Source organism: Trichoplusia ni, chromosome 21 (assembly GCF_003590095.1).
Source record: "Trichoplusia ni isolate ovarian cell line Hi5 chromosome 21, tn1, whole genome shotgun sequence".
NCBI lineage: Eukaryota > Metazoa > Arthropoda > Insecta > Lepidoptera > Noctuidae > Trichoplusia > Trichoplusia ni.
In genome coordinates, this window is record NC_039498.1 from 677,420 (window position 1) to 821,598 (window position 144,179).

General features: G+C 36.1%; 4 protein-coding genes and 1 non-coding gene across 7 annotated transcripts; 2 read left to right on the top strand and 3 right to left on the bottom strand.

Moving 5' to 3' along the window:
* Positions 1–4,698: 4,698 nt before the first annotated feature.
* On the bottom strand, positions 4,699–40,353 carry LOC113504074 (serine proteinase stubble). Of its 3 annotated transcripts, XM_026886166.1 has the most exons (8): positions 39,823–40,353; positions 18,833–19,012; positions 11,066–11,413; positions 9,257–9,434; positions 7,343–7,535; positions 6,693–6,797; positions 5,712–5,819; positions 4,699–5,361 (listed from the first exon to the last, which is right to left on the bottom strand). In XM_026886166.1, exons 1-8 carry the CDS (start codon positions 40,259–40,261, stop codon positions 5,182–5,184), a joined length of 1,731 nt encoding a protein of 576 aa, XP_026741967.1. In that variant the 5' UTR covers positions 40,262–40,353; the 3' UTR covers positions 4,699–5,181. The 3 variants fall into 3 exon arrangements, with proteins under 3 accessions (XP_026741967.1, XP_026741968.1, XP_026741969.1); XM_026886167.1 differs by lacking the exon at positions 11,066–11,413; XM_026886168.1 differs by lacking the exons at positions 11,066–11,413; positions 39,823–40,353 and adding an exon at positions 22,906–23,578.
* Positions 40,354–43,567: 3,214 nt separating this feature from the next.
* Positions 43,568–52,619, bottom strand: LOC113504203 (4-coumarate--CoA ligase 1-like). The gene is made up of 9 exons (XM_026886376.1): positions 52,293–52,619; positions 49,493–49,700; positions 48,571–48,901; positions 47,344–47,506; positions 46,661–46,800; positions 45,862–45,997; positions 45,096–45,317; positions 44,322–44,492; positions 43,568–43,845 (listed from the first exon to the last, which is right to left on the bottom strand). Exons 1-9 carry the CDS (start codon positions 52,407–52,409, stop codon positions 43,720–43,722), a joined length of 1,614 nt encoding a protein of 537 aa, XP_026742177.1. The 5' UTR covers positions 52,410–52,619; the 3' UTR covers positions 43,568–43,719.
* A 1,842-nt stretch (positions 52,620–54,461) lies between these two features.
* On the bottom strand, positions 54,462–95,246 carry LOC113504289 (cullin-1). Its single transcript, XM_026886529.1, has 21 exons — positions 95,023–95,246; positions 90,556–90,833; positions 78,028–78,110; positions 75,008–75,125; positions 74,244–74,339; positions 73,603–73,749; positions 71,383–71,529; positions 70,382–70,561; positions 69,656–69,790; positions 68,516–68,674; positions 63,357–63,486; positions 62,900–63,033; positions 61,118–61,225; positions 60,733–60,804; positions 60,178–60,330; positions 59,423–59,541; positions 58,521–58,641; positions 56,490–56,590; positions 55,860–55,965; positions 55,033–55,146; positions 54,462–54,591 (listed from the first exon to the last, which is right to left on the bottom strand). The coding sequence occupies exons 2-21, from the start codon at positions 90,619–90,621 to the stop codon at positions 54,511–54,513; spliced, it is 2,370 nt and encodes a 789-aa protein (XP_026742330.1). The 5' UTR covers positions 90,622–90,833; positions 95,023–95,246; the 3' UTR covers positions 54,462–54,510.
* On the top strand, positions 57,364–57,437 carry Trnat-agu. Its single transcript has one exon. It is a non-coding gene; the product is annotated as a tRNA-Thr (tRNA).
* Positions 95,247–95,813: 567 nt separating the features above from the next.
* LOC113504229 (LHFPL tetraspan subfamily member 2a protein) lies at positions 95,814–100,477 on the top strand. The gene is made up of 5 exons (XM_026886405.1): positions 95,814–96,134; positions 96,558–96,676; positions 97,427–97,537; positions 98,038–98,151; positions 99,285–100,477. The coding sequence occupies exons 1-5, from the start codon at positions 95,959–95,961 to the stop codon at positions 99,425–99,427; spliced, it is 663 nt and encodes a 220-aa protein (XP_026742206.1). The 5' UTR covers positions 95,814–95,958; the 3' UTR covers positions 99,428–100,477.
* Positions 100,478–144,179: the final 43,702 nt, after the last annotated feature.

Sequence of the window (144,179 nt, forward strand, 5' to 3'; positions counted from 1 at the left end):
GCTGTTAAAGCGAGATAGTGCTCTACGCTGCTTATATCATTGTCTCTCTTGCACTCTACAAAAGTCTAACTTTATGAGGTGGTGGGTAATCTGGACTTTGCAAAGCTCATACCTTTTGCAAAGAACAAGTTTATTTCAACATAACACTTTTAAATATACTCAGTTACGTGTTTAACAAATTTCAACCTTATTGAACAAGTCAAGATATTGAAAGACATCTTAATTTTCAAGTAGAGTTCTACAAAATTTGCGTTGATGAATATTTTGATAACTGTCTTCAAGGTTCAAAATTGATTGTAGAGTTCAGTTTTTAAGACTTTTTGGTCGAAGTTCCAAGTTTCAATACGTAATAAAATTAATGCGACTATCTCAAAGGCGTATCTCTGTATGGATTTTATTTTCTTGACTTATATCAAGAAGTTATGTTTTGTCTTTATTTTGCCGCCTGCGTAGGACTTTGCAATTAAAGCGAGCGAGCGAGCTAAAATAATAAAATGATTTAAAATGTCTTTGTTCTGTCTGTTAAAATGTACTCTATAATTTCGTTTAATTATTCTGTAAATACTTAATTACGTACTGAACTGGCATTTTGTCTTGTAACTAAGTTTACTGTGATTATTAAGCTAATACTTATTTCATTAATAAATACTCTTTGCCTGAGTAAACATTGAGAATAAATACTGAAATAGGTAACTACTAGGTGACTTTTAGGTCTGTGTTTTTTAACTTATTACCTAAGTAGGCTACCTTACATTCTTTCACTTCCTAACATATAAAAAGGCTGACAAATAAATGTCATATTATTATATGTCTATATTTAAACCAGTATGAGTCACAATATGACAGTTTGTCCTTCACCGCTTCTCTTGCGAATGTAAAAACAGGTCCTTTTAAACGGTGTTGGTCAATTTTTTTTTTTGTTTTTCTTTAACTTATGCTGTCCCACTGAGCACTGAGCAAAGGATTTATATTCGAATAATTAACTATGATTTTTTACGGAATGAATTTCAAAGATTTTCTAAATAGTTAATCTATACTCTATACTAATATATAAAACTGAAGAGTTTGTTTGTTTGATTGTTTGTTTGTTTGAACGCGCTAATCTCGGGAACTACTGGTTCAAATTGAAAAAAATCTTTTTGTGTTGAATAGACCATTAACCGAGGAAGGTTTTAGGCTATATAACATCACGCTGCAACTAATAGGAGCGAAGAACAATGGAAGTGGCGAAAACGACGAAAAATATTAATCATCGAGGGCTTTCGTTCAAAAATTCCTAACTTATATCTTCTAACCACGCGGACGAAGTCGCGGGCAACAGCTAGCATTTATAATAAAAATCAATAAGATGACATCACACATCTAATTATCATTAAAAACAACATTTACATGAAACACGTACAGACATTGCTTTTGCCTTTAAACACATTATTCTTAAGAATATTGATGAGATAAGTTTCAAGGTTTTACACTTATTCTTGTACTTTTTCCTTTTAGATTGCTTACTGAATGACAAACTTGTATTTTTAGTAAATGGCAAGCATTTGCATTATGAAATCTGATTTTAAAATAATATTCGTAATAATAATATTCCACAACTTTCACATAACGCCATCTAGTCTCAAACAAAGGAGAGCTTGTATTATGAGTACTAGACAACTGATAAACACACTTATATATTTCTAAATAAACAAAATTTAGATAATTTACTCCCAGACACAGAACAATTGATCGTGCACATCACACAAACCTTTGTCCTGGGTGGGAATCGAACCCACGACCGCAACCTCATGTACAGCAGTCTGGGCCACTAACCACTACACTATCAAGCCAGTCGAGTGAAAAATTGAAAGTCCTGTACTTAGATTTTGATTTGAGTTCGTTCTTGTACTGCTTGAGAGACAATTAGAGTAATATTACTCCGGTTGTGGAAGCGTGACAGAGCTCTACAAGGTGTAGATCGACATCTCTTTTCCTCAACTGGAGTAATGGCATAGAGAAGTGGTGATATGTCTCCTGGTCTTATGGATTTTAGACCTTGATGTTAAATGTTGACCGAAGAATTGAGAAAACTGGTCTTGATAAAGATGCAAGCGGGCGGGCGGGGAGCAAGCGGCAAATTGATTGATTTTACAAGGACTCTTTAAGGAGTACGGAGCCCTATAAATCACATTTTTTTTTAAACTACTTACAGAAATAGAAACAAAATTTTGATAAAAATGCTTTGAAAGAAAATAATTGTCATCGTTTTAGATTTGTAGAACAAAAGACATCAACGAGCAGTCACACTTAACACTTAATTCTGTATTGTAATAGTAATCAAAAAAAATGTAGTAAAAATGATTTTAAAGTCAATTATAAAGGCTAATACTACAATATACATAAGTACTTAGCTATTCCAAGTTAATTAACAAATAGAAGTATATCTTCGTATTTTATTACGAACATCATTCGAATTTCCGTAAAAAAACTGAAATTATCAAGAAAATCAGTACCTACCTATTTTTTAAGTTATTTTTTCCACATAGCCATCTATCTTTAAAGTTAAAACGCTAATATGGATAAGTGAAAGGCTCTTGTGCGTTGCTAACTGTAGGCGACTACTTATAACAGGGGCAAAGCCTTAATAGTTTGTTAAGCTGATAATAGATGGCGCTTTAACTAGTGGGTGTTAGCTAAGTTGAATATAAGTTAGTGGTTAAATAATAAGTCAAGTAAATGGAAGGACAAAGAAAGGTTTTGCAGTTTGACTAGAAAATTTCTTGTTTGTCTCAAACCGTCTATAGAAGTGTTTGATCCAAACCAAGTTTTGATTGATGAAGCGTAAATTAGGGTTTTCGTTTTGATCCTTTAAGTTTACGTTTGAGACAAATAAATTTATACATTTTTAAGTCAAATGCTTTTGGAGGGTCATAGTGGTATCGCTGTCTTTTTTAGTCCAAAGTAAAACATTTCGTGATTGCCTACCCGTACGTCCATCAACGGACAGCATGTCATGAACGGTGATATTTTCACTGATAATTTATATCTGTTGCTACTGTAGCAGCAAATATTAAAACTATAGAGCGCGATTAAGCAACGATTGTTACAGTCATAAATTTGATGATAAATGACAAAAAAAATGTGAAGGTGAGGATTTTTGAAACCAACGGCTTTGCTTGTCTGAAGTCTATTTTGTCCTAAAGGTGCCACAATTAGTGTCGAGCTTCCAACACTAACTTAACTGTTTCCAATTTATTTCGACGATCGACAATTTATTTTGACGACCTCCGTGGTCGAGTGGCGTACGCAACTTTTTCAAGGTGTCGCTAGCTCCGAGGTCCCGGGTTCGATCCCCAGTCGGGTCAATGTAAAAACCTCATTTCTAAATTGTCTCGGGTCTGGGTGTTTCTGGTACCTTCGTTGTATCTGAATTCCATAACACAAGTGCTTTAGCAACTTACTTTGGGTTCAGAACAATGTATGTGATGTTGTCCGCATTTATTTATTATTATTTATTTCAAAGACTTGTTACTTTACTAAAAAGGGGTATAAAAACACAACAATCATGTAAAAAAAATATTTTATTAAAGTACAAAAATATTAAATAAACGATATTTAATCTCAAAATAAATAGATTTAGTTCTAATCACATATTACTTACAACTAACAACAGACCACATGGTCTCGACATCCTAATTTAGGATTTTACGAGCATACGTCACATTTACCCCAAAAAGGGGAGAGTTACCCATAAAATGTAAAATGGGGTAATATCTACGTATATTTTACTTAGATTAATTACCCCAGCCTCTAACCAAGTGACATTTCTACAATGGTTAACATCAATAGAAAACGTTCGAATGTATGGAGATCACAGGTTAAGTTCACGTGAATTATCAAAACGGAAAGGCATTTTCATGAATTTGAACGTTAATTATTAAGTAATTAATAAAAAAACGACTCGTAAGAAATCTAATCCTTGTGTCTTGGAGTGTTTCACTAACATTCAAGTCACATGCACAAAGACACCCAGACTCAGGACAAGCATTCGTGGATCACACAAATGCTTGTCCTACGCGGGGATCGAACCCATGACACATCACGCTCATTGTGTTTGGCGCGGTGACCTCAACCACTCGGCTATCCTTGCAGTTACTGATTGACGTAAAAGATTGTAATAATGATACTTAGGAAGATAGTCAGAAGTGGTGTTACCTAACTTGCAAAAGATAGGCTAATGAGAAAATTTTGCTTAGATTTTGAAAGTGATATCGCAATTTATTTGCTTCCTATGTTTATGCAAGTTAGATAATACCATGATATGAAAGTAATTCGACTTGAATGGTCATGCAGAATGAATACGATGAAAATTTACGTATTTAAAAAAAATATGATAAAGCCATAACGTCTGATAAATGTTATGAAATGATAGGTAGAATAAAATAATAGTTAATTCTTTCAGAAATGATACGAACATACTGAAAGTTATGAGATAAATTTAAATTTTGATGTAAATGAGAGATTTATGAATTATATGGGTTGATGACATATAAATAGGTTAAAATAATCAGTGATGACTGGTAAATGAAATAGAATTTTACTAGACTCTCCATTTTAATATTAACTCTACAAGATGTTAAAATGGAGAATATATGAGGTGAATAAATAAAATATCATTCGGGTATGACCTCAGATAATTAAGGCGTGGAGATGAATCTTTGCAACATGTTATAAGTATTAAAACTTGGATCAATTGAGGCTTTTGATGTTATATTGAAAGTTCAATCAAAAATGCTTTCGAAAGTTTTCATATATTTTTGTCGTACATGATTTGTTATTTCTTACCCCTTGAATACTCAAACTCAACTTAACCTCATGCCGTTGTTTAATGTTAATCGCTTTTCCTAAAAGAGATCATTAAATATAACGAAGGCTAACTTGTATTTGAATATTTTCTTTTATTTGTCATCGATATTCCAAAAGTTCGTTTTAGTTTTTTATTCTAAAGCACCCCCACAATATCATCGTAGAAGAAAGAGCTTGCAATTTTCTGTTTTTTCATCCTTCCCCAAATAAATCAGACTTAAATGAATACTCTTCCTGACTTGAGATGGGGGTAACTTTTGTCATTTTTCTTTTAGATGGTAATTTCTTTAATTCTCTTTTTAGGAGGGGAGGGATAAGGGGGTAATCTTTCCCCTAAGGATTGATAAGTTTATCGACCCAGGGCACAAACTTCTGTATATTAGTATAGACCCCGGGAAGATGTTCTCTCCCGCAACCGATGCCCCAGGACACCAGGCCTATGAGTGTGCTGCGACCTTCCAGCTTCATGGTCAGGGGACCTCCGCTGTCACCCTGGCAGGAGTCGCGGCCACCCTGGGAATGAAAAAGGCAGATATGATAAATGGAGAACTTATAGAGATATATGTTCGGACTGAATGGCAAACATTTGGGGCTAAAGATATTGCAGCAAAATGACATAAATGCGACTTATCAATGTCGTTTTTTTTTTCTTTATTTATCAGGGACATAAAACGGTTTTGTGTGCATGCTTAGGACGGACACCGATTTAAATACAAAAAAAAAAACAAATGATGAACCAGCCACCTCTATTTTGGAGTCGGTTTAAATGGGGTCATTACCCAGTAGTACGTGATTCTGGATAAAAATGTATCACATGTATTTTATGAATGATTTCGAATTAAATACACTTAAGTATAAGTTACCTCTTTATAGCCAGCGCATAAGAAGACATCGTGTATGGTCTCTCTCCGTCCGGCCGCTCGGAACCAGCGCTGACAACGTTCATTGGGGATTACTTCTACATCCACCTCCTGTAACACAAGTACGTTTAGATAAGGACAGGTCTGACTAAGGGGTATCGTGTCGCCCAAGTAACTGGGTTGAGGAGGTCAGATGGACAGTCGCTCCTTGTTAAACACTGGTACTTAGCTGAATACGGTTGGACTGGAAGCTGAAACCAACATAGTTGGGAATAGGCTAGGATGATGATGATGAAGGATAATGGTGACAAGTTAATAAAACTATAGACAGATCAGTAAGCGTTTTCATCAAAATCAGTACTTTACTTGTTCTTACGTATACAGGGTGTCCCAAAACTCAACGATAATCTGAGACCGGATGAAAGGCCAAGTGATAACAGATCAGGGAAAAAACTAAAAAAAAACCATATCACTCAGTTCAGCGATAACAGACATTTAAAAAGTTTAAATTTGACATCCCTCGTCGCATTTTTAAGTCCTGTGATCACCAATGTAGTAATTTAGATTGTTACACTGTGATTTTTTTAATTCCGGGATCTTCATTAACGATGCTATTAACTGCAACTATAAATTAATGCAATGAAAATTTTTTTTTTTTTCGAAAAATTGATTTTTTTTCCTTGATCTGTTATCACTTGGCCATTCTCAGAGTCTCAGATTATCGTTGAGTTTTGGGACACCCTGCATACTGGATTTCCAAACATTTTTTTCATTATCCATCAATATTCAATATCAAAATATGTGTCTAATACTATTTTAGTCTCAGGACTTATACTTTTTAACCTCCCTATCAAATCTCAATAAAGTGAAAGGAAAAAATCCTTTTCTAAGTGGAAGTATCAGTCATATTACAACAAGAAGGTAGTAAGTACCAGGAACATGAAGGTAATAAAATAACGAATTCTCCCAAAATAATGAAGTTACCTGTAACACGGAGGGTACGGAACTCTGTCCATGCCTGGTCCGGCCCCAGCCCGCGACGGTGGCCATCTTACCGGCCAGCTTCATTTGCTTCTGAGGGAGACATACCTGGAAGACAACAGTACGGATTTAATTTAAAAATATACAAGTAGGATTATAAGTTATCTAATCCTCATAAGCTTTGCTAGTTTGAAGCTAGATGGCGTTGTGTAAAAGTTGTGGAATTATTATCATCACTTTTTTTACGGAATCGGGAAGAGACCCAGAAAGAGGTCTTTTTAAACTCATGCATGGGGACACAGGTCCAACATGCAGAGGCCTGTTGTTTAATCTAAAATGTGACGGCGTATCTTTTTGCACATTTTAAAAATAGGGAACATCAAAACTATTATAATCTGTGGAGATAAAATTAAGTCGGGCTATTTGTGTTATTTAGTTAAAGGTATGTGTTTCCTTTCTAAACTATGGCAACTGGCCACCCCCGAGCAGATAGCTCTAACGACTCCTCTAGCCTTATTATTATTGACACTTTGAGCTACAAACCACCAGCCAGTTTGGTCAAAGATAACCTTGGAACTTTAACATATACAGAAAAGCCCCTTTTTCAACGAACCATCATGGATCTATTACACAGTTTGCTGTACTAAACTCACAGGCAATATATGTTGTTTGAAGACGACGCCTCTGTCCAGCTGTACTAACGCCACGTCGTTTCGGAAGTCGCTCGGCTCGTACGATGGATGGACCTCCTTGCGTTGTACCGCGAACTCTTCATGAGAGTACCTCTCGCCAGAGTCCCGGACGTCCCACTCACCGAGACGCACTCGAAGCTGGTTGTTTGGTGTGCTAGAGGATATATGATTAGGCTATTAAAGTAAATGGTAAAAGAACGATAAATCTGCTGCAACGTCCAACAAAACTTTCGAACTTTCGAGTTTGTCAGTTGGATCTTTTCAAACATTTGATAAATATGTAAATTATGTTAAATGTTAAATGATGCAATGGTTTTCTCATGCGTGTTAATCGGGATTACCCGACTAGTTTGAGATTCAACCGGAGTTCCTTTTCAACCGTTGCATCATTTAATGGTGAATCATTCTCATGATAGTTGCTATCAAAATATGTTTTTAGAGAAAACCTTAGGAATTCTAGTTTGACTAGATTTTGATTGTCAATTGATGGGGTTACTTAGGTGTAATTTTATTGTAGTTCAAATAACATTAATGATTGATAATTGATTAAAAATATTGTAATTGTATTTAATAACATGCATGGATAGCCAAGTGGTACAGGTCACCAAATCCACTGTGCGCGACTTGTCACTGGTCCATGCGTATCAAAGTCAAAGTCAAAGAGTATTTTATTTGTTCCTTTATACGTGAGTCGTTCATTATTATTATTTCTAGAAAGAGATGTCCTTTCACTTAAAAAAAAGTACAATATGTCACAAATAGTAATATACTCACATCAAAATAGAAAGTACTCGTATGACATTAAACAAAATTCATACCAACAACACAATATATCATTAATCAAATCAAATACGCATCAATCTTTCGACCACCATCTTATTTAAAATAGACAATGAAATATTTACAATCCATTAGACATTATATAACGTAACGTCTAATTACCTATCACAATTAAAACATCTAGACGGCTAAGACAAATTGTACTGACCTACATAACCGCGAGAAAGTTAGTAATTACTGAACAAAAACTAGGTGAAATTTCAGTTAGTTTAGAGTGTGAAGTGATGGTAATGATTTAGATTTTGGGAGAATTGTTTAGGTAAGTATGAAGAGAATTTAAATTGTATGATGGTAAATATGGGGTCCGATTTAATACATAAAAATTTACGTATATACTTAAACTCAAGGAACTCTTTTGATATTAAAGGTTTTACATTCAAAATCAAAATATTTCCTATAGAATATTTTTTTAATAAATTTTGTTTTGAATGCGTAAAATTGTTTGGGAGGTAAATTTCTCAATTATCAAATGCCATAGAAGAGCTTCCAAAGCGTTACGTAGAGACGTTCTGCGTTGTTCTTATAACAGAATCTCTTACTTGGGGTGATTTAATAATATGATGAATGACTTAATATTATCGCCATACAAAAAAGTTCATTAATACTCAAAAGATCGGGCGCATTTTTTAGTAGCTCCTCCTTAAAAATAAATTTCTATAAAACGGCCATTATCTGCTAAAGTCAATATATTAGTATCATTGACCTAGCCTTTTTCCAACTATGTTGGGGTCGGCTTCCAGTCTAACCGGTTTCAGCTAAGTACCAGTGTTTTACAAGGAGCGACTGCCTATCTGACCTCCACAACCCAGTTACCTGGGCAACACGATACCTATTGGTTAGACTGGTTGTCAGACTTTTCAAGCTTCTGACTACCTGTAACGACTGTCAAAGATGTAGGAATAACAGCCGGGACCCACAATTTAACGTGCCTTCCGAAACACGTCTATATATTAGTAGTCAGGAGTATAAATTTACTTTTCATAATCATAAATTCGCAAAAAGCCTAAAGAACATTCAAAAGTTATCGATACTCACGTAGCAACACAATGAGCTGCGGTGATCACCCATCTATCAGACACCAAGGCACCTCCACAGGCTAGCTTCTTGCTAAGAAAACCAGACTTGATGAGGGCAGCTTGCCAGGGATGTGATCCGAAGCCAGTGGAATGCCCGCCCACAATACGGTTTGATCTCGTAAAGTGCTCGCCGCAACCTGTTGAGAATTTTGACTTTTAGATTAAAGGTGATAAAGATTTTGATGAAGATGTGTGATAGGAAATGGTTGTGTGTTGTAGTAGAGTATTTGGAAGGTGAAAGAGGTTTTGATATTCAGATTCCTTATGAACTTTATCAGTTCTTACATTCATGAAGAAACTATATGTATAATAGTACTTTTTTTTGTCATTCGACCGAATATTGAAATGTTATTTAGCTTTGATTAGACTCTGTAAAGATGCAAATTGAACGGTGTAGCAAAGATATTTAAGATAGTTTGAGTTTCAGTATACTAAGTCTAATGTCTAATCTTAAAGAAAATTAGACTCATTTGCCATTATAACAAAGCATCGTTTAGAATTAAAATACATTGTGGAAATGCCCGGAGAATATTCTACAAAATCAGAGACCGAGAAGAAGAAAGTATACAATAAAGCACACATAAAAGTAAATTAAAGTGGTCTATAAATAAATAAATATAATACAATAAAAACAGACGAAGAAACATTTAACATAAACACAAATAGTTACAGACAATATAAACACAGATGTTAATTAAGCGTGCCCTGTACAAAATATAAACTTCAATTCACAGAACAAGCAAACGTCGCTTAGTCATTTTGTTAATTTCTTTTCACGTTTTGAAAGTCTTAAAATTAAAGATAATTTATCTTGCAATGATTTATAAGCAGGCCGCCATTTTTAACATAACACGGCTTATAGGTCCCTTGAAACAACTATAGGACTTATAGGGCACTTTCTTTAGGTGCCTCAGTTTCCACACTTTATTTTTGACACGCATAAAGGTACCCAGGCTCAGGGCACCAATTAGGCTATTTAAAATTGCCGAGGAATTATTGGAAATAGGATAAAATTGACACTATTCGTATCCCCCAATCATTTTTCCAACTCTATAATTGGAAATTCAATACGGGGCAGAAAAGTCACGGTCAATTCAATGAATTGCCAATTAATTTTTGGCATAATGCTTAAGATAATAGGAATCATTTCAAATTTAATCCAATTGCCATTCATTGAACGGCCATTCTTTATAGCAGAATCGGGACCCAGGACTAGCATACGTGGGTCGTACAAACGCTTGTCCTCAGCGGGGATTGATCCCGCGAAACGTTACCCTCAGTGGGTTCGGCGTAGTGACCTCAACCACTCGGTTATCCGTCAATACTGTTTAAGACAATGTATCTGATCATCCCATTGGCCCTACTATATAACTCAATATTGAAGATAATTTATCCTATTTCATAGAATTTCGTAAAGATTTAACAAAATGACTTAGTTTGACGTCAATGGTGCGTGATGATTATGAAATTGCAGTGCTGTTATAAGCGAAAGAAAGATAGAGATTCGTAGTAAAACTCAAGTTTGAATGCTTAGTTAAAATGTTAATGAAATCCTTGCTGTGTGAGTACGGTTGCCTAAAGTTACTTAAGGTATTTTTAATCCAGACTTTTAAGTATAAAAAATTGTTAGTTATCGTTAAAATGACAGTTTCTTCAACATGTAGTTTGGAAAATGGGAAAAAAATCTTCAAACTCGAGTTTTACCATTCAAAACAAAATTTCTTAAGAAAACCAATAGAAATATAAAGCCTAGTTCACAATATCTCACCCGGAAAACTAGGTCTCGTTGGTTTATGATTGGTGTTCGTGTGTATTGGCACATAATCATCATCACCTTGGACATTGTTCCCCTCATGATAATCAGGCTTATAATAATCATCAGGTTTTTGTGTCGTCCCTTCATTGTAAGAAGGTTTCACGTGATAAAAATGGTTTTGGTTCCAATTTGGCCGGTTAATACCGGTTTCGTCCAGTTCCGGGTGGTTTGAATCCGGTTTTTGGTGGTATGTCGGCTTTGCGTCGGTGTAAATAATGATTGGATCTTCAAACTGATTTGTGTTTGTCTGATAATCGTAGTTTTCATGTGGAAACGATCCGATGAGTTCTATTAAGTCACCTGTTTGGAATTTTTCGTGTTTTAGTTGTATGTTAATTATTGTTTTGTGTGTTTACTATGATAGTTATAGTTTATATGGGCGGTATTTCTTAAAACTATGCTATGTACAGCATGCACGAAGGTTGAATTCCGATCTAAAACCTGTAATCTATTTTAAAACTATATTTAAAAATATTTGCTGGGTGCTGAATGACGAGAACAAAAAGAGACCTGGGTGGCAGATCACGAAGGACATGGCGAACGATCTTGATTCATATTTGCAGAGCTAGTTGCTGCTAGCCATGTACCGAGACAAATGGAAGAAGGGAAGGGACGCCTTTTTCCTTTTTTTGTCCGGGGAGAAACTCTAATGACTATAATCCACGCCCGAGGGCACGGCGAGGGGATATGTCGGAATCCCATCGACTAAAACCACCCCGCGCCCTTTCAACTGCCTGAGCCAGAGTCACGGGATCGCTCGCGCATGCTCAGAGCGACTCTGGCCGGAGGCCTTTGCCCTGCAGTGGGATACTAATGGAAGATAATAATAATTTACTATTCGATAACCTCGTGGCGCTAAATCTATATAAAAATATTTGGATTGTGCTCACGAGATTGTCGACTTGTGTGAGGTGGACCCGGCAATCATTGTCCCGATAGTCGTGAATGCTCATGAGAAGTTTTCTACGTTTAGAGCCCTATTCACCATCAGCATGGACCCTTTTCCAGTTTCCGGTTGATTACGAAATCCAGGTATTTCTCGTTACGACATTTCTTTAAAAGAATACTTTAAAGTAAGGAAATATCGACGCCAGCTCGCTTAAAAGTAATCATTTAACATGTAAGAAAGATATATTTATCCTATTTTCAGTATAAACCATTTTATTTCAATGGCATCAAAAGTAATTGTATGTATGAATATTGACTAAAAAAAAATAGTTAAAAGTTAAAATTCAGTTGAAATCAAAACGACAAATTTCGACACCTTTTGCAGGTATCATGGTCACGGGCAGACTGCCCGTACGTCGGGAACTAAAATCTAAAATTAAACCGTGATAAAATCCGTAAAAGTAGTTTTATTTCAATGTCTAACATGCGCGTAAAGCTAAGACATCAAAAGCACTTAACGGTACAAAACTGACGTCACTTTTCAACCTATCCGTTACGCTTAATAACCCTTAACACAGCTTAAAGTTCGAGAAATCGAGCTCCAAGTGAAAATAATAGAAAGTATAGTCCATTGGAGCGGTAACACAATACTCTGTGAAGTACAGATGTCGGAATAAAAATAAATAATTATGGTCTGGGTTATGTAAGCGTTGTGCAAGTCTTGTTACTGCATGTAAGGATTTTCTCTTGTTCTTAGTCAAATTGTTTCCTAGTAGATGAGAATGCAAAGTTTATTATGTAACTTTACTGGACTTAAATGAAGGTGAGCAATGTTGATGTGTGTGTATTTGAAAACTAGGGTTTGAAATGAAACGCGATTTAAAATGAATTTGAAACAATAGTGTAGATTAGGTACTCAGGCAAATATACTACTAAAATATAAGTCGCATATTTAAGTCACTAAAAGGAAAAGGAGTTTTTTTTCTGCCGATTGATGATTCGCATAGCTAGGCAAAGAAAACTCTCTTAATCTACCAAATGAAGTGTAGTTAATATTTGTTTCAAAGATATAGGAATATACTGGCCGTAGATGTTTTGCAACCGTCAGAATTAAACTTGAGAGTTCAAATTTATTTTAAACTTTGATACAAACTGCAAAAAAATCAACACAATTATAAATAAATAAACGATTAACATATAACTATATAAATATATAGAACTATATTTGATTTGGTAATCCTTATTGTTGTTTTACGAGTTTTAGACAAAAGTTGTATAAGACTGTTCACCTTTATTTAGTGGCTAAACAAATAGATTATAGTAAGATCTCGGTACGGGAAGAAAGCGGGTGAAACCGCGGGGCATAGCCAGTTTATTTAACACGACGTTAGCTGTCTAAAGTGAAGGTGAAAGACAACACTTAACTGTATCAAGTTAGACAAAGTAAAGTTAGTTCTTGGTCTAAGCCTTTATAGTTTAGATAGCACAGTTAAATAATAACTTATAAGACTACGAAATAGTGGTAAATGACGATTAGGGAGTTAGTTTTTCTTTACGTATTACACAATATTTGAGGCCAGATTGTGGTAAAGAGAGCCGGCATTAAGTTACCAGGTGAGCTCTCTGCTTTTTATCTAATCATTTATTTTACAACGGTTTGCTTAATATATATTTTCAAGAACTAAAACATACAACCCACTTTAAATAGAAAGAACTGCGTCTAATTTGATTAAATTTTTATGGGACCTAATGACAGCTATTTCACTTATAATGGAAAAATATTCAACAAAGTCGATTCATCAAGTCCGAAAGTCTGAGGTAACAAACATAAAAAAATATCGGCATATTAAGTAACTCCTTTTCGAAGTTTGCGAATACTTTTCAAACTAACACCTTCAAACGAAAGTCTTTCAAAGCCTATAACCTCATCCAATAACAACACCTATTGTCTACAAGTGACTCACTAACCACACTTGAATTAATTAACATTTATAATTAACAAAGATCGTGAAAGTGTGAACGTGTAATGATAGATTACAACACAAAGATGTGTGGATGTGGCCGCGGAAATAAATACGTGGTATTATCCTGTGCTGTCAACCAATCAGTGCGTAAAGTTGTTGTGGGACGGTCCAAGGGATGAGCGGAGCGAGTTTGAAAGGTTTTTTTTTTTGTTGATATAGGACTAAAAATGGCAATGAAACTTTTCTTCTTTTAGAAACAGAACTTTAAAAATTGTTGTAAATAGCCATATAAATTCAAATTTATTTGATTTTCTTCATTGTATTTGTAACTCTTAATGTCACAAGTGTGATTCGTACTTGATCGGTTTTTACGTAATCTATAAAATTCAATAATTATAATTAATCATTTAAAAACCCCCGACAGTAGTCCACATGACAAATCATCTTTACTATGCCTTTATTTCTAACATTTCTAAGAAAACTCACATATGTAATTCGCAAAACACACTAAATTGAAATCTTTGCTTATCATATCACAGATAGACTGACAGGCACGTCAAGTTTTTTTACCCCCATTACCAAAGATAAGTTCTTTACTTTTTTATGATATGATAAAATGAAAAATACGTAGGCATTCGATATTTTTATTAGTAATAGTAATAAGAAAGCACATTAATCTGAATAAATATCAATGTATTCTTTTCAATCTGACTGGCCTGTTGGTCTAGTGGTGAGTGACCCTGACTGCTATACTGGAGGTCGTGGGTTCGATTCCCACCCAGAACAAATATTTGTGTGATGAGCACGATCATTTGTTCTGGTCTCTGGGTGTAATTTATCTATAATATGTATGTATTTAGAAATATATAAGTAAGTTTATCAGTTGTCAGGTTACCATAACACAAGCTCTGCTTAGCTTGGGATCAGATAACCGTGTGTGAGTTGTCCCCGGATATAAAAAAAAAATCAATGCAACACCTAACCCCAGTTATAATATATTTTAATCGCTTAATCCTACAGCTTGGACCATTATGGAAAAAGCTTTGTACATGTCGTAGCATTTCGTAAACTGCAGACAATGTCATATTTTGTCATTCCTTATTTTACTATTGTCGTTTTAGATATTGTAATAGTGACCTCGAGTGGGCAAGCATTGTATAGATGTGCTCACCCCATAATAAATGGCCGTAAAGATGATTCGTTGGTGAATTGTAAAGTAATTTTCCACATTCATGAATATTTTGACCAAAACTCGGGGTTAGTTTGATTTTCGACTTTCAGTATATTTCTTGCTTAAACTTATAACCACGTTTTATTTGAGTGCCTCAGGGGAATTCAAAATGAATTTTGCCGTCTGGAATATTTCAGTCATGACGCCTTTTTTTTTTTGTTTAGGCGGGGGAATCCTCATGGACACCTACTCCCTCGGGGGAGGAAATGGGTAGTGTCAGACTTTTACTGACTAAACCTGAACCGCCGTGCTACGTCATCCGCGTTTTTGTGTCGGTGTATGGCAATGCGTTGCAATCCTTCATACACCGACCGCGGGCTTCCACCGGCCAGTAATGTGGGCCGGTAGGTCACTTTCTTGTGTTGTGTGGAGGCCGACGTGTAAAGAGCGTCGGCCTCCTCGCCTCATATTGGGACCACATCCATAGCACCGAATGTGGCCCCCCGCCGTGGGTAATATACTCGGACGACAGACACCCCCGTGCCGTCGCCCAGAACCCTAGTTAGGGCGGGAGAGCGCGCTCATGCGCGGCTCTGCGCCGCCCCACTCGACGTCGGCGTATGGCGGGCGCGCTGGGGTCAGTTTCCCGAACGCGCTCCGCCGCCTCCTTCTGTGACATCACTGTTTCACAGAAGGAGGCCAATCAGTCATGACGCCTAAGAATTTAATTCAATAACGTTAATTAAGTACAATTTTAAAATTAACATTGTCTGGTGGTCTAAACAGGTTTTATTTGTCAACCCAATGTAGCCTTATTAAAATCGCTCAATCCGTCTTAGAGCTGTGATGGCAAAGACAAACAAACACGTCAAACTAATAACAACTCTTATTTCGCCGGGGTTAAAAATAACTTTACCTCCGAAAAAAACTTAACTTGTGTTAAGTGCAACGTTTACTACATAGATAATAAAAATAAGATTTTAGGTATGTGTACTAATAAATATAAGATTTATTACTGCTTCCTCTGTCCTAAGTTTTTGCTGTGCCCGACAGGGTCCATAATGGTTCTGTATCATTATAGTTTCAAAAGTCTCTGGAAAATGGCCTATTTGAAATAAAAACTTAATTTTGTATCTTTACAAAAATCGCTACCGCTTATACTACACACCGCATCGGAGAGAGTGTGTATGTATGACGTTTGATGTCGTAATCACGAACAATGTCAGACATGTTGCGGTCTGTCTGAATACATTTGTGACACTTGTAAGCTATTGTTGTGAGGATCTACTGAGTGTTCTGGTACACGCTTAGTCATATAAAGTTTTGTTTTCGTTTTTTTTAGATGTTTAAGGTAATGATATCTGATGGCTAACTATTAACTTCTATTAAAATAATATTTTGGCAATGATGGAAGATCTCTGCGCCACAACATTTACTAAAAAAAATTAAGTAGTAAGACAGGTTTTTCGAAAATCCTACTAATATTATTACGCCAAAGTTTGTATTTATTTATTTATTGAATAGTTTACATAACATTACATGTATGGATGTTTGGTTGGATAGATGTTTAGTTTAAATAAATATACTTTAGATTCTACCCACATCAGTACTTCACGTTCCCTTTATTACAAAAGGTGGATAACCTTTACTGGGAGCATAGCGTATAAGTGCAGAGTTAAGAAATAAACTTATGTCGCTAAAGAAACTTTTAAACAACGGTTGCTACGATCATAAATTAGAGAGCTGACCATTTTTTTTTTTCAAATTTGTCTATCTGCACAAAAGTCAATTAAGATTCAGAATCGCAACATTTTACCGTCAATGTTGCGATTCTGAATCTTAATTGACTTTTTTCATAATCAACTTGCATTTATGCAGATGCAAAGAGATATTTATGATAGCAAAGCACAACTTTTTTGAAAATTTGTACGAAATTCCGAAAGTAAAATGAATATCCCTCGTCCCTTGTCAATCTAATATACATTTAACATTCTCGTGTCACGGTGTACGTAATTGAACTCCTCCGAAAGAGCTCGACCGATTCTCATGAGATTTTGTCTGCATATTGGAGAATCGGACAATATCGATTTTTCATATTTTTATAGTAACTATCGTGAGACTGATTCTCTATCAGCGTCAGCTCATGATTAATGGCTCCGGTTAGGTCCGAAACTAGTCGGGCAACCCCGATAAATGCGCGTGAGTGAATCGTTGCATCATTTAATAGACTATTTTTCATACCCCCATTTTTTTTATAACCCATTCGTGTATCAAAATGGTAGGGATTGCTAGTGCTATAATATTATTTGAAAATCGCTGCCGCTTATGACTTGTACCACATTAGAGAGCTTCTATGTTGTAATATCTGTCACGTACCTTGTACGTGTGGTGCGTAACCTTGGAAGATTTCGCCAGGGAAATGATATGGATGCAAGAATCAGATGTACAAAATGAAAAGATTTTGAACTTTCTTGTAGATTGTGGGCTTTTCTTGATATTGTAGAGTAGGGGAAAATAGAGAGTGATTTTATTCAATAATAATTATAATATGATGTTCAACCACTTTCACATGATGCCATCTAGGCTCAAGATAAGAAAAGCTTGTATTATGAGGACTAGATAGCTGATAAACTTGCTTCTACATTTCTTGCTTTTGCATATTTTACATAAGTTATACTCAGGCATAGAACTAATGATTTTGATCATCACACAAACATTTGCCCTGAGTTGAGAATCGAAGACGTGACTCCAGGTTAAGAATTCAGTGACACTAACCAAAAGACGAATAGGCTAGTAAATAAATATTCTCAAGTACGTGTGCGACCTGTATCTTTCTTATTTTTCCGTACGTATTTTATTTTATATCTCGTAAAATGAGTCAATCGTCATACTTATTTTAATTTGCGTCAGTAAAAAAAATACGACGAAAAATAATTTTTGTAAGGAAAAATTGTACCCTAAGTTAAATTAGGGAAAAATAATTCATATTAATCACATCTAAAATTACACACAGACATTAAAACACCACAATGTTACACACAAAATATTAATTACACATTACAACATAAGATCGGTATTATTTTACAAAAGAATTAGTTTAAATTAGAATTGATTTTAATACATGCATTTGTATTTCGTTATTATGTAACATACATACAGACACAAGATTATAATACCAGATATAAGCTTGTTTCTGTATGAGAGATCAATTTATCTTGGCCTTGATAAATTTAAATTAATAAAATTTAAAGAATAGAATGTTACCTAATGTGAACGTAATCATCATTGGCCTAGCCTTTTCCCAACTATGTTGGGGCCGGCTATCAGTCTAACCGGTTTCAGCTAAGTAAGTTTTACAAGGAGCGACTGCCTATCTGACCTCCTCAACCCAGTTACCTGGGCAACGCGATACCCCTTGGTTAGACTGGTTGTCAGACTTTTCAAGCATATAACATAATATCAATTCTAATTTATTTCAGTTCAACTAAAATTTTCTGATATTTTGGTCACTTTCATGCATTGCACTTAAGATAATATATATAGATTGTAAGATCATTGCTTTGCAGTATAAAAAATATAGTTAGACACATTTATAAAAAAAAAATTACAAGAAAACAACCAAAATCAAAGAAAACATACAAAAAAGTACTCAAAGCTCTATACATAAGACTTAAAATCCAAAAAACAAATACTCACTCGCATTATGAACGACAGGGGCGACCTCTGTCGGTCGTTCAGTGGTCTCTCTGTCCACACAACATGCCCATATCATGCCACCTGAACATAGGTCCAGGGGCTTGCCTCCGCCGAGCACGCATGATATGCTGAGCCCGCAGGGGTAACGGGCGCCCCTGTAGCGGCAGGTTTGGGGAATCACTGAAATAGAGAAGGGGTATGTTAGATTTTGTATAGAAAAATTAAGACAAAAATACACGTGTTTTTTGGAAGAATCATTATCAGCCTTTTCCCGACTAGGTTTGGGTCGACATTCAGTCTAATCGGAGGCGGCCAAGTGTCAGTGTTTTACAAGAGGCAACTGCCTATCTGACCTCCTCGACTCTTGGCAACACGATACTCCTTAGTAAGACTTTCTAGCTTATGACTACCCGTAACTGACAAAGACGTTTAATTAACAGCCGGGACGGAGGAAATTCTCATAACATAGGTCGTATGAAGTATAGCTTAACTGGGTTTGACCAACTTGTGCAGTTGTAATTTAACCACGACCTTGGAAGAACTAAATTTTAGATATTTGTGTACGTATTTTAAGAGGGATGCCTCGAAATCTCTTCTTTTACAAACCGACACAGCAAATGCAGGCTTTACCTGCTTTACTGAACTTAAATACAGTATTAAGAGGCTCTTTAGTATACGTACACTATTTTATATTAGCCTAGTGGTATAACCCTGCACGTCTGCACCAGAAAGGCGGCCATCAGACAGGAATGGCGGCGTATAGTTAGGCGAGCCACTAACAGCTGAAATGACGACCACGACCACTCTGCCAAGAGTGCAACGACTAAGAAGAAGAAAGTGGTATAACCGTTGCACAGCGAATTTTAGGCCTGCAGATTTGAAACCTGGTACATATAAACGTTATGTGCTTATCACAAAGTTATTATCAACCTCCTAAACCGTTGAACAATATGCTACGTCACAGGCCTACTGGCAAGTTAAAACTCGGACACCGGGTTTGTGCATCAACATGCAAATAAGAACACCATGTTCTTTTCCGGACGGGAAATCATGAAATGATTACGCCCGCTTTGGGTTGAACGAAAGGGAGTGTCAGACTTACTGACTAAAACCCATATCATGTTCCTTTCTTCTTCGTGCACAGCCTAGGGGATTGTCAAAAGGTATTTGCCAGAATAGACCTCCCTGAATGTGCCCTAAATAAGTGCACCTATCCACGATTGGCTACGGAATAACCAAGTCATTTTTTTTTGCTTTTTTAAAAGGAATAATTTCGATAAACGGATTGATTTCGATATTTTATACGTTCATCAGCCTATTAAAATATAGAAAATTTATTCAAAATTTTGAATACATTATGGTAAGCATATGTTCAAATAACTTTAAAAAAAAAAAATGTACCAGGTGCAGGATTTACACGAACGTATTTATCAGAATCGCCCGTCTAGTTTCGGACCCAACCGGAGTCTTTAACCATGCATTTAAATACGTAATATCTTTTAAATATGAATCGTTCTCACGAAAGTCACTTAAAAAGAAACATATTTGCACGTGATACAGGAAAACCAATATAAAACAAATTATTTGAATGAAAAACAAAGAATGATGTCCATTACGTAACTACAAACACGCGATATGATTTAAACATCTTTAGATCATAGATCGATACACGGACGGTTAACGACCGAGTTTTCACTACGCTTTTACTCTCGAACTATGCGCGTGCGCATAACAGAGATTTTGATAAACAATGCGTTTATTTGTTGATGTAGTTTATTTTTATATGACTAGCTGACTGGTGCTAACTTCGTTTATGGTTATTATTCAGGTTAATATATAGCCTGTGACCATTAAAAAAATGTGAATTTTGTTAAACATTTTCTAAATTCGTTCTTTAGTTTCTGAGATTCCCTATGTCTAATAAATCACAAATTAGAAAATCTCTTCCTGATTATAATATTATTGCACATTCTAATTTACGTGTGTTTTTTTTTGTATACGTTTGGATGGTTTCGATTCACTTATCAAAGCAGAACAAAGAAACTAAACCCATTTTGATTTTACCGATAGAAATACCGGAAAGTTTTGATTGATATGGAGAAAAGTACACTATTATTGACAGCGTTTCCAGTTAAACCATCCATTAGTATTTGCCAATACTAATGGATGGATATTAAATTAACTCTAACTAGTCTAATCTAATTAGGTGGAAAAAATATTTGGTGCACTCGTTCATTTCAGGAACAGTTTAAAATTGAATTAAATGTGTTTAGTCCATTCATCAAATTTTATTACTACAACTTATAGGAGCGGGAAAAACGCAAGTACCCAAGCGGAGACAGAGCTAGTTATTCTACAAAATATAGACGTTCAAACTCTACAATAATTAATCAAAGTCATACATTAAAAAAATACTAGTTTCTAAGAATCTAGTCCTTGATTGAGAACTGACATACAGACACACATTCATATTTATAAACTGTCAACTAGAAACAGGATGTAAGCTTTACAATCTTAAAGAGATCTTGTTTAGTGCCTACGTGCAGACAAAATCGACGTCATAGAGTAGTATTGAAGGTGTGGGAGCGAGATGCCGCTCTACGCGATGTAGCGTTCTATCTCGCTTGCACAACCGTAACAATTTTGCTTTAAGACCTGATGGTAGAACCCCTGATCTCAATCTAACTGGTTATCTTGAACCATTACGTTTAATTTCCTGTAGCTTTTGCTACTTATAACTATCAGGTTAAGATCAGTGCCTTTTATAGAACGTTTGTTGTTATTGTGAAAGTGAGAGAGCGTTATAATGCTGATAGCGACGTCTCTTTTTTGCAGGGAAAAATAGTCCTGAATGTTTACTATCATGTGTTATCGTAATATTGTGATAATTAAAGAAGAGGGATGCAGCTCTACCTAATGTGATAGATAAGTTTTAAAAGCTGATAATACATATACAAAAAGCGAAATGTTTGTCTTGCCGTAAATGATAACATTGCATTTCATTTAAATTTTGGCTGTTCTCATATCATGAAATGAAGTTACATTGAAGGCTATAAGGATATTTTGTCACTATCAGCAAAGTCAAAATGGGCTAAGCCGCGGAAAAAGATTAGGAACAATAACAATATTTCTATACGGCTACAACGTTATGATAAAAATTTGGAAGTATTAAAGCGTCCAGATATTATAAAAAAAACTTTTAATCTCTTCAAAGAACAATATTAAATCCAGCGCTTAATTACGACTTTATAACTTTACGTAATTTTAAACGCTCTTGAGGTTAATTTTCATACAAAACTTAAGTATATTTTTCGTCATTCTCGCCTATTTTTAGCAGTATCTTTGGTGATATCAACTATCGCAGTAAAAGTAAAACAATTTACTTATTCGGGTCTAATCTTCTGAATAGACTATGAAAATGAAAATTAGTATAAAATGTAACAGAAAAATACAGTAACACATAAAATACTAAGGATATTATAAGGTCTGATTATTAAGTGCACCGAAATGATATTATTGCTTTCGATTGGAATAAAAACAAAACTTATTTAACTATAGATTTTCCATGATCACATCAAATTGTGACATTTCCATGCACAACTGAGTTTTGGCAATTGTTACAAAGATATTTCATAAAATAGTTATTACAACATTATGATTGGTGTCATGTTTTAAGGTTTTCCATCATATACTTGCTTACGAATGCATCTTTGTTATTGCGATATTTTATAAAATAGCAAATAAGGTAATATAATTTGATTAAATGTTATAAAACACATAATAAATGCTGTGTGTAAATAAAACCAAACAATAAATTGTAAATAGAGCAATTTACTAGTCTAATTAATTTAGTTTCCATGATGCTTTAAAAAAAATAATTACTAAAAATACCTAAGTAACACATTTTGACTATTTTATTTTTCAAAGCTTGAAAAATAATCCAAATGTATATTTAAAAAAAAGTTCCATTTAAAAATATGTTGCTTTCGTATAATTATGGCAAATGGAATTTCAATGCCCTACAACTATTCAATTTAAAAAAAAAAAATAAAAGGATGAATTAAAATACTCACTTTTTCCCAATAAATCCATAATAGAATCATCTTCTTGTGACGTCGCATAATTATTATGATAGGCACCCTTCCTACGGCCGAGGGCGCCTAGTAACAAAATATCTTTCTCCTGTTCATTAGCAGGACGTCTTCTATCTGACGGTAAATCCAATTTTTTCTCATCTAAACTCCCTTGTAACGTCAACACGTCATTCTCATTACACAAAACGTAATTAAAACAATTAATAAATGTTAAAAACAAGAATATAGTTCTAAAATATGGCGTCGTAATATTAAATTCGCGCGTTCTTCTTCTAGTTTTAAAATTTTTCTTTTTAATTTTCCCCGCCGACTCGGCCAGTTTGTTTTCGTTTACACTTTGATTGCACATTTCACTGGTTTCTATGACACAACATTTTTTGACACTTGATCACTGTTTTTTTTATAAATTTATTTTTCTTGTTTTATTTGTTTGTTTGAGACGTCTTGACGCGGGAAGTTAGTTATCGGAAGTAAACAGCGAATGGCTCGCGCTATGTTGCTTTTCACTTTTAGTTAGAGATCCCCAGACGTTACATTTTCTTAACCAAACTTTTAATGTAAACATGCGATTCCATTGCGTTAGCGTTTTTTATCTGTAAGGTAACAGTTATAATTTAAATGTTTTCCATACTCATTCGCGCCTTAAATAGTAACAAAAAAAAATACCTACGGGACCAAATATTATATTTTTATTATAACAATACGCGTTAGTTTTGCGTGTTATCTGTGCGTGCCATATAAATTTACAATAGTTACTTGTACTCATAATAATTAGTTAATAGTAGATAGTTTATTTCACTTTGTAATTTCAGTGTAAGTTGCGACCAATTTTTAACTAAATCACTAGATAAGAATACTATTTTGACAGTCGTACAGTCAACTTGTTTTGGTCTTAGTTATAAACCTTTTGACAATTTTATTATTCTTTTGACATAAATTAAAGCTTTTGTTTTGCATTTATGATTGTTTTTATAAATGAAAATATTTCAAAAATTGAAGAAACAAACAAATTTTGTTTTCTAAGTTACTTAACGACAAAGAAAATGCAGAAATCTACAAGTAATACATAATTAGTTTGTTTCATATTCTTTATTTCTTACGCCTGTTAAAAATAAATTACTAAAAAGTCTTAGAAACTAAAATCAATTTAAATTTTGTCAGATTGACAATTTAGTGACTAAAATGGTTTCATTTTTCAAATAATCATTAAGTAACAGTTAAGTCCAATTTCATAATCTAAGTTCTAACTGTTAGTTAAGTCCTCAGCATTGTATAACTGGTTAGAATTAACTGCAGTTATTTTTAACTATTGAGTGAATCATCAGGTTTTGTAATTTGGCTTTTAAAGTAATTTTAGATGCTCCTTGAGTTTTGATAGAAAATCTTTCTTCACAAAATAGGACGAATCTATTGAGATCATCCTAAAAAAAATACAATGAAATGTAATCTTGCTTCGTTTATAATACTCGGATTTTATCACACCTGTCTATTGATCACGGCTCTATTTGATTAGAGCGATAAAAATAGTCTCTAACAACGAATAATTAACCTAATTGACATACATACATAATATTTAGATTACGAAGTAATTTTTGTATTAATAAATTACTTAGAAACCAAAATATGAATCGAAGAACGAATATAGTCAGAAAAGAATCGACCTTTCAAGCGTTAGTTACATACATGTAAGTAATCTCTAGAATTAGTCAAACATTGATTAACCAACTCGTTTCAAGTCATTAAATCCTAATTACATTACATCGATGCCCGTCCCATTAAACCACTGTTTTCAATTTGCTTAGAAAGTATATTATTATGTAAAATACATTCTAATTAGTTCCTTAAAGTTTCGAACTTAATCTCACAGGAAGTTTGTACGTAAGTCATTAACAAGTCTTCTTGATCGTTAAACCTCCATATTTCCATATTTAGATTTGAATAATGAGATACAAAAACGGTTTAATGCGCATTGGAGTATCAAGACCAAGTGGTCACACTTGAACACTCATAAGACGCCGACTTTCGCCGTAGCTTTCCAAAACATGACTTTAAATAGGTGAAAAACGGCGTAAGGTATATCAGTACGAATAAATTTAGATTTTATAGCCAAGGGTATAGCGTCCAAAGTCATTTGTCTGCGACCCATCGGTGACAAATCCCTCTGATTGATTTAGAATATTAACGAACTTGGAAATTTCGACTTTATAGTTTTGATTTAAAGCTTTAATTTATTCGGAGTTTTGTTAGGACGTAATTTGTACAAATATACAAGTTGCTTTCTTTACTAATGACATCTGTTAAGGTTATTTTCGCGGTATTGCATTATCTGTGGCTAATTCGTTTTTGATAGGGCCATTGGCCATTCTTACGGAAGAACAGAATTAGGGTAATTGCAATGAAGCATAACAAATTGTATAATTACATTTTATTGTTCGAGAAAAAATTTTCTAAGATACGTTTAATTTTGTTGTTGAATATTATGTTTAAATTACAGAAAGTTGCCCGCGAGCGTGTGTCGTGAATAATAACCTGTTGGGCTTGACTAGGGCCGACTTACTATTAACTTTGATATTCAAATGACCCGTGGAATTACAGCCAGTAGATATAAAACAGAAAACAGCTGCCAATCAGTTTATATTGCTCAATCGGGCAATTAACCAATTATATAAAACATAGGTATATTATTCATAGAAAACTTCGGTAATAACAACAGTTTAAAGGTTTATAAATAAATAAGGCTTATCTAAAAGTACCTACGTACTGAAAAATATATAAAAAGACGTAATAGAAAACATACTGGTTGAGATACTTTTAAATAAAAAGATTACAACAGCCGGAACACAACGGAATGAAACCGAGAGTGTTTCCGAACGTGCGTGCCAGTTTGACAGCTCATCGTTCCCGCCATTTTCACTTTCGTTTCGATAATGGCGCCAGGCGAAGAAATTAGGCGCCATTTTTAAACATGATTACCACTTGAATTGGACAATGAAGTCAAATTGGAGTCTTGGTTTTTGATATAACAAAAAAAATGAATAAGATTAAATAGATATTTGTACAATTAAATAACATGATTCTAAAATGTAACGAACGATTTTTTACATATACAATGTTTGGCCAATTAGATTTACCTACTCATAACTTTTTTTCATTCAGTTTTAAATTACGATTGCACAATAAATTATAAGGAAATGCGTAATAACAGAAATAATTGAACGCTTTCGGAACCAAACGTAAGACATACGTTTTTTCTTTACATAACGAGATTTGGATTACTTTACATAGGTACACGCAGTTTCTCATGTATAACTTATACAATTTGCAAATTTTCACGCTTTTACCGTTGCGGAAACCTAATATTACGTTGGTGGGCATAACTTTACATTTCTATGTATTGCGAAACTTTAAGAAGTAATTGGCGTACTAGTTATTGTGTATTTACGAATAATGACATTATTTTAACAGAATTATTACCTTATGGTAACCATGGCAATACTTTTTAGCGACCTCAATTTCTATGTCTTCAAAATTAATTTGAGCATTGTTCTCGGGCACCTACGGCAAATTAATTATCTCAGTTTTTAATCATTTTCACATAAAAGATTGCAACGCATTGCCATACACCGACACAAAAACCCAGATTGATGACGTAGCACGGTGGTTAAGGTTCTAGTCAGTGAGGGTCTGACACTATCCGTTCTCCGTTCCATTATCCGTCCGTTCAAAGAAAAGGACTTGATCCCAGCATGGTACAAAATTTTGTATTCTTGTGTATAATATGTACGAGTATGTTTTTAAAACCGTCTGCAATAATTTATTGATAAAAAAATCGATTGTTTTCTTAACTCGCAATCGAATAAAAAGTATAATAAACTTGATTCATGTCAAAACATAATGTACACAGATGAATGATTAATTGACATTTACAAGATTGTTTAAACGATACTTAAGAGAGAAAATTGCATATTTCTACCCAAATATCTCAAGACCCAAGTATTTTTGTAATTGCGCAATAAAATTTATATTATTTGATACAAATAGCTAAATAGCTTCAATCACGCTGCCGCGCCATACCGCTGAAATGGACATTGACACCCCGGACAAATAAACATGGCGCCTAATTGTTTAGGACTGGCTTAGGCGAATACTGGCCTCTGAACTGCAGCCTATACCACACGAAGTAGGAACAATAGTGAGAAACTGGGCCGGGAAAATGGAGTCGTAGCCACATTGGGATTTTATTTTATTAATATCAGAAAAAAGGGTGCTTAATAAACTTGTACCCATACATTTTTTTCGCTTCTTGTAATATGGGCCGCGGCCCAAGGACTATTTTCCCCCTGAGCCTTAAAGATAAGATAAAGATTTATTTGCATGAAACATGAATTAGGTACTACATACCTAAATATATACTGTCATAACTTAATTGCCCACCGGCAAATTAGAATTGGTACAAGAAGGAATCTAAGGAAACCTACATCTAAATTATCTTAAATCAGTTATGGTGGAATAAGAAACGTTCATAAAATCCGTATCTTAACGTAAAACAACCATATAAGAAAAATTGCAGTTCCAAAGTCCAAAAACTTTCAGATCCTCTAACTAAATGTTCTACTTATTTACACCATCTAACCAAAAAAATGTAGATCAATCACGATCCAAAAATTAAGGCTGTTTGAAACCAGGTCTTTACAGCCACGTCTGTCTCGTGTGTATCAGAACGTATCACAATTATCTTACGTACGCATTCACGTTTCGTCAACGCTTGTTTTCTTAAAAAAAAACAAACTCGAGATTTGCAAATGGCGGTTGTCAGGATGTGTCATTGTTTGACGTTACGAAAGAGGTTCGTGTTGTAACGTCGGTACGGCTGTTTTGAATGAAATTATTTAATTAATTACACTTACAGTTAGGACTGGCAGGTTTTTTTAATTCATTGATATATATCTTTAATTTGTAATACTATAACTTCTATATATCAAGACCAATTTTAGAGTCTCGTTAACGGAAAATTAATAGATTTAAAAAATAGAAATACCCACGTTTATAAATGTCACTCCATTTACATTTCATAAAAAAATCAGCCAGTTACAATAATCTAACCGGAACGACAAACAAACAAACATACAAACTAGAAAGGGAGTGTATAAAAAAGTCGGAAAAAATACGTAAACGTTATTAAAAAAAGATTCCTTTTTCTACTTGAAGAAACGCCACAATTAACCTTTCTTTCAGAATGAAAATGAAAAAATAACTCGACAAATATTAAAATTACGCCCTTAAATAAAAGTATTTAAATTTTCTATACCATAGAGTAGATTTATTTGAAATCTATCTATAGACAACGCATTATTAACTTAAATACATAGTTATTTACCTAGATTTCTAGCTTCAATCTAGAGCTTATTTACGTCTTTATTATAGTGATAGTGGACTAGTAATTACAAATGAGGCAAACAGATGGAAATGAAGAAAAACTTTTTAAATATGTAAAGTAGGTTTAGGTTTAAAAGATATGACAAACTAGCTGTTGCCCGCGACTTCGTCCCCGTGGGTAGAAGATATAAGTAATGATTTATACCTGCCCTGTTTTTTTTACACATTTTCCATTGTATCTTCGCTCCTATTAGTCGCAGCGTGATGGTTTATAGCCTAAAGCCTTCCTCGATGAATGGTCTATTCAACACAAAAATAATTTTTCAATTTGGACTAGTAGTTCTTGAGATTAGCGCGTTCAAACAAACAAACTCTTCAGCTTTATATATTAGTAATATAATATAATAGAGTATAGATGTTCAATTTTATGAAGGTAGTTTTTAGAGATTAAAAAAAACATCTTTGCTCTGATTGCATAAGTAGGTAGATGGTAGGTTTTAAGAACAGTTATCATACGATTCATTGAATACACGAGAAATACGAAACTAAAAATATTTTTGCACGTTAATTTTGTCAGGAATTCAATCAAAAATGACAATCAGTTTGCCTATCAACCAACAACAACCACTTTTAACAATTTGAAATATTAATTTCAGACAGATTGACAGTCCTATAATTGACAGGTCAAAGTCACGTGACCTATCGAAAAGAAATGTCTTTGCCATACATTAGAGCCAGTTTAATCACGGATAGCTGAGTGGTATGTAGGCTTACTAAACATGACTGTGTACCAACATTATCACTTTATATAAACTATCCAATTACAATAAAAAGATGCAATCATTTAATTTAATGAACAGAATAAGATTTATATAAGCTGTTATAGGTAATGTTACTATAAACATAGAAAATATATACGTAAGTAAATGGTTCATGACGCTGCTGTCCTAGGTACATAAATACTATAAATAAAATAATTTCAAAGACAAAATTCACAAAGTTATTTAATCCTAGTTTGTATCGCGGGGGGTTTTTCAAACATTCGAATTACATAAACAAAGACATCCAGTCTCAGACCAAGCATTCGTGGATCATAGGTAGGTACGGACACTTGTCCTACGCGGGGCCCGAACCCGCGACCCGTCGCGCTCAGTGGGTTTGGCGTGATGACCTCAACCACTCGGCTCTCCGTGCAGTTTATTGATGAACTCGTCAAATTTTGGTATTATTCACTGACTTTCGTAATGATTTTTTTTATGTAGATACTTGTTAGATACATTTTAAGTAAATATTATATTTTTACATCAAAAAGTGAAAGTATGATTAACGGATAATTTATTTATTTAAGGTAAATAATGATGACAACTGAAATCACAAAGTGTAAATAAACTATTTTTAATACGTTATAGCACTATTGTTGCCAATTAGTTAAACAGATATTTCAATGATTTGTATTGCAAAACTTTGACACACACTATCAAAAAGAAATTGTCATACGATCATCAATTAAATAATCAACTTACCAAAAGTCCAAAGGAAACAAACCTATTTATGTCACAAAAATTTAAATTCCGAATGCCACCGCATTCTACAAAAATTTCTGCATTTAATAATGTATCTAATTCTGCAAATATTTGCATAAATATTTTGATTAAAAGAGGTTTTATGTTACGTAAATTATTATTATTTATAATACACGTGCTATAGTTTTTAGCCACTTCGCGACACTGTCAGTTCCAGTTATTTCACACGGCTAGGCGGCAGACGCCTGCGTGGGGTGTTAAACATTCTACTTTCATTCTAATCTCTACTATTCAAATGCAAATTGTTATTTTTTTCGCTGCTCACTATTATTTATGGGCTAATGTCATGTTGAAGTCAATATAAAGATTATATCAGTTATATAATGCATTACAAGAAGAATTTTTATTTTAGATTCTTATTAATTCATTATGATTTGCAAATACGAAATTAATATTAAATAGTCGCTATACCACGTTCAACATAATTGAAGTTTTGAAAAAAAGGCAATTTATTATACGAGTCATCATATTTGACTTTAAAAACATCGATCAAATCTAGTCAAGTCATATTTTGGCTATCATGACGTCTGATGATGTCTGAACGTAGCATGACAGTTCAAAGTCAAAATAACTTAATAAAACTAAGTATCATTTTCATATTTTCACGCGTTATTTATGGACGCCCAGCGGTTTAATGTAAAATGTTTGGTCAAACAATGCCTTTAAAAATAAACATTCAATTACATAAACATTCAAATGTAAAACAAAACAAAAAGTTTGCAACATCTTCTCGAGTGAGAGTCGAAAACTCGAAAGTTACAGTAGTTCTTTCAGTATTTTCATCTTTGTTTGACATAGCCTTGTATCTAGACCGAAATCTAGGTCGATATTTACATGTCAGGATGGAAGACGAAAGGAGGTCGTATACCGATAAATATTAAAAAATATGATCTGTCAACAGAAGCTGCCAATTAATTTCCCGCCAGTTATTAAAAATGGGGCTAGTAGATACAAAATGGGTGACACAACTTAACACCTCTTTTGAAACGATATAATAACTATAATATTCACCGCACTAAAATTCATTTTACTGGAGGTTTTACAGGGAGGTTTTATAGAGGTTTTATTTTTATATAAACTTAACGTTATATATATTTTATATAACGTTAAGTTTTTAACGTTATATATATTTTATATAACGTTAAGTTTTACATTTGTATACCAGAAATTAAACAATAAAAACGGTTGATTTTACAAACTATTTGTGGGTACAAGTTACCACACTCATAATCCTAAACAATTATGGAAGTCCGTTTTTTTGCCCATACGCCCAAACAAACTTACTAGTCTATTCGGCAACAAGTTTTCACGACCTTCCAAAAAAAGAGTAAATTAATTTCATTAACGTTTCTAAACAACTTAATAGAGAAAAAAAGAAGAATCCAGTTGCAATCATAGATCCAGCAAAATAAGAACAAAAAAAAACCCATTTTAGCTAGTCATCACACCAGTCACTCAAACGAAAATAGATAAAAATAACCACTTACTTACTTATAACGCCTACTTTCACCTCAACCTTCACGAAAGTTATATAACGAAACATAACTTATATAACACTGTGATTATCTAATTATATGAAATTATGGCCTTGAGGTTTCGATCGACGCAATTGATATATCATTTTATGGATAGTAATGTCTTTAAACGGCTGTACTTATCTTTCTATTTTAAACGACTCCCGTACTAAGCAATTTAGCCCTTGTCTCTCGGTGGTTTGACAAACATTCAAGTAACATGCACAAAGACACCTAGACTCAGGACAAGCATTCGTGGATCAAACAAATGCTTGTCCTACGCCGGATTCGAACATTTGACATGTCGCGTTTAGTAGGTTAGGATTTAATTTACATATTTTATCACACAATAAAAAACAAAATCAAAGTGATTTATTCTAATTTGGCGAAGAGGTACCACTTTTTGAATGTCAAACTACATTGGACACCACCCAGTTTCGCGAACCCTTCATAGTTTTAAGTTTCATAGTTTTAAAAGACTTTTAAGTTCGTGAAACAGAGCGACACAAAGATTAAGTAGTGCTTGTCAAGTGTAAATTAAACCTTATTCAGTCACAACTGAGATAAAAAACGCACTTTCTTGTGAGTATACTGTCTTTATAATTTTTAAGAGGAATATGAAGACGATTAGACATTTTGAAATATTCTTGTCAGTGTCGTTCTAACATTGCATATCATGCGTAGGTAGTATAGTGTAAAAGACTTGTTTGTTTGTTAAACAACTCGTCACAAAACTTAAGTTATTTAATGCGGAAACGTTTAAAAAAAATCGTCTTACACCAAATTAATTTAAAACTTATTGTGTTGTAAGAACACAATAAAAAATGTGCCACAAAAGTTTAATTAACCAGACGGTCAATCAAAACTTTCGCGTTAACGAATAACAGTGCTTTTATTGGCTCGTTAAAGTTTAAGTTAAAGATAATAGTTAACTGTAAGTCAAGAACTTACTGTAATCTATACATATAATAAAATTGTAGAAAAGTAAAAACTGTACATTGAATATTTTAAAAAAAGAATAATTGCAGGGTGGTCTACGAACGATTCCGATGCCGAAAATATAATTTTTAGAATTTTTGTCTGTTTGTCTGTTTGTCTGTTTGTCTGTATGTATGTCCGGAAAGATCTCGGAAAGTACTGGATAGATTTGATTCATATTTTCAGAGAATATCAACAAGAGGTCCGGTCAACATACTTTTTACTTATTATCTCGCTTTTCGTTACAGGGAGTGAGCAAGAGCCTTTTATATCTATAAACAAATATCAAATTATCTCATAAATTACTGAATATATTTCGTTCACATTTTGCATGAACCTTATCGTAGACATGATACAACAAATATACAAAAACCATAACGCTACTATGCAGGGGGCATGAGCAGTAAAGTTTTAAATATTTGGACTCACCCGTAACATCGTGTAATACAATTATGAGGTGTATTTTCACCCCATTCAGTAGTAGGCAGCACGGTCATCAATTTACATAAAAAACATCACGCTATTTATCTTAAGACTTTTGGCAGAGCAATAATAGGATTTTTCGAAAATAAATCATTTTCACAAAATTAGTGATTTCATTCTCTTTCAAGTCTGATATAGGCCTACTACGACTATTATATATTATATATATATATTCACAAGTAAAATAAAAGAAACATAAACTATTACGTTTTTTTTATGCAATTGTTACCGTAATCGGTACATTCTTGAAAGAAAGGAACTTAAATTATTTTTATTTTTATTGATGTACTAAAATGACTCAAGTTCAAATGTGGAATGCCGTGATAGATTTTGTATTTATTTACGATAGGAGTATATACCTATGTCTTCAAGATCAAAACATTCGTAGTGACACTCAACCCAAAGTTGCATGTAGTTCACATTGATCTCATCTATAAATATACAACAATAAATTACTGAACGGCACAGTTAATTATTACCTTGGTTCATCTGTAACAACTAGCAACAAAAATATAAACATTCAAACAAAAAAAAGCCTTTCAAACAATGAAATAATGTTTTCTTAAATTTGCAACATTACATAGGCATTACAAAAGTATTTCGGATAAAAAAGCCCAGAAAACTTGCATAAAACTGCATAATAGGTATGCAATGTGAAAGATCTGTACGATCAAACCTATCAATGAATAAAAGCGTACGCTAGACGGTTTTTGACATTATGTATCTATTGACAGAACAATGTTTACTGATACCTGGGATTTTTCAACATTTTAACGATTTGATCAGTCTACATCCGCCATTACAGAGACCGCACACGTGGTCATCATCATTCCTCTGCCCTTATCCCAATTATTTTATTTGGGGTCGGCGCAACATGTCATCTTCTTCCACACCTTCCTATCGGCCTTCATCTCACAAGAAACACTCTTTACAGTCATATCGTCTTTCACACAATCCATCCATCGTTTCTTTGGTCGTCCTCTTCCCCTATATCCATCCACATCCATGCTTAACGCCTTCCTTACCACATGATTTTCATTCCTCCGCATAACATGCCCATACCGGCCGGTTACCACGTAGTTTCTCTGTAACCGGTGCCACTTTCAAACTTCCCCTTATATTCTCATTTATTACTCTATCCGCTCTCGTAACACCACACGTGGTCCTTCCAAGAAATCCTTTAACAATTTGTTGTAATCTCTACTTATTTAAAATTTTCTTCTTTCGTAGCCTGGTAAAAACAGGGGAAGGAACGAGACTGAATGAGTTTCTGAGATCCCAAAGCTAAGCCGACGAGGATTAGGAACATATTTTTGGAAATTTCCCCAATAAGGCTGATAAGAGTGTGTAGCTATCAGCACTTACATCCGTCATACAATGTCTGGAAAAGTCATTTTGGCTGTCGGTCTAGACAGCGTAACCTCATAACTAACCTCATGTAGTCTTTATTTAAGTTCCATTTATGCAGTAGGGATGACGGTAGGTATTTTACTTCAATGATCGTCAGGTAGGTTAACGAATAAAATACGTAATTTTTCTTTGTAAATTGGTACAGTAAATAGTACTCATGCACATGAAGTCACTTTTATGTTCATACTAGCTGTTGCCCGCGACTTCATCCCCGTGGGTAGAAGATATAAGTTATGATTTATACCTGCCCTGTTTTTTTTACATTTTCCATTGTATCTTCGCTCCTATTAGTCGCAGCGTGATGGTTTATAGCCTAAAGCCTTCCTCGATAAATGGTTTATTCAACACAAAAATATTTTTTCAATTTGGACCAGTAGTTCCTGAGATTAGCGCGTTCAAACAAACAAACTCTTCAGCTTTATATATTAGTATAGATATAGATTTTGCTTTGTCGTAACATCACAAATTACACATATCCTATACTTTAGATTTTTGTCATTGTCAATTTTAAAAAAAGGGTTGTCTGATAGTTTTTTTATTATCACGCTATTTATTTATCAGCAATTTAAAGGCAAATCATGATCAAAACACCAGGGGGCCAAGATAACACGTTTCCCACCTTTTTTATTTTAGAAATAGTCCAAATGTTTGTGAGGAAGATCAGTTTTAATATTAAGAGGGCAATCAAACGTGTTTCAGGAAACCGTTTATCTGGGCGCAGTTTTGCAAAATCTTATATCTTATGACACTATGTAAAATCCATAGTTACCGAGCCTGACTCTCACTTCACCAGCTCCGTCCACAAAAATAATTTGACATCTTCTTTATATCGTCAGAAAACATCGTGTGTGAAAATAATAACTGTCTGGCTATCACTGTTCCAATTTTATGATAGGTACCTCATAATCACTGTCATAATCCGTCTAGCAATTTCAGGTGTAGGCCGTCCCAAGAACAGACGTGCTCGAAAATCATAACCCACCAAGGGTTTTCCAATTAAAAAATGGAAAACCCTCGAAAGTAAAACATTTTTTGGCAGAAGTGTTATTATTTTTTACTTGCAACCCCCCCCATTTTTAAACGGCTCGATTTGTCAAACATGTCTAAACGAACACTTGCACATAATTCACGTTTAAATTAAAATAGTTCAATTTGTTCGAAAGCTATGATGTCACAGACAGACAGGCAGGCAGATATGTCAAATTTATAGACCTCTTTTTGGGATTAAATAAGAAAAAGTTATTAAAACAGCTGTGAAATATTTGACACCAGGATAGTATCGTAAACGATGAAATGTGTTTGATTTAAACATTTGATAGTCTTTGGGCCGCTCAAGATTACTTATAATTTAGAAATAAAAAAGGAAGTTTAAAATGTAAAAAAAATGTTTCATTTTCAATATTGCATTACATTTTTGCGATGATCGTTATTATTAAATTTCTTAGTTTTTCACATCTTGAAAATCACGCAGACAAAGTCGCGGGCAACAGCTAGTACTAACTAAATTACATCTTGTTATGTAACCATGGCAACGAGAAAGTAACACGTGGATTTTGTTTTGACTCTATAATATAAAGCTGTGTTTATAATGCGGGACGTATTTCGTTTAATAATACTTTAAGTTGTGAACTATCACAACTGTCATACAACGCCATCTAGCCTCAAATGAAGCAAAGCTTGTTTTATGAGTGCCAGACAATTGATGAACACATACTTTATTAATATTTTAAATACATACATATTAAAGATAAAAATAACCCTTATTTACTAATATTATTAATGCGAAAGTATCTGTATCTGCCCGTCTGTATTTCTCAAAACTACTGAACGGATTGTTATGAAATTTAATACACAGATAGTCTAGAGCCTGAGAAAGGACATAGGCTGCTTTTTAACCGGAAAAGGGTTGTAATTGGTATTGGGACTTCGAAGTTTATAGGAAACCATTTCCTGGAATGTACTACGGCTTTGATAAATATTGTTTATTTTAAATAATTAAATATGTACGCAGCGGTTTTTAGATATTCTGATTGTGCGCGGGAAACGTTAACCATAGCGCGCTGTAACCTGTTACGCGGAGTATTTAACCCAGACACAGAACAAATGATCATGCTCATCATTTTTGCGTATATAATTGAATCCACGACCTCCGGTAACCGCTAACCACCAGACCAACAGTCCAGTCAAATTTCGAATGATAAACATTTCAAAGTCCGTTAATTAACAACTCTTAAAACAGGATAATAATTCTCGTATTATATTACGAGGGCCGCCATTTTGTCTCCAATATGGCCGAATCCTAAGAGCCAAGCAAAGCGGATGCCACTTTCACCTTGCTATGTCGTAACGAAACCAAAACTTAACGGTTTATTATCATAATACATAATAACTAGTTCTTTTTTGGACTTTTTGTAGACTGAGAATAGAATAAAAGTTGATTTGGACTTGTGAGAAATTTTACGTTACATTGCTTGCTAAGATACAGCACTGTTTATACAAGGACTAGCTGTTGCCCGCGACTTCGTCCCCGTGAGTAGAAGATATAGGTTATGATTTATACCTGCCTTGTTTTTTCACATTTTCCTTTGTATCTTAGCTCCTATTAGGCGCAGCGTGATGGTTTATAGCCTAAAGCCTTCCTCGATGAATGGTCTATTCAACACAAAAATATTTTTTCAATTTGGACCAGTTGAGATTACCGCGTTCAAACAAACAAACAAACTCTTCAGCTTTATATATTAGTATATAGAAGTAAAGATAGTATAGATTGGGTGGAACTATAATGCACTGCAACGCGATATTTCTTGCCAAGTCTAAATGAACTTTATTCAGTGACGACAGAGTTGAAAGTCGCATTTCCTTGTATCTGTTATACTGTCTTTATCATGTTGGGATTCACTTATCAGAGCGAAGTCGTTGTGTTTTCATACAGCTTTTAGATTTGTAGTTTAGTGTTAAGATGGATTCCACTATGCTGGACTGCCAAGTCAAAGATCACAGGTTTGAATCCCAGCAATTTATTTTTTTCTATTCTTTGAAATATTTTTAATTTGTGAGGATTTCCGCGACGCCTCATCAATTAAAATTCCGACAACGTTCCTAAATTTACGTTTCAAAGTAAATAAAAACCAGTTATTTAACTAAAATCAACTAAGTTTCACTTAGGTTAGGTCAGTATCTGCCGTTATGAGTCTTGTTTACACCTTCTATAATTATAATATCTTTCGTGATTCGTAATTTTTTATTTAACAACGGTTTAATGCCGCGTATTTATCGCGATAGCCCGTCACGAAGATTTTGACTCGCTCGCCCGACGCGTCATATTCTTCATGATCAAGGACTCCGGTTGAGTCCGAAACTAGTCAGACGACATTTATAATTAATGTAAATTTTCATTATTAATTGTTATAATAGCAACAGAAGCACAAACAAACTGAGCAAAATACAACTAACCTGGTATCACAGTTCATGAGAAACAGTATAGTCACAGAAGGACAGAGAGGCAGTAGACAACCAAATTCTTATTCTGTTTTTACTTTTTGGTACAGAAAACAGGTTTCTATCTAGAAACAGTTTCAAAGAAATGTCACGAATTTGTAAGAGTTGTATTTGTTAAACACATTAGCGGGTACACGACAGACAGGCAACATTAGGCTGGGTGACCGTTACAATTCAATTGTTGACACACATAGTTTTGTAATGTAGAGTTCATTTTTAAATTGAAGTTGAAGCATCGGTGTTTCAAGTGTGTAAGGCATATTCATTACTAGCTGTTGCCCGCAACTTCGTCCAAGTGGGTAGAAGATATAAGTTATGATTTATACCTGCCCTGTTTTTTTTCACATTTTCCATTGTATCTTCGCTCCTATTAGTCGCAGCGTGATGGTTTAAAACCTAAAGCGTTCCTCGGTGAATGGTCTATTCAACACAAAAGAAATCTTTAAATTTGGAGCTTTATATATTAGTATATAGAGTATAGATTGATGATGCAAAGCGAAAACATTGGACGGACTGTTTAGCCTGTCAAGTACCTAGATCCAAAATAACATAGGATACGTATTTTTTTTATATTTTTCAATATTCTCGGTAAACCTGGCGACAGGACTTAGATTTACGTTAAATTAAGTACCCTAGTCTGACTTAATAATAATAATATTTCTTTAATTCAGATCAAATATGTACACTACAAGATGCATATAAATTATTATTATAAATAAGAGACGTGAGAGTATTAATCTATTGGAGATAATAATTAAATACAAAGATGGTAGTGTTTTCGTTCTTATTTTTTTTTTCGCGGCGTAAAGCGCATATCATAACCAACGTCGAGGGCACGTTGTGGGCTAAAGACTTCCACCGACTCAATACCTTCTGCCTAAGCCAGAGTCGTGGGATCTATTGGGCGTGCCCTGCGCGACTCTTGTTGCTGGGGTGCTTTCAGCCTGCATTTACCACGATTCCTATATTATTAATTTGAAAGAACGTGTGTGTATACACATAAACATGTGTATAGTTGTTACCTCCTCTCTCCAAAACGGCTGAAACGATTTAGATGAGATTTAGTTTCGAAATAACTTATACCTTGGTTGTCAAACTAACATAGGCAGCTTTTATACGACTTCGTTGAATAAAATTGAATAACGTTATCACCTTAAAACTTGTAAACCTACACATAGTTCGCAATAAAGATATTAAATTTGAAAGGGCTTTGTTTTACACTTAGTCAATGAGGATACAGATTAAGGTCTTTTCACATCTGTGAAAAAAAAAAAGTCTTAATTGTGGATACCTTAACACCAACTGCCGAGACTTTTAATGATACAGTTAATGAGATACAGCCTGGTGACAAAACGGACTGACGGACGGACAGCGGAACCTTAGTAATGGAGTTCCGTTTAGACCCCTGAATAAAAGAACCCTAAAACAACCTTATCGAAACCTCAATTTTATAAATCCAATCTGTGATGAACAAGCCCTTAACCCAAATAGAAATTAATTGATTTCAATCAATTGTTTTAATGATATCAATAAAAATTCCGAAGCACTTTAATTCACTTTATTGTATGTTTTTAATTAAACTTTATAGGTCATTAATGATACTTTTAAAGACTTTTAGAGTCTTTAATTAATTTGATTTGGTTGTAACACTGGACTAGCATTGTTTACAGTTATTAACCGACTTTGAAAAAGGAGGAGGGTCTTAATTCGAGCGATATGTATATTTAAGCAGTTTTTGTTCTTTGACCTACTACGACCTTTTGAAGTTCTGACCTCCTCAACCCAGTTACATGGGCAACACGATACACCTTAGACTGGTTGTCAGACTTTCTAGCATCTGACTATCTGTAACGACTGTCAAAGATGTGTAATAAGAGCTGAGACCCATAATTTAATGTTGCTTACAAAACACGGAGGAACTCATTATGACATGAATGGTCACCCATCCACGGACCGGCCTTATCAAGTCAAGCTCAACCCTATAACATTATTTTGATACCTAATATTGAAATATAAATTCTAGGTCCATCAAAAAAAGGTACTTAGTTACTTACATCCCAATTCATCAAAAAACTTCGGCTTCAGGCCCCCAGCTTCAAATTTCACTTCGTCCTCATAAATTTCAGTCACAGGCACTTCAATTTGTGGCACAACACTAACTTTAGTTGGTATCACATCACTATTCACTAAGTTCTCAAACTCAGACTTTGGCAACACTGATTTATATTTCAAGTTTTTTAAGTTCCCTTTATCGTCCATTATAGTGATGTCCTCAAAGTTATTTACAACGTCATTATCCTTACCAACACTCCTAATTATTTCCGAACTGAATTTCTTTTCATTCAAAAGTTTATTTAAAACAACATCAGTTTTTTTGTTCACAAAGTTTTTAGAATCGAACAAATCCTTATTGACTACATCTAAATCTATATCACAGAGTAAATTACTAAATAAATGCATTAAAAATACTGTGCGTATTAAATAAAATGACATTTCGATTTTTTAATTTTGACAACACTTAAAGCACGGACTTTTTGCAGACACTTTTGAATCACGTTTGTTTAAAACTTTTTTGATTTATTAGCACTTTTTTGGGAGCGAGTTTTTTGATAGTTTTAAAATTCTTGTTTTTAAAATTGAAAGTAGATGGTCAGCTTACGGCTGGCTGCGACTGAATGACGCCCATCCGAGACAAGTTTGGTGAAATGTTTACGTAAGTTAAGCTAATAAGAAATTGGTCACTGCTAATTTGGCGCGGTCTTTGTATTGATAAACTGGCACATAACATTTATGTAACAGCTGTTTTTAATGTTTTTGCAGATGTCTTTCTACCTTATTCGAAATGAGATTTTAAAATATATTTTTTCATTCTTATGTAGTTTGAAATTGTGAAGATTTGTTAATTTAGTTCCGTTGTAAGTAGGTTATATGTATTTTGCAAATTGAAATAAGGATTTGTGTTAAACAAATCTTGAATATAACAATTTTTCTTGTATTTTTCTATGCGTTTTAATGAGGGGACTATGAAAGCTTACCGATAATAAAAAAACACATGGATTTTAGGTGTTATACTTATGTATTTTAAAGAAGCTACAATTATCTTCGTAATCTGTACTCTATACATATATATAAAGCTAAAGAGTTTGTTTGTTTGAACGCGATAATCTCAGGAACTACTGGTACAATTTGAAAAATTATTTTTGTGTTGAATAGACAATTCATCGAGGAAGGTTTTAGGCTATATATCATCACGCTGCGACCAATAGGAGGGAAGAAATTCATGACTCATATCTTCTAACCACGCAGACGAAGTCGAGGGCAACTGCTAGTATTTAAATATACTTAGGGATCTTTTACTTTTTTTGGATAGGCATCATCATATGACTCCTTCCGCTTTAAGTTAAGCGGAAGGGAGTGTCAGACTCCTACTGACTAAAACCCACCCATGTTGTTCCTTCCTTTGCCCTTCGAGTACCGGGGCCACGGTAACTCTTACGGACAATCCCGCTACCTGGTTACCGCTACAAGGTTTTTACATAGGTATAGGTACCTGCCGATGATTTATAGAAATTGGATTGAATTTGATTTGACACTATTCGTAAATTGGAAATTGTTAATATCGGAATTGGGGCAATGTTTATATAAATTAAATGTCTGTTTTAAACCGATTCTAAGTTGGAATTATTTTATTCTCTTAATTTTAATATAAATTAAAAGAGTAAAATTAATTATTTTATAAAAGTTTATCTTTTATTAATTGTAAATTTCTCTCTTTCTAAATTAAGTCTGTGACTAATTATACCACAAAGAGCTCTGTGTTTATCATTTTTATTTCATGCGGGTACAATTCACAACAATACCATCAAATTTTGTCTGCTAATCTTGTAGTCAGCCAATTTCACATAATCACAAATGTTGTGTTACGTTACTATGTTACTTTGACTGCTCGGATAACCGAGTGGTTGAAGTAACCATGCTGAGCGCGTCGCATCGCGGGTTCGATCCCCGCGTAGGACAAGCATTTCAGTGATCCACGAATTATTCTTGTTCTGTGCGTCTTGTGCACGTGATTTTTATGTTTGCGGAACCCTCCGTAACCCAAGGATTCTATTCCTGATAGCGGGCGTCGTTTTCAAAAAAAAAATCGGGACCCCTAGCACAGATTCATTATTTGCTTAAAATTATACGTTTGATTTATTTATATTTTTAACTTTTGATTTATAACTCTTCACGCGCCTTATTTGAGAACGCTATATCAAAACAAAATTTTACTGAAAATATGTTTAATTAATTTCAACACATCATTGTCACTATTGAAATGAAACTACTTTTATGGATTTTATCGCGGTTTAATTTTAGATTTTAGTACCCGACGTTTCGAAACCTTTGCAGGTATCATGGTCACGGGCAGACAAATCTAAAATTAAACCGCGATAAAATCCGTAAAAGTAGTTTCATTTCAATGTCTAACATTCGCGTAAACCTAAGAAACTACTATTGTCACTATTATTTATTTTTATTCCTTTTAACTTAAACTACTATTATAGATAGGATCGTCCGACCAGTTTCGGACACAACCGGAGTTTTTAATCATAAGCTGACGCGGTATCGGGAAACTTCAAAACATACCATAATTATAGTTTCATAACCTAAAGTAGTATTCACAATAGGGGTGATGACATTTTTTTTGCAGTGTCCGTATTGTATTATAATTTATTAAGTAGTAATTTATTATTTTGTATAATAATGGATACGTATTTTTAATTTTTCCCGCAAACATAAATTGACCAAATTACAGTGAATGAAACTTACTCGTTACATCACGATTGAGTATAAATTTTACTATATCGTTACGTCACAAGCCCCCTCTCCTAAACTTTAAAGCAGCTAATCTTTGTCAATTCTAGTTTTTCTGAAAAAGGAAAAATTACGTGTCTCATACTTTTCAATTATCTAACTGAGGGACTAATGAGATTTTTTCTTTTTATACCCAGTCGTCATCCCTATTGACATCCAATTTAATAGTGGTTTCTTAGGTTTACGCGAATGTTAGACATTGAAATGAAACTACTTTTACGGATTTTATCGCGGTTTAATTTTAGATTTTAGTTCCCGACGTTTCGAAACCTTTGCAGGTATCATGGTCACGGGCAGACTGAGATGGCGTTCGTCTTGACAGAAGATGTTGCTCGTTCTACCTTCATATTTTAATTAATTATTTGTGGTCCGACCTACGCAGTATGAGCTCACTGTGTCTTGATGTCTTGCAGCGCTGCTCTTGGGTTTGGCCTTGAGTTTATTTATTATTGGATCCCAAGTAGGTGATATCTTCCAGCCATCTTCTCTATTGAAATTAGGGTGTTTTTTAATCTCAATAGCCTCGCGAAACATCCTAGGTAGGAATTTGGATTCTTTAGCGAGGATCTGTGGTTGGTCAAATCTAATATAATGGCTGGAACCTTCAGCATGTTCGGCGACAGCAGACTCGCCGCTCAACGAAGTCTGCAGTCGCCGAACACCTATCACCTACTTGGGATCCAATAATAAATAAACTCAAGGCCAAACCCAAGAGCAGCGCTGCAAGACATCAAGACACAGTGAGCTCATACTGCGTAGGTCGGACCACAAATAATTAATTAAAATATGAAGGTAGAACGAGCAACATCTTCTGTCAAGACGAACGCCATCTCAGTCTGCCCGTGACCATGATACCTGCAAAGGTTTCGAAACGTCGGGAACTAAAATCTAAAATTAAACCGCGATAAAATCCGTAAAAGTAGTTTCATTTCAATATCCAATTTAATCTTTACAGCTATCTAATATTTACAGCAGCAAAATTCTCTGTATGGGAAGATGCCACAGGCAATTTTATGCAGACCATGTAAGTTCATCAAAATCCTTTAAGGTTCGAAGCCATGCCAATGTATATCTTAAGTCAAAGGGCAGAAGGTTCACAGTTTACTCTTCGAAGTCTTCAGCATTTTCCTAAGATCCTTCCTTAGCAGTTTCCCGGCTGGAGATTTCGGTATCTGGTTCACGAAGCGAACTCCGCCTCGTAGGTGTTTGGGGTTTGATAACTGAAAGAGAAAGCAATTAGGTATAGAGTTATAGGAATAATGAGAAAAGTAATGGAAAAGTAGTCGGGATGGCAAAACACTTGGGAAAGATAGCAATTAACTGCGAAAAGGATAGAATCTAAGAAAATTAATACCCCCAAAATGTAAAAAAACGACGTTTTTATTATCAAATATGTCTAAGAAATTTCTGACATAATTACCTACTAAATTGAAGACGCTCAATACATTCAATGTCAAGGTTATAACACTAATCTTTTTATCGTCGGGGGTTAAATAAGCCTGTTTGAAAAAAATATTACCAAAGTTAATCATTAAGAAATCGATTACACATCTATCATGTACTTAATCCAAAAACAACTCAGGATAAATTATCTTGAAAAAAAAAGCGACGTCCACTTAAACATATTTTAATCTTGGTGTCGCTGTCCTTCTCTTCTTACCAAATGTAAAGAAAAACAATATATCTTGTCTCTTACCCTCTCCGCCACGAAGTTCTGAACCTCCTTCTCGGTCAGGGTCTGTCGTGGTTGCGGCACCACAAACGCGAGCGGCACTTCTCCAGCCGCGCGATCCTCGATGCCTACTACCGCTGCCTCTTTTATACCCTCGTGCTGGAGTAGAACTGCCTCTATTTCTGCTGGTGGCACCTAGGAAGTTAGAAACATGGGTGAGTATATTTTGATTGTTGATTACAACTTTTAAATAAGTTAGTTAAAGGCATGCGATACTACTTCCTACCCTTACTTCTATATTTGCGAAATGACAGAAAACTTTGAATATGTAAGCGTTTCAATGAAATTATTTTTTGTCTAGTCTTAACTGCAAACAACCAACGACGAATAGACATAATTATGATAGACGTTCTTGAATAAAAACCACTATTTTTCAAATGTCTCTTATTAAATTATGCAACGGTTTACTTTGGCGTATATATCGGGTTTACCCGACTAGTTTTCGACAACCGGAGTCCTTAGTCATGAGCTGACGCCGTGGTGAGATCGCAAGTCGAGTTGCATCATTTAATAATGAATCATCCTCATGAAAATCTAATATGTAAAATTCTCCTGTTACGGTGTAAGTCGGTGTACGTAATTGAATTTCTCCGAAACGGCTCGACCGCGTCTTGTGTAATTTTTTGTACATCATTCAGTAGGTCTGGGAATCGGACTATACCAATTTTTTTCTACCCTTTTTTCATATGGGTCAGATAGCAAATTCTGTAAAAAAAACACATCACATCCACCGCTTACCTGAAACCCCTTATACTTGATCAGCTCCTTCAATCGATCCACAATGAAGAAGTAGCGGTCCTCATCATAGTAAGCTATGTCTCCAGTCTTGTAGAACCCCTCTTCATCAAAGTCTGACCCTCGGCCGATGTTCACGTAGCCCTTCATGAGCAGTTCCCCTTTGGCGCAGAGCTCCCCACGCTGGTTTGGGCCTAATGGTTCTCTGGTCTCTATGTCAACTACCTGAAACATACAATAGTTAAATGTACTGCATTGATAGCCGAATGGTTGAGGTCACCACGCAAAACCCACTGAGCGTGACGTGTCGCGAATAGGATAAGCGTTGTGTGATCCACGAATGCTTGTCCCGAGTCCGGGTGTCTATGTGACTTGAATGTTTGTGACTCCCCCTCGACTTAAGGATTAAATCCCATACTGTGAAAGTCGAGAGAAGTATAGTTACCGGCACGGATCTTGAGCGGTCGGCCGAAGAGTGGGGATCGCTTTGCGCATCGTACACTCATGACAAAATAAAACGCCAATCTTGAGCCGTCTTGAGGTGCATGCAGCTGCAGCAAAGAAAAAATTCGCCTCACTTCATACCGCAAATGGACCCAGAAAGTCACTTCTGCGCAGGTGAAGGTCAGCGCGCAAGACCCGTGCCGGTAACTATGAATCATTTTCTTGCCGGTTCTTGTCCATAGCAAAGATCTTTTTGAACAGTGTATCAAAAGCGCCTGGAAAACGCACTGAAATAAAAAAAAATATTTTGTTTTTGACAACTTACTTTAAGTATAGTATTAGGTGAGATGACACCAACGCTGCCTAGTTTGTTGATGGGGTCATTAAACTGGTACCGCAGGACTGCTAGTGTGACCTCTGTAGCACCATACCCTTGGTACACTCCTTCTACGTTCGGGAACCTGGAACATTTGATAAATGTATTTATTTCTGCAGTAGGATATTTGAATTTAAATCCGTTTAGTGCTAGCACGTAATAAATCTATCTAGATAGATTTCCCAAAAATATTGAATACGTATTTTTATTTTTTTGAAATTAACATCATTTAATATGATTATAAAATGTATGGTAAAGGGAGCTAGTGAAAAGCGTACTGGTAAGTGACGTCACACGAGATTTTTAATCACTGCAGTCCCCTTAATGTTTTCGAGATAAAATTATTGTGCAATGTATGACTTACGTGTCTTCATGATAATTTTAAGATTTCGAGGTAAAAGCAGATATAGGCATGAATCAAATCTTAAAGTCATATTATCTCAAGTTTACGAAAGAGATGCAACTACTCCATGTATTATCCTATCACGCTTCCACAACCAAAACAATATTACTAAAAGACGTGGGTAGCCAGGGCCGGATCTAGGGGCCCAGGGACCCCGAGGCCTCGAGGCAACAAAGGAGTTCAAGTTATTTTCATTCAATGAAAAATTTATAGAGCTTTTTTTAGATGCCTACTTCTGGTGGTGGGCCCTTAGGCACTGGCCTAAAGTGCCTTATGGATAATACAGCACTGTGGGTCTCATATATTCAAAAATACACGTTTTCATTTTCTGCTGTGTTAACTTACGTGGCTTCCACATCTTTGATGGTGTCCTTGTGCAATGGCGCTGCCCCAGAATATATCATTCTGACGGAACTCAGATCGTACTTCGATTTGTTTTTACAAACCGCTACTAATACTGGTGGCACCACTGTCAGTTGAACTACCTGGAATTTACAAAGGAAAAATAATTCTTAATTAGTTCTAACAATAGGGTAGGTTTTTGCCTGGCAGTGTGATTTACAGGCTGTTGTTTGTAGATAGCTGAAGAAAAATCATATCAAATTAATTTTAAATTATAATAGTCTACAGCTTTCACACAATGCCATCTAGTCCCAAACTACTAGACAGCTGATAAACATACCTATATATTTTTTGCATAATATTGACATATTATACCCAGGCATACAACAAATGAGCATGTTCATCACATAAACATTGGTCCTGAGTGGGAATTGAACCCACGATATCAGGAATAGCAGTCAGGGCCACTAATCACTAATAAAAACTATTAATAAAAAATGATCTCACTGGAACATAAAATCGATATAAAAACTACAATATGTGTTAATTCAGGTTATAAAATATCTGTTATCCAAATTTCGTCCAACTCTCTTCAATGGTTTTTGAAAGATAGAGTAACAGACAACCACCCATACTTCCAAACTTCCGCGTTTTATAATATAAGCACCATTTTTCGACTCCCATACCTTATACTTCTCAATGGCCTTCAGATAAGTATCAACGCTGAACTTGCTGAGGTAGACAGCCGTCCTGCCGGTGACCAGGGCAGTGAGTGTGCCCACCAAACCCATGACGTGGTACCAAGGGGATATGGTGAGAGACATCTTGCTAGCGTCGTGGGATGCTGGACTGAGGGAGAGATGTATATCTATATATGTATATTATTGTATAAATTGGTAATGGTGCTTTTTCTTTTGGATTTTGGTAATTAACTATTTAGTAGCTGCAATTACTGAAGTTGCGTTTTTACTAGAGATGTGCGAGAGATGTGTTTGTGAAGAACCAATAGAATCGCTTCATTTACGGATATCCTCGCATGACACATTTCCATCGCGCATCTCTGGTGGAAATGCAGCCTTCATTGCATTCAAAAAGTGACGAGTGACGCGTGACGAAAAACTTTTCTCCAACGCCGACCAAGAAGTACCACTTCGAAAACTGATTCCCGTGTGAAAGTAGTGAAGCTTCGATATGTGGAAATGAATTTGAAATGCCCGCATTCACTCTTGTAGATACAGCAAGAGTGAATGCGGGCATTTTTATCCCTTTCTATCCCTCCTACGCTGGGATACCGATAACGTTTAACGAAACAGCGCAGCTTTCATACCCTCTCCATATTAGCGTAATAGATTTAACATAATGTAGTTGAAAGGCGGATAAGAGGTTTCGCTTTAAAACAACGGGGTTTAATAGATCAATTTGAACTGCGGATAACGTTTAACGAAACATTGCTTTCATACAATGGGTATAATAGTAGGCGCTTAGTAGCGTAATACGTTTAACATAACCTAGTTGGAAGTCGGATAAAAAGATTCACTCCAAAAAAAACGGGAGCTTAATTGATCAATTTGAAACTGTATACTTACTTCTTGTATTTAAGAAATGAGTATATAAGGGGAAGTTTGAAAGTGGCACCGGTTATAGAGAAACTACGTGGTAACCGGCTGTCATGGTATGCGGAGGAATGAAAATCATGTGGTGCGGAAGGCGTTAAGCATGGATGTGGATGGATATAGGGGAAGAGGACGACCAAAGAAACGATGGATGGATTGTGTGAAAGACGATATGGCTGTAAAGAGTGTTTCTTGTGAGATGACGGCCGATATCAAGGTATGGAAGAAGATAACATGTTGCGCCGACCCCAAATAAAATAATTAGGATAAGGGCAGGGGAATGATGATGATGATACTTACAGACCACACGCAGTGATAACATTAAGATGCGTAGTCATTACCCCTTTGGGCAGACCCGTCGTTCCAGAAGAATACATAATAAACAACGTATCCGTCTGACCTTCTACTTCTACAGACTGAAACTCCTCGTAATTAACATTTTTGATCAGTCCATTCTTCTCGAAAACCAAGTCGTCGAAACTGAGAGTGTTTTGAAACTTTGCGCCGTCAAAAACTATGATTTTCTTGACGAATTCCAGGGATCTGATCGTCTTTGCGTGTATCTCGTACATTGTCGATGATATTATGAAGTATTTTGGTTTTGATATGTTTGTGACGTGGATTAATTCATCTGGAATTGTTGGAAAATAGACTTTATTGTAATGTGTTAGTTTTGAAATCTTCTTGCATTCAAGCGTTTTGTAGTACGACATACGTTTTTTTAGTTTTTCGGCGTTGCCTATTACATGGGAGCAATACCTATCCGTCAAGGCAGATGACTAACGAGTACCATAAGCTAAGATATAATGCTTTAAAGTTTAGGAGAGGATTGTGACGTAACGACTTCGCATAACTTTCTATTCAGAAGTGACGTCACTCGTAACTCTATTTCATTCACTGTGATTCGATCAATATGTTCTTGAGGGACAAAAAAGAAATTACGTATCTAGAATGTTTCATTAATTCAAATTGACATCATCCCTATTGGCTATCTTGGAAGCCACAACAAAATAAATCATAAATAATTAATAGGAGAGGAAAAACAATGGCTTTGGATAAGAACTATCGTGAGACTGATTCATTAATTAGTGGCGCCGCGTCAGCTCATAATTAAGGACTCCGGTTAGGTCCGAAACTCGTCGGGCAATCCCGATGAATACGCGTGAGTAAACCGTTGCATCATTTAATAAAGGCTAAAATCATTATAAATTACTTTTCTCACCTTTGGCATACCCTGTGTTTATCGTGGTCAGTATTGCGCCTGTGCAAGCTACTCCTACTACCGCGCCCCAGTATTCCTGACGGTTTTCAGAGAACAGAGCTATCGTGTCTCCCTTTCTGACGCCCATACGAGTGAGGGAGACAGCGAAGTTCATAGCTTGCTGTATTATGTCCGAATATGTTAGGTGTTCATCTGTGGCTCCGTTTATCTGTAGGAGATATAATTATAGTACAGTAGTAGTCCAGAACTTTTATACAACGCCATCTAGTTTCAAACTAAGCAAAGTTTGTATTGTGAGTATTAGACAACTGATAAACATACTTATATATTGCTAAATTCATACAAAATATAGTCCCAGTCTAACTAAGGGGTATCGTGTTGCCCACGTAACTGGGTTGAAGAGGTCAGATATGCAGTCGCTCCTTGTAAAACACTGGTACTTAGCTGCATCCATTTAGACAGGAAGCCGACCCCAATATATTTGGGAAAAGGCTAGGCTGATGATGTTGATAAAAATGCGCCTTATATAAACATATTTTTTGGATTTAATTAGCTAGCTTTAGCAGTTGATAAATATACTTAACATTCGTGAACATAATAACATTGTTATCTCATCATTGTTTTAATGAAGATTAGATAATGTAGTGTTTATTAACTTTGCAAGTATTTACAATAACGGCCCCCCATAAGTGGAGATCAAAGTCTACCTATATGGGTGTTCGCTAGACTGTTTTTGAATTTAAAAAATTATATAGCCATAGGTCAATTATAGGTACGGGTAGTCGAGTAGTTGAGGTCGCAAGGCCAAACTCACTGACAGCCACGTGACGCGGTTTCCCCGCGAAGGACGAGCGTTTGTGTGATCCACGAATGCTTATCCTGAGCCTGGGTGCATGTTGCTTGAATTTTTGTGAAACCCCGCGATACAGTCGTACAAAATCGTACAGAGTCGTTTCAAAAAAGAAAAACGAGAATTTTTACATAGATATTGAAAAGATATACATAAAGCAAGCAGGGCCTTATTTCCGCTATTAAACAATAACATGGAAATTGGATTAAAATTGTAATTTTTTGTGCTCTAATCCAGTACGAGGCCGAACACTTACGGTCATTTCCAATAATCATGTCATACGTTGTCTATCAACATTTTTAGGACGTTCCGAATAGTGTCAAATTTAATCCAATTTCCAACGCAAAGCATACGTGATCGGGGAGTGTGGGGTCCAGACAGGGTGTTTTAGTTTGGTCTGAGCCCTACGCCGTGCCATGGGCGTGGGTTGTAGTCATTATCCCTGATGAATATACAGATAATATAAGGTGCAACCTGGTGACAGTTTTTTTTTCATTTTTTTGTATGGGAACCCTTAAAAATGATATTGTTTATTTTGATAGTAACTATCATGAGAATGATTCAGTCGCGAGTCGAACTCAAGTTAGCTCATGATTCTCGGACTCCGGCTGGGTCCGAAACTAGTCGGGCGACCCCGATAAATACGCGAGAATAAACCGTTGCATCATTCAATAATTATTATTGATATTACACGGTACAAAAGTATTTGCAAGAGTTAGAGAGAGACCGTCGATTAAATTAGCAGACTCACACGGTACATTAAAACATAACCATAGTTATTTAGAACGAGGAAAAGCAATACTGATAAACGCGGTGCAATGCACTTCGCAATAGCGAACAGCTACATAAGTAGACAGGCTTAGCAACAAACAGCAATTGCAATATGGAAGTTGTCTTCAATTAATGCAAGCGTAGTACCTAGGTAAAGGAAAATGTTGTTTCATAATACTTCCACAGACTGTATATATATTGCAAACTGAATTAATTACTTATTTATAGTATACTAGCTGTTGCCCGCGACTTCGTCCGCGTGGTTAGAAGATATAAGTTATAATTTATACCTGCCTTCTATCTATCTTGTAGGATTCAGTCAGCGTTTGCAATGTAAGCGCAAAAAAAGTGTTTTTTTACGACCTCACATAAGAAACCTCAAAAATTGTAGCCTATGTGTTATTCTGATGTATAAGCTATATTGTGGTAAAGTTTCATTCAAGTCCATTCAGTAGTTTTTACGTGAAAGAGTAACAAACATCCATACATCCATACTTACAAACTTTCGCCTTTATAATAGTAGTAGGATTATTTTGTATGTTTTTACTTATGAGCTGTATTTTAGTGAGAAATTGTGTTTAACATGCTTGATACAAACTGTGTTTACATCAGGAAGTAAATCCTTACCTATTAAAAACAATTTATAAACTAAGGAATTTAATCCTTGTGTCGCGGGGTTTCCACAAATATACAAGTCACATGCACAAGACACCCAGACTTAGGATAAGCATTCGTGGATGAGAGAAATGCTTGTCACGATAGCAAAGATACAATGAAAATAAGAAAAATCTTTCACACATTTTACATAACCCTTGCCTTGCTATGGGATACTGTGTCACCCAGTTAATTGGGTGATGTCAGACAGACAGTCGTTCTGTAAAATACATTATTCAGATAATCCAGTAAGACTCGACGACTCGCACAACACAGGTTGGGAAATGGAAAACGACCCACAACCAACATTCTATGCGAAACTAAGATCATTCTCTCTATACCTAAAAGCAGACTAATTCTTAGGCAGTGTTTTTTGCGTTAATATAATAATATAGTTTATGAAAATTACAAATAACGTGGCTTTCTAATGGTACAAGAATTTACAAAATTATATCAATATATCCTGGGATAAATACCCCGACGACATTACTATAATTTTTGTAATATTAGTACACATTTACTTACCATAGCGACATTTTGTCTAAACGGCCACATTTTCCCCAAAACATAGTCACCAAAATTTATATTAGCGGGAACTAACACAGTTTGGGGTCCGTACACGTATTTAGGGTTCTTCAACATTGTTTTTCTGTAAACATACGAGCTATCGAGTCGAGATCGCGTGTGAAACTGATAAGTGCTGTTTTAATAGGGAAACCCAACTCGACTATCTATGAGATATAGGTACTAGTAGTTGATTGTGTTCTAATCTTCTAATTCTAAACATCATAATTACGTCAATTTAGTAAAATAGTTGTAGATTATTCTTTTATCAGTATGCCTTTATTTCTTCTGTGATTTGCTTAGATAGGGCTGGCAAGAAATTGGCAATATAAGTAGATTTTTCTTAAGACGGAATGTTATTTAACGGAAATAGGTATTTACACGATTTTCAGTAGGTAAACAGAAAAAAAACTGGATGGAATTTGAGATAAAAATACCATCCAGTTTAAAAACTAACCAAGGGGTATCGTGTTGCCCAGGTAACTGGGTTGAGGAGGTCAGATAGGCAGTCGCTCCTTGTGACACACTGGTACTTAGCTGAAAACGGTTAGACTGGAAGCCGACCCCAACATACTTGGGAAAATGCTAGGCCGATGATGACATACGTAAATGGGAATAACTTGGGTGTAAAACTACTTATAAATACCTATAATAATGAATCTTATAGATATTTAAAAGGTTTTTGAATGAACTCTGAACCATTAACATTGTTTATTAACGAAATATTTTATCTATAGCTGTTAATACTATCTGTATTCCGTAGTATAAGATTAGATAAACATTTATAATTTTAATGAGATACAAATTATCAGTTGTTACATAAATACGTCATTTATAGTGCAATGCAAGGGTAACCTTTTTTATTACAGCAAAGTGCAATATAATAATATACATATGCAGTGCCGGCGTTAGGGGAGGGCCGTGATGGGGCGATGGCCCAGGGCGACAAATTCTGGGGGGCGCCAAGGTCTGAAGTTGGAGTCTCTTGCCTCTCCTGCCGCAAACCCTCAGAACTGTGCTCTACGCTAGAAGTGGAATACTTCCACCGTCAAACGTAACGCTAAAGGAAAGATGAAATTCTTAATATAATTTTACTTGGGATGAGCAAAAAACTAACACTTGATATTGCTTCCCTCAAGTGTGCGCCACAATATTTTCGCCCGGGGTGTCAGTGGCTCTTACGCTTGCACTCTAAATATGTTCTTATTACAGAAGAAATAAAAAAAAGTTGGTGTAAGTATTCTTGGAACCAATTCTTGTATTAAATGTTTACATAATAGGGATGACAACTAGGTATTAAAAGGAAAATACTATTTGGTCTTTTAGATTATTGAAAAATATTAGACACGTATACTTTTCTTTTTCTGAGAAACTAAAATTATTAAATGATGTAACGGTTTACTCACGCGTATTTATCGGGGTAGCCCGACTAGTTTCGGACCCAACCGGAGTCCTTAATCATGAGCAGACGCGGCGGGATCGCGAGTCAAACTAAAATTGACAAAGATAAACTGCTTTCAAGTTTAAATGATCAAAGATCAGTCAGTATGTTTAACGTTTTCACTGTAACTTCACTGCTTACTACTTATACTACTGTTTTCTATAAGCTTTATAGCTGTTGCCTGCGGGCCAACCAAACAAGTCGAAAATGACCAGGGCCCCGATTCTGCTATTTTACAATGGCCGATGAATGAATGGCAATTGGATTCAATTTGAAATTATTCCTATTCTCTTAAGTATTTTGCCAATAAAATAATTGGAAGTTTATTGTATTGACGTTGAGTATATCGTCCTGCACTGAATTTCCAATTATTGTGTAGAAAAATGCTTAAGAGATTACGAAAATTGTCATTTTAAGCCAAATTTCATTAATTCATCGGCCGTTGTAAATAGCTGAATTGGGGCCCTGGGAACATAAAATCGGGATAAAACCTATCCTAAAATATCGGTTTTATATGTGTGTATAATTTCATCTAAATCCGGTTAGTGGTTTTTGCGTGAAAGAGGAACAAGCATCCATAAATGGAAACGGTCGGTTTCATAATATTACACAAGGACTGTGAACTGACTGGTATTCCCATTCTAATGGCTTTACAAGGTATATGTACGAGATTAAATAAAACATTATAGTGTTACATAATATTGTTTATATATCATTTATTACATAGTGTGTCGGCGATCACGCGAGGTAGCTGTACGTGTCCTTCTCGCCCTCCGTGCGCTCCAAGTACTCCTTCTCAATTAGAATGTCGATGCATTTCTGTTGATCAAACAATTTATGGGATAAGTGGCTAAAATTATCTCTTGTACGTTATATGTATTGTGATAATTAACATTTAAATTTAATCAAATAAAAATAAACAATTATTGAGTTCATAATATGTCATATGCCTTGTATTATCGCATCAATAACAAGGACAGGCTGGTATAAATGAAGTCCTTCGATCCTTAATTTTCGAGTGGACAAATCTGCTTGGCTATTGTTGCATATATTTTTTTTAAATATCAATTCACCGAGCACAAATCTTTTTAAATTATTGTAAAAACCTCACAAAATTATAAAACTTAATTGAAATTTAGACTCTCAAGTTGAAGAGGAACTTTAAAACTTTGATCAGTTCCCAAGTTACTTTCTACAGTAAATGACATTTTTTATAATTTATCGTAATAAAGTTATATTATTTTATCAAGTTTCAATTACCTTGATGACGGGGACTCTCGGCTTGAATCGCGAGGACAGCTGATTGAGGACTTCAACCACCAGGTGCTGGTGCTTTAAAGTCTTGCGGGTCTTCATTATCCTCACGATCGCGGCCTGAAACAAACCAAAATACATATAAGTAAAATATATTAAGAAAATACAGAATGAAAGTAAATAGTAAAAATATTTTGACTGCATGGATAGAGTGATAAAGACAGCTTAATATAGGTCATCACGTCAAACAGACAGTGTCATCCATGAATATTTGTTCTGAGTCTGGGTGTGTTTGTGCATGTGACTTGAATGTTTGTGAAATTACAAGTAGGAGGATAAGAGTGTTTATGCTTTATATTTACAGATAGGCGATAATAGATGTAGTATATTATATATGTATTTTATCTTTTGTAATATTGTTGTAAAGTAGAATTATAAGCATCAAAGGTGCGGCAAGCAAGCATAAAATACAACTGCATAAGTTTATCTATCAGTCATAGTTAAGCTACATTTGATGCGGTCGGTCTGCAGAGGGTGACCATCTGTCATAACGAACTCCTTCATGTTTCAGAAAGCACGTTATATTGTGTCCTGGCAGTTATTTACACATCTTTGACAGTCGTTACAGGTAGTCAGAAGCCGACAACCAGGTACCTGGGTTGAGGAGGAGAGATAGGCAGTCGCTCCTTGTAAAGCACTGGTACTTCGTTGCATACGTTTAGACTGGGAGCCGACCCCAACATAGTTGAGGAACGGCTAGGATGATGATGATGATGATGATGATGATGATGATGATGATGATGATGATGATGATGATGAATGATTATTATTACCTGTATAAGCATCTTTCTATCCTCCTCGATGTGTTTGTGCGTGGCCTCCTGTTCTACTTTAAGTTCCGTCTTCAGCGGGATGTTGATATTCACGCGAAGTTTTTTGCTGTTGAAAAATATTATTGTTAATTAACTTGTATTGCTACACTTAATGCGGTCGGTAGGTGGATAAATAACCATCCAGGTCTTAACAAGTTCCTCAGTGTTTCGGAAGGCACGTTATTTTGTATCCTGGCTGTTATTTACACTGCTGTCAACAGACATCTATCGTTGTAAACTTAATGCAAAAGTATATATTTTTTAGCTTGACTATTTTGAAACGATCTAGTTATACTGAAAATTTTACAAGAATAATCATTTTCGAATCTAAATTCTCTAATTGGCTACCTTGAGAAGAAACATCTCAGGGGTACGCGTGATATAGAGACATAAGGAGTATTTCTTAAGTGATAAACATGGGCGTATCCAACCCAGGGTGGGGCAGCAAGTCAACCTATCTCCCCCCCCCCCCGCCGGTCTTTCTGTTGTGATTGGTTTTGTGTTACTTAAGCTCCTTATAGGTCAGTGTCAGGGTGTTCCAAGCGCCCCATCTGCCCCAGTGTGGCTACGCCTATTATGTTGAATACTAACTTCTTATATCCTACGTAGAGGTCGACGACGGACGACTCGGACAGTTCGGACTCGTCGTCCGCGCACACCAACAGTTTCGCCTTCAGCAGGATCTGTAGCACCTGGCAACACAAACATAATTATACAAATTAGTCATAGGAAAAGATGATAGATGGCGATAGGATAGTGGTATGAATGTTCGACTGTCAAGTCAAAAGTCGTAGACTCGAAACGCACACATCATATTTTTTTGTTTTATTCTTTAAGGTCTAAGGTACAAAGGTAAAAGGAAGGAAAGAAACTCTTGCTGGAAGGAGGCGTATTTTCATCATCAGTTTCACCCTGAAAAAGGGCAGATTTACAGTTCAAATCATCTCGTTATTAGACGTCCGCATTAAGGAATGACATTGAGGTCACAACGACACCCAGACTCAGGATAAGAATTCGTGTTACTCAAAAATGCTTCTACGCGATGTTGATCATCGCAAGACATGTCAATGACAATGATTATTTATTTTATACCATTTGAAATTACCGAAATTGAAATTAACTCTCATGTTTTAATTTTAAGAGACGAATTCCTATCCTTAATATGACTCTAGTTGTTACACTATAATTTGATTTAAGATCTAGTTTTTAACGTGTCTCAGTTACTGAAAGAAAATCGTTGTAATAATTTTTGACACCAATATATCTAATGAGGCTATCCAGAGTAAGCCGTAATTAAATAAATGTTTAAAATTTTTAGTACAGAATATGAAAACAAACCTCTCTGATAAAAAGAGGATTATTGAATAAAAAGGTCAGAACAAAAAGGTCTCAAAATGTAACCTTAACCTTTGAAATATTTCCCAACATTACATAGAGATGCTTTTATTTGAGCAGAGATACCGAAGGCGCCGTGGCTTAGTTGGTTAAAGCGCCTGTCTAGTAAACAGGAGATCGCGAGTTCGAATCTCGCCGGGGCCTTGGATTTACAATAATCACACCTTTTCGGGTTTTTTTTTATATATTTTTTTGTTGTCAAGTAAATTAGTCGGGAGTAATGTTTCGAGAAAATAATTCCTGCAGACAAATGCTATTTGAACAAGTTTTACAATGTTGCTTTTTAAATTGAGTTTCAAAAGCCCAATGATTTTTCACTATGATTTACAAATTCAACCGACTCCAAAAAGGAGGTTTGCAATTCATTCGTATTTTATTTTTATTTTTTATTTAACGTGAAAGGGACATTTGGTGCCATAAATAGTATGGCCCAGTATTTTATATTTGAAGTATTTTGACGTTGTTAAAATATATTATTTACCTAATTTAATGGTCTATAGTAGTTAGTGGCGCTAACTGCCGTATAGGTGGTCAATTTCGGTATCCCACCCAGGCCAAATGATTGTGCGATGATCACCACCCTTGAACTCATTATGCGCGACGTGTTACGGGTTAGATACCCGAATAGGGCTAGCTTTGTTTCCACGAATGCTTTCCTCAGTCTTCGTCATTCCAAGGCCGGTCAGACAGTTTATTTGTTTTTCTTTTTTGTGGGCTCTGCAGTTAGTGTTGGCGCAAGTTTGGACTACTCAACTAGATTTACTAGCGAGATTTTATGAGCTTCTAGCCAGAGCGAACACAAAATCTAATGACGTTAGCAACGTTTACTAAGAGTACGCTTTGCGAAGTTCAGGCCACAACTTACTTTGCCAACAATCTTATTAAGGCAAAACAGACCAGACCTTATTTTTCGGATGGGAAATTATCAAATGACTTCATCAGATAACGATTTTAGGGCAATAAACAATTTTATTTTGGAAGGGAGTGTTAGACTTCTACTGACTGAAACCCACTCATGTTCCTTTCTTGGCCATTCGTGTACCACGGAGCCACGGGGTCGAGGCAGCGAGATTGCTCGAAAGGGTTAATTTCGAGCAATCTCGCTGCCTAGGCAGGAGCTAAAGAGACCTGGATCCTTGTTGAATTATTTATGCATTGTTTTATTCCTAGTTTAGTGGGTTCGTCCCGTGTACTAGCCCCGGGCCGCCGTGAGGTAGTGTAGCGTACCTGTATGAGGAAGTCCCCCTTGATGCCGGTGTGCTGCTCGAGCTGGCTGACGCTCCACGACGTGTTGTCGTTGTACTGCAGCAGCACCGCCATCTGGAACGTACTGGCCTGCAGCGTGTATCTGGTGGGAGCAAGGACATGTATACAGTTTACTATGGATAGTAATCAATTTGACGGAAGGAAACGATTTGACGTGATAACTTCATAGTCATAATGTCAAATCTACGAGTGGTTATCAACTCGGATGTCCGTGCCGTAGTTTATCTTTTCAAAGTCATATTCTTTATTTCAATTAGACCAGTATATGGCACTTCTGGACGTCAAACAATTTATATAAACAATATTAAAATCTAGTTTCAGTCTGTCGGTCAGTCTCCTATTGAAGCTAACGCTCGTTCGGAAGGTAGATTCTCATGGAGAAGAACGAGCAAGAAACTCCATGGTTAGTCTTTTTCACTGCCATACAATAATTAAGGAACAATATGGCACTCTGACTATGGAGTCTTTTATTCAAAAACATATTAAATAAATATCCTACTAATCTATTCAATTGATTTATACAGTTTATTGTTGTTTTAGTCATGTTTTACATTTAAACCGAATTTCTAGAATACTAATACATCAAAATGGTTGGTCTTCTTTAAATACATGCTTAAAGAACATACTTTGTACACAAATAGAGTAAAAATTTTAAAAAAATATCAATCTTACACATTACCTTAATACTATATACTATACTTATAATATACTTATGTATTTACATATCTATGTTTAACAAATTATTAATAAGATCCAACAGACAAACTATGTCGATAGTTTTGTTGGACATTGCATCAGATTTTATGTTTTTACCATGTACCTTTAAATATAGGTACTTTACATACAAGTGAAGGTGAACGCACCTGTTCTTGAAGCAGTTGGTGACGAGTTCCCCCTTGCTCATGTTGTAGAGCCAGTTGAGTTTCCGTCCGGAGTGCTGCGACGAGTAGAACGTCGAGAACCTGTGCACCGAGCGCTCCAACTGGACGGGATCAGTCAAGTGTGTTAGTTAACATTGGTAGTTGGACTTAGTGGCAGATGTAGATGGTGGGGGAAATGAAACTGTTGGAGTTAGACTGAGGTAAATGGAGAGAAGGGAGGTCTTTGCAATGTAACAGGACAGTAATGATAATAATCACTTGGAAAAATTGGAATAAAATATAAATGATCACAGTAATGGTAGAAACAATAAAACATATATTTATGAAATCACTTTTTGAAAACCAATTGAATATATTTATTCATTAGTTAGATTGATCGATTGACTGTTTAAGTATTAATCACTGATCAATTTCAGGAGCTTTGTAGTTCAAAGATTATTCTACAAAACATTACTGGTGGTGATAATGGTGACCACCTGAGCACAATAACATTTTATTTAAACATCTGGTATAAATGTGTTATGGAATTTCTAGCCAATTCTTCTCCATAAGAAATTACATTTTGGAACTGAGTACTTAGTCATTACTGTATTGTTACCTGGACAAGCCTACTCGAAATAAAGCCTTTTTTATTATGGGGTAGCTGCGGTATTTATGATATGTTATCTCTATTTAACCATATTCTACTACGTTACAGGTCCGATAGGATACGAGCTATATGGTCGTGTGGCCCTCACCTCGGTGGGCAGCTGGAAGCAGGAGGACTGCTGGAAGGGCCAGGAGCCGGACGACAGCACCTGGATGCTGAAGTCGATGTGCAGCGGCTGCTCGCAGCTGCTCGACATGTGCTTGCGGAAGTTCTCGTTCAGGTCCTTCGATACACCTATGTCCTGCGAAACAAAAACAATACAGATATTAATAACACTCCTGTTGTTCTCTATTATATAACTAAAAATAATTCATAAAGCCAAATCCGCCATGTACCACAGGTTAGATTACGATGCTCGCGTAGAGTGTAAGCATTTGTGTGATCCACGAATGCTTGTCCTGTGTCTGGGTGTCTTGTACATGTGACTGAAATGTTTGTGGAAAACCCACGAACAACCAGTCGTTTAAAATAATCCTTATATGACTCAGACTTAAGCAAGAATTTATAGGTGAAATTCCTGTTGTTTGCAGGAATCGACCCCGCAAAACGTCACGCATTGTTGCCATTTTTAACTACACCTCTCAGGATACCTGACAGGACGCAATCAATACGTACTAAACACTCTTAGCTCGATGTGACATACCTGGAACATTCTCTGTAGTTTGCTCGTGTATTCGAATCCACACGCCTGCTTCAGTTTTGAGATCATCGATGCCTGTGAAAAAAATACATACATTTTAAAACAATTCATTCTTAAAGTGAATTATATTTGGTGATTACCGATTGGAGATTTCTGAATTCAATTATTTGGAATCAAACATGTTTCTACAACACTTCAACACTATGTTTCTGACGGAGGGTTTCGTCTGAAGTGGCTTAGATTAATTAAGAAATTAAATATAGAGTGGCGTATTAATGATGTCACCACTGTTACGCCACGCTATATAACACATTGGTAGTTTGTCTCCGTTGGGATCCATCCATGGTTAGAACCTCATATTATCTTATTTATATGAAAATTTACGTACCTCAGCGTCATCGCTGGCCGACATGTGCTGAACGAGTCTCTTGGCGAGCATCTTGCTGTAGAACTTCTGGAACACGTCCTTATCCTCGATGTATTTAAACACAACCATCTGAAATAAATCAATAACATATAATTTAATTTGAGGAGCTTGTGGTTAACCTGTAACAGCATAAGTGAATCGATCACAGGTTTAGTAAAGCTTGACGCGGTTGGTCATTAGATGCGTGACCATCTTTGTCATAACGAGTTCCGTCGTGTCTCGGAAGGTACGTTATATGTGTGTCCTGGCTGTTATTCATACATCTGGGACAGTCATTACAGATAGTCAGACGTTTGAAAGTCTGACAACCAGTCTAACTAAGGGGTATACCCAGGTACCTAGGTTGAGGAGGTCAGATGGATAATCGCTCCTTGTAAAACACTGTCACTCAGCCGAATTCGGTTAGACTGAAAGCCGATCTCACGGGAACATACATTCGGGATAAAAAAACTATCCTATGTATTAATCGTGATTATAAAAATACCTGTATTCCAAGTTTCGTCTAAATCCGTTCAGTGGTTTTTGCGTGAAAGAGAAACAAACATCCATACATATAAACTTTCACGTTTATAATATTAGGTAGGATTTAAAAGTCGGGGATGTTAACTACAAACAAAGATTTATGAAATACTACTATTTTACCAATTAAAAGAGCTGTGTAGATTGTCATTTAATAATATCGGATTATGAAAGTTACAAATAAATATTTTCTTCTCAATTAGCCGCAACTTACAAATAATTTAATGAAAACATCTCTTGACGTTTAAGTGATAAACCCTCACACCGTAGGGTATCGTGGGATTTGGTAAAGAGTAAATTCATTTAGAGTTTAAACCTGGAAAAACGCTCACTCAGGACAAGCATTCGTACTCACAAACGATTGTCCTACGCGGGTACCTGAACTCGTTTGTCGTGGTGACCACAACTATTCCGTAATAGTACGAATATTAAGAAACAGGACAGCTGCTGCGCTTTCACGCAAAAACGACTAACTAGATTTAGACGAAACTTGTTACACAGATGTTTATTACCAGGCTCAACACATGGGATAGTTTTTATCCCAATTTTATGTTCACGTGGGATCATTTTTGATATGTAGAGGGGACCCGCGGGCAACAGCTAGTATTTTCCCACGTTTTTAAACTCTCACTTTCTTGTTTGTATGTTTGGGTGTTTTTTGTCGTTCCATTTGGATTTTTTTAATTCAATTTTGAGGCATTCTCGATAAGCTAGCAGGCTGAAATTTTCAGGGTCGCGTCAAACTCGATGACCATGCAATTTACAACTACCACTGCACCGATTTTGATAAAATTTGAATGGAGTGACATTTAAAACGTGAGCATTTAGATTTTTAAATCAATTAATTTCATTTATAATTGTAAACCACAAAAGTGAATCGGTTACAGATTAAGCTAAGCTTGACGCGGTTGGTCCGTAGATGGGTGACCATCTTTGTCAGAACGAGTTCCTTCGTGTTTCGGAAGGCACGTTAAATTGTGGGTCCCGGCTGTTATTCCTACATCTTTGACAGTCTTTACAGGTAGTCAGAAGCTAGAGAAAAAAGTCTGACAACCAGTCTACCCAAGAGGTATCCATGTTATCCAGGTAACTGGGTTGAGGAGGTCAGATAGGCAGTCGCTCCTTGTAAAACACTGGTAGTTGAGTAACTCCGGTTAGACTGGATGCCGACCCCAACATAGTTGGGAAAAGGCTAGACCGATGATGATTGTAATTGTGACATACCACTTGATTGAGCGTGTCTTCTAGTTCGGCCTCCTCGGGGTTCTTGCTGGACTTCTTGAGCAGCAGGTCGCAGTACTTGGCGAGCAGCTCGGGGCTTTTCGACGATGAATTCGCCGCTTTTGTCACTGCATTACCTGTGGATACGTTGTTGTGTTAAGTATGGAGTTTCATATATGTATAAATGGTTGACTGACATATCAACGCAGAGCCCATTGGGGTTTAAGACCGTGTGAAATGGCATGCAGGTGCCTTTTATACTGTAAATGAGGACTTATAAAAGGGTTTCCGGAAATTCAGCCCCTAAGGTAGTGGAAAAGGTAGGTTTGAATTTTTTTTTAAGATAACTAATTCGCCGAATTGAAGAAATGTAAGCTGTATTTAAGTCACGCATTGACAGTCAACGCGACTTAACAACCATAAAGGACAAACAAACAAACAAACAGATACATATACTCACTGTTAATAAACCTTCCACAGGCCTTGTCGAGTGCGGCTACGAAACCGGAGTCATTGTTGAATGCGACGAGTACGAGAGCGTTGTATTTCTTATGCACCTCCAATATTGTCGAGACGTATACTTTGGGATCCTGAAAACATAATTTCATCAATTAATATGTTTTAGACCATATAAAAAACTCTAGGTAATAATATTTTTTTTTGTTATACTATTTTTTTATGGGACGAAATGGCAGTTATTTTTTTGTCATTTTTAGCCATAACTGTCCCACTGCCAGGCAAAATCTTTCCTTTCCCTCATCCCAACAGTCTTGGTCTAATGCTAGGAGCAAAAAACAGTGTGAAAAAGAATGGAGCTCCTTCTGCCATCTGCAGCTCCAGCCCTGCCGTAATACTTGGTGGCCTTAGCTAAAAACTCATTCGGCATCCTTCCTTTTGTGTAATTTGTCATAGTCACTGTGTGCCTTTTTTTCGGATGGCAAATCAAGTGAAAGGAAACCTGTCCTTTCACTTTAAGTTGAGCGGAAGGGAGTGTCAGACTCATACTAACTAAAACCTGCCCGTGTTTCTTCTTTTGTCCTTCGTGAACCGGGGCCATGGTAACCCTTTCAGACAATCCCGCTGCCCAGGTAGACATCAGCCCTATTAGACTGCACGGAGCTTGCTAATATCTCCCGCCCTAATTAGGGTTCTGGGCACGGAGGCAAGTACAGGACCCTCGGCGGGGGGCCACATTCGGTGCTATGGATGTGGTTCTTATGTGAGGTGAGGAGTCAGTCGCTCTTTACACGGCCGCTTCCACATAACACGAACACAAAGTGACCCACTAGTCCACACTACTGGCCGGTGGAAGCCCGTAGTCGGTGTATTAAAGATTGCAACGCATTGCTATACATCGACACAAAAACATGGATGACGTAACGCGGCGGTTCAGGTTTAGTCAGTAAGAGTTTGGCAGCAGCCACTCCCTCAGGCAGGGTCTCACCGTGTGCGCGCACTCGCCGCACTTGTCGATGGCCTGCAGCCCCTGCGCGTGGATGTGCTGCTCCAGCAGGCGCCGCAGCTCGCACAGCCCGTCCCCCTGCTACCTACTCCCCCCCCCGCTCACCGTGTGCGCGCACTCGCCGCACTTGTCGATGGCCTGCAGCCCCTGCGCGTGGATGTGCTGCTCCAGCAGGCGCCGCAGCTCGCACAGCCCGTCCCCCTGCTACCTACTCCCCCCCCCGCTCACCGTGTGCGCGCACTCGCCGCACTTGTCGATGGCCTGCAGCCCCTGCGCGTGGATGTGCTGCTCCAGCAGGCGCCGCAGCTCGCACAGCCCGTCCCCCTGCTACCTACTCCCCCCCCCCGCTCACCGTGTGCGCGCACTCGCCGCACTTGTCGATGGCCTGCAGCCCCTGCGCGTGGATGTGCTGCTCCAGCAGGCGCCGCAGCTCGCACAGCCCGTCCCCCTGCTACCTACTCCCCCCCCGCTCACCGTGTGCGCGCACTCGCCGCACTTGTCGATGGCCTGCAGCCCCTGCGCGTGGATGTGCTGCTCCAGCAGGCGCCGCAGCTCGCACAGCCCGTCCCCCTGCTACCTACTCCCCCCCCCGCTCACCGTGTGCGCGCACTCGCCGCACTTGTCGATGGCCTGCAGCCCCTGCGCGTGGATGTGCTGCTCCAGCAGGCGCCGCAGCTCGCACAGCCCGTCCCCCTGCTACCTACTCCCCCCCCCCGCTCACCGTGTGCGCGCACTCGCCGCACTTGTCGATGGCCTGCAGCCCCTGCGCGTGGATGTGCTGCTCCAGCAGGCGCCGCAGCTCGCACAGCCCGTCCCCCTGCTACCTACTCCCCCCCCCGCTCACCGTGTGCGCGCACTCGCCGCACTTGTCGATGGCCTGCAGCCCCTGCGCGTGGATGTGCTGCTCCAGCAGGCGCCGCAGCTCGCACAGCCCGTCCCCCTGCTACCTACTCCCCCCCCGCTCACCGTGTGCGCGCACTCGCCGCACTTGTCGATGGCCTGCAGCCCCTGCGCGTGGATGTGCTGCTCCAGCAGGCGCCGCAGCTCGCACAGCCCGTCCCCCTGCTACCTACTCCCCCCCCGCTCACCGTGTGCGCGCACTCGCCGCACTTGTCGATGGCCTGCAGCCCCTGCGCGTGGATGTGCTGCTCCAGCAGGCGCCGCAGCTCGCACAGCCCGTCCCCCTGCTACCTACTCCCCCCCCGCTCACCGTGTGCGCGCACTCGCCGCACTTGTCGATGGCCTGCAGCCCCTGCGCGTGGATGTGCTGCTCCAGCAGGCGCCGCAGCTCGCACAGCCCGTCCCCCTGCTACCTACTCCCCCCCCCGCTCACCGTGTGCGCGCACTCGCCGCACTTGTCGATGGCCTGCAGCCCCTGCGCGTGGATGTGCTGCTCCAGCAGGCGCCGCAGCTCGCACAGCCCGTCCCCCTGCTACCTACTCCCCCCCCCGCTCACCGTGTGCGCGCACTCGCCGCACTTGTCGATGGCCTGCAGCCCCTGCGCGTGGATGTGCTGCTCCAGCAGGCGCCGCAGCTCGCACAGCCCGTCCCCCTGCTACCTACTCCCCCCCCCGCTCACCGTGTGCGCGCACTCGCCGCACTTGTCGATGGCCTGCAGCCCCTGCGCGTGGATGTGCTGCTCCAGCAGGCGCCGCAGCTCGCACAGCCCGTCCCCCTGCTACCTACTCCCCCCCCGCTCACCGTGTGCGCGCACTCGCCGCACTTGTCGATGGCCTGCAGCCCCTGCGCGTGGATGTGCTGCTCCAGCAGGCGCCGCAGCTCGCACAGCCCGTCCCCCTGCTACCTACTCCCCCCCCCGCTCACCGTGTGCGCGCACTCGCCGCACTTGTCGATGGCCTGCAGCCCCTGCGCGTGGATGTGCTGCTCCAGCAGGCGCCGCAGCTCGCACAGCCCGTCCCCCTGCTACCTACTCCCCCCCCCGCTCACCGTGTGCGCGCACTCGCCGCACTTGTCGATGGCCTGCAGCCCCTGCGCGTGGATGTGCTGCTCCAGCAGGCGCCGCAGCTCGCACAGCCCGTCCCCCTGCTACCTACTCCCCCCCCCGCTCACCGTGTGCGCGCACTCGCCGCACTTGTCGATGGCCTGCAGCCCCTGCGCGTGGATGTGCTGCTCCAGCAGGCGCCGCAGCTCGCACAGCCCGTCCCCCTGCTACCTACTCCCCCCCCGCTCACCGTGTGCGCGCACTCGCCGCACTTGTCGATGGCCTGCAGCCCCTGCGCGTGGATGTGCTGCTCCAGCAGGCGCCGCAGCTCGCACAGCCCGTCCCCCTGCTACCTACTCCCCCCCCCGCTCACCGTGTGCGCGCACTCGCCGCACTTGTCGATGGCCTGCAGCCCCTGCGCGTGGATGTGCTGCTCCAGCAGGCGCCGCAGCTCGCACAGCCCGTCCCCCTGCTACCTACTCCCCCCCCCGCTCACCGTGTGCGCGCACTCGCCGCACTTGTCGATGGCCTGCAGCCCCTGCGCGTGGATGTGCTGCTCCAGCAGGCGCCGCAGCTCGCACAGCCCGTCCCCCTGCTACCTACTCCCCCCCCCGCTCACCGTGTGCGCGCACTCGCCGCACTTGTCGATGGCCTGCAGCCCCTGCGCGTGGATGTGCTGCTCCAGCAGGCGCCGCAGCTCGCACAGCCCGTCCCCCTGCTACCTACTCCCCCCCCGCTCACCGTGTGCGCGCACTCGCCGCACTTGTCGATGGCCTGCAGCCCCTGCGCGTGGATGTGCTGCTCCAGCAGGCGCCGCAGCTCGCACAGCCCGTCCCCCTGCTACCTACTCCCCCCCCCGCTCACCGTGTGCGCGCACTCGCCGCACTTGTCGATGGCCTGCAGCCCCTGCGCGTGGATGTGCTGCTCCAGCAGGCGCCGCAGCTCGCACAGCCCGTCCCCCTGCTACCTACTCCCCCCCCCGCTCACCGTGTGCGCGCACTCGCCGCACTTGTCGATGGCCTGCAGCCCCTGCGCGTGGATGTGCTGCTCCAGCAGGCGCCGCAGCTCGCACAGCCCGTCCCCCTGCTACCTACTCCCCCCCCCGCTCACCGTGTGCGCGCACTCGCCGCACTTGTCGATGGCCTGCAGCCCCTGCGCGTGGATGTGCTGCTCCAGCAGGCGCCGCAGCTCGCACAGCCCGTCCCCTGCTACCTACTCCCCCCCCCGCTCACCGTGTGCGCGCACTCGCCGCACTTGTCGATGGCCTGCAGCCCCTGCGCGTGGATGTGCTGCTCCAGCAGGCGCCGCAGCTCGCACAGCCCGTCCCCCTGCTACCTACTCCCCCCCCCGCTCACCGTGTGCGCGCACTCGCCGCACTTGTCGATGGCCTGCAGCCCCTGCGCGTGGATGTGCTGCTCCAGCAGGCGCCGCAGCTCGCACAGCCCGTCCCCCTGCTACCTACTCCCCCCCCCGCTCACCGTGTGCGCGCACTCGCCGCACTTGTCGATGGCCTGCAGCCCCTGCGCGTGGATGTGCTGCTCCAGCAGGCGCCGCAGCTCGCACAGCCCGTCCCCCTGCTACCTACTCCCCCCCCCGCTCACCGTGTGCGCGCACTCGCCGCACTTGTCGATGGCCTGCAGCCCCTGCGCGTGGATGTGCTGCTCCAGCAGGCGCCGCAGCTCGCACAGCCCGTCCCCCTGCTACCTACTCCCCCCCCCGCTCACCGTGTGCGCGCACTCGCCGCACTTGTCGATGGCCTGCAGCCCCTGCGCGTGGATGTGCTGCTCCAGCAGGCGCCGCAGCTCGCACAGCCCGTCCCCCTGCTACCTACTCCCCCCCCCGCTCACCGTGTGCGCGCACTCGCCGCACTTGTCGATGGCCTGCAGCCCCTGCGCGTGGATGTGCTGCTCCAGCAGGCGCCGCAGCTCGCACAGCCCGTCCCCCTGCTACCTACTCCCCCCCCCGCTCACCGTGTGCGCGCACTCGCCGCACTTGTCGATGGCCTGCAGCCCCTGCGCGTGGATGTGCTGCTCCAGCAGGCGCCGCAGCTCGCACAGCCCGTCCCCCTGCTACCTACTCCCCCCCCGCTCACCGTGTGCGCGCACTCGCCGCACTTGTCGATGGCCTGCAGCCCCTGCGCGTGGATGTGCTGCTCCAGCAGGCGCCGCAGCTCGCACAGCCCGTCCCCCTGCTACCTACTCCCCCCCCCGCTCACCGTGTGCGCGCACTCGCCGCACTTGTCGATGGCCTGCAGCCCCTGCGCGTGGATGTGCTGCTCCAGCAGGCGCCGCAGCTCGCACAGCCCGTCCGGGATGCGCGCCACCAGCAGGTACATGCGGCCCAGGTCGCTGTTCTTCTCGCCGTCCAGCAGTTTCTGCAATGCAATGAGGAACGTAAGCTTCAATGTGTCAAGGATTACGACTATACTTGAGTAAAAGACATTATTTTTAAAGAATTTTCAGGAGGATGATTGCTTTTTAAATTACGCGACGGTTTACCCACGTATATTTGACGGGTGTTACACGACCAATAACAAATTGGTGGTTAAAGACTGCGCAGTCGGGCACGGCGCCTCCTTTTTTCCGGGATGAAACGCTTCTGACCGTTTATGATGCTCAACCCATGCCGTAGGCACGGCGCGAGGACATGTCGGACTCGCACCCATTATCATCCCGACGTGTCGCGGATTCGTTCCTCGCTTAGGACAAGCATATGTGTAATACATTAATGCTTATCCTGTGTCTAAGTAAAAGGAGCGAGGAGTCGCGTGCAATTTTTCTTCGTACCTATTATCTTAGTTGATGATAAAAAATAATAATCGCGCCTAGGGGTATTTTATGTCGGATACATGAACTAGGCCGCTTTTGTAAGACGACTAAGAAGTGACTAAAATATACATGTACAAGTGAACATGAATATTATAATCAATTTTCCAGATTATAATTAATTTTCACCACCGGGACGTCCCTCAGGTAGTTAAGTCCATAAAACAAGGTCATCCTATCATCCTAGCCTTTTCGTAACTGTGTTGGAGTTGGCTTCCAGTCTAACCAGATGCAGCTAAGCACCAGTGTTTTACAAGGAGCGAATGCCTACCTGACCTCCTCAACCCAGTTTTACCAGGGCAAAACAATACCCGGCCCACTAAAACTATTAAATTGTGTTTGGATATACTTTTTATTCTGCAAGTAAGATATATGATATATCTTAAAGGATTATACACACTTGTGCATATATTTTTTTTAAGATCGCTGGAGTCGACATTTCCTATCAACTACCCTGAGAAGAAATATCGAAACAAACTCAGGGGTCAAAACCAATCATCATCCTTATTCTAACCACCATCATAACTAACCTGGAACTCAGCATGGAAGATCTCGAGGTGCTTCTCAATGAGCACCCTGTCACAGGTCTTGGCGAGGCGCTCCATGGTGGTCTCGTGCAGGTACACCTGCACACGACGCTGTTCCTCCTGCAGACGCTGTTCAGCCTAGGGACGAAGAATAAAGATTAAGCACTTGTTTCACAATCATTGATTAGCCACTATCTGGCAGATAAGTTGAAAATTTTGACATTCTTTGTATGAAAAGATCTGTCAGTTAGTGTCTTATGTGGCGGTGGTGAACCCGGCCCATAGTGTCAGAAATACCTACCCCGTTTTGGGTGCTGATGTCTGAATTACAGATATCATTTATCTACTTTAGGTCAGACAAAGATTCTACCTAAATGAAGCGATATTAGATTGGGCTTTAATTTAATGTCACGTGCATTTAAAATGTATGAGAATCTTTAATTCATATTAATTCTAATCAATAACTTCATTACATAAAAAAATAAGAATGTACATTTAAATGTAGGTATATAAAAAAAAATGACCCAGGTACCCTACGAGGCCCGCCTATCTGTCCGGGGACTCTGGGTCATTCAAAATCTACTATTTCTACGCGAAAAGACAAAGGCCTTCTATTCAAAATTAATTATCTTGCCTCAGAATACCAAACACTTTATTTTCGTACTAATAATATAATTTACGTTCGTACGTATAATTAATCCAACTTACTTTCATAAAAAAAAAACGTACCTTGATCATGTACTCGGTGACGGGGTTATTCCTGAGGAAGTCTGTGCTCTCCCTGGTGTAGAACCGCTCCGTGTCCTCGAGGAAGACAGCCTCGAAGGTATCCTTGTAGACGACCAGGTTCTGGCCGCGGGCAGACGTGTCATCCTCGTTCAGACCGAGGGCCACGTAGCAGTTGATTACCTAGGATATGAGAGTTTAGCTTAGTTAGCTTTCAGCTAGAGTCGTGCATAGCATGAGCGAGCGATCCCATGGTTCTGGCTCAGGCTGTTGAAGGGGGTCGGGCTGTTTTTAGACGAGACACATAGGGTGAGATTTGAAGTCATTAGCGTTTCATCCCAAAAGGAAAAGGGATATAAAAATCATCATTTTCCAGCTCTGATCCCGATTTATTTTTTGAGTTCGAAGCAGAATGTCTTTTTCTAAAATACCTTGTAAAAATACGTCATCGGACAAGAAACACTCGTTACAACCATATCGTGTTTTACATAAGAGGTGTAGAATTAACTGATTTAAATACAGCGCATTAACAATCGTGAACTAGGTCATCCTATTGCTTTAATTTGTTTTTGTTATTGGGTAAAAATTAAATTAAATCGTAAAACCTTCAAAAGGAATGCAAGTACGAGAATTTAGCTATTTCTTTCACTGCATGTCATTTCGACAGCGTTACCGCAAGGTTATCGCACTTTAGGTAATACGGCTGCCCTTTAATAAACCTTGCCAGGATTTGCCTGAAATCCCCAAAGTTGTTTAAGTGCCAAAACTGGTCGTTTTTATTTGGGGAAATAAATATAATCAACCAAAACTGTATGATAGCAGAAAACTAGAACAAAAAATCGTCTCTCTCACTTATGACCTAAGCCAGCACAGTAACCACATAAGCGTTTAACTGCTTGGCAAACTTTTCCACCATTTGACTGTCAGACTGCCATGAACCAACTCCCAATCCCTTCAAAATCTGGTTATTTTAATTATTACTCAAAATATGAAAAAACACTCACCCCAGAAACTAATCTAGTGTTAATAGTTTCGCCATTGCGCTCCCTCTCAATGAGTTTCAGAACGGCATTCGTGACTTGCTTGTTCAAACGCTGGAATAGATTGTCACGCCACGTGACTAGCGCCAACTGGTAGATCTCGTAGATACCCTGTAAACATATTATATATGTAATAATGTTTAATAATATAATGATGATATAAAGAGATATACTCTTGACCGGTATATCAACTTTGGACAGAACATAAAATTGACCAAAAGTGAGGGAAAGAAACGTATTTTCATCCACTTTTTCTGATAGTTTTATGACCTGTCAAGAGTTTATTCTTAAAACGGACTCAATTTAAACTGTATCCGCTCTTAATTGGGAAAGAGAGTGTAGTTAGACTTTATGAGAATGATTAAATGAATACCTGGTCATACTTTTCAAGCCTTTCCGAGCTTTGTACAAAATATATCTATCAGTATCGCAGTATCACAAGGCAACACCCTTGTAAACGACACACTTTTTCCACTAAGTATGTAGACAAACAGTCAATATTACAAAAAAAAAGTATTCGGTAAAACGTGTTGTAGTGGTCTAAGTGTTGATTCGTAGCCTCGAGGAGCGGGTTCGATTACAAATTATAGATTAAGTACCAATATTAACTTTTCAGAGTTATATGAACTTTTTTAAATAATTTAAGACACCATTCACATACTGTTGAATGTTAACACTCAAAAATAAACTTTAAAACAACATATAGAAAGTTCACAAATGTGAAAACTAAATAGTCGCTTTTCGATATAATTTTGTGCTAATTTAGTGCATAGACGAACAGCATAAAAGTCTGTTTTTGAATATCTTCGTCGTTAAAGGGCGCGGGCCTAAATTTATTGAACATTTATTAAATAAATAATTTCGTATAAATACATACATGAGGGCAATATCCATATTTACAGGGATGCTTTAATTAGAATTGAACTGTGATTAATTGTTGATTTATATATTTATTATGGGCCAACAAAGGCGATATAATTTGAACATAATATTAACCACTGTCCCTTTCAATACAAAACACGTTTGCACTGCACGCCGTGCAGACGTCAACTGAGCAAAACGTGAAAAATCCACGTGCTTGAAGCTACGTCTAAAGTTTACAACCCTTACTACTTACTATAAATGGAAAATGAACTCTAAACATATTTACATAAGGACGATTCTTGAATACAGTTGGCTCGTTAAAGAAAATTGAACTTTACGAGCAAGCCCTGAAGTTTGTTTCACTGAAGCTTGATGAGCGAAAATGAACTCTAAGTTCAAGTCGTTAGGATATGTTTTACTTTGTTTCGTTCGAAAGCTAAGGACAGCTAGGGTTAGAATATTACTAGGTTTTATGGCACGTGACTGAAAATTATTATTGATATTGATTTTATCACGTGGTCATGTTAAGGGCAGCGTGTGATTTATAATGAAAGGGCAAGTGAGTTTTACGTCTACGAGTTGATAACACACAAGTAATAAAATATATCAAAATTGAAAACTGAAATTAGCCAATGAATGATGGTTGTGCAAAGAAAAATGGCGGAAGCATGAGGATAAAATTACAGTGAAATATACAATCTTATAGGCCCCAGAGACGATCAAACATGAAGGACAAACGTCTTAGTTGGCACAGTTTGTTGAGGAGGTTCCCAATTCGTCTGTATTTTTGTGTTTGTTGCCTTCCAGCTTCGTACTGGATTAAGTGATTTTGTTGATTCTTTTTCACTTAACTTGAAATAGTTGGTGTTGTGTTATTTCGGACCCGCTGGAGAAATCGTGAGCAAGGGCACCTTCTGCGATACGTACCAAACTTACTTAGCGATCCAACGTTGATACTACATTTGACATTCCAACAGTCTTACTACATCCAATTAATCTTATAATTCTGAAATTTGTTATGTATGGGTGTAAAAACCACTTAATGAATTTAGACAAAACTTTTCACACAGCATAGCATTTTTATCACGAATTTATGTTCCCGTGGGATCATCACAGCTTGTTGCCCGCGTACTACCTAGTACTTTTTTAAATGGGACTAGCCCGCCACACATGCCCGTCATTGCAACTCCTGTAAGCCAGGACCTACAATGAAACCAACGAAGACCAACAAAACACTTTAAGCTCGTACTTAAGGGCTATTATTTAAATAACTTTGATCGTCCCAAGGACCTTCTACCGTGTATATTTGTTATCCCTCACCTTCCTGCCCTCCTCGCACTCGCGCTTCACCCAATGCCTGTTGAGATAGGCGCAGACTCCGTTGAGCACTCGCGAAGAGAACTGGTACTCCTCCCACTGCTTGGTGTAAAATGCCAGCACGTCTTCACCCATTAGCTCTGCACCGTTCTGTTTGAAATTGTATTATTAGATTAGACTCAGTTGTCTATCAATGGGTGATATTAAATACATTGCAACTTAATAAAATCTATGTTAGAAATACATATGTACAGAAATAAATGTATAATAATTAGCTTAGACAAATCCATCAGGGGTGGGTTTGATACGTTACAAACCCCAGGTTTATGAAAGATTATCGACTCTTTATTCGCATAGAGCCAAATTTTGAGTCAAGAAGCTTGAGGTTGAGTTTTGACCTAAGCAAGCCTATAACGGCATTTTGAGTTGAAAATTTGATGGATGAATTTTTAGTAGTAAGTTAAGAGTAGGCTCCAAATGATATGGGCAGTAGGCTGGGCGAAAATCATACGGAAGAAATCTCAAAGATCGCATAAGTCTATTTAAAATTGATATAAATCAAAGTAAAGTTTTGTATTTCGTTTATGGGTGAAAGTCTATGTTTAGGAGCAATAATTTTCTTCAATGCCTATCCACCAGCTTACCTGAAGCAAATTGATGAGATAAATCCTGAGAAACTCTTTCAGTCTCTTGTATAGTTCGAGTCCCACGAGCTGTGCGCCGCCCTGCGCTTGTCCGCTCTGCAACAAAGACAGTGGTTTTAAAAAATCAGTTTGTATAGAAATAGTCGCTTGGAGGTTAAAACCTATAATATCATTTGTATGTCATGTTGTGTGTTTGAGTGACATTTTCTTCTGGTACTTGTATACTATTGTCTACTTTTTAATATTTTTCTGCTCTAATAGATCTTATGGAAGAGATAACTTAACAAATAAGCAATACCTTTGTAAAACTCTTTTTGGATTTCGTTTTATATTTTTTTTGCGTACATAAATAAATAACATTGTATAAAATTCCACATCATACACACAACGCCATCTAGTCAACTAGGCAAATCTAGTATTATGAGTACTAGACAACTGTATATAAAATTACCGTGTCACGATGTTAGTTACCGTACTCTTCCGAAACGGCTTTACCGATTTTTACTAAACTTTATATGCGTATTCAGTAGGTCTGAGAATCGGCTACTATCTATTTTTCATAACGATAAGGGTTGTCCACCCTTAATATTTTGTCTCCACAGTGATCATCGACTATTAGGCGGTACGTAGTTCGCCGGGACAGCTAGTATACCTATATATTTTCAAATACAAACAGTCATACAAACTGAGTTATACCTACCAGTCATAAACCTTTTTTTAAATTAATAAATATAAAAAAGTAAGTATAAAATAACAGTAGTTACCTGTTTCTTCCCACTGCCGAAGCTATTTCGTCCGGCGCCATTGTTACTGGACACTCGGCTGGTGGAACTACTGCTGGCGCCCTGATGGTGGACCGAAGTGCAGTAGTTGTACACGTGACTGTGCGCCAGTTAAGGATTGTATTGTTTGATTTGAAAGAATATGTGAACTAGTATTGATATAAATGATGTGTTATAACCAAACCTTAGTTTAGGTAAGTCCATAAGTTTGGATGTCAAAAATTAATCCAGTTATTTATTTAAATTAGTCCAATAAGTAGCACTTTTTGTATTCGCCCACCCTTCACCACCTCCTAAGTGCTTTTGCTGTGAGAAAAGATAAGTGTATTGCCCAAATACATTTGCATTGCTTCATAAGAGACAATAACCGGTCCCGTGCGAGTCGGACTTGCAACACTGAAGGTTCCGTACAAACAGGATCCAGACAAAAAAAATGGATAGGTAACAAACAATGCTAAAATAACTCTTGATAAACCTCGATCTTTATTTTTTGTATTTCTTGTTATAGCAGGAGCGGGAGCAGAAAGTTTTCACTTGCGAAAACTTCACAGACTGTTGACAGACGGAGAGACGGACAGATAGGTGGTCAGACGAACGGACAACGGAGCCTCAGTTGCATTTTAACCCTTTGGGTACAAAATATATCTTGTAAACTTGAAACTTGATTTAAGTAATATCTTAGACACTGATAACGGTACTTATAGTGCCAGCGATAAGATGTTATCGATAATATTGACCGGCGGCGCTTTATTTACCAAACAAACGGCGGATCGGGTTTCAATTGCTGGTTATATACAGCATGCCTCGCGGACTTTACTTAATTAGAAGGCAAAGTAGGTTTTTTACTAACAAGTGTATGAAGGATTGCAACGCATTGCCATACATCGACACAAAAACGCAGATGACCGAGCACGGCGGTTCAGGTTTAGTCAGTAAGAGTTTGATACTACCCATTTCTTCCCCCGAGGGAGCGGGTGTCCATGAGGATTCCATTGCCTTAACAAAAAAAAAGGTCGTTTTACTAGCAAGTGATGCTTTGTGGTACATAAGGCATGATATTTTTCGCACCCTCTGAATAGACCTCAACACACGAATAATATACGGAAGCAGCGACTTCCTTATGTAATTATCTTTCAATGTATTACATAAAGATGTTTTTAAATGATGATTATAACAAAATGCAAAGTGCTTTTTACTGACCTACATGATAGGCATTGCGTACTAACATTGTAAAATTGAAATGTGGGATTTTTAGTTCGCTACGCTTTTTACCGTAAAGCGCATCACCGATTTTGATAAGACAGGCTACTTTGATGTGATAACCGACCTCTTAGCTGCTGAAACCGCAAAAACTAGTTTGCATGAATAAATAATAATAAAATTTTTCAGACGTCTCTTTGTTTTGTTGTTTAGCATAGACATAAACCTAACATTTAAAGTTTTGTATCTGTTTTTTCTATTCTTACACGGTGTAAAATTGTCTAGAACTACTGAAATGCATAACTTAGACTTGTCTTAGTAAATATCCCAACGTAAACGCATAACATACATGTTTACATTAAATAGCGTTAATACATCACTAAAAACACGTTATCAACTCAACAAGAACTAGTTTTAAATCAACTAGTTCGACGCATAAGGACCGTTAGCTTGTGTTATATCAATTTGTCAGTACGTAATTTTGCTCCTTTTTATGGCAGAATAGAGTTACGCAGTACACGCAGAATATTTTTGCTTTGTTTAAGGTTTTATAACTAAGAATGATGTATAACGGTTTTACAGACATTCGCTCGAATAGAAGACGTAGCGATTTAAGTGTTGTGTGGTACAAACAGATATATGGAATTACTTTTGCCTTTATAATATTTTTTTGGGGTTCCGTAGTCAAAAGGTAAAAACGATACCCTTTTACTAATGCTCGGCTGTCTATTCGTCAGCCATCAGACTGTATTTCATGAACCATAAAATGTTAACATTTTCAGACATGTTGTAATACCCTAGCCGCTATAATATGTCATTTCCTATTGTATTTCTGTAGCGTATTTGTAAAAAAAAACTCCTTGCATCGCAAAGCCAACTCGCACTTGAGCGGTTTCAATTTTATTTATAGTCCTCCTTTTCGTTTTGCCACTCAGTATAATATTTTACTTTCCATCCACTTTTTTATATTAGTATCAAAACTCTTAAGTTATCTAACAAACAATCATATTTATCTGTACAATAAACAAATACACTACGTGGGTATATTGTCAAACAACCATTGCCTAACCTTTAAGCTAACGATTGCCTCGCCTCCCACACGCATCGCAATAAAGGATTTTCTGTCTATACTTTGTGTACGCTTGTATGAGGATAACGGTATACTAAGATCGATAGACAGTAATACATTGTTAACATACAAGTTAGGTTTAATTAGGGCTGGTTACGAAAAAACTTTCACTAATTGGAACAAGAACAATAAAAATATTTAATTCGTGCATATCGCCCGACTAGTTTCCGACGCGGCCGCGGCGTCGAGTCAAACATAATCAGCCCACCGAGTGCCATCGTGTTAGCTCATGATTAAGGACTCCGATTGGGTCCGAAACTAGTCGGGCGGTCCCGATACATACGCCTGCGTGAACCGTTGTATTATCCTTACAAAAGTAACTCATCATCGATCTAGCTTTTTCCTAACTATGTTGGGGTTGACTTTAATTCTAACCGGATTCAACTAATTAGCAGTGTTTTACAAGGAGCGACTGCATATCTGACCTCCTCAGCTCAGTTACCAACCCTGAGTTAGACTGGTTGTCAGACTTTTAAGCTTCTGACTACCTGCGTACAAAGATGGTCATCCATCCACGGATCGGCCGAGTCAAGCGTAGCTTAACCAGTGATCGATCAACTTATCCAGTTAAAGCTTAGCCACGGGCTCCTCACAAAAGACAGAATTATAAAAAAAATCGTAGAGTAATTTTTTTCTCCTGCCAAAAATATTTGATATATTTTATAAAGGATACGTATACAAATCCATGTATCGTTTTTTTTCCATGTGCTGCCTCTTGTAAACCTGCTCGATACCCTCCTGTAGGTCGCCCCATATCTGAAACAATATACATATGAACACCATAATTATAAGGGCTATGAAACAAAAATCGTAATCGAAAATTAATGGCCTAAACAAAATGTATAAAACAAAAAAACATAAGTAAGTAAAAGAAAAGAAAGTGCCAAGGAATTGAAATCCATGTCTAAAGTTGTGTTTTCCACCAGGGATGTGTGGTAAAGAATGTATTTTTAAGACCCGATAGCATGGCTGCTTCAATAGATGTCTGCGTGAAGTTCGATAAGTGAATAAAATCAATTTGTTTGTTAATATATTCCTCGCTCTGTGTAATGGGAGACTATCTTCCGACTACATTTATAAATTATCTTATTATACGTCTGTGTCCCGAATATCCACTTAAAACGATACCTTCGTTGCGATACATAGCATAGCGGATATTCATAGCATAGCATAGAGCATATTCGGAAAATCTAAAGGTTTTACAAGCCCTCTAAACAAAATATGAAGACATGATCCAATTTCTAACATATTCAATGTATTAGAAACACTATCTGTCTATCAAATACGTGTCTTCATTCCAAGAAAATACGGGTCTAATTGTTTTTACCCGCGAAATAACGGACACAACTGTTTTTGCTATTCACACCCACATAAATCAATCTATACGAATGTTATGAGTAGGAATTCATGCCGTTATAAGGTCATTATACACTACATCAGGAACGATCTAAATACTTTTTATTAATTCACACCCAACCCCTATTCCACCTTATTGATTCTATTTCTGGTTATAAATGTTACAGGTAGATAGGTAGCAAAGTATTTCATGGCACCGTGTCGCCTAGAATCCAAACACGTCCGGGCCGTTTGTGTGTCAATACAAAGGTGCTTTCTCCACCAAATCGATGCCTAAGATGTATTATGACATCTTAGGCATGGTCAGTGATTTATGGTGTGTTTCTAAGTGCGTGAAAGAAGTCAAGTCAAAAGTCTGCGATAAAAAATCCAGAGACCGGTTCAAAAAAAAAAACCTTATTGTTTATACAGCTACGATTGATAAATTTTGTCAAGTTAGAAACCTAGCGAAAATTGATTACGAAGAATCGTTAGCACTGTATACGGTTGGTCTCCAAAATAAGTTGCCTATGGGGTGAATCAAAAAGACGTAAGATGAGGAAGCGTTTTACACGGAGCGCCTCTCAGCCTTCATATAAAACGTAGGTATAAAAGCATTGCAATTGGAATGTATAAAAAGACAGGGCGCTGATGAGACATGAACAAAATTTTTAAAGCAACTATCGTGAGAACGATTATCTGAGCTGACGCGGAGGGGTCGCTATAATTTTCTGAAGAAAAATTAATAGAGCCGTTGATGCTTCGGAAGGCAAGAAGAAAGTAATAAAAAGGTTGTAGTAATACATGAATTGTTATCCTGTGCAGTCAGTAACAAATTCAGCTTACGATTTACTTTGACGTCTGGTCTTGCATGTTCCGTAACATATTTTTCTATGCATTAATATAGTAATTCGATATATATACGCCATACGCGAGTTACGTTCAATAGGTGACGATAAATCATATTGTGTCACGTAAAATGGCATACGCTTTCTCTCGACCGTTTGTGAAATGGTGAAAAGGTGACAAGTAGTTACACTTTTCATTAACGTTGTAACGTTGGTCATTTTTTTTTTATTTCATATTCGATGGGGAAAAACGGAAGCCTACTTATAAGGCTAAGCCATGTGTCCGCCTGTCACCAAGCAGTACCTATCACTAATAACTAGATAGCTAGCTATTTTCTCCAACTGATGTATGTAATTAAAGCAATAACTTTGTCAAAGATAAACCTCTTCAAAGGTAGTTAAACTTTGCAAGTGAGGGCTGTAACGTCACTTATCAGCAAAAACTGTAGGTACAGACAAGTGACGTCACGCAATAAAAGGTAGACATTATCTTTTATTGTATTGAAATCTCTCTCACAGAGATGGATCATTAGATTTTTTAAGGGCCGATTTTTCAATCACCAGTTAACTTCTATCTGAGGAATAAATATGGCCGTTTGACATATTTTCTAAACAAAAGCTGTCAAAACGTCAAACATATTCGACGAATAAAAGTTATCCAGCGATTGAAAAATCGGCTCTAAGTCAAATAATCCAAACGTTATTTTAGCTAAAAGATAAGAATATCAATGTACGAAAAAAGTTAAGCTGCATTTCTTTTTACTTTTTCCGATCCTATCCAACATTTTATCAGGTAAAGCGGGAACGAAACCTAGTTTATTATTCCGAAGTAACCTTGAACTCGAAGTACGTGGAAACGCGAAGGCCGGGAGTTATTCATTAATAAATAATACAAATATGTATTACATGACCGTTGTTTTATTATGGGAATGTTGTTTCTATATCTTTGTATGAGAATAAGATGCTGGTTTGATTCCAACACGGGATAATACCATTTTTGATTTTGTTTTAATTATTCTAAGAGACCATTGATAAATTTATGAAGGAAAACATCGTGAGGAAGCCTTTTTTTGGATGGAATATTTTCAAATTACTCTTCCAGCTTTGGGTTGAGCGGACGGAGTGCGGAAGCCAGAATACCAAATATTTGCCAACCAGCAGTGAATGAGCGTCGCAATCAATGCTCAAACCTCTATTTGAGAAGAGGCCTGTGCCCAGCAGTGGGACACCTATTAAGCTAGTATTGTTTTATGATATGTATGTAAATGTAATATAACATACGGCCTTTTAAATAACGCATTAGGAAGTACGTAATGGCCTTAGTTTTAATCCTCGCTAGGTCAAATTGAAACAGCCTGTTAGCGAAGTGCTTAGTGAGTGTGACCCTGACTGCTAAACCGGAGGTCATGGGTTCGATTCCTATCTAAAGCGAATATTTTTGTGATTAGAAAATCAGTTTGTTCTAAGTTTAAAAAGTTAATTTTATCAGTTGTCTGGTTACCGAAACGCAAGCTCTGCCTAATTTGGGAATTCAAGATGTGTTAGTATGAGAAGATATGTATATTAGAAGAACCAACTCCTCGAAAATGTATAATTAACTAACTCAGTTAGTTTGTAGATTAAAAGACAGATCAAGACTTTTTACCTTTTTTTTGGTAAGTATCTAAAGAAATTGATTATTATAAATTATGTAATCACAGCTACTACCGATCGCGATCAGCTGAGCGCCGCGCCGCGTCACAAAGTATGTGATCTCTATTTGATAGACTGCCCAAGAGACCAAATACCATTCACAATTGTTTAGCATTTTGGCTTTCAGCAGTATACTTTTCAAATAATGACACATCATAACCTCCTTTAATGAACCTACTTAAGGGCTAAGAAACTGTGAAACAAGGAAGGAACGAACATTCACGCAACAAGCTAAAAACCTAAAAATAACCTGACCCAAATCTCAACTTCGCACCAATAATCTCAAAAATAACAAAAAACAGTACTAAAAATATGAAAACTTAATCAAAACGCCATGCATTGGCCGTTTGCCAGGTGCGTATAATTAAATCTTATACGTAGTCTGTATTTCTTGGGTTGTAAGGTCGAGTTCGTTGAGACAGCTAAGAGAAAGCTGATCGATAAAACGGAGGAAATAAATTTTTATTTCGTCATACATAACTGTGGGATGGCGATTGCCAATGAATGAAAAATTACAGAAGATCAACCAATCATTATAGTTTCTACTTTTATACTTTTGCACTTAAGTATTCAGTATTTATTTATATTTGTACGTACGTATTGTTCTAAGTAAGTCTCTATGGAGTTCAACGGTTTCTTTTCTTTTGTAACAAATAAACATAAAGCTAAGCCATAAACACTGTGATTGTGAATTTACTAATTTAATTATAGCTTCAAAAACATAAACGTCCTTTAAATTAAGTTAGTTAAACGTGAGTGGTTAGTCCAAGGTGTCAGTTACCCCCATACTAAAATTTCAATTAAATCGGTCCAGCCGTTTGGGCGTCAAGAGGTATGTAACACACAAACGGCATCCGCATAAACATCAAGAAAATCTGCGTAATTATCACGTAGCCAAGGATATCAGACGCACGGAGCTAACCAAAACAAAATCTGACGTCAAAAAAACAATTACGTAAATTACTCTAGCAGTGCGCTCTGCAATAATTCCATCCATAGTAATATTATAAATGCAAAAGTATAACTGTCTGTGAGTCTTTCTAGATTTTACGCGATTTTACGTGTAATGAAATTTGATACACGGATGGTCTCACTTTTTAACTTGATTGCACGGAGAACCGAGTGGTGGATGGCGTGGTCATCACGCCGAACCGACTACGCGCGACGTCTCGCGTGTTCGATCCCCGTGTAGGACAAGCGTTTGATTGATCCACGAATGCTTGGTTTGAGCTCTTTGTGCATTCGAGATGGGATATTTTTTTGGATAGTTTTGTTTTTCAAAAAAACAACAACTTGTCCAGAAAGGGTTGTAAGTGGGGTAATGGATCTAAGTTTATTTGAAACTTAACTCCTTCACCACTGCTAAAAACTGATGTCCACGCAGACAGAGTAGCGGGCAACAGCTAGTAAACTACATAGTCGTATTATGGCAATGTTGCTTGCGTAGTTGAGATAATACCGTTCCGCGATTTGATACGTCGTTCGTGACGTATGTTGGCATGAACGACGCGATAAAGCAAGTCTGTTGTTGCGTCTAGAATTCTAGACTTAGATATAGGAATCAGACCTATTTTGAGATGGAGTTGTTGAGTTGCTAGTTGAATAAGTCTTGTGATTTGTTTTAGTTGCAACTTAGAAAATTATTTTTTAAAGCAAGAACGGTGAAAACAATATAGAAACCTTGTTTGTACTGCTTTCAATACACAAAAAGGAAAAAAGTGGGTTTACCATAGAAAATCGACATCCGCCGATTAAAATTGGCATGGGAATTCATTTTTTTTTTCGTTGTAGACCACAAAAATAGCTTTCTTTAATAAATAAAACCAGTGCCGGCGTTAAGAGGGGGCGTGATGGGGCGATGGCCCAGGGTGACAAATTCTGGGGGGCGCCAAGGTCTGAAGTTGGAGTATCTTGCCTCTCCTGCCGCAAACCCTCAGAACTGTGCTCTACGCTAGAGGTGGAATACTTCTACCGCCAAACGTAACGCTAAAGGAAAGATGAAATTCTTAATATAATTTTACTTGGGATCAGCAAAAAACTAACACTTGATATTGCTTCCCTTAAGTGGGCGCCACAATATTTTCTCCCGGGGTATCAGTGGCCCTTACGCCGGCACTATAAAACCGTTTAAGTGAGAGACGGAGTCGCAACACTGAGGGTTCCGTACAAATAGGTTAAAATGAAATAAATCGGTTGTGTTATAGAAGAATTTGAGGGTGGAAAAACTAATTTGTCGCAAAACAAAATTTAGGACCGTAACCACGTTGCTTAGCCTTGATGTTTATTTTTGGTATTTATAGTGACAAGAGGAATACATCATTTGCGAAGAATCAACTGTCTAGTTATTATGATTCAGGAGATACGGCCCGGTGGCAGTCGCAGAGGCAGCGGTAGCCTCAGTAGCAAGGTGAGTTAATAGGAACCATAAAAGAGTGGTTATTTTCATTCAACAAATTACTGGAATTGGTTAGAAAAAGAAGACCAAGCATTAAATCACCATAACTAGCAGTGATCGGCCATAGACTTAACTGATTTATAGATCCAATACTTCGTATCGCAATAACGGAAACTAAGCGGGCAAAACCGCTGAGCGAAAGCTAGTCCAAGCATAAACAACAGCTGTGGTTGTACCGTAAGATATAGTCAGTAAACTGGTCGAACCTGGGTGGGCCAGCAATCTGTCACTGTACCAACTACAACGTAAACCAGATACACGGGAAGATTGTAATTATATACTGGACGGAGTTATAAGATAGCCTTTTTAGATTTACCTACTTCATGAATTTTAGATCAATGTTGGTACAAATCGCATAAGTTTGCAATTTAAATTGGTCTAGTACGTGAGTTTTTGGTTTCTAGTTCCAATAAAATCTGACCGAGTCTTAAAGTAATATTTTATTATATTATGTCACCGTGTGGGTATAATCAGAATATTGTACTAAACTTCCATTACAATTTCATTATCGGTTTAAGAGCGCATAGGGGCACACACTTACACACACTATTAAGTTAATTATAGGTGCATTATCATGTGGACTTGATTTTCATTATTTAAATCTGCACGGATAGCCGAGTGATTCAGGACACTAGCCAAATCCCACGTGTCGCGGATTCGATCCCCGAATTGGACAAGCGTTTGTCTGATCCACGAACGCTTGTACCGAGTCTGGGTGTCTTTGTGCATGTGACTTGAATGTTTGCGAAACCCCCCGCAACAGAAGGATTCAATACCTTAATGGGGATTCTTTTAAAAGCTATAAAGGTATTTACTGTACACACAACTCTTATATTATTGAACAAAAAAAGTACTTACTTAAACTACACAACGTACTTTAAACTGACCAAAAGCAAAGTTAATCTTAAGGTAAGCAAATCAATCTAAGAACACGAGATGTTCGTATAAGGAATCCTGTCTCAACACACAGACAGACCGAGTATATTTATAGGCAAGGACAAATAGATGTGCAGTTAACGACACAGGATTTGATGCAGCTGTTTAGTTTGTTTGCTAAGTTAAACACACACACTTAAACACCTTCCTTTTGTAAGTAAAGGGTGGTGGTGTTTAAGTGTGTTATAATGTACTAGTTGACCCAGCAAATCCGTTGTTTTGACATAGTGGAGAAAGAAACATTATATTTGATGACAAAAGATGTACGATTCTCAGACCTAACCCAGTCCCGTCCCAGTACGCGCACAAAATTTGATGAGAATCGGTATAGCCGTTTCGGAGGAATTCAATTACGTACACAGTGACACGAGAATGTTAGATATATATTAGATTATTAAGCGAGATAGGCAATTATATGATAAACTGCAACTATTTCTGGGGTGAGTCATTCAATTGATTGATTTGGTTGTATAATTTAAAAAACATGTGACAGACAGTACAAAGTATTGATCACTCCCTTAGATCAAATTATAATTTGGACTTGCGACTGCACGGTTCCGTACAGACAGAGCAAGAAAACCCGATAGGCAACAAAAATATAAAAAGAAAACAAAAGCCAACATCCGACTTCAAATAAAAACTACTGAACCAAATGACAGCTATTTTACGTTAAATGCAAAACGAATCAACAAAATAGGTTCCTCCAGTCCGAAGCTCTGAGGTGACAAACATAATAAAGGCCAACAGACGTATTGAGATCCTCCACATTTTTGAAGTCGGTTTTATGATTTACATCAATATGATCAAAATTGATCTTATATTATTATTTATTATTATGTGATTGATATATATTTTTTTTCTTCCCTCCTATTAGTCGCTGCGTGATTTTATATAGCCTAAAACCTTCCTCGATGAATAGTCTATTCAACACAAAAATAATCTTTCAATTAGAACCAGTATTTCCTGAGATTAGCGCCTTCAAACAAACAAACAAACTCTTCAGATTTATATATTAGTATTGAGTATAGATAACAAAAACAAACTTCGAAATTATATCAAAGTGAAACTATATACCACGGAACTGAATGAATTCGGTTGATAAGCGATTGTGTAACAAGAAACTTGCATTTATAATTGACGAGATTAGATTAACAGACACTCAACGAAGCGTATTCTCTAAATTTTGTATTGTTATATAACTGTAGCAACAATAGCGTAGTGGTACGACCGTTGGATTGACAAGCTAAAGGTGTAAGGTTCAAATCATGACGCATAGTAATGACTGTTGAAAAGTCTGGAAACCTTCTCCAAAAATCTGACAATAGTTAAACCTTAAAGACACAAAATGTTCTACGTTAATATCTATTCTAATATGATGTTATATTGTCTAGTCCTAGCCAGGCTTCCAGAAGACAAGGAGTAGTCAGACATATTGAAAAGTGAAATTATTTCTAGACATAAGTGTGTTAGATATCCTGGTAAGGACTTTGAGTAAAAACATTGTTTAATAACTATCTCAAAAAATCTTTCAGGATAGGAATAATTCAGTTTTACAAAAAACTGAAAGAACTCCTATGCGCACAAATGTTTGTCCTATGCGGGAATCGAACTCAAGACACATCGCGCACATTGGTATTAGCGTGGTCACCTCAACCGTTCAGTTATCAAGAACAAAACACTCAAGTCGCAGGAAAACAATACCATTCAAAACACGCAACAAAATATTTCTATCTTGAGGAAATTGAACTCTTAACCTTTCGCTATATTCGTAGGGTTATCAAATCGACCCTTCCATTCACGACTGGCTATAAATAATGCTGAATGAGAGATTTTTGTCTCATTGTCATATGTAAAAACAATGTTCTGTTTATGATTCACTTCAAAGCTGATTTGAACATAAAAAAACAATGTAAACAGGATAATACCGTTATCTACTATTTTAAGACTATTGTGAATTAACTGGTCAGGCGTATCAGACTTGAGAAAGTCAGGGTTCTACACAAATGGTCTTAAGATAAACTTGGTTGGAAAATAAATGTGTGATCGTAACTAACTTTCCTAACATCGATCATTATTTTTAGAATAATCTATTCTTATTGCGACAGCATCCATAAATCATCTGTGAGCATTTCAAACTGTCTATCTATCATGGTTCATGCGATACAGCCTGATGACGGACGGAAAAAACTATACATCAACTAATTCTCCCATCGCGGTTCTGATGGTAGATTCCTTAGAAATAAGCAGCACCCTTTCATATGTAAACGTGGTATTATTTAATTTATTTCTTGTATACATAAACTAGCAAATCAATAAACAAAACCTTTTGGCCAAATAGGTACCTAAGTCAATTGAAAAAATGTGACATCCAGTTACCTGCTTACCCCAAATACTTTAAAAGCGTTATAAAACATTTAAAATCAGCAGTTCGCGTAATAAAAACAAGCTTAAAGAAACAGACAGATGAATTGAAACGTTAACCTACTTTGCGGAGTAAAGTACAGTTATGTCCTAATGCTGACGAAATAGACGGCTATTCAGCTGTTTTTGTTGGACTTTGAAAGGAGTTTGACAAAGATTATATTATTATTGTATCTAGCCAGTGCGAGGCAAATACCTCTCCATTATTAAAAAAATCGAAAAATGTCCAGTTCAGTTACAATTTTAGAAAATACGACCACAAAATAAGGTTAATTTTTGGTAAATACTACCTATGCCTGTGCTTGCTTAAGTGGATGTCAGTGTTTGAACGTAGTATATACTTATGCATATTATAAAGATCAAAGAACAACAAAAGATGGATAGAGGCTTGAAGTTCTAGGTTCTTCAGTTCTTCGAAACCATCCGATTCTTACCTACAAGACTTTTGGGGATAGGCTTATTCGCGTATAGTGAAGATTTTGAACATTGATCATTACGCTAGCTCACTGGGGCTTCGCGATTTCAGATTGCAATTATTAGATTCTAAATTTCTTCACGATGTTTTTCTTTCCCATTTGTCAATTGTGTATAAGATTCATTTAAAAAAGTACGTATATCTTTAAATGTTATATTGGTACTTTGCCTGCGTTGGGGTCAAACCCAGCACCTCGTGCATACATATAAATGCATAGAACCGCAAGGTCATCACGACAAAAATGGTCGGGTATCCGAAACTTGGCTACATAACCAGTTTTTCTGAGGGCCTGAGTAATAAGTTCACTTGAAACAATCCATGTCTAAAGCATCTCATAAATTGCACCGTTATATAAAACCAGTTACGTCAAAATGACGAAACGGCAACAACTAATACCATTGTCAAGTAAGTAGGTCGATTCCAACAATTGTACGCGTTAGACAAACATTATAGCACTCATTTTGCTAATTACTAATCTGAATATATAGAAATATGATATTTATTTCTATAGCAATAAGGAATATGATCCTTTACTCTCCTCTCAGCCCACAATAGTCATAGTTAGAGAGATTTCTTATATAGTCTTTAATACTATCACTTTAAAGTCGATTATAGCGTGACAATGGATATAATAAAATGTTTTGTTGAGGACATCAAAGGCAAGCTTGTTTAATCAGCTGCTCAGTGACGTAATGAGATGATAGCTAATAAGATCGTATCCCATAACAAATGATTGTTTGATTGGTAAGTAATCTTATATGCCGAAATGATTAAGCTTACAGAAGAACAAAAGACCCAATCACGCAGTGGATTTGGCTCAAACATTGATCGTGTGATCGTATTGTTCAGAAGATTTGTCCAAAATTCACAGGTTTGAAGTAAAATCTGGCATTGGCGAGTCGGAGTCGCGACGGTAAGGATACAAGGTCGGTTATGTGACAAATATATTTGTGGGTATCCACAAGTTTATGACCGAACCCACAGATTTTTGAAAATATCGACTGTCTAGCTATGTTTATGAGCTGGCCAAAAAGCCTGGTGACGGACGGATAGACCCGACGACGGACAAATATTACAAACTCACGTTAAAATAAAAGAAAGAGATGGGCAGAAACCGTAGACTCAACAAAGACGTTGAGGAAATAATACGAAGATACTTCGATGTAATTTCATATTTTTGTTTCGTGCATTGATTTTTTTCAGTTCGTTTGAAACTCTAGTGGACTTAAATCAGTTCATTTTACCCATTAAGCGTTGGATGATAGAAGATAGGACAATATTGGAGCTAAAACTCGATCGGTCAACCGAACCATCTCTAGCAAGGTAAAGCAGAAAACTTTAAATTAAAAAAGATTAACTAGTCCAAGCTACCAATAAGGCGGCGCATATCGAAGTAATAGGCATTTTAAATGAGAATTATTATAATTAAACTTAGTTAACCAAGACAGAAGCCCTTTGAGTCAAACACGTGGCTATTACAAGGGTTTCAAAGCACGCCAGAACTAATTAAAATTTTTGAAGTCGCTCATGTGATTAATGCGGAATTTAATTAAACATTCTTTAAGGATGTGTTGAAACTTAGCCAGATAGAAATTCGGTTTTTGGGTCATGGATAGACGAATTATGATATAATATTCCACAACTTTCACACAAAGCCATCAAATCTCGAACTAAGCAGAGTATGTATTATGAATACTAGACAACTAATAAATATACAGTAACAAAACATATGATCGTGCTCATCACACAAACATTTGTCCTGGGTGGGACTCGACGATCAACAAGCCAGTCATAACGTATGTGTAAGAATCGTTGTAGAAAATCCTTAGTTTCTGTGTACATAAATTGTTAAATCTATACTAACAAATAAAGCTGAAGAGTTTGTTTGAACGCGCTAATCTCAGGAACTACTGGTTCAAATTGAAAAATTATTTTTGTATTGAATAGAACATTCATCGAGGAAGGTTTTAGGCTATATACCATCACGCTGAGACTAATAGGTGCGAAGATATAATGGAAAATGTGGAAAAAACTGGGCAGGTATAAATTATAACTTATATCTTCTAACCACGCGGAGGAAGTCGCGGGCAACAGCTAGTAAATAAATAAAATACAGAAATTTGTCAAGAAAAAGTCCTGGAAATAAAGGCTTCATATGGCATACCAAAACGAAATCATTCAAAACTGTAATTTTAGAGATTTGATTCCATCCTAAAACTTGTTATAGTTATTGTCGCGTGATGCAGCTCTACGCAGAGTAATGCGCCATCTCTTTCCAAAGCATTCTTCAAGATGTTGTAGGTGAACCAATAAGGCTGCCAACCTTGCTAGAAATCGTTAACGATAGCCAAACCAACGTATAAGGTCAACTGTTATTGGTAATTGGTAAAAACACAGATCAGTAAGCAAATCGAGTGCTGAAATAATTTAACAGACGTCTTTCTTAATCGTTTAACAGTTCTTTTTGTAAACTCAATATGTCCAAATTAATCCATTTTGTGGGCTAGCTAGGGTAACATTAATCCTAATAGGTTTTTTTGGTATGCGGATTAAATAAATAAGTTATATTTATATTATATATCATCTGTTTTGGATTTAGGACGTGTTTTATATAAATATCTATTCTTTTTAGATTAGGGAACATAGACAGAAGTACTTTCAACTATGCTTCAGGAACTAAAGATTTGATTAAAAAATCTTAAAGTTGGAATTTTTATAAAAATTGATAAGTTTTTATGTCTCACCTAGAAAAACATTAAGGTAGGTACAAAATGGTGATTTAGTTGTGGTCTTACAAAGAGAAGCATGGACTGATCTGTCTTAATTTTTGTTGCCAGTCTAGTCTGTCTAGATAGAAAAATAACCCTTTTAGCATTATACTAAAGCCTTTCTGAAATAACTGTTACCTTAACCACTATGTATTAATCATGAATCAAAAAAAAACCTACAACTCCTTGGCATTTTAAATAAAACAGATAGCAATACAATTAACAAAAAAAAACGACATAGAAAAACAATAAAAAATAATTAAATCCTTACCTGATCAAAGTCCTTTTGTCGTAGCGGCATCTGCGGCCGCGCATTTGATGCATTCATTGAACTCATATCTTCCTCAATATCGCATAAATACAGTGAAGTATCTGGCTAAACAGATATCATATAATGTAATAAAAAAAATTATACTAATCACGTAAAGAGATCACAGTGTGTCAGCTACAAAAATGGCTGCTATTCACATTATTTTTTATTTTGATTTGTTTTTTTTTCTTGTCTATTCCGTGAGTACACTATTCTGTGTTCCTTTGCGCTTGTCAATTCTGAAAAAGAAAGAGAAATTTATGGTTAGTTTTGTGAATTTCTCTCTTATTATATAATTATATTAATTATGTACTTAGCAAGTCTAAATGATCTAAGAGCCCGTGGCCAAACCTACATCTAATCTTCTAATATATAAAATTCCCGTGTCACGATGTTAGTTACACGAAACCTCCGAAACGGTTCGACCGATTTTTATGAAATTTTGTATACATATTGGGTAGGTCTGAGAACAACATCTATTTTTCATACTCCTAAGTGTTAAGGGTTGCTCACAGTAAAAAAAAATATTTTATGTTTTAGACGAAATTTATTGTTTTTATTTTTTTACAATGTGGCATTAAAAAATACAAACAACTAGAAAAAAAATCGGCAAAACAACGTTTGCTGGGTCAGCTAGTTATTTTATAAAAGCTGAAACTTTGTCAGCAGACGCTCCCAACATAGGTAAGAACAATGGTCGATTATGGAGTTTGGGTCACGGTGGCTTCGGCAGATAAACGGTACTAAAGGTGCCAAAAGTATCGATCTTACTCTAAAACTGTTACAATACAGGTAAAAACTAAAACTTATAATTATGATCGCCTGTCTCAAAAGATTTACTTTTTCTGATAGACAATGCATTTTTTCATTCCCATTCTTATAATTAGACAATGTATAAATACTCAATTAAGATAGATAGGAAACCTATCTCAAGAGATATTGATACAAGTAATATGAGGTCAATAAACTGATAAAATAAGTATTTTAATTTCTCATCACAATTGGGATGACGACTGGGTATAAATAGAAAAAATCTCATTAGTCCCTCAGTTAGATAATTGAAAAGTATTACACACGATTTTTTTTCCTTTTTCAGAAAAACTAGAATTGACAAAGATTAACTGTTTTAAAGTTTAGGAGAGGGGGCTTGTGACGTAACGATATGCTAAAATTTATACACAATCGTGACGTCACGCGTAAGTTTCATTCACTGTAATTTTGTCAATTTATGTTTGCGGGACAAATTAAAAAATACGTATCCATTATTATACAAAAAACTACAAGACAGACACTGCAAAAAAATTGTCGTCATCCCTATTAACCTCCTTTTGTGGGCTTGTGGGTCTACCATCACATCTTAGAGAAATATTATTATGGTTGTAGAAGTGTGACATTGTAATACACTGCATAGAGAGACATATCTCTCCAAAACCTGCAATTACTATTGAAGAAATGGCAGTAGGCCCTCTATATAACTTTTCTGCTGAAATTTTTACTTAGCCTTATCTGACCTGAACATTCAAGGCCTGAATAAGATAGTATTCTATAATTCAAGAAGAACACCGGACTAATCTACCTGATAAAATATTATACAGAATCAATCAAAAAGACTTATAGAAGAAATGTATTACATGTTGCAGTAATTTATTACTTTTAGTTTCTAAAAATGTCATAAAAAAAAAATATATAATTTTTAGTTTCTAAGCTTGTCTTCTCCTTTTCGTGCAGTTGATGCACAACATTACAACCTGGTTTCAGGGATGCCTCAAATTTCCCCCACCATAAAGGTACCATATACAAGGTGAATTTTCCCACAAGTAAAAATTACCTTGTAAATTCCAAAGTACATTATTTTATGAGTCTTAGATAGATACGACTTTTTGCAATGTGCTGTCTTGCTTCCACAACTACAATAGTTAGACCGTCTGTTTTGCAAAATGAATGTGATTTATGTATTGTAAGTTAGATATAATTAGACATACTGTAGAATATGCAATCACTATGAGTGGCATGTCCTGGATAGTGAAAGTTTTAAATATGATGCAAACGCTGACCAACTAGTAATAATGAATTGATAATAGCTAGCAACAAAACTTGTTGAAATCCTGTTGTCTCATTGCAGTGTGTACGTTATTACAATTTACATAGTTATTTAATTAGACCTAATTATTACCTTTGAAAAGTTGTAGGAGCAATTTAATAACTGCATAATTGAGTATTTCACAATTTGTGTATATTTAAATGATTTTAAGATACCATAAATATTAATTTTGATGAATGAACATTGTAAGAAAACTGAAACCCAATATATAAGCCTATCTAGAATTGATATGTGATCAATGCTTCTTTAAAAACTAAAGGCTTTCACAACGTAAGTACATTTTGAAGCTGGCATAAGTATGGTTAAACAGCAACCTTTTGATTAACTTAATTGCAGTACTATCAGACCAAAACAAACATAAACTGGCCATATTTGACTTAAATAACCAAGGAAATCCCAAATTTCTGTCATCAATGTTCAATAAGACTGAAGAAATTGTAATTAGTGCCTTACCAGTACCCATTCTCAACGCTATTAATCCATCCATAGTTACTACTGTCAGAGTGAGATACCAATATTTACAGTGTTGTGAGATGTGTCATCTTGCTTCTACAAAGGTAACATGAACTCAGTTTAACAGCCTATAGTACAAGGAGTACAAACAGGGTTCACCAATGAGTTCAAAATACATATTTGGTAAGATGAGTCAAAATCTTTTTTGTATTGAACTCTTGTTGACTCAGAGATCTTATTGCAGACCACAGAAAAAGAATAGAAGGACGACTTTAATAAAATTTCTCATGACATCGAATATAAACAGCTGTCAAAAAGATAACATAGTGTTTTTGTGTATTTTAGATAAAAGTATAAACAAATGCAAATGCTTATTTATTGTGTCAATATAGCATTCTGGATAAAAATAATTCTAGATATCTTGTACCACCCACCTTTTTATGAATTTCTATAAAACCTAGCTAACATAACTATCTGGCATGTCCTACAATGCCATGTCAAGTTAAATGTTTCCAGTAGCACTTAATAAAATTAAAGTTATTAAGATAGGAGAAGACAATGTAAAATAAAGACAAAAACAAAGAGATAATATCAATCAATAAAAATAACAATAATAACTAAAACTATTACAATACATATTAAAAAAGAGGGTATGTACATAATATACATAGGATGGCAAGAAGATGTAGGAACATATTATAAATATACACTTTCTACAAAGTTCAAGACACATTGTTTATGGTTTTGAACACAGAGGAAATGACTACAGATGTTTGCAATATGAAAGAGTAAAATTATTATAATATTTATTTATTTATTTACTTATATGGATCACCAACAAAGAATACACCTTACATGCTATACAAGAGAAAAAGAAGTTACAGGGTTCTTGTGCTTCCTTAATTACAGGTGACCACATCATGCATAATAAGCCTTGTGAGCTTAAATAAAGAAAAAAACGTGGTAACACATACAAAAGATAAAAAATATAAAGATACAGTTAAAAGGGTGCATAAATACAGAATACAAAATTGTGTAGGAAATGCGTATGGAACAGGAAATGATTAAATAACATATACAGGTTTACTTTACATAGTAGATTATGATCGAAATTACAAAAAGGTGGTGAAAATATTAATTTCGATAAATACGTGTTTTATCACTTTTGTTGATAGAAACTTAACGAACATGTAAGCAAACATAAGGCAACCTAGGAAACGAAATTCAAAGCACTCATAATGTTGCAAGTTAAATTTTTCCAAGTCTATTAAAACACACCTCAAAATAACGATGTCAAGAGGATAACAATCAAGTATAACTGCATTTTTAAACAAAAACTCACTGAACAGTATCTGCTTGTTCAACTGGAACGCCTTATTTGCATAAAAAAATATCCCATATGACCAAATTACCCACTTTCTAACTAACGAAAAAAAATACGTTGAAAAAGCGGGAAATGGGAATTTGCTTTACGTCAATCGATTACATGCAATGTTCATCAGAAAAAGTAAAAGTGACTATGCACATGACAAAGGAATCGAGATTTTGCAACCTAAACAAGGGCAGACGAAAACATGTTTTTTTTTTCAATACGCTAACGCGCACACTGTACACATACCTTCACAGATTCACATACACACTTCATGGCACTGTATTGAACACTAAATAATCATAAAATAAACGATTTAAACAAAATAAATTGTTCAATTACGACTGATTTCTTTGCTTGACAATACACAGGTAGATAGGTACACATCTGTACCTGACAATTGACTGACAGGTATTTACATTATACTACAAAATTTGATTCCCCAAAAAGGCTATTGAAGCAATAAGTTGTGATGATGTATATCATTTGTTCGGGTTATACTTACGTAGCAATCGTTTTCACGCTGTCATCGACCACATTTCACTTGAAATTAACGCAACACGATGCAACGTAACGTTGAACACTATTGAGATCACAAGTGGATTTTAAAAATTCAATATAGGAAATAATAGGCCCTGTTTAAAATAACCATTTCATTCACGCACTTAAATAAAAGAAACAACAAGGAGGAAGAGAGAACAAAACCGTATTTTATTTTTATCCTGAAATGAAACTGCAGATGGCGCTTGGGTTTCGTAGCGATGCGTTCGCAATAATTTATTAAAAGTTGACTCGAAACTCAGAACAGATAAAAATCTGTTCTAAAATGAGAAATTCCTTCTGTTAAGCTATAAATATAAAAAAAATCAGATACATTTTCCTTCATGCAGAGGTATGTTCACTTTAATTTTAAGTTATAGTATGAGGCTAAAAACACTAATTATAAAGAGTTAAATGTTAAGTGATAGTAATATTAAAGGAGGATCTACTTTAGTAGTTTTCTATAACCTTGAAACAATAAGATCATACATTGATATTATTTGGGTTTGCTTCAGCAAATCAACCAGCTTTTCGCAGTAGACTGCTGAATATAAGCCATAGTCAAGTTACGTGGTTACGCTAAAGAACCAGGTTGCAATCGTTCGCTCTTTTGCATGGCGCTATAATAATAGGTCAATCAATCTATTTAGTTTAATATTATAAACTGTATTCTATAGTTCGTATAGTTAGGTTTTTTTAAACATCAAGAAAATCTTAAAATACAAGAAACTGAATCCAGCTAGTTGAAAAAAAATACTCACGACGAATGTCAATGTCAAACTATCAGAGTGTCAGCGGTGTATTTTGTTAATTTATTTTTAATTTAAACTTTATCAACATCTAAAATTAAGATTTCCTGTGTATTTTTTAAAAGTAACTGTTAAGTATAAAGATTCTAACCATGTGTTATGTTATAGTTACCGGTCGAAGTTTAGCATGGCTCTTGCTAAGTTTAGTTGCTTTTTTGTTAATATTAACTGGTATTATGACTCCTAAATGGCTTATGGGGCAGCCTGTGGTGCTCAACGAGAATAATATCACCAGTTTTTATGTCCCAAGCGTCGGTATATACAACAGGTAAGACGAGAATAATGTTTGAAGTTAGCATACATTGATTTTTAAATTGGACTGAATTTATTAGTTTGAATATGTAAATATTTGTTTTAAAAATAAATAGATGTAGTATGTGTTTATTATATACTATATAAGGTACTATGCAATAATAAGGTTATAACATGAATAAGTTTACATCACTTAGTGTAAATTAATGTAAACTGTATATTATTAACATAACTAGCTCTTAATCTATTTATTCAGAGACTAAATAATTTCATTAGTTACAATATCCACCCAGGATAAACATCATTAACCAATATTACATTACTTCATTATTTAAAGTCTGTCAAAGCAGTTTTTTACATCTGAGTCCCTTAGATTTTTAAGACATACTTACCTTTCCAATGACAATACATAACATGATTATTATGATAATATTTACAGATGTATCCGCATGAAGGATGACCACAACAACTGTGCCTCATTCTCATTTTATGGATTGGCAACAGATTCGTCCGTATACCCCACACCCTGGAAAGCAGCTATGTTCTTCTTGTCCTTATGTATGTTGTATAACTATTGTTTGTAGAACATTACACTTAGTACACCAATCTAGGAAATGCATTCATAATTGTACAAGGCTTTCCTCAACTATGTTGGGGTCGGCTTCCTGTCTAACCAGATGCAGTCTGCCTATCTGACCTTCTCAACCCAGTTATGTAAGCAACTAATACCCCTTAGTATGACTGCAGTCAGGCTCCTAACTACCTAACTACCTGCAATAACTTTCAAAGATGTATAAGTAAGTGATAGCCGAGACCCACAGTCCATAGAACAAATGTACCAAGTGTAGATTAAGTTATGATTGATCAACTAGGGCAGGTGTAGCTTAGCTCCTAAATTGATCTGGTACAGGCAGTATGATATTAAATGTAACTGATAACTATAAGTTTGTGATACGAAATAGGAATAGCGAGATTAATGATAATTGATAGCCTGACCTCGAATTTTTTACTTTTGAGTCTATGAAGGGATAGAAAAATACCAATAACAACAAAACCAAACAGCCAAGTTCATACCTTTGTATACCTTTTCGCAAAGGATCAAACCCATAAATGTTTGCGCAAAGTGTTGCAAAAACATTTATGTGATCTATGAATGATTGTCCTGGATCTGGGTGCCTTTTTACAAAAATTACAACACAAGCTTGGTGCGGGAGGCATTTATTAAAAGAAACACACTTAGCATTAAAATATAATCATATTTTTTATGTTATGAAATGAGTATGACTGTTTGTTGACTTCTTTCCACAGGTGCAGCCATACAATTTGCAACAGTACTTGCAGGAGTGATGGCTTGTTGTGTCCAGTCAGTGTTTAAGAAGAGTGTCATATCTCTAGCGGGGGCTACACAGGCTCTTGGAGGTATTGTTGAACAATATTTATGAATACTTAATACTGGTAGAGTTACTTTTTGTTTAAGTAACTCACTACTCATTATTCTTATCACGAATGTGTTTATATCACTGAACGGATAGCCGAGTGGTTGAGGTGACCACGCCAAATCCACTGTTCGCGACATGTCGCGAGTTCGATCTTCGATATCCGCACAGGATAAGCGTTTGCGTGATCCGCGCTTGGCTTGAGTCTAGGTGTCTTTGTGACTGTGGCTTCAAACCGCCTGCAACACAAGGACTAAAATCCTAAGTGCGGGACTCGTTTGAAAACTATAACTACTAACAGGAGAAACTTTCGATCATTAATAATGTTTCTAACTGTTCTTATTTTATTTACACTTCATATTTTCACACATAGTCAGCCTATAGACCAGCTAACAACAGCTCCATAACACTTCCAAAGTTGGTGCTTAATTAACAAAGTCCCATCATGAATATGTGTTAAAAGACATCTGATATACTTTCCAGGTCTATTTGGTGTGTTAGGATTATTGCTCTACCCGTGGGGTTGGGGAGCGCCCCGCGTGCAGCGCCTCTGCGGGAAAAACTCGGAACCATACTTACTTGGTGACTGTTCCATTGGTGAGTCTATTAACATCTCATGATTTAAGTTCTAGTTTCCATGTTCTGAAATTATGGTGATACGAAGTTGTCTATGTGTTTATCTTACTTAATTTGTTAAGGTACTTTAAAAAGGTGAACAGTTTTTGTGTCTTTTTAAGCTAAAACATATTTAAATGAATAAACGACTAATATTTTGTAGTAATAAGTTTTATTAAAAACAGGATATTCATTTGAATTACATATTTCTTTAACAGGTAATGTTTTCAGGTCAACTTTTAATGCAATGCTTATGTCAAAATTGAAATGGAAATCTTTATTTTTGTTTTACATTGGTCCTGGCCATGTTGTTAAGCAAAAGACACAAGATTGTTTATCAAAGTTATACAAAGGCAGTAAAGTTTTAAACTGTTAAATTCGATATTCAGCCTTTCCATGACCAAAAACGCTCACTCATATTTATACATCATAATTTTATAAATACTTTAATAGCAGTCATTCATTCACTTAAGTATTTCTGCTTGTTTTTCCTTGTTATAAGGTTGAATAGTACCTAAGTATTAAACCAATACACAATTATTGAGGTTATGAGGAAAAATATTGAATATAAACAACAATGACTTATAGGAATTTATTTTAAAAGCCATGTTAAACTTGTTTTATATCTAAAAACGTATGAGTTTTCTTTAATACAAATTACCTTTAATAAAAAACAAACTAAATTGAAATAATTCTCAATCCGTTCAGGATCGTTGTCGCCTCAAACAGACAGACTCAACACACTAATAACACCTCTCTTTTTGCGTCGGGTGTTACAAATTTATTAGCCCACCCTATTTCCAAGTCCCCATTCTCTTGCCTTTAACTGTTAGAATTGTTGAAATCGTTATTAAATATGTCTTTTTATTTTCAAAACTTTTTCTGAACATAGAACCCATCTTATATGTCCGTTATTCATAACCTAAGCACCTTTACCACTTACATACCACAATTACCTATTTTCCCACGTTTTTATAAACTCACTTTCTTGTTTGTTTGTTGTGCCAGTTAGATTTTTGCAACTCAATTTTGAGGCACTTCCCGATAAGCTAGCATTTAAAAGACATTTAAAAACGTGGATATTTCGTTTTTTTTTAAACAAATATTTTTTCCAGGCTGGGCGCTCTTCGTCACAGGCACAGGCATTGCTCAGATATTCCTAGCCAGCGCTCTGTCCAAAACAGCTGATAAAGCTGCCAACTCAGACAAGGTACAGTTTCAGATGGACGAAGGCAAGCAATTGATATGTTTAGCATAAGATTGAGACTCCTGGACTATAATACTAAGTTTGGAGGTTAAAACTCTTGGTCTATTGGACTAAATTTCATCATATGATCGTACGATCGAATTGTCATTTGAGACAAGTACTTTATCAGTCTTCCCTATTGCTTGGATATTATGAAGTCATTTTGTTTGTAGTTTGACACAAAATGTCTCATTGATAACTGTTTGAAACCCGCAAGAACTAATAAGACGTAATACGCATAAATTTTTGTCCCAAATTGGCAATTCCCAAATTGTTTCGTCTCAAGTAACAAGTGGTTTTACACACAATAACCGGTGAATTTGATTGAGGATAAAATTGTATGTAGATGACGTCAGAAAACTGTAAGCAGGAAATGTATTATTCATATTGTAAAGGCTGATTACAGATTCTATGACGACAGACAATAAAATTAATATAAGTGCTAAAATAGCTCTTATGCTCTTGAAAACATGGTTGATTTTATATATAATACTTAAAAATAGTTAAAGATTCTATATTTATATAACTGAATAACAGCTCTTTGCAAGAACGTCGTTGATCAGAATGTCTGTTTTTAGCTGTCATGTTGTCCTTTTCATTTTCAAGTGGAATGTTGAGACAAAAAGACAAATTAGGACCTCACTTGGTTCAATACTGTGCCTTTGTATCGCAGTAGGTAAAGCTTCAACATATGGAAGACTAAAAGACCAATAAAAATTATCTGACTGACCTTATTTTGAATCTAAATGACTGAATCTAAAATTGCGTCCATGTGGCAGAATATTATTAAAAATATAACTCATTTTTATATGAATTCTAAAATGTGTAATTAAGTAATGATTTTATTGTAATAACTGTCGTGAGGATTCGTTATTTTATACGGCTTACTCACACGTATTTATCAGGATCGCCCGACTAGTTTCGGATCTAACTGGACTCCTTAATCATGAGCTAACGTTGCGCTTGGCAAGCGAGTCGAAGCCACCATAAGGAGTCCGAAACTAGTCGGACAATCCCGATAGTATTTATAACATATAAATAAGAAATCTGACCAGCAACATTCATAACAAATTTACAAAAATAGTTTTTATGCTAGAAATCATCACATTAATTTTATTTTTATATGAAAGAAATACAGACTGAAAATGTTTATTCCATAAAACTGTTAGACTAAGAATATATTTGCATATAATCTTGTATTTTAAGAATGATAAGTGTTTCCACTATTTACTGCATTAACTAAGATATATTTTTACACTGGCAATCCAGCTCGTGTACTTTTCAACAAAAAAAGGAAAACACCTACATTATCTAAATGATATAATGAATGTTATACATGGCCTTATATTTAAACATATACATAAAAACTTACAATATTTATAAGTACTATACGCATAAATATAGCAGAAATCAAACAATTCTCCATTTGTTAAGGTACTTAAAAAAAGGTATTTTTTAGTGTGTATTTTTCTTTTAAAACTGTGTTTAACAAGATAAAATCAAAAATTAAAAACCCCCAAAATTAAGATGGTCTCCGATTTTTACGGAACAGGTTTAAAACACTCGCACATAATTGCGGACAACATCACATACATTGTTCTGAACCCAAAGTAAGTTGCTAAAGCACTTGTGTTATGGAATTCAGATACAACGAAGGTACCACAAACACCCAGACCCGAGACAATGTAGAAATGTGATTTTTTTTACATTGACCCGACCGGGGATCGATCCCGGGGCCTCAGAGCTAGCGACACCTTGAAACCGGTGCGTACGCCATTCGACCACGGAGGTCGTCAAAAATAATTCACCATAAATATAATCAAACTATCTTGTAGCACCCCTTTTTTGTGAATGGCATGAAAATCAAACCGCCACTAAAAATAAATGTAAAATAACAATAAAGATTACCAAATCAAATATACCACTGAAATATATGAGTCATTTATTTATTTTATATATCTTTGTATAGATCACAATGATGTTGTGTACCTTTTTTAAGTGCCGAAACAAATGGCGCGGTCGTATAGATTTAAAGCTACAAATAGATATAATATTTTCCTATTATTTTTAGATTATATGTCACAAATATTAAAAATAAAATGTTAATTAATACTCATATATTATTTTAGATACTGTTATATATATCTCTATAGATTTCTAAATACACTTACTGTCCCAGCTGAAACTTTGTTTTGCCATAAAAATTGTAGTTTGGCATAAAAAATGGGGAGGGTCCGATTCTCAGACCTATCTAATACGCACACAAATTTCATGAGAGTCCGTTGAGCCGTTTCGGAGGAATTCAATGACGTAAACCATGTTAAAAGAATTGTATATGGTAGAGATAACCAAATTTATTTATATTGTCATAATACATCACATCACATTAGAATACGTATTATTTTAGGTGCCATAATATTGGATTGGCTTTAATTTTCAAAACTGAGGTTCTTAGTTTCATATAGCTTCGGATTGTACGAACCGATTTTGTTGGATCCTTTTTCATTTAACGTGAATTAGCTGTCATTTAGTCCCCTAAAGTCTCATCAAATTTGGCTCAGTCCTTTTTTATTTGAAGTCGGTTTTTCATTTCGTTTTTAAATAAATATTATTGATATTAATTTGGTGTTCAAAATTATTGTTACTTTGATGTAATTGTTTAAGAGTTTTATGATCAATGTTTTTTTTTGTTTTGACTTGACTGTAAGAACAGCCGTTGTGTAAGCAAGATAACGTTATGTACGGTGTAAAGTGCTGTCTCTTTCACTCTCATCTTAAAAGCGGTTGGTTCGTTTAATGGAACCCAGCAGGCTCAATGACCGTTAATATAAAAAATCAAAGAAAACAGGATTGATAATGGCCGGAATTGTCAACAGGATACAAAATAAATCATGAGAATTATAACTTGTCTTTTAGCAAGCTAGATAGACAATTACATTAAAGACAGCAATAATCTAAATTAGAATAAAAACTTCAAACAGTATTATTTTAAACTTTTTGATATGAACTTTGTAATTGGTTGTATTTTCATTTAAAATTTGCTTTTTTTTTGCAAAAAGTCTTATGAATGGAAGTGTATGGTTTATTTTTTAATAATTTGTAATCTAGTGTTTTTAGATGTAAGGTTGTACTGTTTTTTACACGATGCGATATTATACAAATGTACTATGTCTATATTTTATACAATATACATAAATATACTATTTTAAATGGATGCTTTGTTTCTTGTTTTGTTTAAAAATGACTCCCGTATTAAGGAAATTAATAATTAATTAATTATACGTGCTGAAAATATCAAGCTGTCTACATATTATTTGCTCAATCAAGGATTCGAACCTAAGACCACATGCTAGGAAATCTGCATGGTTCAACAAGATTATGCTCAGAACAGCTGAAGATACCTACATAAAAATAATTACATTTCGTACTAAGAATTACTTCGCAATAAATCATCTAAAATGAGGATGAATAACAAAATAATTATATAAAAATATGCTTACTCACTGAAATAAATAACTTCTAAGAAATTGTAGACAGTACCTGTATTACATAAAAATAAAAGAAGACAGTAGTGGCAGAGTGACAGCTATACACGGCGTAGAGCGGCATCTCTCTTACTCCCACAACAACTTTAAAACGTGGTGGCAGACCCTTGGATAAAAAACTTCACTTAATTAAAAGTAATTCTTAAGTTCAATGCTGTAAAGTGGTATTTGAAACAAATTATTACTTGAAAACGTCAGTTAAAACTTCTTTTTTTTGGTAAGGGGAATCCTCATGGTCACCTACTCTCTCGGTGAGGAAATTGCTAGTGTCAGACTCTTACTGACTAAACCTGAACCGCCGTGCTACGTCATCCGCGTTTTTTGTCTTCTAATCCTTCATATAATCAGTAAATACTCCTGTTTTTTCTATCAAGACTTAAATTATTAATATTACAGTTGTGCAAGCGTGACTGAGACGGTATATAGCGACATCTCTCTTCCACGATTTCAACAGTTTCATTTACGAGCTCTTGGTAGGTAGGCAACGTTAAAATTTCGCGTGTTACAATGATACGCGATTTGAAGTTCAAAAATCCGTTATTTTGATTACATCCAAATTGCTGTGCATTTAGATACACGCAATCACGATAGACGCGTAAATAGTGTAAGCATTTCACTAAGAAAATCTAAGTAGTAAGTAGTCAGCCAGACAGGTTTCTCAAAAATCTATATCTACATATATACTCTATACTAATATATAAAGCTGAAGAGTTTATTTGTTTGTTTGAACGCGCTAATCTCAGGAACTACTGGTCCAAATTAAAAAATATATTTTTCTGTTGAATAGACCATTCATCGAGGAAGGTTTTAGGCTATAAACCATCACGCTGCGACTAATAGGAGCGAAGATACAAAGGAAAATGTAAAAAAATAGGGCAGGTATAAATCATAACTTATATCTTCTACCCACGGGGACGAAGTCGCGGACAACAGCTAGTATTGAGTGTAAGGTAAGGAATATACAAAGCACTTAAGTAATTATTGGTAGTGGGGCTAGTAACATCACTCGCTAGTAGAAAGCGTACTGGCAAGTGACGTCACACGACGTTTTAATTCACTTTATCCCTCTCATTTCTTGTTTACGAGATAAAAAAGCAAAGTATTCAATATATTTTTTTATTTCAATAAATATATTTCTCTTCTATTCTTTCAATAACATTAGTAAGTTCAACAAAACCAAGTTCACCTTTTCAGATGGCAAAAAGGCATTCTAAAATATCATGTGAAACATCAGATATATAATGTATACATACTAAAATACCTACATGGAGAATCATGGAGCTTGTAAACTATTTTACTGAGAACAATGCGTGTTGGGCTAAGCAACATAGGTAGGTAACTGTAGAATGTCAGTAGATGTACGAAGAGAAATGGATAGGTTAGATTAAAGCTAAAAGGCGGCGCGCGCGGTGCTTCCGCGTGCTTCTTAATTGGTGGAAGGAAGACCAACTCCTATTTTAAGTGGCAGCTCCAGCAAGGAGCGTCCCTGCCTGGGATCGCTGTACCTAGTTTGCATTGCGTTCCCGAGGTCTCAGTTACAAGTAAAGGGTCAAGCACTCCGGTGGTTTTAGCCGGTAGGAGTCCGGCACTTACTTACTTACGGCACTTACTTGTGTGAGCTTTTTTAAGGTTACAGGACACATTAAATTTTCAATGTTTCATTGAATAAAAATGGATAGGTACGCATATATCTTCTTTCGTCTCGCAAACATAAATTGATTGCATTAGGTACAGTGAATTGACCTTATGCGTGACGTCACTTTTATGGATAAGTTTTAGGAAGTTGTTACATCAGAAACTCCGTCTCCTAAACATAAAAGCATTTTTTCTTAACCAATTTTTACTGTTCAGATAAAGGTTAAAATATCATTCTAATACCTACTTTATAAGTATTTATCTATCGGTCTAAAAACATCTTGACTTTTTAGACCCTTGTACTTCACTTTTCCGTTTTATTTCCACAACAGCAACAATTATTAAACAGGTCTTCGTAATACCGCATTCAATCTCATCTGACCTCCTTGCTTTCCATTCTAACTAGCGATCTTGACCCACCTATACTCAGTATCTTGTTGGTCCCGTGCAACACGCCAAACATGTCTTTTGTAATACTTGATGGATGGCCATCGAATTAAGTCCTTTATAAGCCCATAGACGTTTTATTATATTGGATATTTTTTGGTTTGGAAAATAGGAACTTGGTCATGAAGATGCATTTCATGTTTGGGTCTTTTTATCAGGCTTTGGATACCAACTTACCTTATTTTAGGTAAAAGCTTTTTTTCTTTAGAAATGGACTCTCGCGTTAAGGACTTTAAATCCTTGTGTCCGATGATTTCTCAAACATTCAAGTCACATGCACAAAGACACCCGGACTCAGCAGAACAAGCATTCGTGGATCTCACAAATGCTTGTCCTACGCTTGGATCTAATGTTCGTGGTCTTACTCCATGACTGTGTTTGGCATTTTGACCCCAATTACTAAGCTATTAATGTACTACTAGTCTAAACCGCAAAACACGCGACTTCGTCCCCGAGGTTATTATGTTTCAGCAACCTCATTCACAAAACATACTATAAATACATGGAGTATTTATAGTATGTTTTGTGAATGAACTGCAAGGCCACACGTTTAAGACTTCTTAATGCACGAAAATTAGTACTAACTAGTACCTACCTACTTAGTACATAACCGCCTGGGAAGTGAGATGGTACTAAAGTTGTCGTTCTGAATCCACATCGCCATGTCTTTAAAAGCATAATTGCGACGACCTCCGTGGTCGAGTGGCGTATGCACCGGTTTCAAGGTGTCGCTAGCTCTGAGGTCCCGGGTTCGATCCCTGGTCGGGTCAATGTAAAAATTCACATTTCTACATTGTCTCGGGTCTGGGTGTTTGTGGTACCTTCGTTGTATCTGAATTCCATAACACAAGTGCTTTAGCAACTTACTTTGGGTTCAGAACAATGTATGTGATATTGTCCGCATTATTTATTTATTTATAATTTAGAGTTCTAGGACTAGTAATTTTAGTAGCATTATAATAATTATGTTATCCAACTCGGCCTTTGAAATTACGAAATCACGTGTCAAAATTTTGCAAGGTAGATTAGTTTCTGACCCACAAGGTAAGGTACATTGTATAATTGTTTTGGGACCCCCTGACTTTGTTAGTCCAAGGTTCAAGTTGGTTTTAATTATTTTCATGGTATTTTATTTCAGCTCTGATAAACATTCATTCAGAAAAGCGATTCATTTGAAGTGAAAATCATTTTGAATAGTTAATTTTAAACCTCTATAATCTGTAATCATTATATTTTTAAAGCAATTTGAAAGATTTGGTTCTTATTTACTGTTTTTAAATAAACAAATGCCTATTTAACTCATAAACCTGTTCAATAAATTACAGACTTTACATAAAATTGAATAATGACAACTGTCTGCCGCCATCTTTGATTTCACAATGGCGGACCATTTCATATTTAATATTTAAAACGTAATAGGGGCTTGAGTAGTGATTAACTATGTCACAATGCAGTAATTTACTCAAGAATATTAGTAATTCCAGTACAAATCGAATTATTATGACAATTTATAAGTGCACACGTGTTAACATGATATATTTTCTCATATTTGTTTTGTAATTTATATTTAGCATTTAATTTTATGGGCGTTTTCAGGTATTTTTCGTTATTTAACTTTGTTCTTACAAAAACGAGTAAATTAATCTATATCTATCTATACTTCTATACTAATATATAAAGCTGAAGAGTTTATTTGTTTGAACGCGCTAATCTCAGGAACTACTGGTTCAAATCGAAAAATTATTTTTGTGTTCAATAGATCATTCATCGAGGAAGGTTTTAGGCTATAAACCATCACGCTGCGACTAATAGGAGCGAAGATTCAATGGGAAATGTGGAAAAATACAGGGTAGATATAAATCATAACTTATATCTTCTAACCACGCGGACGAAGTCGGGGGCAACAGCTAGTGTAAAATAAGATCATTGTTTTCTTAGAAGTTGCCCGAAAATTGGGATATAGCTTCTCGGTAGCCATATGCTTTTTAAAGGAAAATGTGAAATGCCTGTGTTAGTCGGAGTGATGGATAATTTATTAAGATATCAAAATCTGTTTCGATAATTAATTAATTATAGGTAAGTACGAAATTTTTACGATTTCGTTCAGAAAATAAATTTACGAAAGTATCATTTGGGTGCCTATGCCTAGGCCGAATAAAATATTAAATAGCTTGCTTATAGCTTCAACTTAGCTAGATCTTAAAAGACTTAAAAAGATTCACATAACCAACCTATTTTGTTTGTGTAAATTAGCTAGATTTTTGTTCTTTTTTCTTCTACAAGTCATGTTTAATCTAGTTTTAATGTACATTTTCGTATAGATTTTTGTTTAATGACGGAAACTCAACGAAGCAACACGCAGTGTGGTGATCAATCCTACCTTATCTGTCATGAGGCGTTTCTAGTACTTAAGAATGATAAATTACGGAGTCTTTAATGTTTTTTTTTTGTTTTTTTTTTTTATTGAAGATGTAAATTACCAAGTCTATAATGGCTTCTTTCAGTCAGCCAGTGACTTATACGCCATTTGTTACGGCTTTAAAAAAAGGTAAATGATTTGGTGTGTCCATTTGTATACACCGTGATTTTTTACTCGTCTTACAAAAGCAGCCCAGTTCATGTATCCAATGACTAGAACACGTTCATGATAAAAAAATAGGTATTTATGAGATTTCAATAAATTTAAAATGCAATTTTTATTCAATATTATGATGCAATTCGCAGTTTTTTAGAAACACAGCTCTGTTGTGAGCGTGGTCCGAGCCTTGTAACAATGGTGAGGGGCGCGGGCGGCGGCGTTTTTATCATTTTTAAGAGTATATTTCAGATTTCGATAAAAAAATAATAATCGCGCCTAGGGGTATTTTACGTCGGATTCATGAACTGGGCTGCTTTTGTAAGACGACTAAAAAATCACCGTGTAGACCTACTAGGTGACCCAGCAAACGTTGTATTGCCGAATGTTTTTTTTTTCTAATTGTAGATATGTATTTTTAATGCCACATTATAAAAAAATAAAAACAAACAATTTCCTACAAAACATAAAATATATTTTCTTGTGTGAGCAACCCTTTTACTGAGGAGTATGAAAAATAGATGTTGTTCTATTCTCAGACCTACCCAATATGTTTACAAAATTTCATAAAAATAGCTCGAACCGTTTCGGAGGAGTACGGTAACTAACATCGTGACACGGGAATTGTATATATTAGAAGATATAATTTAAAAGTATTTTGTGGAAGTCGTGCTGACTACAAATCAGATTGTTTTAGTTAAAAACCCAAATATATCTCAGTAATTGGCACACACAACAACCAATAGACCACAGTGTAACCAAATACAAATATTAAATCGACTTTTTTACTTCAACGGAGCAACGGAATTCAAGACAAAAATGAAACAGGTACAAGGATTTAGGACCAAATTATTGTTAATTTTAAATGTATTTTAATCGTCTGAAATCCAGATTTATTGTCTAACACGTAACAATTAGCATGACCCACATCCATTTTAAATTAAAACGAAACGTATCGATCAATCAAAATATATCAACATTTTTGAAAACGATTTTCAAATTCTGTTGTGTAGTTATCAAGGGGTAAGGCTGGGGTCCGATTGTAAGCGGCTAATAAAAGTGAGATACAAAATTATGTTAACTTATTTAATTGATTATTTTATTATTCTAATTTGTTCTTTATCACAGTCATTTCTATGGTCATTGATGTTAATGCAAATCGAATTGACATTTCAATTGAAATTTCTAGGTTGTCTGTGAATTTAACGCATGAGGACAGAACCTCACAGGCACCTGGCAGGTTTCGTGCTAAGATGTTAAACACAAAATTAATTTAGGATTTCTCAATTTTCGAAAATTTGACGTTTACAAGTATATTTTTAACCTGTTAAGTACAAGTCGGACTCGCGACTCCAAAGTAAGGGTCCCACAAATAGACTAAAGAAAATGTGATGGCTAACAAATATTCAAAAGCATTTGTTAAAAAATCTACTTTCGATCCCGCAATATATGTCAATTATTCCTTGAGTCGTGAAGGGTTTGACAAACATTTCATTATATGCACAAAAGACCCAGACTCAGGGCAAGCATTCGTGGATCACACAAGAAAAAAAGAGGGAATGGATTCACGCCTACAGTGCATTTGGCGCGGTGACGTCAACCACTCGTCTGTGTCTATATCTTTTATATCAGAATATAATTCTTTATTTATTAGTCCTCAAATAAAATCACTTAATATCGTATTACATCCCCGCTGACGAACAGACCAAGCCCTAATCAGCATAAAATTTTCTATCTCCGACACAATCCTTTCATTTTCATTGCCTTAAATCCTTGAAAATAAGGTTCAAAATCGATTACCAAATCACAAGTGGTACCATGAATCAATCAACTTACACTCAGTGATTACTAAGACAGACATTCCCCGAGGGTAGTGGGTTCGATCCCGTGCGAGGCATCAATCAAAACTCGTCTATTTTCACATTCGTGATTCACAAATCGGTGTTTTTTTTTTGGTTTTTCATATGAATGCGTCGGTTTTGTAGAAAACTAGCTTTAGCCTCCGGGTTTTGTTTGAAAAAATGTATTTATTGCTTTTGGTGTTACGTTTCTGAGTGATGCATGTCCTTAAATTGAGTGGTTCTTACATATTGTTTTTTTTTTGTGGTGATTTAATTATTTAGATCGACGATCATATCTTAAAAGGTAGAAATTATTCAAAAAGGAATTCCTAGTTAAAATGCCTTTTAGATGTATTAATTATAAGTATGAATTATTGGTCTAGGAAAAAAACACAATCTACCATTTTTCTTTTCCAAAACCTTGAACTTCTTCCGTTCAGAGGAGTTCTTAAGAATTGAACTGTAGACCACAGAGCACAATTATTTTTAATATTAACTACAGTCAGCTAGGCACTACATAAGCAAATATACAACCATGTATACACCACACGTATAATATTTTTTAACAAAAAAGTAAAACACATCTGAGCCAAATTTGATGGAATGTAATGGGCCCAAATGACAGCCATACTTTACGGTAAAAACATTAAAAAAATTAGAAGAATTGAAAACCTTCTGTTTTTTGAAGTCGGTCTAAAATCAATCTGCAGTGTCATGAGAGAACAAAAATATTCTTGACAGTTGACACCTAGTATACTTTAAATGCAAAACACCACGAATTTACCGAAAGTAAAGTTTCTGACTGTATTACACAATATTTTTGCATCGTTACGTCATAGCAGCCATGTTTGAATAATTCTTGAAAACATTTGCACGTAAAGAATATTCCTTTTCGAATCGACCAATCACAGCGGTTCGCGCCCGCGGCTTAACACGATTCGATGCCTTCCATATTTAAATGCATGTTGTTTTCTTTTTTGTTAATGTATCTGGTATGTGCGTATTGGTAAATAATTTTTATATTACAAGAATTTTGGCATATAGAATCATTATTTACCTAGCTGTCCCGGCGAATTACGTACCGCCTAACAGTCGATTTTTTTGCAACTTTTCCATATTTTAAACCATCCCTGGACTTTGACGAATATTTCAAGACTAGAATAAGCCAAATCGGTTCAGCCGTTTGCGAGTTTAAGCGAAACTAACGAACAGCAATTCATTTCTATATACAAAAGAAAAACAACAAAGAAAATAGTTATCAATTGAGTGTTTTTATAGAGAATACTGTTTTCTTTCCATTTGTGATAATTTCGTTTCCTCGTCAACTGAAAAATATGGGGACTACGAAACGTCAAAGAAACTTCAAAAGAAAAAGCTTTGCCATAAACAGTTTGAACTTAAATTAGATTACAAAGAGTAAGAGATTATTTAATTGATTTTTGACGCACAGTCACATCCCCGTATTGTTTTCGACATTCTCTGAAAAAAATATTCATTTTCAAGGCAAAAATAAACTTCCTATATTGTTTTAAAATATCCATTTAGTCGTAAACTCCAAAAAACTCACTGAAAATAACAATAATTATAACATCACGTTTTGATAACCCGTTTTAAGACCCACATATATTTAACTAGTAGTTAAGTAATTATAATTAAACAGTAGATTTTTGTATACAAGCAGACATCATCTAACGCGTAATTATAATGCTCCTATAACCTTAATGCTTGCTTTAAATATGTTTTTAATTGTTGTAAGTTTAAACTGTTTTACTGCAAGGCAAAGGCCTAAGTTAAATGCGTTTTTGGAGTTCCGTACCGACGGAGTAACAACGTAAAACGGAGTGCTAATTCGCAGCTTAATTTGGTTAGTAAATTTGAATCTTAATATTACGCATGAGATACCTTCTGTCCGAGAGTTATCCTAAAAACAACATTTGCTGTGACAGCTCAGAGTTCAAGCAAATAAAAAAACATAGGGTTTGAAAAATAGATGTTGTCCGGTCTGGTAGCCAATTTCCACAAAAAAAATTCATAATATTCGGTCGAGCCGTTTCGGAGTTTAATTACAATCACCGCGAAACGAGAATTTCATATATTACTAAATACACACATATATATATATACATATACTAGCTGACCCAGCAAACGTTGTTTTGCCGAATTTTTTTTTCTAGTTGTATGTATTTTTTAATGCCAAATTATAAAAAAATAAAAACAAAAAGTTTCTTCCAAAAAATAAAATATTTTTTTTTAGTGTGAGCAACCCTTAACACTTAGGGGTATGAAAAATAGATGTTGTTCTATTCTCAGACCTACCCAATATGTATACAAAATTTGATAAAAATCGGTTAAGCCGTTTCGGAGGAGTACGGTAACTAACATCGTGACACGGGAATTTTAAAAATAATTTAAATTAAAATTGTCCTTTATATTCCCGTACGAGTTCACGTAATACCAATGACCTCTAACTCTATATATGTAAACCGTAGTGCGTCTGTCTGTCCGTGCTAATTGCGGAGCAGCGATTGGTTGATTATAGGGGGTTCGATTCCCGGCGTTCTCACGGGAGGATGTATGGGTAAGTATGGTTTGGGAGTAGGGTGACTTGGTGTTCAGTTATTTGATTAACTTTCACTATTTATTTATGATTGTAAATGAAGTTGGATAGACAACTTTAAACAACGCATTATGAGAAAATAAATAACTTATGTTTAAATAGTGATACGTTATCGATACCTTATCTTAAACGATTAGAAGCAACATTTGCTGTAGGTATAGATTGGAGCAAGTATCTAGAAAGACCCTCTGCCTGGGTTCGCGGTAGTTTGCGGCGTTCCCGTGGTCTCAGGTCCAAGGAAAAACCAGCTAAAACTACCGGAGTGCTTCACCCTTAAGCCCCCCTTTTAGCTTACCAGCAAAAATTACCAGAGTCAGAGATATTATGTTATACATCTCCACCTTCCCCAGGAAAAAAGCTAGAGAGTCTGACAACCAGTCTGATAAAGGGTTATCGTTTTGCCCAGGTAACTGGGTTGAGGAGGTCAGATTTGCAGTCGCTCCTTGTCAAACACTGGTACTTACCAGACCCCAACATAGTTGAGGAAAAAGCTAAGATGATAATTTTACGTCTAAACCCATACCTTTGTACATTATACAAAGCCCTTGAAAGTCGAGTATCGACAGAGTATTTAAAATAGATACCGTTATTATTACATCTTGTTATTTGTCCAATCTAACCTTTTGACAGGTAAAAAAAATATTTGTTTATTTTTTTTGCTACTATTAAAACTAGTCTTAATATCTTTCGAAAATGTTTTGCTCTGACGCAGAAACTATTTTGAATTATGTATCATTTTATTTTCAAAGCATTATTTCAAATATCTGTTTGTTTACCAAAAATAAAATGAAAGCATGGCTACCCCGCACTGTCAGTGCGAAACCACGTGAAAACTGAATTACTGGCTTTGGATCATTGAAAAAAAAAGTAAAATTTCGACTCTCAATTATATCCAACATACACAACGTATTAAGAACTATGTTTTTAGACCATTTCTCAAAAGCTGTGTATAAATAACATGTTATTTTCTAATTTTTAAACAAAGATGGCTTCGATTAGTTTTTAGAATTAGGAAAAATATTCCCACGGTTTTGCATTTTTCACGATTATTTTTATTTTTAAAAGTGAAATGATCTGGTTAGCACCTTAGTCAGCCTTGTTGCGTATAGGAATGCCTTTGCTTATGCCTTAGAAAATAAATAGCACGTACATATTTTAGAATTAACTCACGGAAACTTTTTTGACGTCTCGTTTAATAAGTGGTACAATATTTTCAGTTGATGTCAGATCAAAATCAAACTCCATTTATTCAAAATAGGCTACAAAGTCGCACTTATTGAATGTCAAAGTTACACAGACGGGTCCCCGTATCGCCCACCCTTCACCGCTTCCTAAGTGCTCTAGCTGTGAAGAAGAAACGGCGCAACAAACTCCACAACATAGCACGCTGTCGCTTTTTTACAGTAACACATACACACATAAATTGATTATTAAGGCAACTTAACAAGGTGGGACTTTTTATGGTAATACGGTATGCATGGAATTCGACACTTTCCGATAAGCTGAATGTAATTTTCAGGGTAGCTTCAAACCCGATGATTGATGATGCAATTTTGAATCTATTAATTACTATCGATTTTTTTTTATAATAACTATCGTGAGACTAATTCATTATTAAATGATGTAACGGTTTACTCACGCGTATTTAGTTCGATTCGCGATCCCGCCGCGTCTGCTCATGATTAAGGACTCCGGTTGGGTCCGAAACTAGTCGGGCTACTCCGATAAATACGCGTGAGTAAACCGTTACATCATTTAATAATTACTATCTTGTTATTTTCATTCCTCATTACTACAGAAGAAAGCAAAATACATCATCTATGAAAAAAAAATACCGTCTATTAACACGGTTCATGAGCTAACACCTGACTGACAGACAGACAGAGGGGCAACTTAGTAAAAGAGCTTACTGATAACTGATAGACACAAAGGCTTAGTAATAGGGTTGGGTTTTACAATTCGCTTACGAAACCCTGAAAAAACATCTACTCTACACTTTTCATACATAATTTTCTCATATTATTAACAACTTTAAACCCTGCACATAATTATTTAAAATCACATACATTAAAATACAGAATCATGCATATCTATAATTGTATATTATCTTTTCGCCACGGATCAAAAACGTTGCGTTATGCGTTTAGTAAAAACAATTGACAAATGATGCGTGACGAGTGAACGTAGATTTTATCTGACTGATCGTTCACTTGGCAACGAGGTTGGAATCGAACCGGCACTCGTATACCGGCCTTTTTGTGTCACAGTAAACTTGATGTGTAATCATTAATTAAGAATTGTGAAACAATTTGTTACTAACGCCAAAAATAAGCTGGTTTAGTGCGAGCCGGACTCGCGATATAAATTGGATCAAGAAAAAAGCAAAAGAATTGGTCTCCCATCAAATTTATGACCGCAACAATCATTGCTTAACTTCGATGTAGAGTTTAAGTATAAGTTGATAAGTTTAAAATTCATGGGGTAAATTTTAAATTCTTATCTTTGTGTTTAAGAGTTACTCAATACGTTTATTGCATTCCAATGTGAGCTTTGGTGGTAGGTAATGTAGGTATATATAAGAATATACATTAATTTTAGAGCATTGTGGGCCCATCGTGTAAAACAACCATAAGAGTTAAGCATAGGACACCATATTTTCTAGGGTTTGCGATATTAAAAAAAAGGGTAAGGAATTTAATCCTTGTGTCGCAGGGGTTTTCACAAACATTCAAGTCACATGCTCAAAGACACCCAGACTGATGCCAAGCATTCGTGGGTCACAAAAATGCTTGTCCTTCGCGGGGATCGAACCCGCGACATGACGTGCACAGTGGATTTGGTGTGGTGACCTTAACCACTGGGCTATCCGTGCAGTAAATATTATATATTTTTCAGTTATGTGTTATACATTTCGCCTCTCCAAAACCCTTTGTACTTATAACATCCCATCACAAGACCTGCTTTCAAATAAATCAAAGCTCACTTCACTCGTATGAGTTATGATGGCACCGTTCCAGGTTCGATTCCCGACCGTAATCGCTGCCCGAAGCCAGGAATTAGCCCCAATTAAGTACATTTATATATAATACGAAACAGTTTTTGCGCCCCAAATGCTTTTTGGATGATTTCTGATTCTAAGTTTCTAATCGTTAGGCAATTATTTTCTGGTATTTTTTTTGTCCTTTTTCGGATGTTGCTTTTAATCTCGATTTGATTTTGAAGTTACAATGAAACTCTATTACTTTAAAACACTAGTAGACTTATTGTCTAACTAGCTGTTGCCCGCGACTTCGTCCCCGTGGGTAGAAGATATAAGTTATGATTTATACCTGCCCTGTTTTTTTTCACATTTTCCATTGTATCTTCGATCCTATTAGTCGCAGCGTGATGGTTTATAGCCTAAAGCCTTCCTCGATGAATGGTCTATTCAACACAAAAAGAATTTTTCAATTTGGACCAGTAGTTCCTGAGATTAGCGCGTTCAAACAAACAAACTCTTCAGCTTTATATATTAGTATAGAGTATAGATATGGATTTTCCCAAGTTTTTATACACTCATTTTTCTTGTTTGTTTGTTTGTCGTTCCGGTTGGATTTTTGTAACTCAATTTTGAGGCTCTTCTCGATACGCTAGCAGGCTGAAGTTTTCAGGGTAGCTTCAAACTCGATGACAATGCAATTTACAAGTATAAAAACGGCTGGACCGATTTTGATAAAATTTTAATGGATTGACATTTTAAAACGTGGTTATCTGTTAATATATCAATTATTATTTAGCAATATCTTTTTCGATAACCGGTAAAGTGTGAATCGGAATCGAGACACTGGGTTCTGTATAAATAAGCTAAAGTAAAACAAGTCGATTGGGTGACGAATAAATGTGAAGGTGCAATTTTCTTTTATTATTAGCCGCTCGTTTCTATTATACGCTGTTTGCAATAAAATAGTTTAGTATTTTTGTTCTACACTATAAAATATCTGTACGATGGAAACAGTAGAATGAAATAATATTCTTCCAAATACATAAGTATTTTATTCTTTTGTATACAGGGTGTCCCAAAACTCAACGATAATCTGAGACCGGATGAAAGGCCAAGTGATAAAAGATCAGGGAAAAAATAAAAAAAAAACCACATCACTCAGTTCAGCGATACGAGACATTTAAAAAGTTGAAATTTGACATCCCTCGTCGCACCTCCTCAACCCAGTTACCTAGGCAACACGATACTCCTTGGTTAGACTGGTTGTCAGACTTTCAAGCTTCTGACTACCTGTAACGACTGTTATAGATGTAGGAATACCAGCCAGGACCCACAATTTAACGTGTCTTCCGAAACATGGAGGAACTCGTTATGACAAAGAGGTTATCCATCTACGGACCAACCGCGTCAAGCGTAGCTTAACCTGTGATCGATTCCTTATGCGGTTATAGCTAAGCTACGAGCTCCTCTACCAGTCTATCCGTCAGTCCAGATATAGTCTACTTGTCAAGTATCCCTAATCCCTAATATTATAATTGCGAAAGTAACTCTGTCTGTCTGTCTGTTACGCTTTCACGTCTAAACCACTGAACTGATTTTAATGAAATTTGGTACAGAGATAGAGTTGACCTTGAAAAAGAACATAGAATAGTTTTTGTCAGGGATTTTTGAAGAGTTCTCTTGGAAACGCGATTTAACCGACCTCGACGCGGGCGAAGCCGCGGACGAAAAGCTAGTAAGTATATAAAAGCACCAACGTTACCTAGAAAATACATAAATACTTCGGCTTACTCCCCCTTAGCCATGTTATACGTTACGGCGAAGGAAAAATCTTATAAATTACAGCGCACAGCCAGAAACTATGTATTAAACTCGACTTGGGGTTGAAGTTTGAATAAATTATGACATAATTCCGTGTTTTAGGGGCCCGCAGTTGAATATTAGGTACGAGAAAACGGATCAACAATGAGTGCTGGTTTAAAGTACTTGAATTAATTATTTGTTTTTATGCGACTGCACGGAACAGAGAGTTATATGTTTTTATGAATGATGTAGGCCGATTTTCATGGTTTTCCCTATTTAGAGTCGCTAATTTAACTATCAATAAATTTTAGATTTGACAAAACGGATAGTCGAGTCATTGAGGACGCCACGCGGGTTCGATGCCCGCGTAAGACAAGCATTTCCTGAGTCTGGTTGTCTTAGAGCATATAAATTGAATGTTTGAGAAACCTTCCGTTAAACGAGGATAAATTCCATGCGAGTGTAGTTGTAAAAAGAAAGCTTTCTAAAATTAGCTATTGCAATCCTCACTCTTATTTATTTAGGAGAGACCTATGATCGGCTTAAGGCTGTATTGAACTTATTCACAAGTACGGAACCGTTCTAAACTCAGCAGAAAGTTAACAAAACAATTTGATTCGTAAACCTAAAGGCAACGACTTGATTTTAAGTGAATTACCAGCTGTTAATAGTTATGTATTACTGTGAGTCGCTAACTAGGATGCATGGCTCCTAGTTTCTTTTCATTCTAGTTTTAAACAGCTGAGCTTTCTCAAGACAATGTGTATTAGTATTAAGTGATTTCTATCTATACTAATATATAAAGCTGAGTTTGTTTGAATTCGCTAATCTCAGGAACTACTGGTTCGAATTGAAAAATCTTTCTGTGTTAAAAAGACCATTTAGTAAGGAAGGCTATAAGCTATATAACATCACGCTGCATCTAATAGGAGCGAATATAAAATGGAAAATGTGGAAAAAAACGGGGAAAATTATTCATCTATAAGGGCTTCCGTTGCACGCTGCAAGAACAGTTCAAGATCTTCTAACCACGTGGAAGAAATCACGGGCAACAGCAAGTATGATAAAAATATGATAAAGATGCCTAGTACTCTCATCATGAGGCTTTAATCACCCAGTTCTGGGTATGGGGCTCTCTTTGTCAATGCCATACTCCTATATCTCTTGCCTTGCATCCATCTCGTTTCTGTAATATTTTATATCATCTGTCAACTTCATCATCGATCTCGGATTTCATCGTTCAAGTCTTAGCAACTATTCAGTTATAAATTTACTAGCTGTTGCCCGTGACTTCGTCCCCGTGGGTAGAAGATATAAGTTATGATTTAGGTATACCTGCCCGGTTTTTTTTTACACTTTCCATTATATCTTAGCTCCTATTAGTCGCAGTGTGATGGTTTATAGCCTAAAGCCTTCCTCGATGAATGGTCTATTCAACACAAAAATAATTTTTCAATCTGAGATCAGCGCGTTCAAACAAACAAACAAACTCTTCAGCTTTATATATTAGTATATATAGATTCTGTCTACTGTTCTCACATACAGATCTCCTTCTTTCTACTCTTCTTTCTTTGGACGTCCTTACGTAAATCTTCTTAAAAAATCGACATTGATGTAAATTGTAATTATTACGAGTATAAACCGCAAATCTATACAAGAGACCTTGAAAAAAGATTTCTTATATTTCTGTAAATAAAAGTTAATTTTGAACTAATAAATAATAAATGTTAATAATAAATACAGACAACATCACATACAGTGTTCTGAACCCAAAGTAAGTTGCTAAAGCACATGTGTTATGGAATTCAGATACAACGAAGGTACCATAAACACCCAGACCCGAGACAATGTAGAAATGTGAATTTTTACATTGACCCGACCGGGGATCGTACCCGGGACCTCAGAGCTAGCGACACCTTGAAACCGGTGCGTACGCCACTCGACCACGGAGGTCGTCTAAAGAGAACTAAACCACTTTATCCAAAACTTTTCTTTTACAACTAAGATAAGTTTAAAAGAGGTTCTATCTAACATTGGCTATCACAATGGGGGATTGTTCGTTTTCGAGTTAACTGCCAGAGATAACGATCGGTTCGTAAATCATTGTTTAAGTTAAACTTGATGCGTATAAGTTAAGTAACATTGGTTAAGTTGCACGTTTCATGTGTGAACTCTGGTTGGTGATTTTTGAACCATAAAGTTAAGTGTAAATGCATATCGCGTGGATTCATGTGGCCCAAGATAGGGAATCGCGGAAAGGCAAGTCATTTGGGAGGCTTTTCCCCAGCAGCGGGATACAGTGGGCTGGATAAAAAAAGACAAAATAGAGTAATAGTGCGGATTTTCGAAGTCTTTGAATTGTACAGTGTGATTTGAAGACAAAAATATAAACAAACAATCATAGCTCTTGTCATGAGGTTTGACAAATGATTAATTAATATGATTATAAACCAATCGAACTTTAAGAACTCAGTTGTAAATAAAGTAGGCACTAATAACTTCTAACCCTGTAAATAATATATCATTATTTAAGATATGTGCAAATAATTACCATAAATTAATCAATTACCAATAATTTACAGCCACAAGTTCACTTTTAGTACCTACTACTCGACAAGAGATGTCGCTAGCAGTTACAAGGAGCTAAACTGACACGGAACAAATTGATTGCTTGACTGTACACGTAAATGGGCTTTGTGGTCGTTAGATAATAAAGGACTATACTCCTCTCTATGTGACGTGAACTAAATAGGCTGTTAAGTCTAGAAATTCGAGTAATTCACTGATTTGAACGTGAAATCGTCGACTGTGAGACAGTGGGTACCTAGGTAGTAGTAGTTAACGTAAATTAGGATATCAAGAGTCTTAATATAATTATTTGTAATGTTATTTTACTAAAATATAATAAAATATATTTTTATATAATTTTATACAAACACAATCCCTTGACACACACAGACACAATATCTTCTTTCGCGATTGAAACTAGACATTCTACTAGATAATATTATAAATTACAAGCTGTTGCCCGCGACTTCGTCCCCGTGGGTAGAAGATATAAGTTATGATTTAGGTGTACCTGCCGGGTTTTTTTCACATTTTCCATTGTATCTTAGCTCCTATTAGTCGCAGCGTGATGGTTTATAGCCTAAAGCCTTCCTCGATGAACGGTCTATTCAACACAAAAAGAATTTTTCAATTTCGACCAGTAGTTCCTGAGATTAGCGCGTTCAAACAAACAAACTCTTCAGCTTTATATATTAGTATAGATATGTATCTCTTTTAATTCCCGCGATAACTTCATGAGAAGAAGTCCTGTTTAAAGGCATGCACGGGGACACAGGGCCAACATGCAGAGGCCTTGTTGAGAACTTTTTCTATTATTATTTATCTTTATTTCACTCAGATAAGTATGTTGTAAGTTAAGCCCTATAAAACTGTTGCAATGATTTACATAACTGTGGGTCAAAGAGTCTCTTAATAATAAAATCCAAAATATGAACTTATAACATTAAATATTATGTAGTTATTGTAACTTAGACTTATATATAATATATAAACTATAACTTTGAACATCTCAAATATACACCGTGGTTTTTTAGTCGTCTTACAAAAGCAGGCCAGTTCTTGCATCCAATGACTAGGACACATTCATGATAAAAAAATGGATATTTATGAGATTTGACTAAATTTAAAATGCAATTTTTATTCAATATTATAATGCAATTCGTAGATTTTTAGAAACACAGCTCGGTTGCGAGCGCGGTCCGAGCCTTATAACAATGGTGAGGGGCGCGGGCGGCGGCGTTTTTATAATTTTTAAGAGTATATTTCAGATTTCTCTTGTTTAATTTTTCTTCGTACTTATTATCTTAGTTGATAATAAAAAATAATAATCGCGCCTAGGGGTATTTTACGTCGGATACATGAACTGGGCTGCTTTTGTAAGACGATTAAAAAATCACCGTGTATAAATGGCAGATGTATTTCAGTGGTATATTTATATATAAACTTTTGTGACAGTATTTATTTTCCAATCATAAAGAATTTTCACTTCAAAAAGTTACTGATATTACCAATTTAAAACAACAATTACCAAATCAAATCCCATTTCTTAATGTAATTGGTGTACATACCGTTTAAACATAAATAAATAAATATACCACAAATGTATCCGTCATTTATTTATTTATAATTAGTTTATTTAAAATCGAACACCTCAACAAGATTATTCACCTATTTTAAATACCTAAACAAATATAGTATAAGTATAGGTATATAACGTTACTAGCTGTTGCCCGCGACTTCGTCCGTGTGTTTAGAAGATATAAGTTAGGATTTTTATAACGGAAGCCCTCGAAGATGAATATTTTGCCCCGTCTTTGCCACATTTTCCATTGTATTTTCGCTCAATAAATAATTATCAAATATTTTTTCAATTTAAACCAGTAGTTCATGAGATTAGCGCGTTCAAACAAACAAACTCTTCAGCTTTATATATTAGTATTTAGATATAGATAAGTATAGATATCAAACCTTAGTACCTGAGTTTTATATAATTCTATATAAGACGTGTATATACCTCTGCCTACCCACTTACCTGATACCTTGAGGATGCGGATACATCCACATTGCGTGCAGAGATAGCGTGACTACTCACAATTACCGAGCATTGCAGGCCGCAGCGAGTTTTCTTTTATTTGTATTGCTCCGAGACTGTTTTCAACATGCTTTATACATGTATACAGAGATATTTTATGTTAATATCTTTTATTAGTAGGTATAAATGACGAAATGTATATTGTTTATGTTCTTTGTAGAACCACTTAGTTCCATGACAACTGTCTTAGAATGTGCATCAAAATATTTAATAAAATTCCGAAAAGTATTCGTGAGCTACCATTGATGCGTATGAAACGGATTCTTAAGCAGTACTTAATTGCCAACGTTTTTTATAACCTGAAAGAATTTTTTGAAAACTAGAGTTGTTTTTTATTATTGCAATTGTTGTTCATTTTATTTTTATTTATTTTAATATTTTAATGCCTATAAGGTAATAATGTATATTTACTAATTTTCGTATGCTACTTATGGCAAAATATGTGGTAAATTACATTCACGTTTTCTCAGTTTTTAATATATTTTTTATCAAGCGTTTCTTGGTATTAAATGATGTAACGGTTTACTCCCGCCCGAAGAGTGCCCGACTAGTTTCAGACCCAACCGGAGTCCTTAATCATGAGCTGAAGCGGCAGGGTCGCGAGTCGTGGCGAGTTCGACTCGTTACATCATTTAATAATGAATCAGTCTCACGATAGTTACTATTTAAAAGCTTTACTTGGTCAAAAGTCAATAGATGAACCTTGAATGTTTGAAAATGACATTTTTTTTCGATAAGTCATTTGACGTTGACCTGTCATCTTCATACATTTTAGTGTTTTCTATTGACGTTAACGATTGAAATAATGTCACTTGGTCAGAGAGGCTGGGTTATTGATAACATTACCTTAAGATGCTTTTAAATAGTATGTGAATATGTTGCTACTTTACATCTTAAAAGAAAGGTTCAGTTTTATATTTAAAAGCAACTTAATAATGATTAATATTTAACTATTACGCCATATGGCAATTAATGATATATTATCTCATGTTTATGACAATTGGAGAAAGAAAACAGGAAAATATATCAGGCTTTATCTGAGCCAAATCAATTGTGTAAGGTACAGCAAAGAATGACTACTTTTCTAAGTATTATTTTTCTTGAAAATAAATCAAGTGTCTTTAAAATAATATAAACGATACGGCATGAATGCACTAATCATTATTGAGAACTCAACTTATCATCAACTGCACTTGACCAGGGCTCCGATTCTGCTATTTTACAATGGCCGATGAATGAATGGCAATTGGATTAAATTTGAAATTATTCCTTAATATAATGATTGGAAGTGTGTATTGACCTTGAGTGTACCGTCCTGCACCGATTTTCCAATTATTGTGTAGAAAAATGCTTAAGAGAATACCAAAAATTGTCAGTTTAAGTCAAATTTCATTCATTCATCGGCCGTTGTAAATAGCAGAATTGGGACCCTGCAATTCGCCGTTGGATTGCAGTTGTATACGGTTTGTCAGTTTACGACTTAGTCTAAAAACATTTTTGACACAATAACCTACAGAACAGCAATAAAAACTATGCATCTGACAAAAACATTATCTGGTTTATAGGATCAATAGTGTTTCTTAAGTTTAATTATAAGTCTCTGCCCATTATTGGGTGTAATAATAGGCTGGCTATGAAATCGGTAGATTTATTGGATGCGTTTGATTGATAGGTGATCGATTAGAAAATAAAAGTATGGAGATGACTTGAGTTAGATTTTTTTTTGAGCTTATAATATCTGAACGACATGATAATATTGTATTTTTGTAAAGCAAAACTGTATTTTGCATGTTTTTGAAAATAATCGTTTGCGAAAAAGAACTTGATATGATGCTGTGATAAAAGCTGGCTTTTTAGACAAAAATATTGTGAGACCTAACCCAGATATTAATATAAACTAAACATAAAAATAAAATAGATTTTCTTTAACAACAATAATTTCCAGTGCGGTCTTCTTTTATTGAAACCAAACTTTATTTTGCCTTTAAACCTTAGAAATGTTGAATAACACATGCTGGATACGTACGTAAATGCACAAAGCACATATGTAACGTCTACTAGGTAAGAAAGAGAAGAAATAAAACAAAAAATAAATCTAAATCTTTATTTAAAATAAAAACTGAACACATCCAAAAATATTTCACCCACACACGTCTCCATAGTTTTCCCAATTAATATTTTAATTGATGCGTCGTTTCCACAAGTTTTATTTTCTATATTAATGCACGGATAATCGAAGGTCGATCAGGGATCATGATGGAGTGCCTCCAAACCCTCACGAGCCGTCGGTGACGGCAGGAATGCTAAAGATAACCTCCAAAATTTTTTGTAACTTTAGAATTTAAAATTTTGAAGTAAAATTGGCTTCTGTATTCTTGTAAGTAGTTTTTGTATATGGTAAATGTAATTTTTTGATTAGCTGTTACTGTCCCTCTGATAGGCAAAGGGTTTCCTTTGATTGTTCCACTATGTCCTATGTGTTTTGTAATGACCATACTGTGATAAGCATAAAATTCGTCTTGCCATTTCATTCAGAGTAGTCCTCGTCAAAGCCTTATGCTAGGAGTTATTTAGTGTAAGAATATATATATAGACACTAGAATAAGCCCTAGTAGCGTTGAGGAGCTCGTGGCTAAGCTATTACCGCAAAAGTGAAACGCTCACAGGTTAAGCTATGCTTGACGCGTTGACGCGGTTGGTCCGTAGATGGGTGACAATCTGTGTCATAGCGAGTTCCTCCGTGTTTCGGAAGGCACGTTAAATTGTGGGTCCCGGCTGTTATTCCTACATCTTTGATAGTCGTTACAGGTAGAAGCTTGAAAAGTCTGACAACCAGTCTAACCAAGGGGCAGGTAACTGGGTTGAGGATGTCAGATAGGCAGTCGCTCCTTGTAAAACACTGGTACTCAGCTGAAACCGGTTAGACTGGTAGCCGACCCCAATATAGTTTGGAAAAGGCTAGGCCAATGATGACGAGAACAAGCCCTAATCAATTGCGGTTCGAAGTGAGCGATGAGCGTTTCAGATTTGATCAAAAACTATTTCCTCATTAGGTTAAGTCCAAGTGACTTAAGTACCAATGTGACTTCATATACTTCCTATGTTATCATAAGATACACTGATAAACAGTAAGGGGAAAACATCGTGATTAAATTTGGATTCCAAATATTGGCATTGGCATCTGAAATTGCGAGGAAACGGGTAGTGTCAGAATCTTACTGACCAAACATAAACTGCCGTACAGCATCCCCGTATTTCGTAGGTGCGCGGCAATGCATAGCATTTAAACACGTACCAACCCGCAGTGACCTGGCGTGGCGATGAATGCTTAAACCTTCCCTACACGGGATGAAGCCTGTGCCCGGCAGTGGGACGTATATACGCTGTTATTACATATTATTAAAATACTTTTTATGTCATAGCAATACGCATAGGGAGATACAAATACATAATAGTTAAGATTTGCAACGAAATTGTACAAAAAACAGTGTGCAATCGTATCAATATAATTTGTGATCCATCAACTGATTGGATGCATGCGTGGGCGCAGCCTTCTAAGAAACGTGACGCTGATCTTACTGACATTCAGGAAACGGGTAAAGGACACAGGAATATATTAAAATTAGCCCTGAAGCACTGGAATATATTTACACATTTTTGTGTTAATTTTGTATTTTTGGTTTTCAATTTCATCGTGACTTAGGAACATAGGCAATCGGTAATATAAGACTTTGTTTTTGTGTTTTCAGTATTGTTTATTCAAATGTATGAAAATTACATTAATTTTTCAAAAGAAGTCCAAAATTTTCTGCTTTGACCTTTTTTCTTTAATAATCTATATCTATACTTCTGTATACTTGTACTAATATATAAAGCTGAAGTGTTTGTTGGTTTGATTGTTTGTTTGAACACGCTAATCTCAGGAACTACTGGTCCAAATTGAAAAAATATTTTTGTGTTAAATAGACCATTCATCGAGGAAGGCTTTACGCTATAAACCATCACACTGCGACTAATAGGAGCGAAGATACAATGGAAAATGTGAAAAAAGACAGGGCAGGTATAAATCATAACTTATATCTCTAACCACACGGAGGAAGTCGCGGGCAACAGCTAGTATTTTATATGACTGTCTTTTGGTCCCATAAAAGTGATTATTGGTCTGTGAAAAGTTTTTGATAAAAAAAAATTATAACCATTTTTCTTCGATCTGTCATTTCCATGCAATTGTGCTTAGTTTCTTTTTGTCCAATTTATTTATAAATACGTTTATTTTTGGAAATGATGAGTAAAATCAATAATATTAGATAGATTGTAGTAGGTATCGATTATTTTCCATAACAACTTCTCGATTAAAAACGTGATGTCCAATGATCATACCTAAACAACAAATCGATGTAAATTTATTCAAGCGATTATAAAATTCCTCGTTTTCATTTTAAAACAGGATATAGGTAAAATAGCGAAACATTTCAACATAAACAATGTTCATATATAAAAGCTTAATAATTTTATTTCATAAGAATTTTATCAAAAAAAAAACGAATAAAAAAATCTCTAAGCAGACCGACCATGGTTATTTAAAAAAAGAACGGTCTCAAAATGGCCGCCGGCAGTCGGCAGTCCAGTACAGACGGCAAAAAAGTTTTTTTTTTATTTTGAATTTATTTGAATATGATTTCTGAATGAATTATTAATGCAGTAGCAAGGAACGCCTCTTATCGGTCGATGAGTATTTTGCTTAATGAACGAGTGAATGAATGTGTTATGGATTGGAAATTGTGTAAAAAGTGTGTAATTAGAAGTTGTTGATTCATTCAAATGTTTTTAATATGTTTTTTTAATAATATTGTATTTTCTTACAAATTTCGATGGATTTAATTTTACACCTAAACATTCGGGCAAAAATCGGTTTGCTTAAATGAAATCCATTTTATATTTCAGTTTCCTGAGAAGGAAAAGTAGATAAGGCATAATAAGTAAAAGACAAAAAAAGCAACCATGTAGATAATTTAAAAATCCTATTTCTTAAGTTCTCTTCGCGTCAATCAATTTTTCAAATACTTATTACTAATTAATCAAATTTATTTTGCTACACAAGAGAAAAACAAAATAACATAAATTTCTTGATTTTTTTTTCTACCATTACCCCCTATACGTAGTGTCGGTGTATACCTACGCGTATGTTATTTTCATAAAGTCAAAATTATAATAATTTACAAAATTTGTAATTACGTGCGTCGCTACCGTTCAGATAAATAATTTATGTATTTAGCGACGCATACACAGTACTGTTTCCAAAATATAATTAAATACTATCTGTGTATTAATTCGATAAAATGTTTAAAAATATAGGCATTACATTGTGTTGACAGTTTATGATTTATTTATTGTTTAATAATGATTTTTTGTATGGGAACTAGGTGTGAACTGTTTTCCCGTAGTTTTTTTAGCTTTTGACAGTTTTATTTTTTAATTATTACACTATTGACACTCAGACAGATCACATACAGCCAGAATAAAATATAACGTAATGCGTTCCACAACAAAACTTTTTGTCCATGCTCGGAAAACTGGTAGGTTGAAAAGGAATTGGTCTGGGCACGTTTGGCATAATATAAGCCACCTAATCAATAGGCAAAAATTACCACCGAATGTTACGAAACCGACGTCAGCGATTCAAACCCAGACAGAAATGACGGAATGATCTGAATTCATTCTTAACGAACTGGTCTCTCGCTGCTCATGAATGATGAGTGGAAGAAGAGTGGGGAAGCCTTTGCCCAGCTGTGGGACACTCCAAGCTAGTAGTAATAGTAATAATAGGTTAATCTCTTTTCATTCACGGGCTAACTTCATGAGAAGAGACCCGGTCCTTTTTAAAGGCGTGAACGGGGACACAGGTCCAACACACAGAGGCCTTCATAGGTTAATTATTATTATTGTCATTCGATCGAGTCGCTTGTTTTGTGAAAACTTGTTGTAATTATCAGATTTGTACATAACCAAGCGTGAGATCGCACCCGAGTCATTTTAGAAATTATAAATATTTATATTCTTAATCTATCTAATACAATACTGAAGACCGAAAAAGGAACAATGATTCAAAGCAAACCTAAATTTGAAATGAATGATTTTATTACATGAATATTGGATTTAAAGATACTGAACAGCATGCTGCGACTCATCAGGAGCTTTTAAAGCTTACAAGCTCTTCTAGTTTTTACTTTCTACATTTTATTATTTAATACATTCTTTTCAAGTAATAAATCTCTAAGATAAAGTTTCTAATGTTAAAAAAACACCTCTACTTGATATGTGGTGAACAATGTTATAATTGTGGGGTCTGCTATACAATTTTCGTATTAATTTATCTGTTTTATAGCTCGGAGTCAACATTATAGCTTCCGATCAATATTTTGAGGTTACTTTTTTGGTTATCTTCTTTTTGTAATATTTTTAAGATGAGTCAACGTTTTGGGATTAGAAAAGAGTAGTAGGTATGTCTTTTGAGATCCTAGATAATGTTTTAATGGTATTATAAAACGGAAATCAAGTTTAAATCCTTCACATTATTTAAGAAAACTGCTTTTTTATTATGAATTCTTTTATTGATAGAAACTTTGAAATAATTTCAAATTACATTACTTATGAGTAGGCTATACATGCAATAGTACACAAGGATTATATGTCTGTATCATTAATATTGTAATACAATAGGGATGACGACAATTTTGCAGTGTCCGTCTTGTAGTTTTCTGTATAATAATGGATGCGTATTTTTTTATTTGTCCCGCAAACAAAAATTGACCAAATTACAGTGAATGAAACTTACGCGTGACGTCACGATTGTGTATAAATTTTACCATATCGTTACGTCACAAGCCCCCTCTCCTAAACTTTAAAGCAGTTAATCTTTTTCAATTCTAGTTTTTCTGAAAAAGGAAAAAATACTTGTCTCATACTTTTCAATTATCTAACTGAGGGACTAATGAGATTTTTTCCTTTTCTACCCAGTCGTCATCCCTATTAGTACAATAACTAGTTGTTCATGTGTAAATCCATTTGTAAATGTAAGAGTAGAAGTGATATAAATATTTAATCGTCAGATTGATCAATTGTAGATGAAATTAGAAGACAATATTTTTTTTATAATTTATAAATGACTAGCTGTTGCCCGCGACTTCGTCCCCGTGGGTAGAAGATATAAGTTATGATTGATACCTGCCCTGTTTTTTTTTTCACATTTTCCATTGTATCTTCGCTCCTATTAGTCGCAGCGTGATGGTTCACACATTCAACACAAAAATATTTTTTCAATTTGGACCAGTAGTTCCTGAGATTAGCGCGTTCAAACAAACAAACAAACTCTTCAGCTTTATATATTAGAATAGATATAGATTTTACAATACTCCTTGGTAATGCTGGTTGATAGTCTTTCTAGCTGCTGACATCTTAACTATAATAACAGTAATAAAAGAAAATTAAATTTATTTTCTCGCCACTGTGATGACAAAGTTATATTATTATTATTTAATTTAATCTAGATGTTGCCATCATCATAAATTATTCTTCAATGTTGCCAGTATTAATATTCATATTCTGTGTGAATACTTAAAATGTACTGTTAATTTATGCGCAAGGGAAAATCTACTCTATAAATGAATAACTAAAGTTAATTTTCGGTTGACAATATTAGTGTCTTTTACAGCATTTTAATATTATGATCCTGTAACTTGATACGGCATCAGGGAAAGACGAAACATAAATTACTAAAAAAATCGCTGAATAAACTTTTGAATTAAGGAAAAATGATCTTAAACGCATTGGAATAAGACATTAAATCAATTAAATGACAATTAAAAATTTTACTTCTTGAAACGAAATGACGTAACAGGTTGAAAAAAAAACACGGCCTAAGATGGACGTATTAAAATACACTTGAGTTGATTTTTGAGATTACGTAAACAAAGGCTAAAAACGCAACTTAGTTATACTGAGGTACCGCTGTCAGTCCGTGTGTCTGTTACCGGGCTATATCTCAAGAACTAAAAAGGTTGGAAATTTGAACTTTTCACAGATGATGTATTTCTGTTGCAGTTAAAACAAATACTAATTAAAAGTATTAATAACCTCGAAATTTACTTTTTATTTGGTACAGTCATAAATTTGATATTTGACCGAAAAAGTTGCTTCAGCCTATTTGTAAGGAACCCTCGCTTTTGCAAATACAACTCACACTTAACAGTTAGTGTTATCAAGTGCTACCTCAAGGGGCGTAGTTTCGATTCCCGCCTGAGGCACATTGTGTATCGATTGACCAGTTATCAACATGAATTCATTATTTATATATTATGAGACGGTAATGTCAATTGAGGTCCATTCTTCACAAGTTTTACCAAACAGGTTTACCAATAGTTTGATCATTATACACATTATTTTACACTTATTTTTTACAAAAAAAGTATATTTTTAATGGTTTTACAACTGTTTTTACAGAAACGACTAAAACACCTAGTTAGGTAATGTTTGAAAATGTTAATTTAAGTTCAGTTATGTAAATATAATACCAGCCTATATATGTCTCAAAAATTTTATAATATAATACTAGTCTATATATGTATATTCCAATGGACTCAGACCCCTTCCCATATAGGGAAGGTTTGAGCATTGATCACCACGCTAGCTCACTGCGGGTTGACTATTTCACATTCCAATATTTTCAATCCAGGTTTTCTCACGATGTTTTCCTTCACCGTTTGTCAGTGGTATCTTGGATAAAGAAAGTACCTACATACTTTGAATAATCGCGGACAAACATACATACAAACAAGCAGTAAAATTGGGAATCAGATTTTTTGAAGTCGATTATGAGACTGAGAGAGAATGAGACCAGTTGAACCTGCACCTTGTGGATACAATTCCATGAATGGAACCGCCAAGCTACTGCAACCGTTTATAATATACGGATAAATACAATGGCCGATGAATGAATGGCAGTTGGCCAAAGATGACAATTTTTGTATTTTCTTAAGCATTTTTCTACACAATAATTAGAAATTCAGTACGGGACGGTACACTCAAGGTCAATGCAATAACTTAAAATTGTATTGGCAAAATGCTTAAGAGTATAGGACTTGTTTCAAATTTAATCGAATTGCCATTCATTCATCAGCCTTTGTTAATATCAGAATCGGGGCCTTACTAGAAATTTGTATAATAAAGTAAAGAGATTTCAAAAACAGTTTTTAACCAATCGCAAAACCAGTACCAAAATATCTATTACACACACGAATTTCAGATCAAAAACGACTACGAAGGAGGTTTCTTTTTGGCTTTTTTTTTTCGTTTTGGACCTCAGTTATCCGTGGAGTATCTAATCACGGTAGCCGTTGTTAATAAAAGCCGATGTTCCCCGAAACACTGGCGTAATTATAGCACTGCTGCGCTGGGCCTGCGGCAATGGCGGGGGCGGTTGTCCACCGGAGAACGAGATTTTACGACACATTCAGCGAATGAATACTGCATCAGAATTGGAGTCACTTTCGAGTGAAAAAGAAAGAAAGAAAGAAAGAGAATAACTTTTATTACGTGCTTGTGACCCAGAAATACATAAGGACGAATTGTACAAAATTGAGACATTAAGGTAAGAATATGCGTCGCAAACACGCAATACGGCCGTCGCTCAGCTTAATGCTGCAACCCTGAGAGAGACAGAGTCACAGCGCTGATTTTCAGCGATAGAGTGCTACTTCTGATTATTTTATTTAGAAATTTTACCACTATTTTAAACTAATTTTGTCAGTTTTCGTTGTTTTTGCAAATATCATTAATTATTTAGAAGGTTATATTGTATTTGGACTGACTTTTTGGAACCGTGCAAGTAGAGTCGCAATTCACATGTTCGTTGTTTACATAATAGCGATTTAGTTTATTACTGGTAATGTTAGTGTGAGTGGTAGTGAGTAAATTTTATTGGTCTTGTTAAACCGATAATATTATAATCGGCTTATACATAGTATTTTGGTACAACAATATTAATATAATCAATACTTAAATGGGCATACTTCTAAATAAATCTGCTGTAAAAAATATTTAAATACCTAGTCAAAATATAAAGATAGCCCGTGTTTAAGTAATTTTATTTTTTTCTTACCACACACTGAATTCTCATCATACATTTTATTTTTCGATTCTGAGTCGACACAAACCTTCGACGACCTTTCCGACGTGTCGACCCCAATGGACAACGGCTTCATCTTAAAACTCCTGGAGTTACATGGAAGAAACACCCACGCCCGCAGCCCGGGTCACGCTAAGCATACCATAATGACCGCATGTGTTTACAATCATTATCTAAACTCCTTCACAACATGCATCTATATATATACATATACTAGCTGACCCAGCAAAGGTTATTTTGCCGAATATTTTTTTTTTAGTTTTATGTATTTTTAATGCCACATTATAAAAAAACAAAAACAAAAAAAATTCGTCCAAAAAATTTTTTTTTAGTGTGAGCAACCCTTAACACTTAGGGCTATGAAAAATAGATGTTAGTCGATTCTCAGACCTACTGAACACGCATATAAAATTTGGTAAAAATCGGTTAAGCCGCTTCGGAGGAGTACGGTAACTAACATCGTGACACGAGAATTTTATATATTGGAAGAAGATATATGCATTTTTATTTGGGACTTATGTAGGTAAAGGCAGAACTGTCGTGAAGATTTCAACTGTTCAATTATTTGACGGTTCTGAGTGGAGTGGAACGTCCCATACCGCTATTTTTGGATCATGGACCTGGAATTGAAAAGAACAGAATTATTTAATAAAAAAAAGAAATCATTTTGGTGTATACGTTTTATTATATACTATATGTATATAATATATATTAGGTACATTTATTACTAAACATATTACAAGGCGTTAACTTAAATTACTAGTCAAAGTATAGCATAGTTTTGTTATTCAACCATCAGTTTCAATGCTTTTTCGAAAAAAACTATATTAAGCTACATTTGTTTAATGATGTTGATGTTTATTTTAATCCCACCAAAAACATTTTCATGTAAAATGTTGCCAAGACGAGCTCATATGACTCGCACTGTCAAAAAGTTATCAGATCTCATGTAGAGCCAAGCTTCTAACACTGCACGCCCTAACTCTACAAGGTCTGACTTCACAAACTCTACACCTTAGTCAAAATATGTGGCTTCTGATCTTGATTCAGATCTGTTTTATATTGATTTTGAGTCGCGTTTATTTTGTATTTATTCGTATATAAGACACAAAAGATAGTTTACCAAACTACCTAAACAAACGCACTAATTTGAAATTGTTACACAAATTCTTGATTTAAAAATAAAACATATTTTTTTGATCCTCAATCTTCCATTACACATAAACAAAAAAGTGTTTATTCATTCTGTTATTCAAAATGGTGGCTTGTCAAGTTCGTTGTGTCAAATTAACTATACGAAGCTATGTCCCCTGTGTCGTGATAATAACATAGGGCAGTATTAAAACCACCCCTACTATATTAATTTGAATATTTGTGTATATGTATAAAGAGGGCAAATACATGTTCCTTCGGTTTTGGTTATATAGCCATTGACCCGATTCACAATGTTAACATGACATAAGATTATTATTTGGTGAGGAAGGTGTTGAGTATGGATGTGGATGGATATAGGAGAAGAGGACGACCAAGAAAACGATGGATGGATTGTGTGAAAGACGATCATCATCGGCAAAGCCTTTTCCCAACTGTGTTGGGGTCGGCTTCCAGTCTAAACGGTTTCTCCTAAGTACCAGTGTTTTACAAGGAACGACTGCCTATCTGACCTCCTCAACCCAAGTTACCTAGGCAACACGATCCCCCCTAGTTAGACTGGTTTTCAGACTTCCTAGCTTCTGTCTACCTGTAACGACTGTAAAAGATGCTTAAATAACAGCCGGGATCCACAATTGAACGTACACTTCGAAACACGGAGGAAATATTTATGACATAGATTGCCACCCATCCTCGGATCGTGTGAATCAATTGTAGCTTAACCTGTGATCTTAGCTTCCAGCATTAAAAAGGTATTACAGCTACGTACTTATAATTAAATGTTTGTTATTATTTTTATTATATTTAAATAGGATAATTGCAATTAAATTAAAGTGCCTTTTCCTATCGCGGTGTAAAATTTAGTTATTAATAAAGTGTAACCATTAAGCTTATGATAGTAACCTTTTAACTGAATTAATGTCATTCAGTTTACCATCACTTTAAATAATTGCTCTTTATTAAATTAGAAACATATAATTTGTAATGCAATTAAACATTTGGTTTATGTAAAAAAAAACTCGATAAATAACTCTAACATACTACACAATCTCTATCTATACTAATATATAAAGCTGAAGAGTTTGTGTTTGTTTGAACGCGATAATCTCAGGAACTACTGGTTCAACATAAAAAAAAAGTGTTCTATTGACCATTCATCGAGGAAGGCTAGGCTAGGCTTAAGAAAACTTTCTTAATTATTCTATAAGACACCACTGACAAACGGAGAAGGAAAACATCGTGAGGAAACCTGGATTCCAAATATTGGAATCTGAAATCGCCCGCAGTGAGCTAGCGTGATGATCAATGCTCAAACCTCCTCTAAACGGAGAGAACCAAAAGGAGTTGCCGCCCCCACGTTATTTTCATTCAGTGACAACATTATCGAGCTTTTTTGTAGATGCCTATTTTGTTTACAGTTATTAAGACAGGCATTGTCACTCTTGTTTATAGTGTCAATAATGTGGGCTTCTACCGTAGTTCCATGTTTTTTTTATTTCATCTGGAGTGCTGAGCCCTTATGCACTGGCTTAAAGTGCCTTATCTGCATTAGTTTATACACTTTACTCTCATTTTAAAACTGTCTGGACTTTAAAAGAGACTTCGACCCCTGATTTTGTTTCGACATTTCTTCTCAGGGTAGTCAGATAGGAAATGTCGGCTCCAGCGTTCTGACAAGACATGTAAAAGTGATGAAATATCCTATTTGCAGAATAAATGATTTCATTTCATATGGATAATACGGCACTGTGTGCTCAGTACTTATACAGGGGTAATCGCAGGATCTACTAAACGGACTTTAGAAATTCTTTACCAATAGATAGCTACGTAATTTGTGAGTGTTTAAGGCGATATATCAGCAAAATCAACATGGGTAAAGTTTAGCAAGTGTAGTATGAAAAGGATTGTCTAACTCCACCTGTGTCTATCTATGCTTATTTACAAACAAGATATTAGTACCGCCTAAGAAAGTCGATTTTGTCTTAACGACATTATCAAGACTTCACTGATACTTAAATCTATCAGACAACTTAAGTTTAATAGGCTATAAGCTGGACATAGGCCTCTTCTGTGAAGTACCACAACACCCAGCCCTTTGCTGTACGATTTTGATATCATTTTTGAGATATGCTTTGCTAGTCTTTTTAATGGCATTATGTGACAGTAGACAAGTATGTTATAATATATAATAAACGTAAGTAATATCAACGCAAAAACAATATTGAGAAAAGCCGTCGCTTCTGTTTTGTTTTACTATCTATCAAAAGATGCAATCAAAGTTAAAGAACTGTTACTAATAGATATTATTATACTGCGCAATAAAACGTAATACATTCATAATAAACTAATTAAATAATCATAAACAACTGCATTTAAATATCTTCACAATCACCCAGCAAAAATCACTTCACCGCAAACTTAGTTCCGCTACTCACCAAGAGATGGCGCTGTCCATCCATAAGCCAACTCACACAAACAACTATTAAATCATTTTAATTGCATTAACGCACACAAATTATTCAAGTATACTTATATTGATATGTCTTGATGTTTTTATTGCATTATTTGCTGTCACTATGGAGATTCCGATTGAGTAATTATGAGAAATTGCCCCATTACGTGTGAATTGAAATGTTTAGAGCTTGTCTCGCGAACGATTAAGTGGTTATTGTTGACTTGCTTTTAGACGTGGTTTCAATTGGTGGGATATAGCTTATTATGGCAAAACGCAGCTTTATTTTAAATATACATTATTCAAATCAATTTATCTTTTCAGCTGTGCAATTGTAGATAACAAAGTGACTTGCAGTTTTTTTCTAATATAAGAAGGAATTTCGTAACATTATTTAATCCAAACTTTACTAAAGTCTCTAAAGGTAAAGATAAACATAGCTGTTGATTTATCCAATACAAAACTGAATATAACTATAGTCATGATCCATTGATTTGGTCTTAATCGTAATCGGATATCTATACGATGGAAAATCCAAACTAGAGATTTAGCTATAAACGTTACTAATTAAAAATATAAAATCAAAATCCATTTATTCAAAATAGGCTACAGAGTAGCACTTATTGAATGTCAAAATATACAGACAGCTCCCCGTATCGCCCACCCTTCACCGCTTCCTAAGTGCTCTAGCTGTGAAGAAGAAACTATTATTTGTCTAGTCACATTATTCATTTAAGATTCAAGTCAAATGCGAATAATAGTGCCGTAAAAAGTCTTCAGAAAAACAAATTCTGCAAAATGCAATCGTCTCGCATCAAAATTATGTATCTGTCGATCGATTGGCTTTCCTTAGATTTCATATATTTAAAGTTATTATTTATTGTTAAAACATACATGTCATCATCTGTAGAAAAATTGCAATCACCATTCACGGTATATAGACTAGTGTCAGACGGAAAGACAGAAATAGACAGCTGACCTTTACTATAAGGGTCTTGTTCAAAAAATAATTTCCCAACTTTGATCTGTTTTGTACCATCATTAACATTGTTGAATTGTTTTAGGCTCTTCAGTTTCTATATGTTTACTTATTGATAAAGTACCCTCTTAAAAATACCGACGGCTACCAAGCTTCATAAAAATACAACATTAAAACAGTGCGTAAAATACTTATTTTTCTCATTTAGACCTATGTATGTCAAAAAGCACATGTTTAAAAACCTTCATAAATTTCTTAACTTACTAAATATATTGTTTATTTTATACTTATACTAGCTAGTATACCTACGTCCCGGTACCGGGCACAGGGTTATCTATTCCTATATAGAGAAGGTTTTGATTATTGACCACCACGCTAGCTCACTGTGGATGATTTCAGATTCCAATATTTGGAATCCAAGCTTTTCTCAAAAAAAAATTTTTCGTTTATTTTTATTCGACGTTTGTCAGAGTGTTTTAAATAAAATTATAAGTATATTTTTTGATAGTTTCTAAGTAGGTCTGAAAACAGCTGACTACATGAGATTATAATAATAAGAAACACATTTTCTTAACGTTTTTTGTAAGATATGTTTAATTAAATACACTCGCGTAGTCTCTTTGTTCTATATTGATCAAAATCAAAAGTTTTTATTCCAAATAGGCCGTTTCTCAGGCACTTTTATATCGTTAATGTAGTGACTCTAGTTGCACTGTTCCAAAATGTTGAAAAACCGGCAAGAAACTCCAACGTTACTCTTCTAAAAGTTATGGTCCTCCTGTTTTAATGGTCTCAGATAACTCCACAACTAATTTGCAATAGGTACCCCGGATGTTTTTCATCCTTGTATTGGGTGGGTTACAATAATTGCAAACACAGGCACAGACACAGTCCTACAACAAGTGTCGATCACGAAAATGCTTATCCATTGCAAAGGTTGAAATTATTTAAATTACGCGAATGGTATTCACGACAATTTTATTGCATGCAGAGATACTGTTTCTCATTGACTCGGTAACCTATACAACTCGGCTATCCTTGAATTCTAATTTCACTACTTTACATTTTGTCTTTTAACCTAAAAACCGTGTCCCGAATTACTTACATAATCGCATTATATCAAAGGCACCACGTATGATTTTCATAAAGTACCTCACGTAGAAAAAACAAATCACATTTTCGCCGGTCGGCTAGTGATTTAAAAAGTTCTTGGTGAACGTGAAAATCTGCAGGCGTACCTTCGGGCAAAAACCTCGGTGCGCGGCTCTTTTGGAGGGAGCGAGACGGCGATCTTTCAGAGCGAGAGGGAGCGAGAAAAACTCGCGACTGCGCAACAACTGGCATATCTGAGAAGTGGGCGCCATAGATTATAAAACAGAACTGTCGAATGCTTAAGATTTTTTTTGGTTTACATGATATCTTTATTATGTTTGGGGATTTGAGTCCAAATATTCGTTTGACGAGCTCAGGCTGAGCTGCGACTGCATCAATGGATCGATCACAGGCTAAGCTACGCTGGATACGGTCGGTCTGTGGATGGGTGCCTATGTCATAACGAGTTACCCCGTTTTCGGAAGGCACGTTATATTGTGGGTCTCGGCTGTTAATAACTCATTATTATCACTCGTTACAGGTACGCAGAAGCTAGAAAGTCTGACAACCAGTCTGACTAGGGGGTGTCATGTTGCCTAGGTGATAGGGTTCAGGAGTTCAGATGGGCAGTCGCTCCTAGTAAAACACTGGTATTTAGCCGCATCCGGTTAGTCTGGCAGCCGACCCTAAGGTAGTTGGGAAAAGGCCAAGGATGATGATGATGATAATGATAATGGTCCATGAGACAGTATAACAAAGAAACAGACAGCGAATCCTCGATAAGTATAAGATTATACTGTAAAAAATATTTTTAAAACAGTAACTTATGGATTTTTTTGGCCTTTCTCCATAATAATGACATTTTGGATCCGTGCACTTAGAGTCATTACTGTAACGTTTTGAAAGTGCCGGGAAAACGGCCTATGTGACATAAAATTTTTCAATGAATATTGCGAGGCGAAGTATTTCACATTTTAATACCTACTTTCGCATCTGGCGTCACCACTCTACATGCACAACGCGCTCACGTCGCTTCACAGTAACTGGCTTTTGATGTACGTAGCAAAAACCTTCGGAACCACGCCAGCTAGTCCATTCAACACCTAGATTTGTTTATAATTAATTGGCATTTTTATCTTTTTACGTATATGGCAACATTGCTTTTTAAGATCGTGCAAAAAGTTAGGATGTCGTCTCAAACCTTATTTGCTTTTATAAGACATGAGAATTTCTTAGTTGACATTGTATTTAATATTGAAAGGTTAGGTGCAGTTAATTATATTACTTTAGGTTAGCTTTAGAAGTGGTCAAAGGCTACGCTTTGACTAACTAAAAAATCTCATTCGGCACATTAAAGATAATTTACACATTTATGAACAAATAGCTATTTTCCAGAAAAACCATCAACTGTCGTGCTTATGTTAAATCTTTATTTTTAGTGTTTTTTATATAAATAAATGTGGACAACATCTCATACATTGTTCTGAACCCAAAGTCAGTTGCTGAAGCACTTGTGTTATGGAATTCAGATACAACGAAGGTACCACAAACACCCAGACTCGAGACAATGTAGAAATGTGATTTTTTACATTGACCCGACCGGGGATCGAACCCGGGACCTCAGCGCCCAAACTAGGAATCAAATTTTACCAAACCCTGTCACCCCAACATATTTACTATATCGGTTGTGACGTCACGTGGCGGCACACGCCCTCTGATGAAAGCTATTGTGTATTGACCGACTATTAAATACAATTACTTTTGGCGCGACATACTTTGTTATAATCAAGCGGTTTAGTCATTTTCTTTCTATTGTGACAGTTAGAGGTTTTAGCCGACTTGGTATAACGAGGGTTATGTATATTGTTGGTTTTATTTAAGAATAGTTTTTATTATTTAAAAATAGATTGTTGTCTTTGATTTGACTCTTGTTCAGCATAGTTTTGTATAAGTGATGCTTTTTGGTCGGTGATGATGTGATGACATGTGATGAAAAATGATAGAAAACGAATAAAAATAAAAAATAATAACAAGTACGTAAACTTTTTTTTATAACTTTCCAAAATGCTTCGTTATATTTTGGCTAATTTTGTATGAACGAGGATTGCCTTATTTTTTTGTACTTTTCTCACTATTTGGACATATTCACTTATACGTAGAAACACTTTGTGGCACCTAGTTAGGCTGGTATTATCTACACTAATCTATACTTCTATATACTAATATAAAAAGCTGAAGAGTTTGTTTGTTTGTTTGTTTGAACGCGCTAATCTCAGGAACTACTGGTCCAAATTGAAAAATTGTTTTTGTGTTGAATAGACCATTCATCGAGGAAGGTTTTAGGCTTTAAACCATCACGCTGCGACTTATAATAGCGAAGATACAATGGAAAATGTGAAAAAAGCAGGGCAGGTACAAATCATAACTTATATCTTCTACCCACGGGGACGAAGTCGCGGGCAACAGCTAGTAAGTTATAAGTAGCTTTAAAACTATCATCTTTAAGCTATTTACAATATAATACCAGGTTAAATAGATGCCTCAACAAAGTGTTACGTAGGTATAAATGATAATGCAAAAATTGGAAATGTTTCCCAGAATCTTTCCAATGACAATTGTCTTTAAATCATTGTTAATCATATATTCAAATAAATACATTTATACCACCCCTATGCATTTGAGCTAATAGAGAGTGTTTATATTAAGGAACAATTCACAGGGGCTTAGATCATTCTATTTGATTCCATATGACTTGGTGAGAACCGCTTATGAGTGGTAATTGATTGAGTTTCAATGGAGTGGTGCATGGATTAATTCGCGGTTTGGGTGTGAATTTTTTGATAGTTTAGGATGAATTAGTTGTGGAGTTTTTGCTTTTTTGTTGTTAAAAGTTAAGGATAACTTGGTTATAAAGCACAACTGATAAATTAATTAGTATTTATATTGATACTTTGTTTTTGTTTTTGGGTTGTTAGTTAAAGTTGAAGTCACAAATAGTTGAAGTCGATACAAAAACTTGTTAAACTTATATGTTTTATTAATAGAATAAATTTAGGAAATATTGATGTACCTATCTGTATTTTCCTTGATGAAGTTAACAAAAGTGGCGCAAATATTATTTAGAAAGCCATATTTTTATGAAAAGCTAGGTTTCATTATTCCGTATATATTATATGTCTATGTCTGTATTTATATAGTGTTTACTTAATTACTGTTAAACTTATTGATTTTTTATTATAACATCTCTTTCGATTGACTATAAAGCTATAATTTCCAAATAAAAAAAAACAAATCGTGCAAATATATTATTTACCCCAGTTATACTATAAGTATTAGCCCCAAAAAGATTACATTCAATTAACAAAGATTAACTCACTCATTCACTCAAATTTCATTATGGCGTCATCATTACAATGACAGCATTGTGCAATGATTACTTGTCATCTCAGGGGGCGCGCACGCGGCCACAGCAGGGGGCATTTAGGGGCACAAGGGGTATTCAGGGGTATTCAAGGGGTATTCAGTTGCATTCAGGGGCAGTCAAAATATTGTGTTAGACCGTGTGATCTGGCTTTAATCGGGTAATCGTTAGTGTGGAACATGGAGGTCTGATTATAAGTGTGCTTGTGGATGCGGTATATTTTGTTGAGGAGGGATTGGTAAAATTATTAATTGGAAAAAGTATATTTCGTTGTTTTTTTTTGTATTAAATTGCTTTTTATATTCTTGAATATAGTTTCACATATTTAAATATATATCGTTATAGTCGTGTTTTAAACATATACAATCGCAAAATCCCTGCTAATCCCTGATGTCATGTTACACGTCCCAAAGCTCATTTTTATTTTAAACCTATTGGCATTTTTAAAACCTGGGCCACAGCGGGCTAGGGAATAAAACACAAATTACTAATAAAGTAATTGAAATAAATCGCTTAGGTATTCTTTAAAAAAAATCGTTTGTTGTTTTTTTACCATTTTTGTTTATCAACAGCTTCACAATTATTAAACACAGTTACCGCATCCACTTCCCCTCACATCCTAGCGCGTGCTAATTGTAACAGGCTTGTACGTATCAGTGATTCGCGTGGGACGCGCAGATAATGTCACCTAATTTGTTTAGACAAGGGTGAGACAATATGTGACAAAATTATATAACAATATGATTATTTAACTATTAACGAAAAGGGTGATTTGTTAAGACAGTTCTAATTTATTTTTGTAATATCGAATATGTATTTTTTCTTTGTGGTTTCTTAAGTTGTTCGAATGTTAGACATTGAAATGAAACTACCTTTACAGCGTTCGTCTTGAGCAACATCTTCTGTCAAGACGAACACCATCTCAGACTGCCCGTGGTCATGATACCTGCCAAGATGTCGAATCGTCGGGAACTAAAATCTATAATTAAGCCGCGATGAAATCCGTAAAAGTAGTTACATTTCAATGTAGCTTTTCCTATTATCGTGTAAACAAATAATGAAAGATGATAGAGTAAGTTGAAATGTCGTGTGACGTCACTTACTAGTAAATTTTTTACTGGCAAGTGACGTAACTAGTGTCACTTTCATACGTTGCATTTTTTATTCATTTTATCATTGTATTTTTTATTGATTTCATAAAAATATACATAGATATAAACAAACATGTCTGGAAAACACGTTTTTTATTAAACTGTCTCATATGAGAAAAACATACTTAGGTTTGTTGTTATTAACCGACTACACCAAAACAAGTGATTATGGTCTCCAATCCATTTAGAGAACTAGCGTAAGATACGTTATCTATGCTCTATACTAATATATAAAGCTGAAGAGTTTGTTTGTTTGTTTGTTTATTTGAAAACGCTAATCTCAGGTCCAAATTGAAAAATTCTTTTTGTGTTGAATAGACCATTCATCGAGGAAGGCTTTAGGCTATAAACCATCACGCTGCGACTAATAAGAGCGAAGATACAATTGAAAATGTGAAAAAAAACAGGGCAGGTATAAATCATAACTTATATCTTCTACCCACGGGGACGAAGTCGCGGGCAACAGCTAGTGCGAATATAATATGCGAGCAACCGAAGATAGATCACGATGGCTTGCAATTGGGGAGGCCTATGTCCAGCAGTGGGCGAATATGGACTGATGATGATGACGAAAATAAGATGGATAGTTTTTTTTTTTAATTTAGGTACCCACATATATTTTAGAACCATTGTTTTCACAACGATTTATTCCAATTAATGTGTCATACACTTTTTGTCTTTTCATCTTGTTATAAAATATACCTACATGTCAAAATTACAGGGCCCCAATTCGTTGTTAAATGTTATTTAAAATGGCCGATGAATGAATTAAATTTGGCTTAAAATGAAAATTTTCGTTTTATTTAAAGCATTTTTCTACACAATAATTCGAAATTCAGTGCGGGACGCTAAACTCAAAGTCAATAAAATTAAGTTCCAATTATTGTATTGGCGAAATGCTTAAGAGAATGGGAATAATTTCAAATTTAATTCAATTGCCATTCATTCATCGGCCATTGTAAAATAGCAGAATCGGGGCCCAGATCATGAGCCATAGAAAATGGTATAGACCATAAAAAAACAACCTAAAAACAAAAATAACAAAATATTTTAAATTCTAAACCATTAAAAACATCACTTTCTAAAACATCCAATTAGTAAAACGAATTTGTGCTAATAGTGTGTAATACAGATAATTAAATACATTTACAAAATGGCCGCCAACAATTACGATTCCTAATTGGCCCGTTTAAATTTAGAATTCAACGTCACCCCCTATTGGTGACGCGTGGCATATCTTCCTTACAGTAATATCCAATTTAAATAGACACCCGATTTAAAGTAATTTTGGTGTGTTGGGAGGTCAAAGTATGATGGTCATTAGTTACCAATTTAAATGGAGCCTCTGTTTTGAGTATGTTTGTTGTAATGGGAGCTCAAAATATGATGGTGAATTAATTTTGCCTATTTGGATACCAATTTAAATTGACACCAGGTTTTGAATCAGATTATTGTGTAAGGAGTTTAATGTATAATGGTAAATTATGTTACTTATATAAAAACCAATTTGAGTAGACCTCTGGGTTAAAATAAGTTGGCTGTTGAGAGAGACCAAGTTATATCGGTCATTGTTTCGTTTTTGATAGGTGTTAATTCTGTTAGGTTAAGTTTATTTTAGAGACAATATTTGTCATTTAAAGTAAATTAATTAAGAGAAAAATTAAATTTTGGTAATCATATTAAAATCCATACAAGACTTACATTATCACCTCTGTCTTCTCAAACCATATATTAAAAAGAGATAGCAATACTAAATCAAGGTGTAGATCAGACGACTTCCCGTCAAACTAGGGTAGGTGCGGGAAAGAGACAACACTCTACAGAGTGTATCGTGCCATCTCGCTCTTCAATTACAAAAGAGTCGGTAATAGGACCCCTGGATTTTCAGAATAAGCGCCAATAATAACCTTTAAGTGGGTATGTTACTTATTATCTAGTTAAGTGCTAATTAGGGAGTTCAGTGTATTTTAATTTGACGTCATTTTGTCATTTCCAGCGATTATTTATTTAATAATAGTTTACAAACGTATTTATCGGGATAGCCCGACTAGTTTCGGACTCAACCGGAGTCCTTAAAAAGAAAAGATTCGTACAAGAAAAAAAAATGCCTATTTTTGTGTTTAGACGTTTGGTAATTAAAAAATAGTTTTTAAAAAACTCAAGAATTTATCCAAGTTTGAGTACGACTCGTGACACAGTTGGTTCCGTATAAATTAGACGAAAAAAATAAA

Excerpts from the sequence above, each read along its gene's own strand:
- LOC113504074 (XM_026886166.1), bottom strand. The coding sequence starts at position 40,261 with ATGTCATTTTATTTAATACGCACAGTATTTTTAATGCATTTATTTAGT. Across the intron at positions 19,013-39,822 it reads GTTTTTTGATGAATTGGGAT|TGATTCCCCAAACCTGCCGC; the intron begins GTAAGTAACTAA and ends TCTCTATTTCAG. Across the intron at positions 5,820-6,692 it reads CCGTACCCTCCGTGTTACAG|GAGGTGGATGTAGAAGTAAT; the intron begins GTAACTTCATTA and ends CTTGTGTTACAG.
- LOC113504203 (XM_026886376.1), bottom strand. The coding sequence starts at position 52,409 with ATGTTGAAGAACCCTAAATACGTGTACGGACCCCAAACTGTGTTAGTT. Across the intron at positions 48,902-49,492 it reads AAACACAGGGTATGCCAAAG|ATGAATTAATCCACGTCACA; the intron begins GTGAGAAAAGTA and ends CAACAATTCCAG. Across the intron at positions 45,318-45,861 it reads CACCTAATACTATACTTAAA|GTAGTTGACATAGAGACCAG; the intron begins GTAAGTTGTCAA and ends TGTATGTTTCAG.
- LOC113504289 (XM_026886529.1), bottom strand. The coding sequence starts at position 90,621 with ATGAGTTCAATGAATGCATCAAATGCGCGGCCGCAGATGCCGCTACGA. Across the intron at positions 63,487-68,515 it reads GCGGCGAGTGCGCGCACACG|GATCCCAAAGTATACGTCTC; the intron begins GTGAGCGGGGGG and ends TTATGTTTTCAG. Across the intron at positions 59,542-60,177 it reads GCTTCCAGCTGCCCACCGAG|TTGGAGCGCTCGGTGCACAG; the intron begins GTGAGGGCCACA and ends GATCCCGTCCAG.
- LOC113504229 (XM_026886405.1), top strand. The coding sequence starts at position 95,959 with ATGTGTTATGTTATAGTTACCGGTCGAAGTTTAGCATGGCTCTTGCTA. Across the intron at positions 97,538-98,037 it reads GGCTACACAGGCTCTTGGAG|GTCTATTTGGTGTGTTAGGA; the intron begins GTATTGTTGAAC and ends TATACTTTCCAG. Across the intron at positions 98,152-99,284 it reads ACTTGGTGACTGTTCCATTG|GCTGGGCGCTCTTCGTCACA; the intron begins GTGAGTCTATTA and ends TATTTTTTCCAG.